We start from the raw sequence: 144,179 nt of genomic DNA on the forward strand, positions 1-144,179 counted from the left end.
ATAGAGACCCTGAGTGGCAGTGTCCATTGAAATAGAGATCCTGAACAACAGTGTCCATTGGAATCGAGATGCTGAACAGCCGTGTCAATTGGAGTAGTGTTCCTGAATAGCAGTGTCCATTGGAATTGAGATCCTGAACAGCAATGTCCATTGGAATAGAGATCCTGCACAGCTCTGTCCATTCGAATGGAGATATTGAACAGCAGTTTGCATTGGAATTGAGATCATAATCAGCAATATCTAATGGAATAGTGATCCTAAAAAGCAGTGTGCTTTGCAATACAGCTCTTGAAACCAAGTGTTCATTGGAAAAGCGATCCAGAGCAGCAGTGTCCATTGGAATAGAGATCCAGAACGGCAATGTCCACTGGAATAAAGATCCTGAACAAAAGAGTGTACTGGAATAGAGATCCAGAACAGCAGTGTGCATTGGAATACAGAACCTGAACAGCAGTGTCCTTTGGATTAGAAATCCTATTCAGCAGTGTCCCTTGGAATACAGATCTGGATCAGCAGCGCACTTTGGAATAGAGATCCTGAACAGCGGTGTCCATTGGAATAGAGAACTTGAACAGCAGTGTGCTTTGCTATACAGCTCTTGAACTGCAGTGTTCATTGAAAAAGCGATCCTGAACAGCACTGTCCATTGGAATAGAGATCCAGAACAGCAGTGTGCATTGGAATACAGAATCTGAACAGAGGTTTGTATCGGCATAGAGATCCTCAACAGCGGTTTCCTTTGGAATAGAGGTCCAGAACAGCAGTGTGCATTGGAATAGAGATCCTGAACAGCTGTGTCCATTTCAATAGAGATCCTGAACAGCAATTTGCATTGGAATGGAGATCCTGAACTGCAGTGACCATTGGAATAGTGATCCTGAACAACAGTGTGCATTGGAATGGAGATCCTGATCAGCATTATCTAATGGAATAGTGATCCTTAAAAGCAGTGTGCTTTGCAATACAGCTCTTGAATCCAAGTGTTCATTGGAAAAGCGATCCAGAGCAGCAGTGTCCATTGGAATAGACATCCAGAACAGCAGTGTGCATTGGAATAGAGACCCTGAGTGGCAGTGTCCATTGAAATAGAGATCCTGAACAACAGTGTCCATTGGAATCGAGATGCTGAACAGCCGTGTCAATTGGAGTAGTGTTCCTGAATAGCAGTGTCCATTGGAATTGAGATCCTGAACAGCAATGTCCATTGGAATAGAGATCCTGCACAGCTCTGTCCATTCGAATGGAGATATTGAACAGCAGTTTGCATTGGAATTGAGATCATAATCAGCAATATCTAATGGAATAGTGATCCTAAAAAGCAGTGTGCTTTGCAATACAGCTCTTGAATCCAAGTGTTCATTGGAAAAGCGATCCAGAGCAGCAGTGTCCATTGGAATAGAGATCCAGAACGGCAATGTCCACTGGAATAAAGATCCTGAACAAAAGAGTGTATTGGAATAGAGATCCAGAACAGCAGTGTGCATTGGAATACAGAACCTGAACAGCAGTGTCCTTTGGATTAGATATCCTATTCAGCAGCGTCCCTTGGAATACAGATCTGGATCAGCAGCGCGCTTTGGAATAGAGATCCTGAACAGCGGTGTCCATTGGAATAGAGAACTTGAACAGCAGTGTGCTTTGCTATACAGCTCTTGAACTGCAGTTTTTCATTGAAAAAGCGATCCTGATCAGCACTGTCCATTGGAATAGAGATCCAGAACAGCAGTGTGCATTGGAATACAGAACCTGAACAGCGGTTTCTATCGGCATAGAGATCCTCAACAGCGGTTTCCTTTGGAATAGAGGTCCAGAACAGCAGTGTGCATTGGAATAGAGATCTTGAACAGCTGTGTCCATTTCAATAGAGATCCTGAACAGCAATTTGCATTGGAATGGAGATCCTGAACTGCAGTGACCATTGGAATAGTGATCCTGAACAACAGTGTGCATTGGAATGGAGATCCTGATCAGCATTATCTAATGGAATAGTGATCCTTAAAAGCAGTGTGCTTTGCAATACAGCTCTTGAATCCAAGTGTTCATTGGAAAAGCGATCCAGAGCAGCAGTGTCCATTGGAATAGACATCCAGAACAGCAGTGTGCATTGGAATAGAGACCCTGAGTGGCAGTATCCATTGAAATAGAGATCCTGAACAACAGTGTCCATTGGAATCGAGATGCTGAACAGCCGTGTCAATTGGAGTAGTGTTCCTGAATAGCAGTGTCCATTGGAATTGAGATCCTGAACAGCAATGTCCATTGGAATAGAGATCCTGCACAGCTCTGTCCATTCGAATGGAGATATTGAACAGCAGTTTGCATTGGAATTGAGATCATAATCAGCAATATCTAATGGAATAGTGATCCTAAAAAGCAGTGTGCTTTGCAATACAGCTCTTGAATCCAAGTGTTCATTGGAAAAGCGATCCAGAGCAGCAGTGTCCATTGGAATAGAGATCCAGAACGGCAGTGTGCATTGGAATACAGAACCTGAACAGCAGTGTCCTTTGGATTAGATATCCTATTCAGCAGCGTCCCTTGGAATACAGATCTGGATCAGCAGCGCGCTTTGGAATAGAGATCCTGAACAGCGGTGTCCATTGGAATAGAGAACTTGAACAGCAGTGTGCTTTGCTATACAGCTCTTGAACTGCAGTGTTCATTGAAAAAGCGATCCTGAACAGCACTGTCCATTGGAATAGAGATCCAGAACAGCACTGTGCATTGGAATACAGAACCTGAACAGCGGTTTCTATCGGCATAGAGATCCTCAACAGCGGTTTCCTTTGGAATAGAGGTCCAGAACAGCAGTGTGCATTGGAATAGAGACCCTGAACAGCAATGTGCTTTGGAATAGAGATCCTGAACAGCTGTGTCCATTTCAATAGAGATCCTGAACAGCAATTTGCATTGGAATGGAGATCCTGAACTGCAGTGACCATTGGAATAGTGATCCTGAACAACAGTGTGCATTGGAATGGAGATCCTGATCAGCATTATCTAATGGAATAGTGATCCTTAAAAGCAGTGTGCTTTGCAATACAGCTCTTGAATCCAAGTGTTCATTGGAAAAGCGATCCAGAGCAGCAGTGTCCATTGGAATAGACATCCAGAACAGCAGTGTGCATTGGAATAGAGACCCTGAGTGGCAGTGTCCATTGAAATAGAGATCCTGATCAACAGTGTCCATTGGAATCGAGATGCTGAACAGCCGTGTCAATTGGAGTAGTGTTCCTGAATAGCAGTGTCCATTGGTATTGAGATCCTGAACAGCAATGTCCATTGGAATAGAGATCCTGCACAGCTCTGTCCATTCGAATGGAGATATTGAACAGCAGTTTGCATTGGAATTGAGATCATAATCAGCAATATCTAATGGAATAGTGATCCTAAAAAGCAGTGTGCTTTGCAATACAGCTCTTGAATCCAAGTGTTCATTGGAAAAGCGATCCAGAGCAGCAGTGTCCATTGGAATAGAGATCCAGAACGGCAATGTCCACTGGAATAAAGATCCTGAACAAAGGAGTGTGTTGGAATAGAGATCCAGAACAGCAGTGTGCATTGGAATACAGAACCTGAACAGCAGTGTCCTTTGGATTAGATATCCTATTCAGCAGCGTCCCTTGGAATACAGATCTGGATCAGCAGCGCGCTTTGGAATAGAGATCCTGAACAGCGGTGTCCATTGGAATAGAGAACTTGAACAGCAGTGTGCTTTGCTATACAGCTCTTGAACTGCAGTGTTCATTGAAAAAGCGATCCTGAACAGCACTGTCCATTGGAATAGAGATCCAGAACAGCAGTGTGCATTGGAATACAGAACCTGAACAGCGGTTTCTATCGGCATAGAGATCCTCAACAGCGGTTTCCTTTGGAATAGAGGTCCAGAACAGCAGTGTGCATTGGAATAGAGACCCTGAACAGCAATGTGCTTTGGAATAGAGATCCTGAACAGCTGTGTCCATTTCAATAGAGATCCTGAACAGCAATTTGCATTGGAATGGAGATCCTGAACTGCAGTCACCATTGGAATAGTGATCCTGAACAACAGTGTGCATTGGAATGGAGATCCTGATCAGCATTATCTAATGGAATAGTGATCCTTAAAAGCAGTGTGCTTTGCAATACAGCTCTTGAATCCAAGTGTTCATTGGAAAAGCGATCCAGAGCAGCAGTGTCCATTGGAATAGACATCCAGAACAGCAGTGTGCATTGGAATAGAGACCCTGAGTGGCAGTGTCCATTGAAATAGAGATCCTGAACAACAGTGTCCATTGGAATCGAGATGCTGAACAGCCGTGTCAATTGGAGTAGTGTTCCTGAATAGCAGTGTCCATTGGAATTGAGATCCTGAACAGCAATGTCCATTGGAATAGAGATCCTGCACAGCTCTGTCCATTCGAATGGAGATATTGAACAGCAGTTTGCATTGGAATTGAGATCATAATCAGCAATATCTAATGGAATAGTGATCCTAAAAAGCAGTGTGCTTTGCAATACAGCTCTTGAATCCAAGTGTTCATTGGAAAAGCGATCCAGAGCAGCAGTGTCCATTGGAATAGAGATCCAGAACGGCAATGTCCACTGGAATAAAGATCCTGAACAAAAGAGTGTATTGGAATAGAGATCCAGAACAGCAGTGTGCATTGGAATACAGAACCTGAACAGCAGTGTCCTTTGGATTAGAAATCCTATTCAGCAGCGTCCCTTGGAATACAGATCTGGATCTGCAGCGCGCTTTGGAATAGAGATCCTGAACAGCGGTGTCCATTGTAATAGAGAACTTGAACAGCAGTGTGCTTTGCTATACAGCTCTTGAACTGCAGTGTTCATTGAAAAAGCGATCCTGAACAGCACTGTCCATTGGAATAGAGATCCAGAACAGCACTGTGCATTGGAATACAGAACCTGAACAGCGGTTTCTATCGGCATAGAGATCCTCAACAGCGGTTTCCTTTGGAATAGAGGTCCAGAACAGCAGTGTGCATTGGAATAGAGACCCTGAACAGCAATGTGCTTTGGAATAGAGATCCTGAACAGCTGTGTCCATTTCAATAGAGATCCTGAACAGCAATTTGCATTGGAATGGAGATCCTGAACTGCAGTGACCATTGGAATAGTGATCCTGAACAACAGTGTGCATTGGAATGGAGATCCTGATCAGCAGGGTATATTGGATTAGAGATCCTAATCAGCAGCGTCCATTGGAATACAGATCTGGAACAGCAGTGCGTTTTGGAGTAGAGATCCTGAACAGCAGTGTCCATTGGAATTGAGATCCGGAACAGCAGTGTCCATTGGAATAGAGATTCTGCACAGCTCTGTCCATTCGAATGGAGATATTGAACAACAGTTTGCATTGGAATTGAGATCATAATCAGCAATATCTAATGGAATAGTGATCCTTAAAAGCAGTGTACTTTGCAATACAGCTCTTGAATCCAAGTGTTCATTGGAAAAGCGATCCAGAGCAGCAGTGTCCATTGGAATAGTGATCCAGAACGGTAGTGTGCATTGGATTAGAGATTCTAATCAGCAGTGTCCCTCAGAATACAGATCTGGATCAGCAGAGCGTTTTGTAATAAAGATCCTGAACAGCGGTGTCCATTGGAATAGAGAACTTAAACAGCAGTGTGCTTTGCAATACAGCTCTTGAACTGCAGTGTTCTTTGAAAAAGCGATCCTGAGCAGCACTGTCCATTGGAATAGAGGTCCAGAACAGCAGTGTGGATTGGAATAGAGACCCTGAGTTGAAATGTCCATTGAAATAGAGATCCTGAACAACAGTGTCTATTGGAATCGAGATTCTGAACTGCCGTGTCAATTGGAGTAGTGTTTCTGAATAGCAGTGTCCATTGGAATTGATATCTGAACAGCAATGTCCATTGAAATAGAGATGCTGAACGTCAGTGTCCAATGGAATAGAGATCCTGAACTGCAGTGACCTTTTGAATAGAGATCCTGAACAACAGTGTGCATTGAAATTGACATCCTGAACAGCAGTGTCTTATTGGAATAGCGATCCTGAACAGCTCTGTCCATTGGAATAGAGGACCTGAAAAGCAGTTTGCTTTGGAATAGAGATCCTGAACCGCAATGTCCATTGGAATGGAGATCCTGAGCAGCAATGTGTTTTGCAATGCAGCTCTTGAATTGCAGAATTCATTGGAAAAGTGATCCTGAACAGCAGTGTCCATTGACCTAGAGATATAGAACCACAGGGATCATTGGAAAAGAGATCCTGAACAGCAGTGTCCATTGGAATATAGCTCCAGAACACCATTTCCCGTTGGAATAGAGTTGCTGAACAGAAGTGTGTATTGCAATAGAGATCCTGCACAGCAATGTGCTTTGGAATAGAGATCCTGATCAGCAGCGACCTATTGCAATAGAGATCCTGAACAGCAGTTTGCATTAGAATGGAGATCCTGATCAGCAGTACCCTATTGCAATAGAGATCCTGAACAGATCTGTCCATTGGAATAGAGTTCCTGAACAACAGTGTATATTGGATTAGAGATCCTAATCAGCAGCCACCATTGGAATACAGATCTGGAACAGCAGTGCATTTTGGAGTAGAGGTCCTGAACAGCGGTGTCCATTGGAATAGAGAACTTGAACAGCAGTGTGCTTTGCACTACAGCTCTTGAACTGCAGTGTTCATTGAAAAAGCGATCCTGAACAGCACTGTCAATTGGAATAGAGATCCAGAACAGCAGTGTGCATTGGAATACAGAACCTGAACAGCAGTTTCTATCGGCATAGAGATCCTCAACAGCAGTTTCCTTTGGAATAGAGGTCCAGAACAGCAGTGTGCATTGGAATAGAGACCCTGAACAGCAATGTGCTTTGGAATAGAGATCCTGAACAGCTGTGTCCATTTCAATAGAGATCCTGAACAGCAATTTGCATTGGAATGGAGATCCTGAACTGCAGTGACCATTGGAATAGTGATCCTGAACAACAGTGTGCACTGGAATGGAGATCCTGATCAGCATTATCTAATGGAATAGTGATCCTTAAAAGCAGTGTGCTTTGCAATACAGCTCTTGAATCCAAGTGTTCATTGGAAAAGCGATCCAGAGCAGCAGTGTCCATTGGAATAGACATCCAGAACAGCAGTGTGCATTGGAATAGAGACCCTGAGTGGCAGTGTCCATTGAAATAGAGATCCTGAACAACAGTGTCCATTGGAATCGAGATGCTGAACAGCCGTGTCAATTGGAGTAGTGTTCCTGAATAGCAGTGTCCATTGGAATTGAGATCCTGAACAGCAATGTCCATTGGAATAGAGATGCTGAACATCAGTGTCCAATGCAATAGAGATCCTGAACTGCAGTGACCATTGGAATACAGATCCTGAACAACAGTGCACATTGGAATAGACATCCTGAACTGCAGTGAGCTTTGGAATAGAGATCCTGAACAACAGTGTGCATTGGAATCGAGATCCTGATCAGCAGTGTCTTATTGGAATAGAGATCCTGAACAGATCAGTCCAATGGAATAGAGATCCTGAACAACAGTGTATATTGGATTAGAGATCCTAATCAGCAGCGTCCATTGGAATACAGATCTGGAACAGCAGTGCGTTTTGGAGTAGAGATTCTGAACAGCAGTGTCCATTGGAATTGAGATCCTGAACAGCAGTGTGCATTGGAATAGAGATCCTGAACAGCTCTGTCCATTCGAATAGAGAACTTGAGCAGCAGTGTGCTTTGTAATACAGCTCTTGAACTGCAGTGTTCATTGAAAAAGCGATCCTGAACAGCACTGTCCATTGGAATACAGGTCCAGACAGCAGTGTGCATTGGAATAGAGACCCTGAGTAGCAGTGTCCATTGAAATAGAGATCCTCAACAACAGTGTCCATTGGAATCGAGATCCTGAACAGCCATGTCAATTGGAGTAGTGTTCCTGAATAGCAGTGTCCTTTGGAATTAAGATCCAGAACAGCAATGTCCATTGGAATAGGAATGCTGAACGTCACTGCCCAATGGAATAGAGATCCTGAACTGCAGTGACCATTGGAATACAGATCCTGAACAACAGTGCGCATTGGATTAGAGATCCTGAACTGCAGTGACCTTTGGAATAGAGTTCCTGAACAACAGTGTGCATTGAAATTGACATCCTGAACAGCAGTGTCTTATTGGAATAGCGATCCTGAACAGCTCTGTCCATTGGAATAGAGGACCTGAAAAGCAGTTTGCATTGGAATAGAGATCCTGAACCGCAATGTCCATTGGAATGGAGATCCTCAGCAGCAATGTGTTTTGAAATACAGCTCTTGAATCACAGAATTCATTGGAAAAGTGATCCTGAACAGCAGTGTCCATTGACCTAGAGATACAGAACCAGAGGTACCATTGGAAAAGAGATCCTGAACAGCAGTGTCCATTGGAATACAGATCCTGAACAGCAATGTGTTTTGGAATAGAGATCCTGAACAGCTGTGTCCATTTCAATAGAGATCCTGAACAGCAATTTGCATTGGAATGGAGATCCTGAACTGCAGTGACCATTGGATTAGTGATCCTGAATAACAGTGTGCATTGGAATGGAGATCCTGATCAGCAGCGTATATTGGATTAGAGATCTTAATCATCAGCCCCCATTGGAATACAGATCTGGAACAGCAGTGCGTTTTGGAGTAGAGATCCTGAACAGCAGTGTCCATTGGAATTGAGATCCTGAACAGCAGTGTGCATTGAAATAGAGATCCTGAACAGCTCTGTCCATTCGAATAGAGATATTGAAGAGCACTTTGCATTGGAATTGAGATCCTAATCAGCAATGTCTATTGGAGTAGTGATCCTTAAAAGCAGTGTGCTTTGCAATACAGCTCTTGAATCCAAGTGTTCATTGGAAAAGCGATGCAGAGCAGCACTGTCCATTGTAATAGATATCCAGAATGGCAATGTTCACTGGAATAAAGATCCTGAACAAAAGAGTGTATTGGAATAGAGATCCAGAACAGCAGTGTGCATTGGAATACAGAACCTGAACAGCAGTGTCCTTTGGATTAGAGATCCTAATCATCAGCGTCCCTTGGAATACAGATCTGGATCAGCAGCGCGCTTTGGAATAGAGATCCGGAACAGCGGTGTCCATTGGAATAGAGAACTTGAACAGCAGTGTGCATTGGAATAGAGACCCTGAGTAGCAGTGTCCATTGAAATAGAGATCCTGAACAACAGTGTCCATTGGAATCGAGATGCTGAACAGCCGTGTCAATTTGAGTAGTGTTCCTGAATAGCAGTGTCCATTGGAATTGAGATCCTGAGCAGCAATGACCATTGGAATAGAGATGCTGAACGTCAGTGTCCAATGGAATAGAGATCCTGAACTGCAGTGACCATTGGAATACAGATCCTGAACAACAGTGTGCATTGGAATAGACATCCTGAACTGCAGTGACCTTTGGAATAGAGATCCTGAACAACAGAGCGCATTGAAATTGACATCCTGAACAGCAGTTTGTTATTGGAATAGCGATCCTGAACAGCTCTGTCCATTGGAATAGAGATCCTGAACCGCAATGTCCATTGGAATGGAGATCCTGAGCAGCAATGTGTTTTGCAATACAGCTCTTGAATCGCAGAGTTCATTGGAAAAGTGATCCAGAACAGCAGTGTCCATTGACCTAGAGATACAGAACCACAGGGACCATTGGAAAAGAGATCCTGAACAGCAGTGTCCATTGGAATATAGATCCAGAACAGCATTTGCCTTTGGAATAGAGATGCTGAGAGAAGTGTGTATTGGAATAGAGATCCTGAACAGCAATGTGGTTTGGAATAGAGATCCTGAACAGCTGTGCCCATTTCAATAGAGATCCTGTACAGCAGTTTGCATTGGAATGGAGATCCTGAACTACAGTGACCATTGGAATGGTGATCCTGAACAATAGTGTGCATTGGAATCGAGATCCTGATCAGCAGTGTCTTATTTGAATAGAGATCCTGAACAGATCTGTCCATTGGAATAGAGTTCCTGAACAACAGTGTATATTGGATTAGAGATCCTAATCAGCAGCGTCCATTGAAATACAGATCTGGAATAGCAGTGCATTTTGGAGTAGAGATCCTGAACAGCAGTGTCCATTAGAATTCAGATCCAGAACAGCAGTGCGTTTTTGAGAAGAGATCCTGAACATCAGTGTCCATTGGAATTCAGATCCAGAACAGCAGTGTGCATTGGAATAGAGAACCTGAACAGCGGTGTCCTTTGGATTAGAGATCCTAATCAGCAGCGTCCCTTGGAATACAGATCTGGATCAGCAGCGCGCTTTGGAATTGAGATCCTAACAGCGGTGTCCATTGGAGTAGAGAATTAAACAGCAGTGTGCTTTGCTATACAGCTCTTGAACTGCAGTGTTCATTGAAAAATCGATCCTGAACAGCACTGTCCATTGGATTAGAGATCCAGAACAGCAGTGTGCATTGGAATACAGAACCTGAACAGCAGTTCCTATCATCATAGAGATCCTCAACAGCAGTGTGCATTGGAATAGAGACCCTGAGTAGCAGCGTCCATTGAAATAGAGATCCTGAACAACAGTGCCCATTGGAATCGAGATCCTGAACAGCCATGTCAATTGGAGTAGTGTTCCTGAACAGCAGTGTCCTTTGGAATTCAGATCCTGAACAGTAATATCCATTGGAATAGAAATGCTGAACGTCACTGCCCAATGGAATAGAGATCCTGAACTGCAGTGACCATTGGAATACAGATCCTAAACAACAGTGCGCATTTGAATAGAGATCCTGAACTGCAGTGACCTTTGGAATAGAGATCCTGAACAACAGTGTGCATTGAAATTGACATCCTGAACAGCAGTGTCTTATTGGAATAGCGATCCTGAACAGCTCTGTCCATTGGAATAGAGGACCTGAAAAGCAGTTTGCATTGGAATAGAGATCCTGAACCGCAATGTCCATTGGAATGGGGATCCTGAGCAGCAATGTGTTTTGAAATACAGCTCTTGAATCGCAGAATTCATTGGAAAAGTGATCCTGAACAGCAGTATCAATTGACCTAGAGATACAGAACCACAGGGATCATTGGAAAAGAGATCCTGAACAGCAGTGTCCATTGGAATAGAGATGCTGAACAGAAGTGTGCATTGGAATAGAGATCCTGAACAGTAATGTGCTTTGGAATAGAGATCCTGAACAGCAGTGTCCATTTCAATAGAGATCCTGAACAGCTATTTGCATTGGAATGGAGATCCTGAACTGCAGTGACCATTGGAATACTGATCCTAAACAGCAGTGGGCATTGGAATAGAGATCCTGAACAGCAATGTCCATTGGAATAGAGATGCTGAACATCAGTGTCCAATGGAATAGAGATCCTGAACTGCCGTGACCATTGGAATACAGATCCTGAACAACAGTGCGCATTGGAATAGACATCCTGAACTTCAGTGACCTTTGGAATAGAGATACTGAACAGCAGTGTGCATTGGAATAGAGATCCTAATCAGCAAAATCTATTGGAATAGTGATCCTTAAAAGCAGCGTGCTTTGCAATACAGCTCTTGAATCCAAGTGTTCATTGGAAAAGCGATCCAGAGCAGCAGTGTCCATTGGAATAGAGATCCAGAACGGCAATGTCCACTGGAATAAAGATCCTGAACAAAAGAGTGTATTGGAATAGAGATCCAGAACAGCAGTGTGCATTGGAATACAGAACCTGAACAGCAGTGTCCTTTGGATTAGAGATCCTAATCAGCAGCGTCCCTTGGAATACAGATCTGGATCAGCAGCGCGCTTGGGAATAGAGATCCTGAACAGAGGTGTCCATTGGAATAGAGAACTTGAACAGCAGTGTGCTTTGCAATACAGCTCTTGAACTGCAGTGTTCATTGAAAAAGCGATCCTGAACAGCACTGTCCATTGGAATAGAGGTCCATAACAGCAGTGTGCATTGGAATAGAGACCCTGAGTAGCTGTGTCCATTGAAATAGAGATCCTGAACAACCGTATCCATTGGAATCGAGATGCTGAACAGCCGTGTCAATTGGAGTAGTGTTCCTGAAAGCAGTGTCCATTGGAATTGAGATCCTGAACAGCAGTGTCCATTGGAATATAGATCCAGAACAGCAATTGCCTTTGGAATAGAGATGCTGAACAGAAGTGTGTATTGGAATAGAGATCCTGAACAGCAATGTGCTTTGGAATAGAGATCCTGAACAGCAGTGTCTTATTGGAATAGTGATCCTGAACAGCTCTGTCCATTGGAATAGAGGACCTGAAAAGCAGTTTGCATTGGAATAGAGATCCTGAACCACAATGTCGATTGGACTGGAGATCCTGAGCAGCAATGTGTTTTGCAATACAGCTCTTGAATCGCAGAATTCATTGGAAAAGTGATCCTGAACAGCAGTGTCCATTGACCTGGAGATACATAACCACATGGACCATTGGAAAAGAGATCCTGAACAGCAGTGTCCATTGGAATATAGATCCAGAACAGCATTTGCCTTTGGAATAGAGATGCTGAGAGAAGTGTGTATTGGAATAGAGATCCTGAACAGCAATGTGGTTTGGAATAGAGATCCTGAACAGCTGTGCCCATTTCAATAGAGATCCTGAACAGCAGTTTGCATTGGAATGGAGATCCTGAACTACAGTGACCATTGGAATGGTGATCCTGAACAATAGTGTGCATTGGAATCGAGATCCTGATCAGCAGTGTCTTATTTGAATAGAGATCCTGAACAGATCTGTCCATTGGAATAGAGTTCCTGAACAACAGTGTATATTGGATTAGAGATCCTAATCAGCAGCGTCCATTGAAATACAGATCTGGAATAGCAGTGCATTTTGGAGTAGAGATCCTGAACAGCAGTGTCCATTAGAATTCAGATCCAGAACAGCAGTGCGTTTTTGAGAAGAGATCCTGAACATCAGTGTCCATTGGAATTCAGATCCAGAACAGCAGTGTGCATTGGAATAGAGAACCTGAACAGCGGTGTCCTTTGGATTAGAGATCCTAATCAGCAGCGTCCCTTGGAATACAGATCTGGATCAGCAGCGCGCTTTGGAATTGAGATCCTAACAGCGGTGTCCATTGGAGTAGAGAATTAAACAGCAGTGTGCTTTGCTATACAGCTCTTGAACTGCAGTGTTCATTGAAAAATCGATCCTGAACAGCACTGTCCATTGGATTAGAGATCCAGAACAGCAGTGTGCATTGGAATACAGAACCTGAACAGCAGTTCCTATCATCATAGAGATCCTCAACAGCAGTGTGCATTGGAATAGAGACCCTGAGTAGCAGCGTCCATTGAAATAGAGATCCTGAACAACAGTGCCCATTGGAATCGAGATCCTGAACAGCCATGTCAATTGGAGTAGTGTTCCTGAACAGCAGTGTCCTTTGGAATTCAGATCCTGAACAGTAATATCCATTGGAATAGAAATGCTGAACGTCACTGCCCAATGGAATAGAGATCCTGAACTGCAGTGACCATTGGAATACAGATCCTGAACAACAGTGCGCATTTGAATAGAGATCCTGAACTGCAGTGACCTTTGGAATAGAGATCCTGAACAACAGTGTGCATTGAAATTGACATCCTGAACAGCAGTGTCTTATTGGAATAGCGATCCTGAACAGCTCTGTCCATTGGAATAGAGGACCTGAAAAGCAGTTTGCATTGGAATAGAGATCCTGAACCGCAATGTCCATTGGAATGGGGATCCTGAGCAGCAATGTGTTTTGAAATACAGCTCTTGAATCGCAGAATTCATTGGAAAAGTGATCCTGAACAGCAGTATCAATTGACCTAGAGATACAGAACCACAGGGATCATTGGAAAAGAGATCCTGAACAGCAGTGTCCATTGGAATAGAGATGCTGAACAGAAGTGTGCATTGGAATAGAGATCCTGAACAGTAATGTGCTTTGGAATAGAGATCCTGAACAGCAGTGTCCATTTCAATAGAGATCCTGAACAGCTATTTGCATTGGAATGGAGATCCTGAACTGCAGTGACCATTGGAATACTGATCCTAAACAGCAGTGGGCATTGGAATAGAGATCCTGAACAGCAACGTCCATTGGAATAGAGATGCTGAACATCAGTGTCCAATGGAATAGAGATCCTGAACTGCCGTGACCATTGGAATACAGATCCTGAACAACAGTGCGCATTGGAATAGACATCCTGAACTTCAGTGACCTTTGGAATAGAGATACTGAACAGCAGTGTGCATTGGAATAGAATTCCTAATCAGCAAAATCTATTGGAATAGTGATCCTTAAAAGCAGCGTGCTTTGCAATACAGCTCTTGAATCCAAGTGTTCATTGGAAAAGCGATCCAGAGCAGCAGTGTCCATTGGAATAGAGATCCAGAACGGCAATGTCCACTGGAATAAAGATCCTGAACAAAAGAGTGTATTGGAATAGAGATCCAGAACAGCAGTGTGCATTGGAATACAGAACCTGAACAGCAGTGTCCTTTGGATTAGAGATCCTAATCAGCAGCGTCCCTTGGAATACAGATCTGGATCAGCAGCGCGCTTGGGAATAGAGATCCTGAACAGAGGTGTCCATTGGAATAGAGAACTTGAACAGCAGTGTGCTTTGCAATACAGCTCTTGAACTGCAGTGTTCATTGAAAAAGCGATCCTGAACAGCACTGTCCATTGGAATAGAGGTCCATAACAGCAGTGTGCATTGGAATAGAGACCCTGAGTAGCTGTGTCCATTGAAATAGAGATCCTGAACAACCGTATCCATTGGAATCGAGATGCTGAACAGCCGTGTCAATTGGAGTAGTGTTCCTGAAAGCAGTGTCCATTGGAATTGAGATCCTGAACAGCAGTGTCCATTGGAATATAGATCCAGAACAGCAATTGCCTTTGGAATAGAGATGCTGAACAGAAGTGTGTATTGGAATAGAGATCCTGAACAGCAATGTGCTTTGGAATAGAGATCCTGAACAGCAGTGTCTTATTGGAATAGTGATCCTGAACAGCTCTGTCCATTGGAATAGAGGACCTGAAAAGCAGTTTGCATTGGAATAGAGATCCTGAACCACAATGTCGATTGGACTGGAGATCCTGAGCAGCAATGTGTTTTGCAATACAGCTCTTGAATCGCAGAATTCATTGGAAAAGTGATCCTGAACAGCAGTGTCCATTGACCTGGAGATACATAACCACATGGACCATTGGAAAAGAGATCCTGAACAGCAGTGTCCATTGGAATATAGCTCCAGAACAGCATTTGCCTTTGGAATAGAGATGCTGAACAGAAGTGTGTATGGGAATAGAGATCCTGAACAGCAATGTGCTTTGGAATTGAGATCCTGAACAGCTGTGTCCATTTGAATAGAGATCCTGAACAGCCGTTTGCATTGGAATGGAGATCCTGAACTGCAGTGACCATTGGAATAGTGATCCTGAACAACAGTGTGTATTGGAATCGAGATCCTGATCAGCAGTGACTTATTGGAATACAGATCCTGGACAGATCTGTCCATTGGATTAGAGTTCCTGAACAACAGTGTGTATTGGATTAGAAATCCTAATCAGCAGCGTCCATTGAAATACAGATCTGGAATAGCAGTGCGTTTTGGAGTGGAGATCTTGAACAGCAGTGTCCATTGGAATTGAGATCCAGAACAGCAGTGTGCATTGGAATACAGAACCTGAACAACAGTGTCCTTGGATTAGAGATCCTAATCAGCAGCGTCCCTTGGAATAAACATCTGGATTAGCAGTGCGCTTTGGAATAGAGATCCTGAACAACGGTGTCCATTGGAATAGAGAACTTGAACTGCAGTGTGCTTTGCAATACAGCTCTTGAATCCAAGTGTTCATAGGAAAAGCGATCCAGAGCAGCAGTGTCCATTGTAATAGAGATACAGAATGGCAATGTCCACTGGAATAAAGATCCTGAACAGAAGAGTGTATTGGAATAGAGATCCAGAACAGCAGTGTGCATTGGAATACAGAACCTGAACAGCAGTGTCCTTTGGATTAGAGATCCTAATCAGCAGCGTCCCTTGGAATACAGATCTGGATCAGCAGCCTCGTGATTTGGAATAGAGATCCTGAACAGCGGTGTCCATTGGAATAGAGAACTTGAACAGCAGTGTGCTTTGCAATACAGCTCTTGAACTGCAGTGTTCATTGAAAAAGCGATCCTGAACAGCACTGTCCATTGGAATAGAGGTCCAGAACAGCAGTGTGCATTGGAATAGAGACCCTGAGTAGCAGTGTCCATTGAAATAGAGATCCTGAACAACAGTGTCCATTGGGATCGAGATGCTGAACAGCCGTGTCAATTGGAGTAGTGTTCCTGAATAGCAGTGTCCATTGGAATTGAGATCTGAACAGCAATGTCCATTGGAATAGAGATGCTGAACGTCAGTGTCCAATGGAATAGAGATCCTGAACTGCAGTGACCATTGGAATACAGATCCTGAACAACAGTGCGCATTGGAATAGAGATCCTGCACTGCAGTGACCTTTGGAATACAGATCCTGAACAACAATGTGCATTGAAATTGACATCTTGAACAGCTCTGTCCATTGGAACAGAGGACCTGAAAAGCAGTTTGCTTTGGAATAGAGATCCTGAACCGCAATGTCCATTGGAATGGAGATCCTGAGCAGCAATGTGTTTTGCAATACAGCTCTTGAATTGCAGAATTCATTGGAAAAGTGATCCTGAACAGCAGTGTCCATTGAACTAGAGATATAGAACCACAGGGACCATTGGAAAAGAGATCCTGAACAGCAGTGTCCATTGGAATATAGCTCCAGAACAGCATTTCCCTTTGGAATAGAGTTGCTGAACAGAAGTGTGTATTGGAATAGAGATCCTGAACAGCAATGTGCTTTGGAATAGAGATCCTGAACGGCTGTGTCCATTTCAATAGAGATCCTGAACAGCAGTTTGCATTGGAATGGAGACCTGATCAGCAGTGACCTATTGCAATAGAGATCCTGAACAGATCTGTCCATTGGAATAGAGTTCCTGAACAACAGTGTATATTGAATTAGAGATCCTAATCAGCAGCAACCATTGGAATACATATCTGGAACAGCAGTGCATTTTGGAGTAGAGATCCTGAACAGCAGTGTCCATTGGAATTGAGGTCCTGAACAGCAGTGTGCATTGGAATAGAGATCCTAAACAGCTCTGTCCATTCAAATGGAGATATTGAACAGCAGTTTGCATTGGAATTGAGATCCTAATCAGAAATATCTATTGGAATAGTGATCCTTAAAAGCAGTGTGCTTTGCAATACAGCTCTTGAATCCAAGTGTTCATTGGAAAAGCGATCCAGAGCAGCAGTGTCCATTGGAATAGTGATCCAGAACGGCAATGTCCACTGGATTAAAGATCCTGAACCAAAGAGTGTATTGGAATAGAGATTCAGAACAGCAGTGTGCATTGGATTAGAGATTCTAATCAGCAGTGTCCCTTAGAATACAGATCTGGATCAGGAGAGCGTTTTGTAATAAAGATCCTGAACAGCGGTGTCCATTGGAATAGAGAACTTGAACAGCAGTGTGCTTTGCAATACAGCTCTTGAACTGCAGTGTTCATTGAAAAAGCGATCCTGAACAGCACTGTCCATTGGAATAGAGATCCAGAACAGCTGTGTGGATTGGAATACAGAACCTGAACAGCAGTGTCTATCGGCATAGAGATCCTCAACAGCAGTGTCCATTGGAATTGAGGTCCAGAACAGCAGTGTGGATTGGAATAGAGACACTGATTAGCAGTGTCCATTGAAATAGAGATCCTGAACAACAGTGTCTACTGGAATCGAGATCCTGTACAGCCGTGTCAATTGGAGTAGTGTTTCTGAATAGCAGTGTCCATTGGAATTGAGATCTGAACAGCAATGTCCAATGGAATAGAGATCCTGAACTGCAGTGACCATTGGAATACAGATCCTGAACAACAGTGCGTATTGGAATAGAGATCCTGAACTGCAGTGACCTTTTGAATAGAGATCCTGAACAACAGTGTGCATTGCAATTGACATCCTGAACAGCAGTGTCTTATTGGAATAGCGATCCTGAACAGCTCTGTCTATTGGAATAGAGGACCTGAAAAGCAGTTTGCTTTGGAATAGAGATCCTGAACTGCAATGTCCATTGGAATGGAGATCCTGAGCAGCAATGTGTTTTGCAATACAGCTCTTGAATTGCAGAATTCATTGGGAAAGTGATCCTGAACAGCAGTGTCCATTGACCTAGAGATACAGAACCACAGGGACCATTGGAAAAGAGATCCTGAACAGCAGTGTCCATTGGAATATAGCTCCAGAACAGCATTTCCCTTTGGAATAGAGTTGCTGAACAGAAGTGTGCATTGGAATAGAGATCCTGATCAGCAATGTACTTTGGAATAGAGGTCCTGAACAGCAGTGAATATTGGATTAGAGATCCTAATCAGTAGCCACCATTGGAATACAGATCTGGAACAGCAGTGCATTTTGGAGTAGAGATCCTGAACAGCAGTGCCCATTGGAATTGAGATCCTGAACAGCAGTGTGCATTGGAATAGAGATTCTAATCAGCAGTGTCCCTTAGAATACAGATCTGGATCAGCAGAGCGTTTTGTTATAAAGATGCTGAACAGCGGTGTCCATTGGAATAGAGAACTTGAACAGCAGTGTGCTTTGCAATACAGCTCTTGAACTGCAGTGTTCTTTGAAAAAGCGATCCTGAGCAGCACTGTCCATTGGAATAGAGGTCCAGAACAGCAGTGTGGATTGGAATAGAGACCCTGAGTTGAAGTGACCATTGAAATAGAGACCCTGAACAACAGTGTCTATTGGAATCGAGATCCTGAACTGCCGTGTCAATTGGAGTAGTATTTCTGAATAGCAGTGTCCATTGGAATTGAGATCTGAACAGCAATGTCTATTGGAATAGAGATGCTGAACGTCAGTGTCCAATGGAATAGAGATCCTGAACTGCAGTGACCTTTTGAATAGAGATCCTGAACAACAATGTGCATTGAAATTGACATCCTGAACAGCAGTGTCTTATTGGAATACCGATCCTGAACAGCTCTGTCCATTGGAACAGAGGACCTGAAAAGCAGTTTGCTTTGGAATAGAGATCCTGAACCGCAATGTCCATTGGAATGGAGATCCTGAGCAAAAAAGTGTTTTGCAATACAGCTCTTGAATTGCAGAATTCATTGGAAAAGTGATCCTGAACAGCAGTGTCCATTGACCTAGAGATATAGAACCACAGGGACCATTGGAAAAGAGATCCTGAACGGCAGTGTCCATTGGAATATAGCTCCAGAACAGCATTTCCCTTTGGAATAGAGTTGCTGAACAGAAGTGTGTATTGGAATAGAGATCCTGAACAGCAATGTGCTTTGGAATAGAGATCCTGATCAGCAGTGACCTATTGCAATAGAGATCCTGAACAGCAGTTTGCATTGGAATGGAGATCCTGATCAGCAGTACCCTATTGCAATAGAGATCCTGAACAGATCTGTCCATTGGAATAGAGTTCCTGAACAACAGTGTATATTGGATTAGAGATCCTAATCAGCAGCCACCATTGGAATACAGACCTGGAACAGCAGTGCATTTTGGAGTAGAGATCCTGAACAGCGGTGTCCATTGGAATAGAGAACTTGAACAGCAGTGTGCTTTGCACTACAGCTCTTGAACTGCAGTGTGCATTGAAAAAGCGATCCTGAACAGCACTGTCCATTGGAATAGAGATCCAGAACAGCAGTGTGCATTGGAATACAGAACCTGAACAGCAGTTTCTATCGGCATAGAGATCCTCAACAGCAGTTTCCTTTGGAATAGAGGTCCAGAACAGCAGTGTCCATTGGGATCGAGATGCTGAACAGCCGTGTCAATTGGAGTAGAGTTCCTGAATAGCAGTGTCCATTGGAATTGAGATACTGAACAGCAATGTCCATTGGAATAGAGGTGCTGAACGTCAGTGTCCAATGGAATAGGGATCCTGAACTGCAGTGACCATTGGAATACAGATCCTGAACAACAGTGCGCATTGGAATAGACATCCTGAACTGCAGTGACCTTTGGAATAGAGATCCCGAACAACAGTGTGCATTGGAATCGAGATCCTGATCAGCAGTGTTTTATTGGAATAGAGATCCTGAACAGATCTGTCCAATGGAATAGAGTTCCTGAACAACAGTGTATATTGGATTAGAGATCCTAATCAGCAGCGTCCATTGGAATACAGATCTGGAACAGCAGTGCGTTTAGGAGTAGAGATCCTGAACAGCAGTGTCCATTGGAATTGAGATCCTGAACAGCAGTGTGCATTGGAATAGAGATCCTGAACAGCTCTGCCCATTCGAATAGAGATATTGAACAGCAGTTTGCATTGGAATTGAGATCCTAATCAGCAATATCTATTGGAATAGTGATCCTTAAAAGCAGTGTGCTTTGCAATACAGCTCTTGAGTCCAAGTGGTCATTGGAAAAGCGATCCAGAGCAGCAGTGTCCATTGGAATAGAGATCCAGAACGGCAATGTCCACTGGAATAAAGATCCTGAACAAAAGAGTGCATTGGAATAGAGATCCAGAACAGCAGTGTGCATTGGAATACAGAACCTGAACAGCAGTGTCCTTTGGATTAGAGATCCTAATCAGCAGCGTCCCTTGGAATACAGATCTGGATCAGCAGCGTGCTTTGGAATAGAGATCCTGAACAGCAGTGTCCATTGGAATAGCGAACTTGAATAGCAGTGTGCTTTGCAATACAGCTCTTGAACTGCAGTGTTCATTGAAAAAGCGATCCTGAACAGCACTGTCCATTGGAATAGAGGTCCAGAACAGCAGTGTGCATTGGAATAGAGAACCTGAGTAGCAGTGTCCATTGAAATAGAGATCCTGAACAGCAGTGTACATTGGAATTGAAATGCTGAACAGCCGTGTCAATTGGAGTAGTGTTCCTGAATAGCAGTGTCCATTGGAATTGAGATCCTGAACAGCAATGTCCATTGGAATAGAGATGCTGAATGTCAGTGTCCAATGGAATAGACATCCTGAACTGCAGTGACCATTGGAATACAGATCCTGAACAACAGTGTGCATTGGAATAGACATCCTGAACTGCAGTGAACTTTGGAATAGAGATCCTGACCAACAGTGTGCATTGAAATTGACATCCTGAACAGCAGTGTCGTAATGGAATAGCGATCCTGAACAGCTCTGTCCATTGGAATAGAGGACCTGAAAAGCAGTTTGCATTGGAATAGAGGTCCTGAACCACAACGTCCATTGGAATGGAGATCCTGAGCAGCAATGTGTTTTGCAATACAGCTCTTGAATCGCAGTGTTCATTGGAAAAGAGATCCTGAACAGCAGTGTCCATTGGAATATAGATCCAGAACAGCAATTGTCTTTGGAATAGAGATGCTGAACAGAAGTGGGTATTGGAATAGAGATCCTGAACAGCAATGTGCTTTGGAATAGAGATCCTGAACAGCAGTTTGCATTGGAATGGAGATCCTGAACTGCAGTGACCATTGGAATAGTGATCCTGAACAACAGTGTGCATTGGAATCGAGATCCTGATCAGCAGTGTCTTATTGGAATAGAGATGCTGAACAGATCTGTCCATTGGAATAGAGTTACTGAACAACTGTGTATATTGGATTAGAGATCCTAATCAGCAGCGTCCATTGAAATACAGATCTGGAACAGCAGTGCATTTTGGAGTAGAGATCCTGAACAGCAGTGTCCATTGGAATTGAGATCCTGAACAGCAGTGTGCATTGGAATAGAGATCCAGAGCAGCAGTGTGCATTGGAATACAGAACCTGAACAGCAGTGTCTATCGGCATAGAGATCCTCAACAGCAGTGTCCATTGGAATAGAGGTCCAGAACAGCAGTGTGCATTAGAATAGAGACCCTGAGTAGCAGGGTCCATTGAAATAGAGATTCTGAACAACAGTGTCCATTGGAATAGAGATGCTGAACGTCAGTATCCAATGGAATAGAGATCCTGAACTGCAGTGACCATTGGAATAGAGATCCTGAACAACAGTTTGCATTGGAATAGACATCCTGAACTGCTGTGACCTTTGGAATAGAGATCCTGAACAACAGTGTGCATTGAAATTGACATCCTGAACAGCAGTGTCTTATTGGAATAGTGATCCTGAACAACAGTGTGCATTGGAATCGAGATCCTGATCAGCAGTGTCTTATTGGAATAGAGATGCTGAACAGATCTGTCCATTGGAATAGAGTTACTGAACAACTGTGTATATTGGATTAGAGATCCTAATCAGCAGCGTCCATTGAAATACAGATCTGGAACAGCAGTGCATTTTGGAGTAGAGATCCTGAACAGCAGTGTCCATTGGAATTGAGATCCTGAACAGCAGTGTGCATTGGAATAGAGATCCAGAGCAGCAGTGTGCATTGGAATACAGAACCTGAACAGCAGTGTCTATCGGCATAGAGATCCTCAACAGCAGTGTCCATTGGAATAGAGGTCCAGAACAGCAGTGTGCATTGGAATAGAGACCCTGAGTAGCAGGGTCCATTGAAATAGAGATTCTGAACAACAGTGTCCATTGGAATAGAGATGCTGAACGTCAGTATCCAATGGAATAGAGATCCTGAACTGCAGTGACCATTGGAATAGAGATCCTGAACAACAGTTTGCATTGGAATAGACATCCTGAACTGCTGTGACCTTTGGAATAGAGATCCTGAACAACAGTGTGCATTGAAATTGACATCCTGAACAGCAGTGTCTTATTGGAATAGTGATCCTGAACAGCTCTGTCCATTGGAATAGAGGACCTGAAAAGCAGTTTGCATTGGTATAGAGATCCTGAACCGCAATGTCCATTGGACTGGAGATCCTGAGCAGCAATGTGTTTTGCAATACAGCTCTTGAATCACAGAATTCATTGGAAAAGTGATCCTGAACAGCAGTGTCCATTGACCTGGAGATACATAACCACAGGGACCTTGGAAAAGAGATCCTGAACAGCAGTGTCCATTGGAATATAGCTCCAGAATAGCATTTCCCTTTGGAATAAAGATGCTGAACAGAAGTGTGTATTGGAATAGAGATCCTGAACAGCAATGTGGTTTGGAATAGAGATCCTGAACAGCTGTGTCCATTTCAATAGAGATCCTGAACAGCTGTTTGCATTGGAATGGAGATCCTGAACTGCAGTGACCATTGGAATAGTGATCCTGAACAACAGTGTGTATTGGAATCGAGATCCTGATCAGCAGTGACTTATTGGAATACAGATCCTGGACAGATCTGTCCATTGGATTAGAGTTCCTGAACAACAGTGTGTATTGGATTAGAAATCCTAATCAGCAGCGTCCATTGAAATACAGATCTGGAATAGCAGTGCGTTTTGGATTGGAGATCCTGAACAGCAGTGTCCATTGGAATTGAGATCCAGAACAGCAGTGTCCATTGGAATAGCGAACTTGAATAGCAGTGTGCTTTGCAATACAGCTCTTGAACTGCAGTGTTCATTGAAAAAGCGATCCTGAACAGCACTGTCCATTGGAATAGAGGTCCAGAACAGCAGTGTGCATTGGAATAGAGAACCTGAGTAGCAGTGTCCATTGAAATAGAGATCCTGAACAGCAGTGTACATTGGAATTGAAATGCTGAACAGCCGTGTCAATTGGAGTAGTGTTCCTGAATAGCAGTGTCCATTGGAATTGAGATCCTGAACAGCAATGTCCATTGGAATAGAGATGCTGAATGTCAGTGTCCAATGGAATAGACATCCTGAACTGCAGTGACCATTGGAATACAGATCCTGAACAACAGTGTGCATTGGAATAGACATCCTGAACTGCAGTGAACTTTGGAATAGAGATCCTGACCAACAGTGTGCATTGAAATTGACATCCTGAACAGCAGTGTCGTAATGGAATAGCGATCCTGAACAGCTCTGTCCATTGGAATAGAGGACCTGAAAAGCAGTTTGCATTGGAATAGAGGTCCTGAACCACAACGTCCATTGGAATGGAGATCCTGAGCAGCAATGTGTTTTGCAATACAGCTCTTGAATCGCAGTGTTCATTGGAAAAGAGATCCTGAACAGCAGTGTCCATTGGAATATAGATCCAGAACAGCAATTGTCTTTGGAATAGAGATGCTGAACAGAAGTGGGTATTGGAATAGAGATCCTGAACAGCAATGTGCTTTGGAATAGAGATCCTGAACAGCAGTTTGCATTGGAATGGAGATCCTGAACTGCAGTGACCATTGGAATAGTGATCCTGAACAACAGTGTGCATTGGAATCGAGATCCTGATCAGCAGTGTCTTATTGGAATAGAGATGCTGAACAGATCTGTCCATTGGAATAGAGTTACTGAACAACTGTGTATATTGGATTAGAGATCCTAATCAGCAGCGTCCATTGAAATACAGATCTGGAACAGCAGTGCATTTTGGAGTAGAGATCCTGAACAGCAGTGTCCATTGGAATTGAGATCCTGAACAGCAGTGTGCATTGGAATAGAGATCCAGAGCAGCAGTGTGCATTGGAATACAGAACCTGAACAGCAGTGTCTATCGGCATAGAGATCCTCAACAGCAGTGTCCATTGGAATAGAGGTCCAGAACAGCAGTGTGCATTGGAATAGAGACCCTGAGTAGCAGGGTCCATTGAAATAGAGATTCTGAACAACAGTGTCCATTGGAATAGAGATGCTGAACGTCAGTATCCAATGGAATAGAGATCCTGAACTGCAGTGACCATTGGAATAGAGATCCTGAACAACAGTTTGCATTGGAATAGACATCCTGAACTGCTGTGACCTTTGGAATAGAGATCCTGAACAACAGTGTGCATTGAAATTGACATCCTGAACAGCAGTGTCTTATTGGAATAGTGATCCTGAACAGCTCTGTCCATTGGAATAGAGGACCTGAAAAGCAGTTTGCATTGGTATAGAGATCCTGAACCGCAATGTCCATTGGACTGGAGATCCTGAGCAGCAATGTGTTTTGCAATACAGCTCTTGAATCACAGAATTCATTGGAAAAGTGATCCTGAACAGCAGTGTCCATTGACCTGGAGATACATAACCACAGGGACCTTGGAAAAGAGATCCTGAACAGCAGTGTCCATTGGAATATAGCTCCAGAATAGCATTTCCCTTTGGAATAAAGATGCTGAACAGAAGTGTGTATTGGAATAGAGATCCTGAACAGCAATGTGGTTTGGAATAGAGATCCTGAACAGCTGTGTCCATTTCAATAGAGATCCTGAACAGCTGTTTGCATTGGAATGGAGATCCTGAACTGCAGTGACCATTGGAATAGTGATCCTGAACAACAGTGTGTATTGGAATCGAGATCCTGATCAGCAGTGACTTATTGGAATACAGATCCTGGACAGATCTGTCCATTGGATTAGAGTTCCTGAACAACAGTGTGTATTGGATTAGAAATCCTAATCAGCAGCGTCCATTGAAATACAGATCTGGAATAGCAGTGCGTTTTGGATTGGAGATCCTGAACAGCAGTGTCCATTGGAATTGAGATCCAGAACAGCAGTGTGCATTGGAATACAGAACCTGAACAGCAGTGTCCTTTGGATTAGAGATCCTAATCAGCAGCGTCCCTTGGAATACACATCTGGATCAGCAGTGCGCTTTGGAATAGAGATCCTGAACAATGGTGTCCATTGGAATAGAGAACTTGAACTGCAGTGTGCTTTGCAATACAGCACTTGAATCCAAGTGTTCATAGGAAAAGCGATCCAGAGCAGCAGTGTCCATTGTAATAGAGATCCAGAATGGCAATGTCCACTGGAATAAAGATCCTGAACAGAAGAGTGTATTGGAATAGAGATCCAGAACAGCAGTGTGCATTGGAATACAGAACCTGAACAGCAGTGTCCTTTGGATTAGAGATGCTGAATGTCAGTGTCCAATGGAATAGACATCCTGAACTGCAGTGACCATTGGAATACAGATCCTGAACAACAGTGTGCATTGGAATAGACATCCTGAACTGCAGTGAACTTTGGAATAGAGATCCTGACCAACAGTGTGCATTGAAATTGACATCCTGAACAGCAGTGTCGTAATGGAATAGCGATCCTGAACAGCTCTGTCCATTGGAATAGAGGACCTGAAAAGCAGTTTGCATTGGAATAGAGGTCCTGAACCACAACGTCCATTGGAATGGAGATCCTGAGCAGCAATGTGTTTTGCAATACAGCTCTTGAATCGCAGTGTTCATTGGAAAAGAGATCCTGAACAGCAGTGTCCATTGGAATATAGATCCAGAACAGCAATTGTCTTTGGAATAGAGATGCTGAACAGAAGTGGGTATTGGAATAGAGATCCTGAACAGCAATGTGCTTTGGAATAGAGATCCTGAACAGCAGTTTGCATTGGAATGGAGATCCTGAACTGCAGTGACCATTGGAATAGTGATCCTGAACAACAGTGTGCATTGGAATCGAGATCCTGATCAGCAGTGTCTTATTGGAATAGAGATGCTGAACAGATCTGTCCATTGGAATAGAGTTACTGAACAACTGTGTATATTGGATTAGAGATCCTAATCAGCAGCGTCCATTGAAATACAGATCTGGAACAGCAGTGCATTTTGGAGTAGAGATCCTGAACAGCAGTGTCCATTGGAATTGAGATCCTGAACAGCAGTGTGCATTGGAATAGAGATCCAGAGCAGCAGTGTGCATTGGAATACAGAACCTGAACAGCAGTGTCTATCGGCATAGAGATCCTCAACAGCAGTGTCCATTGGAATAGAGGTCCAGAACAGCAGTGTGCATTGGAATAGAGACCCTGAGTAGCAGGGTCCATTGAAATAGAGATTCTGAACAACAGTGTCCATTGGAATAGAGATGCTGAACGTCAGTATCCAATGGAATAGAGATCCTGAACTGCAGTGACCATTGGAATAGAGATCCTGAACAACAGTTTGCATTGGAATAGACATCCTGAACTGCTGTGACCTTTGGAATAGAGATCCTGAACAACAGTGTGCATTGAAATTGACATCCTGAACAGCAGTGTCTTATTGGAATAGTGATCCTGAACAGCTCTGTCCATTGGAATAGAGGACCTGAAAAGCAGTTTGCATTGGTATAGAGATCCTGAACCGCAATGTCCATTGGACTGGAGATCCTGAGCAGCAATGTGTTTTGCAATACAGCTCTTGAATCACAGAATTCATTGGAAAAGTGATCCTGAACAGCAGTGTCCATTGACCTGGAGATACATAACCACAGGGACCTTGGAAAAGAGATCCTGAACAGCAGTGTCCATTGGAATATAGCTCCAGAATAGCATTTCCCTTTGGAATAAAGATGCTGAACAGAAGTGTGTATTGGAATAGAGATCCTGAACAGCAATGTGGTTTGGAATAGAGATCCTGAACAGCTGTGTCCATTTCAATAGAGATCCTGAACAGCTGTTTGCATTGGAATGGAGATCCTGAACTGCAGTGACCATTGGAATAGTGATCCTGAACAACAGTGTGTATTGGAATCGAGATCCTGATCAGCAGTGACTTATTGGAATACAGATCCTGGACAGATCTGTCCATTGGATTAGAGTTCCTGAACAACAGTGTGTATTGGATTAGAAATCCTAATCAGCAGCGTCCATTGAAATACAGATCTGGAATAGCAGTGCGTTTTGGATTGGAGATCCTGAACAGCAGTGTCCATTGGAATTGAGATCCAGAACAGCAGTGTCCATTGGAATAGCGAACTTGAATAGCAGTGTGCTTTGCAATACAGCTCTTGAACTGCAGTGTTCATTGAAAAAGCGATCCTGAACAGCACTGTCCATTGGAATAGAGGTCCAGAACAGCAGTGTGCATTGGAATAGAGAACCTGAGTAGCAGTGTCCATTGAAATAGAGATCCTGAACAGCAGTGTACATTGGAATTGAAATGCTGAACAGCCGTGTCAATTGGAGTAGTGTTCCTGAATAGCAGTGTCCATTGGAATTGAGATCCTGAACAGCAATGTCCATTGGAATAGAGATGCTGAATGTCAGTGTCCAATGGAATAGACATCCTGAACTGCAGTGACCATTGGAATACAGATCCTGAACAACAGTGTGCATTGGAATAGACATCCTGAACTGCAGTGAACTTTGGAATAGAGATCCTGACCAACAGTGTGCATTGAAATTGACATCCTGAACAGCAGTGTCGTAATGGAATAGCGATCCTGAACAGCTCTGTCCATTGGAATAGAGGACCTGAAAAGCAGTTTGCATTGGAATAGAGGTCCTGAACCACAACGTCCATTGGAATGGAGATCCTGAGCAGCAATGTGTTTTGCAATACAGCTCTTGAATCGCAGTGTTCATTGGAAAAGAGATCCTGAACAGCAGTGTCCATTGGAATATAGATCCAGAACAGCAATTGTCTTTGGAATAGAGATGCTGAACAGAAGTGGGTATTGGAATAGAGATCCTGAACAGCAATGTGCTTTGGAATAGAGATCCTGAACAGCAGTTTGCATTGGAATGGAGATCCTGAACTGCAGTGACCATTGGAATAGTGATCCTGAACAACAGTGTGCATTGGAATCGAGATCCTGATCAGCAGTGTCTTATTGGAATAGAGATGCTGAACAGATCTGTCCATTGGAATAGAGTTACTGAACAACTGTGTATATTGGATTAGAGATCCTAATCAGCAGCGTCCATTGAAATACAGATCTGGAACAGCAGTGCATTTTGGAGTAGAGATCCTGAACAGCAGTGTCCATTGGAATTGAGATCCTGAACAGCAGTGTGCATTGGAATAGAGATCCAGAGCAGCAGTGTGCATTGGAATACAGAACCTGAACAGCAGTGTCTATCGGCATAGAGATCCTCAACAGCAGTGTCCATTGGAATAGAGGTCCAGAACAGCAGTGTGCATTGGAATAGAGACCCTGAGTAGCAGGGTCCATTGAAATAGAGATTCTGAACAACAGTGTCCATTGGAATAGAGATGCTGAACGTCAGTATCCAATGGAATAGAGATCCTGAACTGCAGTGACCATTGGAATAGAGATCCTGAACAACAGTTTGCATTGGAATAGACATCCTGAACTGCTGTGACCTTTGGAATAGAGATCCTGAACAACAGTGTGCATTGAAATTGACATCCTGAACAGCAGTGTCTTATTGGAATAGTGATCCTGAACAGCTCTGTCCATTGGAATAGAGGACCTGAAAAGCAGTTTGCATTGGTATAGAGATCCTGAACCGCAATGTCCATTGGACTGGAGATCCTGAGCAGCAATGTGTTTTGCAATACAGCTCTTGAATCACAGAATTCATTGGAAAAGTGATCCTGAACAGCAGTGTCCATTGACCTGGAGATACATAACCACAGGGACCTTGGAAAAGAGATCCTGAACAGCAGTGTCCATTGGAATATAGCTCCAGAATAGCATTTCCCTTTGGAATAAAGATGCTAAACAGAAGTGTGTATTGGAATAGAGATCCTGAACAGCAATGTGGTTTGGAATAGAGATCCTGAACAGCTGTGTCCATTTCAATAGAGATCCTGAACAGCTGTTTGCATTGGAATGGAGATCCTGAACTGCAGTGACCATTGGAATAGTGATCCTGAACAACAGTGTGTATTGGAATCGAGATCCTGATCAGCAGTGACTTATTGGAATACAGATCCTGGACAGATCTGTCCATTGGATTAGAGTTCCTGAACAACAGTGTGTATTGGATTAGAAATCCTAATCAGCAGCGTCCATTGAAATACAGATCTGGAATAGCAGTGCGTTTTGGATTGGAGATCCTGAACAGCAGTGTCCATTGGAATTGAGATCCAGAACAGCAGTGTGCATTGGAATACAGAACCTGAACAGCAGTGTCCTTTGGATTAGAGATCCTAATCAGCAGCGTCCCTTGGAATACACATCTGGATCAGCAGTGCGCTTTGGAATAGAGATCCTGAACAATGGTGTCCATTGGAATAGAGAACTTGAACTGCAGTGTGCTTTGCAATACAGCACTTGAATCCAAGTGTTCATAGGAAAAGCGATCCAGAGCAGCAGTGTCCATTGTAATAGAGATCCAGAATGGCAATGTCCACTGGAATAAAGATCCTGAACAGAAGAGTGTATTGGAATAGAGATCCAGAACAGCAGTGTGCATTGGAATACAGAACCTGAACAGCAGTGTCCTTTGGATTAGAGATCCTAATCAGCAGCGTCCCTTGGAATACAGATCTGGATCAGCAGCCTCGTGATTTGGAATAGAGATCCTGATCTGCGGTGTCCATTGGAATAGAGAACTTGAACAGCAGTGTGCTTTGCAATACAGCTGTTGAACTGCAGTGTTCATTGCAAAAGCGATCCTGAACAGCAGTGTCCATTGGAATAGAGGTCCAGAACAGCAGTGTGCATTGGAATAGAGACCCTGAGTAGCAGTGTCCATTGAAATAGAGATCCTGAACAACAGTGTCCATTGGGATCGAGATGCTGAACATCCGTGTCAATTGGAGTAGTGTTCCTGAATAGCAGTGTCCATTGGAATTGAGATCCTGAACAGCAATGTCCATTGGAATAGAGGTGCTGAACGTCAGTGTCCAATGGAATAGGGATCCTGAACTGCAGTGACCATTGGAATACAGATCCTGAACAACAGTGCGCATTGGAATAGACATCCTGAACTGCAGTGACCTTTGGAATACAGATCCTGAACAACAGTATGCAATGGAATCGAGATCCTGATCAGCAGTGTCTTATTGGAATAGAGATCCTGAACAGATCTGTCCAATGGAATAGAGTTCTTGAACAACAGTGTATATTGGATTAGAGATCCTAATCAGCAGCGTCTATTGGATTCAGATCTGGAACAGCAGTGCATTTTGGAGTAGAGATCCTGAACAGCAGTTAGCATTGGAATAGAGATCCAGAACGGCAATGTCCACTGGAATAAAGATCCTGAAGAAAAGAGTGTATTGGAATAGAGATCCAGAACAGCAGTGTGCATTGGAATACAGAACCTGAACAGCAGTGTCCTTTGGATTTGAGATCCTAATCAGCAGTGTCCCTTGGAATACAAATCTGGATGAGCAGTGCGCTTTGGAATAGAGATCCTGAACAGCGGTGTCCATTGGAATAGAGAACTTGAACAGCAGTGTGCTTTGCTCTACAGCTCTTGTACTGCAGTGTTCATTGCAAAAGCGATCCTGAACAGCACTGTCCATTGGGACAGAGATCCAGAACAGCAGTGTTCATTGGAATAGAGATCCTGTACAACAGTGTACATTGGATTAGAGATCAAAATCATCAGCGTCATTTGGAAAATAGATCTGGAACAGCAGTGTGCTTTGGAATGGAGATCCTGAACAGCAGATTCCATTGGAATAGAGATCCTGAACAGCAATGTCCATTAGAGTAGAGCTCCTGTGCAGCAGTGTCAATTGGAATTGAGATCCTGAACAGCAGTATACATTGGAATACTGATCCTAAACAGCAGTATCCTTTGGAATAGAGATCCTGAAAAGCCGTTTGCATTGGAATAGAGATCCTGAACAGCGGTGTCCATTGGAATAGAGAACTTGAACAGCAGTGTGCTTTGCAATACAGCTCTTGAACTGCAGTTTTCATTGCAAAAGCGATCATGAACAGCACTGTCCATTGGAATAGAGATCCAGAACAGAAGTGTCTATTGGAATATAGTTCCTGAACAGCAGTTTCTATTGGAACTGAGATCCTGAACAACAGTGTGCATTGGAATAGAGATCCTGAACCGCAGTGTTCATTGGAATACATATCCAGAACGGCAGTGCCTAGTGGAATAGAGTTCCTGATCAGCAATGTCCATTGGAGTAGAGATCCTGAATAGCAATGTCCATTAGAGTAGAGCTCCTGAGCAGCAGCGTCAATAGGAATAGAGATCCTGAGCAGCAGTGACGATTAGAATACAGATCCTGAACAGCAGTGCGCAATGGAATAGAGATCCAGAACAACAGTGTCCATTGAAATTGAGTTCCTGAACAGCAATATACATTGGAATACTGATCCTAAACAGCAGAGTGCATTGGAATTGAGATCCTGAGCATCAGTGTGCATTGGAAATGAGATCCTGAACAGCAGTTTACATTGGAATAGAGATCTTGAACAAGAGTGTCCATTGGAATTGAGATCCTGAACAGCAGTATACATTGGAAAACTGATCCTAAACAGCAGTGTCCATTGGAGTAGAGATCCTGAACAGCAGTTTGCATTGGAATAGAGATCCTGAACAGCACTGTCCATTGGAATAGAGATCCAGAACAGCAGTGTGCTTTCGAATACAGAACCTGAACAGCAGTATCTATTGGCATAGAGATCCTCAACAGCAGTGTGCTTTCGAATACAGAACCTGAACAGCAGTGTCTATTGGCATAGAGATCCTCAACAGCAGTGTCCATTCGAATAGAGGTTCAGAACAGCAGTGTGCATTGGAATACAGAACCTGAATAGTAGATTCCATTGCAATAGAGATCCTGAACAGCAGTGTACATTGGATTAGAAATCCTAATCAGCAGCGTCCTTTGGAATACAGATCCGGACCAGCAGCGGACCTTGGAATAGAGATCCTGAACAGCAGTATACATTGGAATACTGATCCTAAACAGCAGTGTCCATTGGAATAGAGATCCTGAAAAGCAGTTTGCATTGGAATAGAGATCCTGAACAGCCCTGTCCATTGGAATAGAGATCCAGAACAGCAGTGTGCATTCAAATACAGAACCTGAACAGCAGTGTCCATTGGCATAGAGATCCTCAACAGCAGTGTACATTGGAATAGAGATACGGAACAGCAGTGTACATTGGAATAGAGATCTTAAACAGCAGTGTCCAATGGAATTGAGATCCTGAACAGCAGTATACATTGGAATACTGATCCTAAACAGCAGTGTCCATTGGCATAGAGATCCTCAACAGCAGTGTCCATTGGAATAGAGGTCCAGAACAGCAGTGTGCATTGGAATACAGAACCTGAACTGCAGTGTACATTGGCATAGAGATCCTGAACAGCAGTTTCCATTGGATGAGAGATCCTAATCAGCAGCGTCCTTTGGAATACAGATCTGGACCAGCAGCGCGCTTTGGAATAGAGATCCTGAACAGCGGTGTCCATTGGAATAGAGAACTTGAACAGCAGTGTGCTTTGCAATACAGCTCTTGAACTGCAGTGTTCATTGCAAAAGCGATCCTGAACAGCACTGTCCTTTGGAATAGAGATCCAGAACCGCAGTCTGCATTGGAATACAGAACCTGTACAGCAGTGTCTATTGGCAGAGAGATCCTCAACAGCAGTTTCCATTGGATTAGAGATCCTAATCAGAGGCGTCCTTTGGAATACAGATCTGGGCTAACAGCACGCTTTGGAATAGAGATTCTGAACAGCAGTGTGCATTGGAATGGAGATCCTGAACAGCGGTGTCCATTGGAATAGAGATCCTGAACAGCAGTGTCCATTTGAATATAGTTCCTGTACAACAGTGTGCATAGGAATAGCGATTCCGAAGAGCAGCTTGCATTGGAATAGAGATCCTGAACATCAGTGTCCATTGGAATAGTGATCCTGAACAACAGTGTACATTGGATTAGAGATACTAATCAGCAGCGTCCTTTGGAATACAGATCCGGATCAGCAGCGCACTTTGGAATAGAGATCCTGAACAGCTGTGTCTTTGAGAATTGAGATCCTGAACAGCAGTATACATTGGAGTACTATTCCTAAACAGCAGTCTCCATTGGAATAGAGACCCTGAATAGCAGTTTGCATTGGAAAAGAGATCCTGATCTGCGGTGTCCATTGGAATAGAGAACTTGAACAGCAGTGTGCTTTGAAATACAGCTCTTGAACTGCAGTGTTCATTGCAAAAGTGATCCTGAACAGCAATGTCCAATGGAATAGAGATCCAGAAAAGCAGTGTGCAATGCAATACAGAACCTGAACAGCAGTTTTTATTGGGCACAGAGATCCTCAACAACAGTGGCCATTGGAATAGAGATCCAGAGCAGCAGTGTCCATTGGATTTGAGATCCTGAACAGCAGTACACATTGGAATACTGATCCTAAATAGCAGTGTCCATTGGAATAGAGATCCTGAACAACAGTGTGCATTGGAAATAAGATCCTGAACAGCAGTTTACAATGGAATAGAGATCCTGAACAGCAGTAAACATTGGAATAGAGATCCTGAACAGCAGTAAACATTGGAATACTGATCCTAAACAGCAGTATCCATTGGATTAGGGATCCTAATCAGCAGCGGCCTTTGGAATACAGATCTGGACCAGCAGCACGCTTTGGAATAGAGATCCTAAAAAAGCAGTGTGCAAGGGAATAGAGATCCTAAACAGTGGTGTCCATTGGAATAGAGAACTTGAACAGCAGTGTGCTTTGCAATACAGCTGTTGAAGTACAGTCTTCATTGCAAAAGCGATCCTGAACTGCACTGTCCATTGGAATAGAGATCCAGAACCGCAGTCTGCATTGGAATACAGAACCTGAACAGCAGTATCTATTGGAATAGAGATCCTCAACAGCAGTGTCCATTGGAATAGAGGTCCAGAACAGCAGTGTTCGTTGGAATTCAGAACCTGAACAGCAGAGTCCATTGGAATAGAGATCCTGAACCGCAGTGTCCCTTGGATTAGAGATCCTAATCAGCAGCTTCCTTTGGAATACAGATCCGGACCAACAGCACGCTTTGGAATAGAGATTCTGAACAGCAGTCTGCATTGGAATGGAGATCCTGAACAGCGGTGTCGAATGGAATAGAGATCCTGAACATCAGTGTCCATTGGAATAGTGATCCTGAACAGCAGTTTCCATTGGAATAGAGATCCTGAACAATAGTGTACATTGGATTAGAGATCCTAATAAGCAGCGTCCTTTGGAATACAGATCCCGACCAGCAGCGCACTTTGGAATAGAGATGCTGAACAGCAGTATATATTGGAATACGGATCCTAAACAGCAGTGTCCATTGGAATAGAGATCCTGAACAGCAGGTTGCATTGGAAGAGAGATCCTGAACAGCACAGTCCATTGGAATAGAGATCCAGAACAGCAGTGTGCATTCGAATACGAAACCGGAACAGCAGTGTCCATTGGCATAGAGATCCTCAACAGCAGTGTAGATTGGAATAGAGATACGGAACAGCAGTGTACATTGGAAAAGAGATCCTAATCAGCAGCTTCCTTTGGATTACAGATCTGGACCAACAGCACGCTTTGGAGTAGAGATTCTGAACAGCAGTCTGCATTGGAATGGAGATCCTGAGCAGCGGTGTCCAATGGAATAGAGATCCTGAACATCAGTGTCCATTGGAATAGTGATCTGGAACAGCAGTGTCAATTGGAATAGAGATCCTGAACAGAAGTGTCTATTGGAATAGAGTTCCTGAACAGCAGTTTCTATTGGAACTGAGATCCTGAACAACAGTGTGCATTGGAATAGAGATCCTGAACCGCAGTGTTCATTGGAATACATATCCAGAACGGCAGTGCCTAGTGGAATAGAGTTCCTGATCAGCAATGTCCATTGGAGTAGAGATCCTGAATAGCAATGTCCATTAGAGTAGAGCTCCTGAGCAGCAGCGCCAATAGGAATAGAGATCCTGAGCAGCAGTGACGATTAGAATACAGATCCTGAACAGCAGTGCGCAATGGAATAGAGATCCAGAACAACAGTGTCCATTGGAATAGTGATCCTGAACAGCAGTGTCCATTGGAATAGAGATCCTGAACAACAGTGTACATTGGATTAGAGATCCTAATAAGCAGCGTCCTTTGGAATACAGATCCCGACCAGCAGCGCACTTTGGAATAGAGATGCTGAACAGCAGTATATATTGGAATACGGATCCTAAACAGCAGTGTCCATTGGAATAGAGATCCTCAACAGCAGTTTACATTGGAAATGAGATCCTGAACAGCAGTTTACATTGGAATAGAGATCTTGAACAAGAGTGTCCATTGGAATTGAGATCCTGAACAGCAGTATACATTGGAAAACTGATCCTAAACAGCAGTGTCCATTGGAGTAGAGATCCTGAACAGCAGTTTGCATTGGAATAGAGATCCTGAACAGCAGTAAACATTGGAATACTGATCCTAAACAGCAGTATCCATTGGATTAGAGATCCTAATAAGCAGCGTCCTTTGGAATACAGATCCCGACCAGCAGCGCACTTTGGAATAGAGATGCTGAACAGCAGTATATATTGGAATACGGATCCTAAACAGCGGTGTCCATTGGAGTAGAGATCCTGAACAGCGGTGTCCATTGGAGTAGAGATCCTGATCAGCAGTGTCCAATGGAATTGAGATACTGAACAGCAGTATACATTGGAATACTGATCCTAAAGAGCAGTGTCCATTGGAATAGGGGTCCAGAACAGCAGTGTGCATTGGAATACAGAACCTGAACAGCAGTGTTTCTTGGCACAGAGACCCTCAACAGCAGTGGCCATTGGGATAGAGATCCAGAGCAGCAGTGTCCTTTGGATTTGAGATCCTGAACAGCAGTACACATTGGAATACTGATCCTAAATAGCAGTGTCCATTGGAATAGAGATCCAAAACATCAGTGTGCATTGGAAATGAGATCCTGAACAGCAGTGTACATTGGAATACTATTCCTAAACAGCAGTGTCCATTGGCATAGAGATCCTCAACAGCAGTGTCCATTGGAATAGAGGTCCGGAACAGCAGTGTGCATTGGAATACAGAACCTGAACTGCAGTGTACATTGGCATAGAGATCCTGAACAGCAGTTTCCATTGGATTAGAGATCCTAATCAGAGGCGTCCTTTGGAATACAGATCTGGGCCAACAGCACGCTTTGGAATAGAGATTCTGAACAGCAGTGTGCATTGGAATGGAGATCCGGAACAGCGGTGTCCATTGGAATAGAGATCCTGAACAGCAGTGTCCATTTGAATATAGTTCCTGTACAACAGTGTGCATAGGAATAGAGATTCCGAAGAGCAGCTTGCATTGGAATAGAGATCCTGAACATCAGTGTCCATTGGAATAGTGATCCTGAACAACAGTGTGCATTGGAAATGAGATCCTGAACTGCAGCTTACATTGGAATAGAGATCCTGAACAGCAGTGTACATTGGAATACTATTCCTAAACAGCAGTGTCCATTGGAATAGACATCCTGAACAGCAGTTTGCATTGGAATAGAGATCCTGATCAGCAGTGTCCATTGGAATAGAGGTCCAGAACAGCAGTGTGCGTTGGAATTCAGAACCTGAACAGCAGAGTCCATTGGAATAGAGATCCTGAACCGCAGTGTCCCTTGGATTAGAGATCCTAATCAGCAGCTTCCTTTGGAATACAGATCTGGACCAACAGCACGCTTTGGAATAGAGATTCTGAACAGCAGTCTGCATTGGAATGGAGATCCTGAACAGCGGTGTCGAATGGAATAGAGATCCTGAACATCAGTGTCCATTAGAATAGTGATCCTGAACAGCAGTGTCCATTGGAATAGAGATCCTGAACAACAGTGTACATTGGATTAGAGATCCTAATAAGCAGCGTCCTTTGGAATACAGATCCGGACCAGCAGCGGACTTTGGAATAGAGATGCTGAACAGTAGTATATATTGGAATACGGATCCTAAGCAGCAGTGTCCATTGGAATAGAGATCCTGAACAGCAGTTTGCATTGGATTAGAGATCCTGAACAACCCTGTCCATTGGAATAGAGATCCAGAACAGCAGTGTGCATTCGAATACAGAACCTGAACAGCAGTGTCCATTGGCATAGAGATCCTCAACAGCAGTGTAGATTGGAATAGAGATACGGAACAGCAGTGTACATTGGAATAGAGATGCTAATCAGCAGCTTCCTTTGGATTACAGATCTGGACCAACAGCACGCTTTGGAGTCGAGATTCTGAACAGCAGTCTGCATTGGAATGGAGATCCTGAGCAGCGGTGTCCAATGGAATAGAGATCCTGAATATCAGTGTCCATTGGAATAGTGATCCTGAACAGCAGTGTCAATTGGAATAGAGATCCTGAACAACAGTGTACATTGGATTAGAGATCCTAATAAGCAGCGTCCTTTGGAATATACATCCGGACCAGCAGCGGACTTTGGAATAGAGATCCTGAACAGCAGTATACATTGGAATACTGATCCTAAACAGCAGTGTCCATTGGAATAGAGTTCCTGAACAGCAGTTTGCATTGGAAGAGAGATCCTGAACAGCACAGTCCATTGGAATAGAGATCCAGAACAGCAGTGTGCATTCGAATACAGAACCTGAACAGCAGTGTCCATTGGCATAGAGATCCTGAACAGCAGTTTCCATTGGATTAGAGATCCTAATCAGAGGCGTCCTTTGGAATAAAGATCTGGGCCAACAGCACGCTTTGGAATAGAGATTCTGAACAGCAGTGTTCATTGGAATGGAGATCCTGAGCAGCGGTGTCCAATGGAATAGAGATCCTGAACATCAGTGTCTATTGGAATAGTGATCCAGAACAGCAGTGTCAATTGGAAAAGAGATCCTGAACAACAGTGTACATTGGATTAGAGATCCTAATAAGCAGCGTCTTTGGAATACAGATCCCGACCAGCAGCGGACTTTGGAATAGAGATCCTGAACAGCAGTATACATTGGAATACTGATCCTAAGCAGCAGTGTCCATTGGAATAGAGATCCTGAACAGCAGTTTGCATTGGATTAGAGATCCTGAACAACCCTGTCCATTGGAATAGAGATCCAGAACAGCAGTGTGCATTCGAATACAGAACCTGAACAGCAGTGTCCATTGGCATAGAAATCCTCAACAGCAGTGTAGATTGGAATAGAGATACGGAACAGCAGTGTACATTGGAATAGAGATGCTAATCAGCAGCTTCCTTTGGATTACAGATCTGGACCAACAGCACGCTTTGGAGTAGAGATTCTGAACAGCAGTCTGCATTGGAATGGAGATCCTGAGCAGCGGTGTCCAATGGAATAGAGATCCTGAATAACAGTGTCCATTGGAATAGTGATCCTGAACAGCAGTGTCAATTGGAATAGAGATCCTGAACAACAGTGTACATTGGATTAGAGATCCTAATAAGCAGCGTACTTTGGAATACACATCCGGACCAGCAGCGGACTTTGGAATAGAGATCCTGAACAGCAGTATACATTGGAATACTGATCCTAAACAGCAGTGTCCATTGGAATAGAGTTCCTGAACAGCAGTTTGCATTGGAAGAGAGATCCTGAACAGCACAGTCCATTGGAATAGAGATCCAGAACAGCAGTGTGCATTCGAATACAGAACCTGAACAGCAGTGTCCATTGGCATAGAGATCCTGAACAGCAGTTTCCATTGGATTAGAGATCCTAATCAGAGGCGTCCTTTGGAATACAGATCTGGGCCAACAGCACGCTTTGGAATAGAGATTCTGAACAGCAGTGTTCATTGGAATGGAGATCCTGAGCAGCGGTGTCCAATGGAATAGAGATCCTGAACATCAGTGTCCATTGGAATAGTGATCCAGAACAGCAGTGTCAATTGGAATAGAGATCCTGAACAATAGTGTACATTGGATTAGAGATCCTAATAAGCAGCGTCTTTGGAATACAGATCCGGACCAGCAGCGGACTTTGGAATAGAGATCCTGAACAGCAGTATACATTGGAATACTGATCCTAAGCAGCAGTGTCCATTGGAATAGAGATCCTGAACAGCAGTTTGCATTGGATTAGAGATCCTGAACAACCCTGTCCATTGGAATAGAGATCCAGAACAGCAGTGTGCATTCGAATACAGAACCTGAACAGCAGTGTCCATTGGCATAGAAATCCTCAACAGCAGTGTAGATTGGAATAGAGATACGGAACAGCAGTGTACATTGGAATAGAGATGCTAATCAGCAGCTTCCTTTGGATTACAGATCTGGACCAACAGCACGCTTTGGAGTAGAGATTCTGAACAGCAGTCTGCATTGGAATGGAGATCCTGAGCAGCGGTGTCCAATGGAATAGAGATCCTGAATAACAGTGTCCATTGGAATAGTGATCCTGAACAGCAGTGTCAATTGGAATAGAGATCCTGAACAACAGTGTACATTGGATTAGAGATCCTAATAAGCAGCGTACTTTGGAATACACATCCGGACCAGCAGCGGACTTTGGAATAGAGATCCTGAACAGCAGTATACATTGGAATACTGATCCTAAACAGCAGTGTCCATTGGAATAGAGTTCCTGAACAGCAGTTTGCATTGGAAGAGAGATCCTGAACAGCACAGTCCATTGGAATAGAGATCCAGAACAGCAGTGTGCATTCGAATACAGAACCTGAACAGCAGTGTCCATTGGAATAGAGATCCTGAACAGCAGTTTGCATTGGATTAGAGATCCTGAACAACCCTGTCCATTGGAATAGAGATCCAGAACAGCAGTGTGCATTCGAATACAGAACCTGAACAGCAGTGTCCATTGGCATAGAAATCCTCAACAGCAGTGTAGATTGGAATAGAGATACGGAACAGCAGTGTACATTGGAATAGAGATGCTAATCAGCAGCTTCCTTTGGATTACAGATCTGGACCAACAGCACGCTTTGGAGTAGAGATTCTGAACAGCAGTCTGCATTGGAATGGAGATCCTGAGCAGCGGTGTCCAATGGAATAGAGATCCTGAATAACAGTGTCCATTGGAATAGTGATCCTGAACAGCAGTGTCAATTGGAATAGAGATCCTGAACAACAGTGTACATTGGATTAGAGATCCTAATAAGCAGCGTACTTTGGAATACACATCCGGACCAGCAGCGGACTTTGGAATAGAGATCCTGAACAGCAGTATACATTGGAATACTGATCCTAAACAGCAGTGTCCATTGGAATAGAGTTCCTGAACAGCAGTTTGCATTGGAAGAGAGATCCTGAACAGCACAGTCCATTGGAATAGAGATCCAGAACAGCAGTGTGCATTCGAATACAGAACCTGAACAGCAGTGTCCATTGGCATAGAGATCCTGAACAGCAGTTTCCATTGGATTAGAGATCCTAATCAGAGGCGTCCTTTGGAATACAGATCTGGGCCAACAGCACGCTTTGGAATAGAGATTCTGAACAGCAGTGTTCATTGGAATGGAGATCCTGAGCAGCGGTGTCCAATGGAATAGAGATCCTGAACATCAGTGTCCATTGGAATAGTGATCCAGAACAGCAGTGTCAATTGGAATAGAGATCCTGAACAATAGTGTACATTGGATTAGAGATCCTAATAAGCAGCGTCCTTTGGAATACAGATCCCGACCAGCAGCGCACTTTGGAATAGAGATGCTGAACAGCAGTATATATTGGAATACGGATCCTAAACAGCAGTGTCCATTGGAATAGAGATCCTGAACAGCAGGTTGCATTGGAAGAGAGATCCTGAACAGCACAGTCCATTGGAATAGAGATCCAGAACAGCAGTGTGCATTCGAATACGAAACCTGAACAGCAGTGTCCATTGGCATAGAGATCCTCAACAGCAGTGTAGATTGGAATAGAGATACGGAACAGCAGTGTACATTGGAAAAGAGATCCTAATCAGCAGCTTCCTTTGGATTACAGATCTGGACCAACAGCACGCTTTGGAGTAGAGATTCTGAACAGCAGTCTGCATTGGAATGGAGATCCTGAGCAGCGGTGTCCAATGGAATAGAGATCCTGAACATCAGTGTCCATTGGAATAGTGATCTGGAACAGCAGTGTCAATTGGAATAGAGATCCTGAACAGAAGTGTCTATTGGAATAGAGTTCCTGAACAGCAGTTTCTATTGGAACTGAGATCCTGAACAACAGTGTGCATTGGAATAGAGATCCTGAACCGCAGTGTTCATTGGAATACATATCCAGAACGGCAGTGCCTAGTGGAATAGAGTTCCTGATCAGCAATGTCCATTGGAGTAGAGATCCTGAATAGCAATGTCCATTAGAGTAGAGCTCCTGAGCAGCAGCGTCAATAGGAATAGAGATCCTGAGCAGCAGTGACGATTAGAATACAGATCCTGAACAGCAGTGCGCAATGGAATAGAGATCCAGAACAACAGTGTCCATTGGAATAGTGATCCTGAACAGCAGTGTCCATTGGAATAGAGATCCTGAACAACAGTGTACATTGGATTAGAGATCCTAATAAGCAGCGTCCTTTGGAATACAGATCCCGACCAGCAGCGCACTTTGGAATAGAGATGCTGAACAGCAGTATATATTGGAATACGGATCCTAAACAGCAGTGTCCATTGGAATAGAGATCCTCAACAGCAGTTTACATTGGAAATGAGATCCTGAACAGCAGTTTACATTGGAATAGAGATCTTGAACAAGAGTGTCCATTGGAATTGAGATCCTGAACAGCAGTATACATTGGAAAACTGATCCTAAACAGCAGTGTCCATTGGAGTAGAGATCCTGAACAGCAGTTTGCATTGGAATAGAGATCCTGAACAGCACTGTCCATTGGAATAGAGATCCAGAACAGCAGTGTGCTTTCGAATACAGAACCTGAACAGGAGTATCTATTGGCATAGAGATCCTCAACAGCAGTGTGCTTTCGAATACAGAACCTGAACAGCAGTGTCCATTGGCATAGAGATCCTCAACAGCAGTGTACATTGGAATAGAGATACGGAACAGCAGTGTACATTGGAATAGAGATCTTAAACAGCAGTATCCATTGGATTAGAGATCCTAATAAGCAGCGTCCTTTGGAATACAGATCCCGACCAGCAGCGCACTTTGGAATAGAGATGCTGAACAGCAGTATATATTGGAATACGGATCCTAAACAGCGGTGTCCATTGGAGTAGAGATCCTGAACAGCGGTGTCCATTGGAGTAGAGATCCTGATCAGCAGTGTCCAATGGAATTGAGATACTGAACAGCAGTATACATTGGAATACTGATCCTAAAGAGCAGTGTCCATTGGAATAGGGGTCCAGAACAGCAGTGTGCATTGGAATACAGAACCTGAACAGCAGTGTTTCTTGGCACAGAGACCCTCAACAGCAGTGGCCATTGGGATAGAGATCCAGAGCAGCAGTGTCCTTTGGATTTGAGATCCTGAACAGCAGTACACATTGGAATACTGATCCTAAATAGCAGTGTCCATTGGAATAGAGATCCAAAACATCAGTGTGCATTGGAAATGAGATCCTGAACAGCAGTGTACATTGGAATACTATTCCTAAACAGCAGTGTCCATTGGAATAGAGATCCTGAACAACAGTTTGCATTGGAATAGAGATCCTGATCAGCAGTGTCCAATGGAATTGAGATCCTGAACAGCAGTATACATTGGAATACTGATCCTAAACAGCAGTGTCCATTGGCATAGAGATCCTCAACAGCAGTGTCCATTGGAATAGAGGTCCGGAACAGCAGTGTGCATTGGAATACAGAACCTGAACTGCAGTGTACATTGGCATAGAGATCCTGAACAGCAGTTTCCATTGGATTAGAGATCCTAATCAGAGGCGTCCTTTGGAATACAGATCTGGGCCAACAGCACGCTTTGGAATAGAGATTCTGAACAGCAGTGTGCATTGGAATGGAGATCCGGAACAGCGGTGTCCATTGGAATAGAGATCCTGAACAGCAGTGTCCATTTGAATATAGTTCCTGTACAACAGTGTGCATAGGAATAGAGATTCCGAAGAGCAGCTTGCATTGGTATAGAGATCCTGAACATCAGTGTCCATTGGAATAGTGATCCTGAACAACAGTGTGCATTGGAAATGAGATCCTGAACTGCAGCTTACATTGGAATAGAGATCCTGAACAGCAGTGTACATTGGAATACTATTCCTAAACAGCAGTGTCCATTGGAATAGACATCCTGAACAGCAGTTTGCATTGGAATAGAGATCCTGATCAGCAGTGTCCATTGGAATAGAGGTCCAGAACAGCAGTGTGCGTTGGAATTCAGAACCTGAACAGCAGAGTCCATTGGAATAGAGATCCTGAACCGCAGTGTCCCTTGGATTAGAGATCCTAATCAGCAGCTTCCTTTGGAATACAGATCTGGACCAACAGCACGCTTTGGAATAGAGATTCTGAACAGCAGTCTGCATTGGAATGGAGATCCTGAACAGCGGTGTCGAATGGAATAGAGATCCTGAACATCAGTGTCCATTAGAATAGTGATCCTGAACAGCAGTGTCCATTGGAATAGAGATCCTGAACAACAGTGTACATTGGATTAGAGATCCTAATAAGCAGCGTCCTTTGGAATACAGATCCGGACCAGCAGCGGACTTTGGAATAGAGATGCTGAACAGTAGTATATATTGGAATACGGATCCTAAGCAGCAGTGTCCATTGGAATAGAGATCCTGAACAGCAGTTTGCATTGGATTAGAGATCCTGAACAACCCTGTCCATTGGAATAGAGATCCAGAACAGCAGTGTGCATTCGAATACAGAACCTGAACAGCAGTGTCCATTGGCATAGAGATCCTGAACAGCAGTTTCCATTGGATTAGAGATCCTAATCAGAGGCGTCCTTTGGAATACAGATCTGGGCCAACAGCACGCTTTGGAATAGAGATTCTGAACAGCAGTGTTCATTGGAATGGAGATCCTGAGCAGCGGTGTCCAATGGAATAGAGATCCTGAACATCAGTGTCTATTGGAATAGTGATCCAGAACAGCAGTGTCAATTGGAAAAGAGATCCTGAACAACAGTGTACATTGGATTAGAGATCCTAATAAGCAGCGTCTTTGGAATACAGATCCCGACCAGCAGCGGACTTTGGAATAGAGATCCTGAACAGCAGTATACATTGGAATACTGATCCTAAGCAGCAGTGTCCATTGGAATAGAGATCCTGAACAGCAGTTTGCATTGGATTAGAGATCCTGAACAACCCTGTCCATTGGAATAGAGATCCAGAACAGCAGTGTGCATTCGAATACAGAACCTGAACAGCAGTGTCCATTGGCATAGAAATCCTCAACAGCAGTGTAGATTGGAATAGAGATACGGAACAGCAGTGTACATTGGAATAGAGATGCTAATCAGCAGCTTCCTTTGGATTACAGATCTGGACCAACAGCACGCTTTGGAGTAGAGATTCTGAACAGCAGTCTGCATTGGAATGGAGATCCTGAGCAGCGGTGTCCAATGGAATAGAGATCCTGAATAACAGTGTCCATTGGAATAGTGATCCTGAACAGCAGTGTCAATTGGAATAGAGATCCTGAACAACAGTGTACATTGGATTAGAGATCCTAATAAGCAGCGTACTTTGGAATACACATCCGGACCAGCAGCGGACTTTGGAATAGAGATCCTGAACAGCAGTATACATTGGAATACTGATCCTAAACAGCAGTGTCCATTGGAATAGAGTTCCTGAACAGCAGTTTGCATTGGAAGAGAGATCCTGAACAGCACAGTCCATTGGAATAGAGATCCAGAACAGCAGTGTGCATTCGAATACAGAACCTGAACAGCAGTGTCCATTGGCATAGAGATCCTGAACAGCAGTTTCCATTGGATTAGAGATCCTAATCAGAGGCGTCCTTTGGAATACAGATCTGGGCCAACAGCACGCTTTGGAATAGAGATTCTGAACAGCAGTGTTCATTGGAATGGAGATCCTGAGCAGCGGTGTCCAATGGAATAGAGATCCTGAACATCAGTGTCCATTGGAATAGTGATCCAGAACAGCAGTGTCAATTGGAATAGAGATCCTGAACAATAGTGTACATTGGATTAGAGATCCTAATAAGCAGCGTCTTTGGAATACAGATCCGGACCAGCAGCGGACTTTGGAATAGAGATCCTGAACAGCAGTATACATTGGAATACTGATCCTAAGCAGCAGTGTCCATTGGAATAGAGATCCTGAACAGCAGTTTGCATTGGATTAGAGATCCTGAACAACCCTGTCCATTGGAATAGAGATCCAGAACAGCAGTGTGCATTCGAATACAGAACCTGAACAGCAGTGTCCATTGGCATAGAAATCCTCAACAGCAGTGTAGATTGGAATAGAGATACGGAACAGCAGTGTACATTGGAATAGAGATGCTAATCAGCAGCTTCCTTTGGATTACAGATCTGGACCAACAGCACGCTTTGGAGTAGAGATTCTGAACAGCAGTCTGCATTGGAATGGAGATCCTGAGCAGCGGTGTCCAATGGAATAGAGATCCTGAATAACAGTGTCCATTGGAATAGTGATCCTGAACAGCAGTGTCAATTGGAATAGAGATCCTGAACAACAGTGTACATTGGATTAGAGATCCTAATAAGCAGCGTACTTTGGAATACACATCCGGACCAGCAGCGGACTTTGGAATAGAGATCCTGAACAGCAGTATACATTGGAATACTGATCCTAAACAGCAGTGTCCATTGGAATAGAGTTCCTGAACAGCACTTTGCATTGGAAGAGAGATCCTGAACAGCACAGTCCATTGGAATAGAGATCCAGAACAGCAGTGTGCATTCGAATACAGAACCTGAACAGCAGTGTCCATTGGCATAGAGATCCTGAACAGCAGTTTCCATTGGATTAGAGATCCTAATCAGAGGCGTCCTTTGGAATACAGATCTGGGCCAACAGCACGCTTTGGAATAGAGATTCTGAACAGCAGTGTTCATTGGAATGGAGATCCTGAGCAGCGGTGTCCAATGGAATAGACATCCTGAACATCAGTGTCCATTGGAATAGTGATCCAGAACAGCAGTGTCAATTGGAATAGAGATCCTGAACAATAGTGTACATTGGATTAGAGATCCTAATAAGCAGCGTCTTTGGAATACAGATCCGGACCAGCAGCGGACTTTGGAATAGAGATCCTGAACAGCAGTATACATTGGAATACTGATCCTAAGCAGCAGTGTCCATTGGAATAGAGATCCTGAACAGCAGTTTGCATTGGATTAGAGATCCTGAACAACCCTGTCCATTGGAATAGAGATCCAGAACAGCAGTGTGCATTCGAATACAGAACCTGAACAGCAGTGTCCATTGGCATAGAAATCCTCAACAGCAGTGTAGATTGGAATAGAGATACGGAACAGCAGTGTACATTGGAATAGAGATGCTAATCAGCAGCTTCCTTTGGATTACAGATCTGGACCAACAGCACGCTTTGGAGTAGAGATTCTGAACAGCAGTCTGCATTGGAATGGAGATCCTGAGCAGCGGTGTCCAATGGAATAGAGATCCTGAATAACAGTGTCCATTGGAATAGTGATCCTGAACAGCAGTGTCAATTGGAATAGAGATCCTGAACAACAGTGTACATTGGATTAGAGATCCTAATAAGCAGCGTACTTTGGAATACACATCCGGACCAGCAGCGGACTTTGGAATAGAGATCCTGAACAGCAGTATACATTGGAATACTGATCCTAAACAGCAGTGTCCATTGGAATAGAGTTCCTGAACAGCAGTTTGCATTGGAAGAGAGATCCTGAACAGCACAGTCCATTGGAATAGAGATCCAGAACAGCAGTGTGCATTCGAATACAGAACCTGAACAGCAGTGTCCATTGGCATAGAGATCCTGAACAGCAGTTTCCATTGGATTAGAGATCCTAATCAGAGGCGTCCTTTGGAATACAGATCTGGGCCAACAGCACGCTTTGGAATAGAGATTCTGAACAGCAGTGTTCATTGGAATGGAGATCCTGAGCAGCGGTGTCCAATGGAATAGAGATCCTGAACATCAGTGTCCATTGGAATAGTGATCCAGAACAGCAGTGTCAATTGGAATAGAGATCCTGAACAATAGTGTACATTGGATTAGAGATCCTAATAAGCAGCGTCCTTTGGAATACAGATCCCGACCAGCAGCGCACTTTGGAATAGAGATGCTGAACAGCAGTATATATTGGAATACGGATCCTAAACAGCAGTGTCCATTGGAATAGAGATCCTGAACAGCAGGTTGCATTGGAAGAGAGATCCTGAACAGCACAGTCCATTGGAATAGAGATCCAGAACAGCAGTGTGCATTCGAATACGAAACCTGAACAGCAGTGTCCATTGCCATAGAGATCCTCAACAGCAGTGTAGATTGGAATAGAGATACGGAACAGCAGTGTACATTGGAAAAGAGATCCTAATCAGCAGCTTCCTTTGGATTACAGATCTGGACCAACAGCACGCTTTGGAGTAGAGATTCTGAACAGCAGTCTGCATTGGAATGGAGATCCTGAGCAGCGGTGTCCAATGGAATAGAGATCCTGAACATCAGTGTCCATTGGAATAGTGATCTGGAACAGCAGTGTCAATTGGAATAGAGATCCTGAACAGAAGTGTCTATTGGAATAGAGTTCCTGAACAGCAGTTTCTATTGGAACTGAGATCCTGAACAACAGTGTGCATTGGAATAGAGATCCTGAACCGCAGTGTTCATTGGAATACATATCCAGAACGGCAGTGCCTAGTGGAATAGAGTTCCTGATCAGCAATGTCCATTGGAGTAGAGATCCTGAATAGCAATGTCCATTAGAGTAGAGCTCCTGAGCAGCAGCGTCAATAGGAATAGAGATCCTGAGCAGCAGTGACGATTAGAATACAGATCCTGAACAGCAGTGCGCAATGGAATAGAGATCTAGAACAACAGTGTCCATTGGAATAGTGATCCTGAACAGCAGTGTCCATTGGAATAGAGATCCTGAACAACAGTGTACATTGGATTAGAGATCCTAATAAGCAGCGTCCTTTGGAATACAGATCCCGACCAGCAGCGCACTTTGGAATAGAGATGCTGAACAGCAGTATATATTGGAATACGGATCCTAAACAGCAGTGTCCATTGGAATAGAGATCCTCAACAGCAGTTTACATTGGAAATGAGATCCTGAACAGCAGTTTACATTGGAATAGAGATCTTGAACAAGAGTGTCCATTGGAATTGAGATCCTGAACAGCAGTATACATTGGAAAACTGATCCTAAACAGCAGTGTCCATTGGAGTAGAGATCCTGAACAGCAGTTTGCATTGGAATAGAGAACCTGAACAGCACTGTCCATTGGAATAGAGATCCAGAACAGCAGTGTGCTTTCGAATACAGAACCTGAACAGGAGTATCTATTGGCATAGAGATCCTCAACAGCAGTGTGCTTTCGAATACAGAACCTGAACAGCAGTGTCCATTGGCATAGAGATCCTCAACAGCAGTGTACATTGGAATAGAGATACGGAACAGCAGTGTACATTGGAATAGAGATCTTAAACAGCAGTGTCCATTGGAATAGAGATCCTGAACAGCAGTGTGCATTGGAATGCAGAACCTGAATAGGAGATTCCATTGCAATAGAGATCCTGAACAGCAGTGTACATTGGATTAGAAATCCTAATCAGCAGCGTCCTTTGGAATACAGATCCGGACCAGCAGCGGACTTTGGAATAGTGATCCTGAACAGCAGTATACATTGGAATACTGATCCTAAACAGCAGTGTCCATTGGAATAGAGATCCTGAACAGCAGTTTGCATTGGAATAGAGATCCTGAACAGCCCTGTCCATTGGAATAGAGATCCAGAACAGCAGTGTGCATTCAAATACAGAACCTGAACAGCAGTGTCCATTGGCATAGAGATCCTCAACAGCAGTGTACATTGGAATAGAGATACGGAACAGCAGTGTACATTGGAATAGAGATCTTAAACAGCAGTGTCCATTGGCATAGAGATCCTCAACAGCAGTGTCCATTGGAATAGAGGTCCAGAACAGCAGTGTGCATTGGAATACAGAACCTGAACTGCAGTGTACATTGGCATAGAGATCCTGAACAGCAGTTTCCATTGGATGAGAGATCCTAATCAGCAGCGTCCTTTGGAATACAGATCTGGACCAGCAGCGCGCTTTGGAATAGAGATCCTGAACAGCGGTGTCCATTGGAATAGAGAACTTGAACAGCAGTGTGCTTTGCAATACAGCTCTTGAACTGCAGTGTTCATTGCAAAAGCGATCCTGAACAGCACTGTCCATTGGAATAGAGATCCAGAACCGCAGTCTGCATTGGAATACAGAACCTGTACAGCAGTGTCTATTGGCAGAGAGATCCTCAACAGCAGTTTCCATTGGATTAGAGATCCTAATCAGAGGTGTCCTTTGGAATACAGATCTGGGCTAACAGCACGCTTTGGAATAGAGATTCTGAACAGCAGTGTGCATTGGAATGGAGATCCTGAACAGCGGTGTCCATTGGAATAGAGATCCTGAACAGCAGTGTCCATTTGAATATAGTTCCTGTACAACAGTGTGCATAGGAATAGAGATTCCGAAGAGCAGCTTGCATTGGAATAGAGATCCTGAACATCAGTGTCCATTGGAATAGTGATCCTGAACAACAGTGTACATTGGATTAGAGATACTAATCAGCAGCGTCCTTTGGAATACAGATCCGGACCAGCAGCGCACTTTGGAATAGAGATCCTGAACAGCTGTGTCTTTGAGAATTGAGATCCTGAACAGCAGTATACATTGGAATACTATTCCTAAACAGCAGTCTCCATTGGAATAGCGACCCTGAATAGCAGTTTGCATTGGAAAAGAGATCCTGATCTGATGTGTCCATTGGAATAGAGAACTTGAACAGCAGTGTGCTTTGAAATACAGCTCTTGAACTGCAGTGTTCATTGCAAAAGTGATCCTGAACAGCAATGTCCAATGGAATAGAGATCCAGAAAAGCAGTGTGCAATGCAATACAGAACCTGAACAGCCGTTTTTATTGGCACAGAGATCCTCAACAGCAGTGGCCATTGGAATAGAGATCCAGAGCAGCAGTGTCCATTGGATTTGAGATCCTGAACAGCAGTACACATTGGAATACTGATCCTAAATAGCAGTGTCCATTGGAATAGAGATCCTGAACAACAGTGTGCATTGGAAATAAGATCCTGAACAGCAGTTTACATTGGAATAGAGATCCTGAACAGCAGTAAACATTGGAATACTGATCCTAAACAGCAGTATCCATTGGATTAGAGATCCTAATCAGCAGCGTCCCTTGGAATACAGATCTGGACCAGCAGCGCGCTTTGGAATAGAGATCCTGAAAAAGCAGTGTGCAAGGGAATAGAGATCCTAAACAGTGGTGTCCATTGGAATAGAGAACTTGAACAGCAGTGTGCTTTGCAATACAGCTGTTGAACTACAGTTTTCATTGCAAAAGCGATCCTGAACTGCACTGTCCATTGGAATAGAGATCCAGAACCGCAGTCTGCATTGGAATACAGAACCTGAACAGCAGTGTCTATTGGCATAGAGATCCTCAACAGCAGTGTCCATTGGAATAGAGGTCCAGAACAGCAGTGTGCGTTGGAATTCAGAACCCGAACAGCAGAGTCCATTGGAATAGAGATCCTGAACCGCAGTGTCCCTTGGATTAGAGATCCTAATCAGCAGCTTCCTTTGGAATACAGATCTGGACCAACAGCACGCTTTGGAATAGAGATTCTGAACAGCAGTCTGCATTGGAATGGAGATCCTGAACAGCGGTGTCAAATGGAATAGAGATCCTGAACATCAGTGTCCATTAGAATAGTGATCCTGAACAGCAGTGTCCATTGGAATAGAGATCCTGAACAACAGTGTACATTGGATTAGAGATCCTAATAAGCAGCGTCCTTTGGAATACAGATCCGGACCAGCAGCGGACTTTGGAATAGAGATGCTGAACAGTAGTATATATTGGAATACGGATCCTAAGCAGCAGTGTCCATTGGAATAGAGATCCTGAACAGCAGTTTGCATTGGATTAGAGATCCTGAACAACCCTGTCCATTGGAATAGAGATCCAGAACAGCAGTGTGCATTTGAATACAGAACCTGAACAGCAGTGTCCATTGGCATAGAGATCCTCAACAGCAGTGTAGATTGGAATAGAGATACGGAACAGCAGTGTACATTGGAATAGAGATGCTAATCAGCAGCTTCCTTTGGATTACAGATCTGGACCAACAGCACGCTTTGGAGTAGAGATTCTGAACAGCAGTCTGCATTGGAATGGAGATCCTGAGCAGCGGTGTCCAATGGAATAGAGATCCTGAATATCAGTGTCCATTGGAATAGTGATCCTGAACAGCAGTGTCAATTGGAATAGAGATCCTGAACAACAGTGTACATTGGATTAGAGATCCTAATAAGCAGCGTCCTTTGGAATATACATCCGGACCAGCAGCGGACTTTGGAATAGAGATCCTGAACAGCAGTACACATTGGAATACTGATCCTAAACAGCAGTGTCCATTGGAATAGAGTTCCTGAACAGCAGTTTGCATTGGAAGAGAGATCCTGAACAGCACAGTCCATTGGAATAGAGATCCAGAACAGCAGTGTGCATTCGAATACAGAACCTGAACAGCAGTGTCCATTGGCATAGAGATCCTGAACAGCAGTTTCCATTGGATTAGAGATCCTAATCAGAGGCGTCCTTTGGAATACAGATCTGGGCCAACAGCACGCTTTGGAATAGAGATTCTGAACAGCAGTGTTCATTGGAATGGAGATCCTGAGCAGCGGTGTCCAATGGAATAGAGATCCTGAACATCAGTGTCCATTGGAATAGTGATCCAGAACAGCAGTGTCAATTGGAATAGAGATCCTGAACAATAGTGTACATTGGATTAGAGATCCTAATAAGCAGCGTCCTTTGGAATACAGATCCCGACCAGCAGCGCACTTTGGAATAGAGATGCTGAACAGCAGTATATATTGGAATACGGATCCTAAACAGCAGTGTCCATTGGAATAGAGATCCTGAACAGCAGGTTGCATTGGAAGAGAGATCCTGAACAGCACAGTCCATTGGAATAGAGATCCAGAACAGCAGTGTGCATTCGAATACGAAACCTGAACAGCAGTGTCCATTGGCATAGAGATCCTCAACAGCAGTGTAGATTGGAATAGAGATACGGAACAGCAGTGTACATTGGAAAAGAGATCCTAATCAGCAGCTTCCTTTGGATTACAGATCTGGACCAACAGCACGCTTTGGAGTAGAGATTCTGAACAGCAGTCTGCATTGGAATGGAGATCCTGAGCAGCGGTGTCCAATGGAATAGAGATCCTGAACATCAGTGTCCATTGGAATAGTGATCTGGAACAGCAGTGTCAATTGGAATAGAGATCCTGAACAGAAGTGTCTATTGGAATAGAGTTCCTGAACAGCAGTTTCTATTGGAACTGAGATCCTGAACAACAGTGTGCATTGGAATAGAGATCCTGAACCGCAGTGTTCATTGGAATACATATCCAGAACGGCAGTGCCTAGTGGAATAGAGTTCCTGATCAGCAATGTCCATTGGAGTAGAGATCCTGAATAGCAATGTCCATTAGAGAAGAGCTCCTGAGCAGCAGCGTCAATAGGAATAGAGATCCTGAACAGCAGTGCGCAATGGAATAGAGATCCAGAACAACAGTGTCCATTGGAATAGTGATCCTGAACAGCAGTGTGCATTGGAAAGGAGATCCTAAACAGCGGTGTCCATTGGAATAGAGATCCTGAACAGCAGTGTCCATTTGAATATAGTTCCTGTACAACAGTGTGCATAGGAATAGAGATTCCGAAGAGCAGCTTGCATTCGAATAGAGATCCTGAACATCAGTGTCCATTGGAATAGTAATCCTGAACAACAGTGTGCATTGGAAATGAGATCCTGAACTGCAGCTTACATTGGAATAGAGATCCTGAACAGCAGTGTACATTGGAATACTATTCCTAAACAGCAGTGTCCATTGGAATAGAGATCCTGAACAGCAGTTTGCATTGGAATAGAGATCCTGATCAGCAGTGTCAATGGAATTGAGATCATAAACAGCAGTATACATTGGAATACTGATCCTAAAGAGCAGTGTCCATTGGAATAGGGGTCCAGAACAGCAGTGTGCATTGGAATACAGAACCTGAACTGCAGTGTACATTGGCATAGAGATCCTGAACAGCAGTTTCCATTGTATTAGAGATCCTAATCAGAGGCGTCCTTTGGAATACAGATCTGGGCCAACAGCACGCTTTGGAATAGAGATTCTGAACAGCAGTGTGCATTGGAATGGAGATCCTGAACAGCGGTGTCCATTGGAGTAGAGATCCTGAACAGCGGTGTCCATTGGAGTAGAGATCCTGATCAGCAGTGTCCAATGGAATTGAGATACTGAACAGCAGTATACATTGGAATACTGATCCTAAAGAGCAGTGTCCATTGGAATAGGGGTCCAGAACAGCAGTGTGCATTGGAATACAGAACCTGAACAGCAGTGTTTCTTGGCACAGAGACCCTCAACAGCAGTGGCCATTGGGATAGAGATCCAGAGCAGCAGTGTCCTTTGGATTTGAGATCCTGAACAGCAGTACACATTGAAATACTGATCCTAAATAGCAGTGTCCATTGGAATAGAGATCCAAAACATCAGTGTGCATTGGAAATGAGATCCTGAACAGCAGTGTACATTGGAATACTATTCCTAAACAGCAGTGTCCATTGGAATAGAGATCCTGAACAACAGTTTGCATTGGAATAGAGATCCTGATCAGCAGTGTCCAATGGAATTGAGATCCTGAACAGCAGTATACATTGGAATACTGATCCTAAACAGCAGTGTCCATTGGCATAGAGATCCTCAACAGCAGTGTCCATTGGAATAGAGGTCCGGAACAGCAGTGTGCATTGGAATACAGAACCTGAACTGCAGTGTACATTGGCATAGAGATCCTGAACAGCAGTTTCCATTGGATTAGAGATCCTAATCAGAGGCGTCCTTTGGAATACAGATCTGGGCCAACAGCACGCTTTGGAATAGAGATTCTGAACAGCAGTGTGCATTGGAATGGAGATCCGGAACAGCGGTGTCCATTGGAATAGAGATCCTGAACAGCAGTGTCCATTTGAATATAGTTCCTGTACAACAGTGTGCATAGGAATAGAGATTCCGAAGAGCAGCTTGCATTGGAATAGAGATCCTGAACATCAGTGTCCATTGGAATAGTGATCCTGAACAACAGTGTGCATTGGAAATGAGATCCTGAACTGCAGCTTACATTGGAATAGAGATCCTGAACAGCAGTGTACATTGGAATACTATTCCTAAACAGCAGTGTCCATTGGAATAGACATCCTGAACAGCAGTTTGCATTGGAATAGAGATCCTGATCAGCAGTGTCCAATGGAATTGAGATCATGAACAACAGTATACATTGGAATACTGATCCTAAAGAGCAGTGTCCATTGGAATAGGGGTCCAGAACAGCAGTGTGCATTGGAATACAGAACCTGAACTGCAGTGTACATTGGCATAGAGATCCTGAACAGCAGTTTCCATTGGATTAGAGATCCTAATCAGAGGCGTCCTTTGGAATACAGATCTGGGCCAACAGCACGCTTTGGAATAGAGATTCTGAACAGCAGTGTGCATTGGAATGGAGATCCTAAACAGCGGTGTCCATTGGAATAGAGATCCTGAACAGCAGTGTCCATTGGAATAGTGATCCTGAACAACAGTGTGCATTGGAATAGAGATCCTGAACTGCAGCTTACATTGGAATAGAGATCCTGAACAGCAGTGTACATTGGAATACTATTCCTAAACAGCAGTGTCCATTGGAATAGAGATCCTGAACGGCAGTTTGCATTGGAATAGAGATCCTGATCTGCGGTGTCCATTGGAATAGAGAACTTGAACAGCAGTGTGCTTTGCAATTCAGCTCTTGAACTGCAGTGTTCATTGCAAAAGTGATCCTGAACAGCACCGTCCATTGGAATAGAGATCCAGAACACAGTGTGCATTGGAATACAGAACCTGAACAGCAGTGTTTATTGGCACAGAGACCCTCAACAGCAGTGGCCATTGGAATAGAGATCCAGAGCAGCAGTGTCCTTTGGATTTGAGATCCTGAACAGCAGTACACATTGGAATACTGATCCTAAATAGCAGTGTCCATTGGAATAGAGATCCAAAACAACAGTGTGCATTGGAAATGAGATCCTGAACAGCAGTGTACATTGGAATACTATTCCTAAACAGCAGTGTCCATTGGAATAGGGGTCCAGAACAGCAGTGTGCATTGGAATACAGAACCTAACTGCAGTTTACATTGGCATAGAGATCCTGAACAGCGGTGTCCATTGGAATAGAGAACTTGAACAGCAGTGTGCTTTGCAATACAGCTCTTGAACTGCAGTGTTCATTGCAAAAGCGATCCTGAACAGCACTGTCCATTGGAATAGAGATCCAGAACCGCAGTCTGCATTGGAATAAGAACCTGTACATCAGTGTCTATTGGCATAGAGATCCTCAACAGCAGTGTCCATTGGAATAGAGATCCTGAACAACAGTGTACATTGGATTAGAAATCCTAATCAGCAGCGTCCTTTGGAATACAGATCCGGACCAGCAGCGGACTTTGGAATAGAGATCCTGAACAGCAGTATACATTGGAATACTGATCCTAAACAGCAGTGTCCATTGGAATAGAGATCCTGAACAGCAGTTTGCATTGGAAGAGAGATCCTGAACAGCATAGTCCATTGGAATAGAGATCCAGAACAGCAGTGTGCATTCGAATACAGAACCTGAAAAGCAGTGTCCATTGGCATAGAGATCCTCAAAAGCAGTGTAGATTGGAATAGAGATACGGAACAGCAGTGTACATTGGAATAGAGATCCTGATCAGCAGTGTCCAATGGAATTGAGATACTGAACAGCAGTATACATTGGAATACTGATCCTAAAGAGCATTGTCCATTGGAATAGGGGTCCAGAACAGCAGTGTGCATTAGAATACAGAACCTGAACTGCAGTGTACATTGGCATAGAGATCCTGAACAGCTGTTTCCATTGGATTAGAGATCCTAATCAGAGGCGTCCTTTGGAATACAGTTCTGGGCCAACAGCACGCTTTGGAATAGAGATTCTGAACAGCAGTGTGCATTGGAATGGAGATCCTGAACAGCGGTGTCCATTGGAATAGAGATCTTGAACAGCAGTGTCCATTTGAATATAGTTCCTGTACAACAGTGTGCATAGGAATACAGATTCTGAAGAGCAGCTTGCATTGGAATAGAGATCCTGAACATCAGTGTCCATTGGAATAGTGATCCTGAACAACAGTGTGCATTGGAAATGAGATCCTGAACTGCAGCTTACATTGGAATAGAGATCCTGAACAGCAGTGTACATTGGAATACTATTCCTAAACAGCAGTGTCCATTGGAATAGAGATCCTGAACAGCAGTTTGCATTGGAATAGAGATCCTGATCAGCAGTGTCCAATGGAATTGAGATCATGAACAGCAGTATACATTGGAATACTGATCCTAAAGAGCAGTGTCCATTGGAATAGGGGTCCAGAACAGCAGTGTGCATTGGAATACAGAACCTGAACTGCAGTGTACATTGGCATAGAGATCCTGAACAGCAGTTTCCATTGGATTAGAGATCCTAATCAGAGGCGTCCTTTGGAATACAGATCTGGGCCAACAGCACGCTTTGGAATAGAGATTCTGAACAGCAGTGTGCATTGGAATGGAGATCCTGAACAGCAGTGTCCATTTGAATATAGTTCCTGTACAACAGTGTGCATTGGAATAGAGATTCCGAAGAGCAGCTTGCATTGGAATAGAGATCCTGAACATCAGTGTCCATTGGAATAGTGATCCTGAACAACAGTGTGCATTGGAAATGAGATCCTGAACTGCAGCTTAATTGGAATAGAGATCCTGAACAGCAGTGTACATTGGAATACTATTCCTAAACAGCAGTGTCGATTGGAATTGAGATCCTGAATGGCAGTTTGCATTGGAATAGAGATCCTGATCTGCGGTGTCCATTGGAATAGAGGACTTGAACAGCAGTGTGCTTTGCAATACAGCTCTTGAACTGCAGTGTTCATTGCAAAAGTGATCCTGAACAGCACTGTCAATTGGAATAGAGATCCATAACACAGTTTGCATTGGAATACAGAACCTGAACAGCAGTGTTTATTGGCACAGAGACCCTCAACAGCAGTGGCCATTGGGATAGAGATCCAGAGCAGCAGTGTCCTTTGGATTTGAGATCCTGAACAGCAGTACACATTGGAATACTGATCCTAAATAGCAGTGTCCATTGGAATAGAGATCCAAAACAACAGTGTGCATTGGAAATGAGATCCTGAACAGCAGTGTTCATTGGAATACTATTCCTAAACAGCAGTGTCCATTGGAATAGAGATCCTGAACAGCAGTTTGCATTGGAATAGAGATCCTGATCAGCAGTGTCCAATGGAATTGAGATCCTGAACAGCAGTATACATTGGAATACTGATCCTAAAGAGCAGTGTCCATTGGAATAGGGGTCCAGAACAGCAGTGTGCATTGGAATACAGAACCTAACTGCAGTTTACATTGGCATAGAGATCCTGAACAGCGGTGTCCATTGGAATAGAGAACTTGAACAGCAGTGTGCTTTGCAATACAGCTCTTGAACTGCAGTGTTCATTGCAAAAGCGATCCTGAACAGCACTGTCCATTGGAATAGAGATCCAGAACCGCAGTCTGCATTGGAATAAGAACCTGTACATCAGTGTCTATTGGCATAGAGATCCTCAACAGCAGTGTCCATTGGAATAGAGATCCTTAACAACAGTGTACATTGGATTAGAAATCCTAATCAGCAGCGTCCTTTGGAATACAGATCCGGACCAGCAGCGGACTTTGGAATAGAGATCCTGAACAGCAGTATACATTGGAATACTGATCCTAAACAGCAGTGTCCATTGGAATAGAGATCCTGAACAACAGTTTGCATTGGAAGAGAGATCCTGAACAGCATAGTCCATTGGAATAGAGATCCAGAACAGCAGTGTGCATTCGAATACAGAACCTGAACAGCAGTGTCCATTGGCATAGAGATCCTCAAAAGCAGTGTAGATTGGAATAGAGATACGGAACAGCAGTGTACATTGGAATAGAGATCCTGATCAGCAGTGTCCAATGGAATTGAGATACTGAACAGCAGTATACATTGGAATACTGATCCTAAAGAGCATTGTCCATTGGAATAGGGGTCCAGAACAGCAGTGTGCATTAGAATACAGAACCTGAACTGCAGTGTACATTGGCATAGAGATCCTGAACAGCTGTTTCCATTGGATTAGAGATCCTAATCAGAGGCGTCCTTTGGAATACAGATCTGGGCCAACAGCACGCTTTGGAATAGAGATTCTGAACAGCAGTGTGCATTGGAATGGAGATCCTGAACAGCGGTGTCCATTGGAATAGAGATCTTGAACAGCAGTGTCCATTTGAATATAGTTCCTGTACAACAGTGTGCATAGGAATACAGATTCTGAAGAGCAGCTTGCATTGGAATAGAGATCCTGAACATCAGTGTCCATTGGAATAGTGATCCTGAACAACAGTGTGCATTGGAAATGAGATCCTGAACTGCAGCTTACATTGGAATAGTGATCCTGAACAGCAGTGTACATTGGAATACTATTCCTAAACAGCAGTGTCCATTGGAATAGAGATCCTGAACAGCAGTTTGCATTGGAATAGAGATCCTGATCAGCAGTGTCCAATGGAATTGAGATCATGAACAGCAGTATACATTGGAATACTGATCCTAAAGAGCAGTGTCCATTGGAATAGGGGTCCAGAACAGCAGTGTGCATTGGAATACAGAACCTGAACTGCAGTGTACATTGGCATAGAGATCCTGAACAGCAGTTTCCATTGGATTAGAGATCCTAATCAGAGGCGTCCTTTGGAATACAGATCTGGGCCAACAGCACGCTTTGGAATAGAGATCCTGAACAGCAGTGTGCATTGGAATGGAGATCCTGAACAGCAGTGTCCATTTGAATATAGTTCCTGTACAACAGTGTGCATTGGAATAGAGATTCCGAAGAGCAGCTTGCATTGGAATAGAGATCCTGAACATCAGTGTCCATTGGAATAGTGATCCTGAACAACAGTGTGCATTGGAAATGAGATCCTGAACTGCAGCTTACATTGGAATAGAGATCCTGAACAGCAGTGTACATTGGAATACTATTCCTAAACAGCAGTGTCCATTGGAATAGAGATCCTGAACGGCAGTTTGCATTGGAATAGAGATCCTGATCTGCGGTGTCCATTGGAATAGAGAACTTGAACAGCAGTGTGCTTTGCAATACAGCTCTTGAACTGCAGTGTTCATTGCAAAAGTGATCCTGAACAGCACTGTCAATTGGAATAGAGATCCAGAACACAGTGTGCATGGGAATACAAAACCTGAACAGCAGTGTTTATTGGCACAGAGACCCTCAACAGCAGTGGCCATTGGGATAGAGATCCAGAGCAGCAGTGTCCTTTGGATTTGAGATCCTGAACAGCAGTACACATTGGAATACTGATCCTAAATAGCAGTGTCCATTGGAATAGAGATCCAAAACAACAGTGTGCATTGGAAATGAGATCCTGAACAGCAGTGTACATTGGAATACTATTCCTAAACAGCAGTGTCCATTGGAATAGAGATCCTGAACAACAGTTTGCATTGGAATAGAGATCCTGATCAGCAGTGTCCAATGGAATTGAGATCCTGAACAGCAGTATACATTGGAATACTGATCCTAAACAGCAGTGTCCATTGGCATAGAGATCCTCAACAGCAGTGTCCATTGGAATAGAGGTCCAGAACATCAGTGTGCATTGGAATACAGAACCTGAACTGCAGTGTACATTGGCATAGAGATCCTGAACAGCAGTTTCCATTGGATTAGAGATCCTAATCAGAGGCGTCCTTTGGAATACAGTTCTGGGCCAACAGCACGCTTTGGAATAGAGATTCTGAACAGCAGTGTGCATTGGAATGGAGATCCTGAACAGCGGTGTCCATTGGAATAGAGATCCTGAACAGCAGTGTCCATTTGAATATAGTTCCTGTACAACAGTGTGCATAGGAATAGATATTCCGAAGAGCAGCTTGCATTGGAATAGAGATCCTGAACATCAGTGTCCATTGGAATAGTGATCCTGAACAACAGTGTGCATTGGAAATGAGATCCTGAACTGCAGCTTACATTGGAATAGAGATTCTGAACAGCAGTGTACATTGGAATGCTATTCCTAAACAGCAGTGTCCATTGGAATAGAGATCCTGAACAGCAGTTTGCATTGGAATAGAGATCCTGATCAGCAGTGTCCAATGGAATTGAGATCATGAACAGCAGTATACATTGGAATACTGATCCTAAAGAGCAGTGTCCATTGGAATAGGGGTCCAGAACAGCAGTGTGCATTGGAATACAGAACCTGAACTGCAGTGTACATTGGCATAGAGATCCTGAACAGCAGTTTCCATTGTATTAGAGATCCTAATCAGAGGCGTCCTTTGGAATACAGATCTGGGCCAACAGCACGCTTTGGAATAGAGATTCTGAACAGCAGTGTGCATTGGAATGGAGATCCTGAACAGCAGTGTACATTGGAATACTATTCCTAAACAGCAGTGTCTATTGGAATAGAGATCCTGAACGGCAGTTTGCATTGGAATAGAGATCCTGATCTGCGGTGTCCATTGGAATAGAGAACTTGAACAGCAGTGTGCTTTGCAATTCAGCTCTTGAACTGCAGTGTTCATTGCAAAAGTGATCCTGAACAGCACCGTCCATTGGAATAGAGATCCAGAACACAGTGTGCATTGGAATACAGAACCTGAACAGCAGTGTTTATTGGCACAGAGACCCTCAACAGCAGTGGAAATTGGAATAGAGATCCAGAGCAGCAGTGTCCTTTGGATTTGAGATCCTGAACAGCAGTACACATTGGAATACTGATCCTAAATAGCAGTGTCCATTGGAATAGAGATCCAAAACAACAGTGTGCATTGGAAATGAGATCCTGAACAGCAGTGTACATTGGAATACTATTCCTAAACAGCAGTGTCCATTGGAATAGAGATCCTGAACAGCAGTTTGCATTGGAATAGAGATCCTGATCAGCAGTGTCCAATGGAAATGAGATCCTGAACAGCAGTATACATTGGAATACTGATCCTAAAGAGCAGTGTCCATTGGAATAGGGGCCAGAACAGCAGTGTGCATTGGAATACAGAACCTGAACTGCAGTGTACATTGGCATAGAGATCCTGAACAGCGGTGTCCATTGGAATACAGAACTTGAACAGCAGTGGGCTTTGCAATGCAGCTGTTGAACTGCAGTGTTCATTGCAAAAGCGATCCTGAACAGCACTGTCCATTGGAATAGAGATCCAGAACCGCAGTCTGCATTGGAATAAGAACCTGTACATCAGTGTCTATTGGCATAGAGATCCTCAACAGCAGTGTCCATTGGAATAGAGATCCTGAACAACAGTGTACATTGGATTAGAAATCCTAATCAGCAGCGTCCTTTGGAATACAGATCCGGTCCAGCAGCGGACTTTGGAATAGAGATCCTGCACAGCAGTATACATTGGAATACTGATCCTAAACAGCAGTGTCCATTGGAATAGAGATCCTGAACAGCAGTTTGCATTGGAAGAGAGATCCTGAACAGCACAGTCCATTGGAATAGAGATCCAGAACAGCAGTGTGCATTCGAATACAGAACCTGAACAGCAGTGTCCATTGGCATAGAGATCCTCAACAGCAGTGTAGATTGGAATAGAGATACGGAACAGCAGTGTACATTGGAATAGATATCCTGATCAGCAGTGTCCAATGGAATTGAGATACTGAACAGCAGTATACATTGGAATACTGATCCTAAAGAGCAGTGTCCATTGGAATAGGGGTCCAGAACAGCAGTGTGCATTGGAATACAGAACCTGAACAGCAGTGTTTCTTGGCACAGAGACCCTCAACAGCAGTGGCCATTGCGATAGAGATCCAGAGCAGCAGTGTCCTTTGGATTTGAGATCCTGAACAGCAGTACACATTGGAATACTGATCCTAAATAGCAGTGTCCATTGGAATACAGATCCAAAACAACAGTGTGCATTGGAAATGAGATCCTGAACAGCAGTGTACATTGGAATACTATTCCTAAACAGCAGTGTCCATTGGAATAGAGATCCTGAACAACAGTTTGCATTGGAATAGAGATCCTGATCAGCAGTGTCCAATGGAATTGAGATCCTGAACAGCAGTATACATTGGAATACTGATCCTAAACAGCAGTGTCCATTGGCATAGAGATCCTCAACAGCAGTGTCCATTGGAATAGAGGTCCGGAACAGCAGTGTGCATTGGAATACAGAACCTGAACTGCAGTGTACATTGGCATAGAGATCCTGAACAGCAGTTTCCATTGGATTAGAGATCCTAATCAGAGGCGTCCTTTGGAATACAGATCTGGGCCAACAGCACGCTTTGGAATAGAGATTCTGAACAGCAGTGTGCATTGGAATGGAGATCCGGAACAGCGGTGTCCATTGGAATAGAGATCCTGAACAGCAGTGTCCATTTGAATATAGTTCCTGTACAACAGTGTGCATAGGAATAGATATTCCGAAGAGCAGCTTGCATTGGAATAGAGATCCTGAACATCAGTGTCCATTGGAATAGTGATCCTGAACAACAGTGTGCATTGGAAATGAGATCCTGAACTGCAGCTTACATTGGAATAGAGATCCTGAACAGCAGTGTACATTGGAATGCTATTCCTAAACAGCAGTGTCCATTGGAATAGAGATCCTGAACAGCAGTTTGCATTGGAATAGAGATCCTGATCAGCAGTGTCCAATGGAATTGAGATCATGAACAGCAGTATACATTGGAATACTGATCCTAAAGAGCAGTGTCCATTGGAATAGGGGTCCAGAACAGCAGTGTGCATTGGAATACAGAACCTGAACTGCAGTGTACATTGGCATAGAGATCCTGAACAGCAGTTTCCATTGTATTAGAGATCCTAATCAGAGGCGTCCTTTGGAATACAGATCTGGGCCAACAGCACGCTTTGGAATAGAGATTCTGAACAGCAGTGTGCATTGGAATGGAGATCCTGAACAGCAGTGTACATTGGAATACTAGTCCTAAACAGCAGTGTCTATTGGAATAGAGATCCTGAACGGCAGTTTGCATTGGAATAGAGATCCTGATCTGCGGTGTCCATTGGAATAGAGAACTTGAACAGCAGTGTGCTTTGCAATTCAGCTCTTGAACTGCAGTGTTCATTGCAAAAGTGATCCTGAACAGCACCGTCCATTGGAATAGAGATCCAGAACACAGTGTGCATTGGAATACAGAACCTGAACAGCAGTGTTTATTGGCACAGAGACCCTCAACAGCAGTGGAAATTGGAATAGAGATCCAGAGCAGCAGTGTCCTTTGGATTTGAGATCCTGAACAGCAGTACACATTGGAATACTGATCCTAAATAGCAGTGTCCATTGGAATAGAGATCCAAAACAACAGTGTGCATTGGAAATGAGATCCTGAACAGCAGTGTACATTGGAATACTATTCCTAAACAGCAGTGTCCATTGGAATAGAGATCCTGAACAGCAGTTTGCATTGGAATAGAGATCCTGATCAGCAGTGTCCAATGGAAATGAGATCCTGAACAGCAGTATACATTGGAATACTGATCCTAAAGAGCAGTATCCATTGGAATAGGGGCCAGAACAGCAGTGTGCATTGGAATACAGAACCTGAACTGCAGTGTACATTGGCATAGAGATCCTGAACAGCGGTGTCCATTGGAATACAGAACTTGAACAGCAGTGGGCTTTGCAATGCAGCTGTTGAACTGCAGTGTTCATTGCAAAAGCGATCCTGAACAGCACTGTCCATTGGAATAGAGATCCAGAACCGCAGTCTGCATTGGAATAAGAACCTGTACATCAGTGTCTATTGGCATAGAGATCCTCAACAGCAGTGTCCATTGGAATAGAGATCCTGAACAACAGTGTACATTGGATTAGAAATCCTAATCAGCAGCGTCCTTTGGAATACAGATCCGGTCCAGCAGCGGACTTTGGAATAGAGATCCTGCACAGCAGTATACATTGGAATACTGATCCTAAACAGCAGTGTCCATTGGAATAGAGATCCTGAACAGCAGTTTGCATTGGAAGAGAGATCCTGAACAGCACAGTCCATTGGAATAGAGATCCAGAACAGCAGTGTGCATTCGAATACAGAACCTGAACAGCAGTGTCCATTGGCATAGAGATCCTCAACAGCAGTGTAGATTGGAATAGAGATACGGAACAGCAGTGTACATTGGAATAGATATCCTGATCAGCAGTGTCCAATGGAATTGAGATACTGAACAGCAGTATACATTGGAATACTGATCCTAAAGAGCAGTGTCCATTGGAATAGGGGTCCAGAACAGCAGTGTGCATTGGAATACAGAACCTGAACTGCAGTGTACATTGGCATAGAGATCCTGAACAGCTGTTTCCATTGGATTAGAGATCCTAATCAGAGGCGTCCTTTGGAATACAGATCTGGGCCAACAGCACGCTTTGGAATTGAGATTCTGAACAGCAGTGTGCATTGGAATGGAGATCCTGAACAGCGGTGTCCATTGGAATAGAGATCCTGAACAGCAGTGTCCATTTGAATATAGTTCCTGTACAACAGTGTGCATAGGAATACAGATTCCGAAGAGCAGCTTGCATTGGAATAGAGATCCTGAACATCAGTGTCCATTGGAATAGTGATCCTGAACAACAGTGTGCATTGGAAATGAGATCCTGAACTGCAGCTTACATTGGAATAGAGATCCTGAACAACAGTGTACATTGGAATACTATTCCTAAACAGCAGTGTCCATTGGAATAGAGATCCTGAACAGCAGTTTGCATTGGAATAGAGATCCTGATCAGCAGTATCCAATGGAATTGAGATCATGAACAGCAGTATACATTGGAATGCTGATCCTAAAGAGCAGTGTCCATTGGAATAGGGGTCCAGAACAGCAGTGTGCATTGGAATACAGAACCTGAACTGCAGTGTACATTGGCATAGAAATCCTGAACAGCAGTTTCCATTGGATTAGAGATCCTAATCAGAGGCGTCCTTTGGAATACAGATCTGGGCCAACAGCACGCTTTGGAATAGAGATTCTGAACAGCAGTGTGCATTGGAAAGGAGATCCTGAACAGCAGTGTCCATTTGAATATAGTTCCTGTACAACAGTGTGCATAGGAATAGAGATTCCGAAGAGCAGCTTGCATTGGAATAGAGATCCTGAACATCAGTGTCCATTGGAATAGTGATCCTGAACAACAGTGTGCATTGGAAATGAGATCCTGAACTGCAGCTTACATTGGAATAGAGATCCTGAACAGCAGTGTACATTGGAATACTATTCCTAAACAGCAGTGTCCATTGGAATAGAGATCCTGAACGGCAGTTTGTATTGGAATAGAGATCCTGATCTGCGGTGTCCATTGGAATAGAGAACTTGAACAGCAGTGTGCTTTGCAATACAGCTCTTGAACTGCAGTGTTCATTGCAAAAGTGATCCTGAACAGCACTGTCAATTGGAATAGAGATCCAGAACACAGTGTGCATTGGAATACAGAACCTGAACAGCAGTGTTTATTGGCACAGAGACCCTCAACAGCAGTGGCCATTGGGATAGAGATCCAGAGCAGCAGTGTCCTTTGGATTTGAGATCCTGAACAGCAGTACACATTGGAATACTGATCCTAAATAGCAGTGTCCATTGGAATAGAGATCCGAAACAACAGTGTGCATTGGAAATGAGATCCTGAACAGCAGTGTACATTGGAATACTATTCCTAAACAGCAGTGTCCATTGGAATAGAGATCCTGAACAGCAGTTTGCATTGGAATAGAGATCCTGATCAGCAGTGTCCAATGGAATTGAGATCATGAACAGCAGTATACATTGGAATACTGATCCTAAAGAGCAGTGTCCATTGGAATAGGGGCCAGAACAGCAGTGTGCATTGGAATACAGAACCTGAACTGCAGTGTACATTGGCATAGAGATCCTGAACAGCAGTTTCCATTGGATTAGAGATCCTAATCAGAGGCGTCCTTTGGAATACAGATCTGGGCCAACAGCACTCTTTGGAATAGAGATTCTGAACAGCAGTGTGCATTGGAATGGAGATCCTGAACAGCGGTGTCCATTGGAATAGAGATCCTGAACAGCAGTGTCCATTTGAATATAGTTCCTGTACAACAGTGTGCATAGGAATAGAGATTCCGAAGAGCAGCTTGCATTGGAATAGAGATCCTGAACATAAGTGTCCATTGGAATAGTGATCCTGAACAACAGTGTGCATTGGAATAGAGATCCTGAACCGCAGTGTGCATTGGAATACATATCCAGAACAGCAGTGTCTAGTGGAATAGAGTTCCTGATCAGCAATGTCCATTGGAGTAGAGATCTTGAATAGCAATGTCCATTAGAGTAGAGCTCCTGAGCAGCAGCGTCAGTAGGAATAGAGATCCTGAGCAGCAGTGACCATTAGAATACAGATCCTCAACAGCAATACGCAATGGAATACAGATCCAGAACAGCAGTGTCCCTTGGAATTGAGATCCTGAACAGCGGTGTCCATTGGAAGAGAGATCCAGAACGGCAATGTCCACTGGAATAAAGATCCTGAACAAAAGAGTGTATTGGAATAGAGATCCAGAACAGCAGTGTGCAGTGGAATACAGAACCTGAACAGCAGTGTCCTTTGGATTTGAGATCCTATCAGCAGCGTCCCTTGGAATACAGATCTGGATCAGCTGGCCGCTTTGGAATAGAGATCCTGAACAGCGGTGTCCATTGGAATAGAGATCTTGAACAGCAGTGTGCATTGGAAATGAGATCCTGATCAGCAGTTTACATTGGAATAGAGATCCTGAACAGCGGTGTCCATTGGAATAGAGATCTTGAACAGCAGTGTGCATTGGAAATGAGATCCTGATCAGCAGTTTACATTGGAATAGAGATCCTGAACAAGAGTGTCCATTGGAATTGAGATCCTGGACTGCAGTATACATTGGAATACTGATCCTAAACAGCAGTGTCCATTGGAATAGAGATCCTGAACAGCAGTTTGCTTTGGAATAGAGATCCTGAACAGCGGTGTGCATTGGAATAGAGAACTTGAACAGCAGTGTCCATTGGAGTAGAGATCCTAATCAGCAGCGTCCTTTGGAATACAGATCTGGACCAGCAGCGCGCTTTGGAATAGAGATCCTGAACAGCAGTGTGCTAGGGAATAGAGATCCTGAACAGCGGTGTCCATTGGAATACAGAACTTGAACAGCAGTGTGCTTTGCAATACAGCTGTTGAACTGCAGTGTTCATTGCAAAAGCGATCCTGAACAGCACTGTCCATTTGAATAGAGATCCAGAACCGCAGTCTGCATTGGAATACAGAACCTGTACAGCAGTGTCTATTGGCATAGAGATCCTCAACAGCAGTGTCCATTGGAATAGAGGTCCAGAACAGCAGTTTGCATTGGAATAGAGATCCTGAACAGCACTGTCCATTGGAATAGAGATCCAGAACAGCAGTGTGCATTCGAATATAGAACCTGAAAAGCAGTGTCCATTGGCATAGAGATCCTCAACAGCAATGTACATTGGAATAGAGATACGGAACAGCAGTGTACATTGGAATAGAGATCCTGATCAGCAGTGCCCAATGGAATTGAGATCCTGAACAGCAGTATACATTGGAATACTGATCCTAAACAGCAGTGTCCATTGGCATAGAGATCCTCAACAGCAGTGTCCATTGGAATAGAGGTCCAGAACAGCAGTGTGCGTTGGAATACATAACCTGAACGGCAGTGTACATTGGCATAGAGATCCTGAACAGCAGTTTCCATTGGATTAGAGATCCTAATCAGAGGCGTCCTTTGGAATACAGATCTGGGCCAACAGCACGCTTTGGAATAGAGATTCTGAACAGCAGTGTGCATTGGAATGGAGATCCTGAACAGCGGTGTCCATTGGAATAGAGATCCTGAGCAGCAGTGTCCATTTGAATATAGTTCCTGTGCAACAGTGTGCATAGGAATAGAGATTCCGAAGAGCAGCTTGCATTGGAATAGAGATCCTGAACATCAGTGTCCATTGGATTAGAGATCCTAATCAGCAGCGTCCTTTGGAATACAGATCCGGACCAGCAGCGCACTTTGGAATAGAGATCCTGAACAGCAGTGTCTATGGGAATTGAGATCCTGAACAGCAGTATACTTTGCAATACTATTCCTAAACAGCAGTGTCCATTGGAAAGGAGACCCTGAATAACAGTTTGCATTGGAATAGAGATCCTGATCTGCGGTGTCCATTGGAATAGAGAACTTGAACAGCAGTGTGCTTTGCAATACAGCTCTTGAACTGCAGTATTCATTGCAAAAGTGATCCTGAACAGCACTGTCCATTGGAATAGAGATCCAGAACAGCAGTGTGCATTGGAATACAGAACCTGAACAGCAGTTTGCATTGGAATAGAGATCCTGAACAGCACTGTCCATTGGAATAGAGATCCAGAACAGCAGTGTGCATTCGAATATAGAACCTGAACAGCAGTGTCCATTGGCATAGAGATCCTCAACAGCAGTGTCCATTGGAATAGAGGTCCAGAACAGCAGTGTGCATTGGAATAGAGATCCTGATCAGCAGTGTCCAATGGAATTGAGATCCTGAACAGCAGTATACATTGGAATACTGATCCTAAACAGCAGTGTCCATTGGCATAGAGATCCTCAACAGCAGTGTCCATTGGAATAGAGGTCCAGAACAGCAGTGTGCGTTGGAATACAGAACCTGAACGGCAGTGTACATTGGCATAGAGATCCTGAACAGCAGTTTCCAGTGGATTAGAGATCCTAATCAGAGGCGTCCTTTGGAATACAGATCTGGGCCAACAGCACGCTTTGGAATAGAGATTCTGAACAGCAGTGTGCATTGGAATGGAGATCCTGAACAGCGGTGTCCATTGGAATAGAGATCCTGAACAGCAGTGTCCATTTGAATATAGTTCCTGTGCAACAGTGTGCATAGGAATAAAGATTCCGAGGAGCAGCTTGCATTGGAATAGAGATCCTGAACAGCAGTGCCCATTGGATTAGAGATCCTACTCAGCAGCGTCCTTTCGAATACAGATCCGGTCCAGCAGCGCACTTTGAAATAGAGATCCTGAACAGCAGTGTCTATGGGAATTGAGATCCTAAACAGCAGTATACATTGGAATACTATTCCTACACAGCAGTGTCCATTGGAAAGGAGACCCTGAATAACAGTTTGCATTGGAATAGAGATCCTGATCTGCGGTGTCCATTGGAATAGAGAACTTGAACAGCAGTGTGCTTTGCAATACAGCTCTTGAACTGCAGTATTCATTGCAAAAGTGATCCTGAACAGCACTGTCCATTGGAATAGAGATCCAGAACAGCAGTGTGCATTGGAATACAGAACCTGAACAGCAGTTTGAATTGGAATAGAGATCCTGAACAGCACTGTCCATTGGAATAGAGATCCAGAACAGCAGTGTGCATTGGAATACAGAACCTGAACAGCAGTTTGCATTGGAATAGAGATCCTGAACAGCACTGTCCATTGGAATAGAGATCCAGAACAGCAGTGTGCATTCGAATATAGAACCTGAACAGCAGTGTCCATTGGCATAGAGATCCTCAACAGCAGTGTCCATTGGAATAGAGGTCCAGAACAGCAGTGTGCATTGGAATAGAGATCCTGATCAGCAGTGTCCAATGGAATTGAGATCCTGAACAGCAGTATACATTGGAATACTGATCCTAAACAGCAGTGTCCATTGGCATAGAGATCCTCAACAGCAGTGTCCATTGGAATAGAGGTCCAGAACAGCAGTGTGCGTTGGAATACAGAACCTGAACGGCAGTGTACATTGGCATAGAGATCCTGAACAGCAGTTTCCAGTGGATTAGAGATCCTAATCAGAGGCGTCCTTTGGAATACAGATCTGGGCCAACAGCACGCTTTGGAATAGAGATTCTGAACAGCAGTGTGCATTGGAATGGAGATCCTGAACAGCGGTGTCCATTGGAATAGAGATCCTGAACAGCAGTGTCCATTTGAATATAGTTCCTGTGCAACAGTGTGCATAGGAATAAAGATTCCGAAGAGCAGCTTGCATTGGAATAGAGATCCTGAACAGCAGTGTCCATTGGATTAGAGATCCTACTCAGCAGCGTCCTTTCGAATACAGATCCGGTCCAGCAGCGCACTTTGAAATAGAGATCCTGAACAGCAGTGTCTATGGGAATTGAGATCCTGAACAGCAGTATACATTGGAATACTATTCCTACACAGCAGTGTCCATTGGAAAGGAGACCCTGAATAACAGTTTGCATTGGAATAGAGATCCTGATCTGCGGTGTCCATTGGAATAGAGAACTTGAACAGCAGTGTGCTTTGCAATACAGCTCTTGAACTGCAGTATTCATTGCAAAAGTGATCCTGAACAGCACTGTCCATTGGAATAGAGATCCAGAACAGCAGTGTGCATTGGAATACAGAACCTGAACAGCAGTTTGAATTGGAATAGAGATCCTGAACAGCACTGTCCATTGGAATAGAGATCCAGAACAGCAGTGTGCATTCGAATATAGAACCTGAACAGCAGTGTCCATTGGCATAGAGATCCTCAACAGCAGTGTCCATTGGAATAGAGATCCTCAACAGCAGTGTACATTGGAATAGAGATACGGAACAGCAGTGTACATTGGAATAGAGATCCTGATCAGCAGTGTCCAATGGAATTGAGATCCTGAACAGCAGTATACATTGGAATACTGATCCTAAACAGCAGTGTCCATTGGCATAGAGATCCTCAACAGTAGTGTCCATTGGAATAGAGGTCCAGAACAGCAGCGTGCGTTGGAATACAGAACCTGAACTGCAGTGTACATTGGCATAGAGATCCTGAACAGCAGTTTCCATTGGATTAGAGATCCTAATCAGAGGCGTCCTTTGGAATAGAGATCCTAATCAGCAGCGTCCTTTGGAATACAGATCCGGACCAGCAGCGCACTTTGGAATAGAGATCCTGAACAGCAGTGTCTATGGGAATTGAGATCCTGAACAGCAGTATACATTGGAATACTGTTCCTAAACAGCAGTGTCCATTGGAATAGAGACCCTGAATAACAGTTTGCATTGGAATAGAGATCCTGATCTGTGGTGTCCATTGGAATAGAGAACTTGAACAGCAGTGTGCTTTGCAATACAGCACTTGAACTGCAGTATTCATTGCAAAAGTGATCCTGAAGAGCACTGTCAATTGGAATAGAGATCCAGAACAGCAGTGTGCATTGGAATACAGAACCTGAACAGCAGTTTTTATTGGCACAGGGATCCTCAACAGCAGTGGCCACTGGAATAGAGATCCAGAGCTGCAGTGTCCATTGGATTTGAGATGCTGAACAGCAGTACACATTGGAATACTGATCCTAAACAGCAGTGTCCATTGGATTAGAGATCCTGAACAGCAGTTTGCATTGGAATAGAGATACTGAACAGCGGTGTCCATTGGAAGAGAGATCCAGAACGGCAATGCCCACTGGAATAAAGATCCGGAAATAAAGAGTGTATTGGAATAGAGATCCAGAACAGCAGTGTGCATTGGAATACAGAACCTGAACAGCAGTGTCCTTTGGATTTGAGATCCTAATCAGCAGCGTCCCTTGGAATACAGATCTGGATCAGCAGGCCGCTTTGGAATAGAGATCCTGAACAGCGGTGTCCATTGGAATAGAGAACTTGAACAGCAGTGTGCTTTGCAATGCAGCTCTTGAACTGCAGTGTTCATTGCAAAAGCGATCCTGAACAGCACTGTCCATTGGGAAAGAGATCCAGAACAGCAATGTTCATTGGAATAGAGATCCTGTACAACAGTGTACATTGGATTAGAGATCAAAATCATCAGCTTCATTTGGAATATAGATCTGGAACAGCAGTGTGCTTTGGAATGGAGATCCTGAGCAGCAATATCCATTGGAATTGAGATCATGAACAGCAGATTCCATTGGAATAGAGATCCTGAACAGCAATGTCCATTAGAGTAGAGCTCCTGTGCAGCAGTGTCAATTGGAATTGAGATCCTGAACAGCAGTATACATTGGAATACTAATCCTAAACAGCAGCGTCCTTTGGAATAGAGATCCTGAACAGCAGTTTGCATTGGAATAGAGATCCTGAACAGCGGTGTCCATTGGAATAGAGAACTTGAACAGCAGTGTGCTTTGCAATACAGCTCTTGAACTGCAGTTTTCATTGCAAAAGCGATCATGAACAGCACTGTCCATTGGAATAGAGATCCAGAACAGAAGTGTCTATTGGAATAGAGTTCATGAACAGCAGTTTGTATTGGAACTGAGATCCTGAACAACAGTGTGCATTGGAATAGAGATCCTGAACCGCAGTGTGCATTGGAATACATATCCAGAACAGCAGTGTCTAGTGGAATAGAGTTCCTGATCAGCAATGTCCATTGGAGTAGAGATCCTGAATAGCAATGTCCATTAGAGTAGAGCTGCTGAGCAGCAGCGTCAATAGAAATAGAGATCCTGAGCAGCAGTGACCATTAGAATACAGATCCTCAACAGCAATGCGCAATGGAATAGAGATCCAGAACAGCAGTGTCCATTGGAATTGAGTTCCTGAACAGCAATATACATTGGAATACTGATCCTAAACAGCAGAGTCCATTGGAATTGAGATCCTGAGCATCAGTGAGCATTGGAAATGAGATCCTCAACAGCAGTTTACATTGGAATAGAGATCCTGAACAAGAGTGTCCATTGGAATTGAGATCCTGAACTGAAGTATACATTGGAATACTGATCCTAAGCAGCAGTGTCCATTGGAATAGAGATCCTGAACAGCAGTTTGCATTGGATTAGAGATCCTGAACAGCGGTGTCCATTGGAATAGAGAAATTGAAGAGCAGTGTCCAATGGAGTAGAGATCCTAATCAGCAGCGTCCTTTGGAATACAGATCTGGACCAGCAGCGCGCTTTGGAATAGAGATCCTGAACAGCAGCGTGCTTTGGAATAGAGATCCTGAACAGCGGTGTCCATTGGAATAGAGAACTTGAACAGCAGTGTGCTTTGCAATGCAGCTCTTGAACTGCAGTGTTCATTGCAAAAGCGATCCTGAACAGCACTGTCCATTGGAATACAGAACCTGTACAGCAGTGTCTATTGGCATAGAGATCCTGAACAGCAGTGTCCATTGGAATAGAGGTCCAGAACAGCAGTGTGCATTGGAATACAGAACCTGAACAGCAGTTTGCATTGGAATAGAGATCCTGAACAGCACTGTCCATTGGAATAGAGATCCAGAACAGCAGTGTGCATTCGAATATAAAACCTGAACAGCAGTGTCCATTGGCATAGAGATCCTCAACAGCAGTGTACATTGGAATAGAGATACGGAACAGCAGTTTATATTGGAATAGAGATCCTGATCAGCAGTGTCCAATGGAATTGAGATCCTGAACAGCAGTATACATTGGAATACTGATCCTAAGCAGCAGTGTCCATTGGAATAGAGATCCTGAACAGCAGTTTGCATTGGATTAGAGATCCTGAACAGCGGTGTCCATTGGAATAGAGAAATTGAAGAGCAGTGTCCATTGGAGTAGAGATCCTAATCAGCAGCGTCCTTTGGAATACAGATCTGGACCAGCAGTGCGCTTTGGAATAGAGATCCTGAACAGTAGCGCGCTTTGGAATAGAGATCCTGAACAGCGGTGTCCATTGGAATAGAGAACTTGAACAGCAGTGTGCTTTGCAATACAGCTGTTGAACTGCAGTGTTCATTGCAAAAGCGATCCTGAACAGCACTGTCCATTTGAATATAGATCCAGAACCGCAGTCTGAATTGGAATACAGAACCTGTACAGCAGTGTCTATTGGCATAGAGATCCTGAACAGCAGTGTCCATTGGAATAGAGGTCCAGAACAGCAGTGTGCATTGGAATACAGAACCTGAACAGCAGTTTGCATTGGAATAGAGATCCTGAACAGCACTGTCCATTGGAATAGAGATCCAGAACAGCAGTGTGCATTCGAATATAAAACCTGAACAGCAGTGTCCATTGGCATAGAGATCCTCAACAGCAGTGTACATTGGAATAGAGATATGGAACAGCAGTTTATATTGGAATAGAGATCCTGATCAGCAGTGTCCAATGGAATTGAGATCCTGAACAGCAGTATACATTGGAATACTGATCTTAAACAGCAGTGTCCATTGGCATAGAGATCCTCAACAGCAGTGTCCATTGGAATAGAGGTCCAGAACAGCAGTGTGCGTTGGAATACAGAACCTGAACTGCAGTGTCCATTGGCATAGAGATCCTGAACAGCAGTTTCCATTGGATTAGAGATCCTAATCAGAGGCGTCCTTTGGAATACAGATCTGGGCCAACAGCACGCTTTGGAATAGAGATTCTGAACAGCAGTGTGCATTGGAATGGAGATCCTGAACAGCGGTGTCCATTGGAATAGAGATCCTGAACAGCAGTGTCCATTTGAATATAGTTCCTGTGCAACAGTGTGCATAGGAATAGAGATTCCGAAGAGCAGCTTGCATTGGAATAGAGATCCTGAACATCAGTGTCCATTGGATTAGAGATCCTAATCAGCAGCGTCCTTTGGAATAGAGATCCAAATCAGCAGCGTCCTTTGGAATACAGATCCGGACCAGCAGCGCACTTTGGAATAGAGATCCTGAACAGCAGTGTCTATGGGAATTGAGGTCCTGAACAGCAGAGTACATTGCAATACTATTCCTAAACAGCAGTGTCCATTGGAATAGAGACCCTGAATAACAGTTTGCATTGGAATAGAGATCCTGATCTGCGGTGTCCATTGGAATAGAGAACTTGAACAGCAGTGTGCTTTGCAATTCAGCTCTTGAACTGCAGTATTCATTGCAAAAGTGATCCTGAACAGCACTGTCAATTGGAATAGTGATCCAGAACAGAAGTGTCTATTGGAATAGAGTTCCTGAACAGCAGTTTGTATTGGAACTGAGATCCTGAACAACAGTGTGCATTGGAATAGAGATCCTGAACCGCAGTGTGCATTGGAATACATATCCAGAACAGCAGTGTCCATTGGAATTGAGTTCCTGAACAGCAATATACATTGGAATACTGATCCTAAACAGCAGAGTCCATTGGAATTGAGATCCTGAGCATCAGTGAGCATTGGAAATGAGATCCTCAAAAGCAGTTTACATTGGAATAGAGATCCTGAACAAGAGTGTCCATTGGATTTGAGATGCTGAACAGCAGTACACATTGGAATACTGATCCTAAACAGCAGTGTCCATTGGATTAGAGATCCTGAAAAACAGTGTGCATTGGAAATGAGATCCTGAACTGCAGCTTACATTGGAATAGAGATCTTGAACAGCAATGTCCATTAGAGTAGAGCTCCTGTGCAGCAGTGTCAATTGGAATTGAGATCCTGAACAGCAGTATACATTGGAATACTAATCCTAAACAGCAGCGTCCTTTGGAATAGAGATCCTGAACAGCAGTTTGCATTGGAATAGAGATCCTGAACAGCGGTGTCCATTGGAATAGAGAACTTGAACAGCAGTGTGCTTTGCAATACAGCTCTTGAACTGCAGTTTTCATTGCAAAAGCGATCATGAACAGCACTGTCCATTGGAATAGAGATCCAGAACAGAAGTGTCTATTGGAATAGAGTTCATGAACAGCAGTTTGTATTGGAACTGAGATCCTGAACAACAGTGTGCATTGGAATAGAGATCCTGAACCGCAGTGTGCATTGGAATACATATCCAGAACAGCAGTGTCTAGTGGAATAGAGTTCCTGATCAGCAATGTCCATTGGAGTAGAGATCCTGAATAGCAATGTCCATTAGAGTAGAGCTGCTGAGCAGCAGCGTCAATAGAAATAGAGATCCTGAGCAGCAGTGACCATTAGAATACAGATCCTCAACAGCAATGCGCAATGGAATAGAGATCCAGAACAGCAGTGTCCATTGGAATTGAGTTCCTGAACAGCAATATACATTGGAATACTGATCCTAAACAGCAGAGTCCATTGGAATTGAGATCCTGAGCATCAGTGAGCATTGGAAATGAGATCCTCAACAGCAGTTTACATTGGAATAGAGATCCTGAACAAGAGTGTCCATTGGAATTGAGATCCTGAACTGAAGTATACATTGGAATACTGATCCTAAGCAGCAGTGTCCATTGGAATAGAGATCCTGAACAGCAGTTTGCATTGGATTAGAGATCCTGAACAGCGGTGTCCATTGGAATAGAGAAATTGAAGAGCAGTGTCCAATGGAGTAGAGATCCTAATCAGCAGCGTCCTTTGGAATACAGATCTGGACCAGCAGCGCGCTTTGGAATAGAGATCCTGAACAGCAGCGTGCTTTGGAATAGAGATCCTGAACAGCGGTGTCCATTGGAATAGAGAACTTGAACAGCAGTGTGCTTTGCAATACAGCTCTTGAACTGCAGTGTTCATTGCAAAAGCGATCCTGAACAGCACTGTCCATTGGAATACAGAACCTGTACAGCAGTGTCTATTGGCATAGAGATCCTGAACAGCAGTGTCCATTGGAATAGAGGTCCAGAACAGCAGTGTGCATTGGAATACAGAACCTGAACAGCAGTTTGCATTGGAATAGAGATCCTGAACAGCACTGTCCATTGGAATAGAGATCCAGAACAGCAGTGTGCATTCGAATATAAAACCTGAACAGCAGTGTCCATTGGCATAGAGATCCTCAACAGCAGTGTACATTGGAATAGAGATACGGAACAGCAGTTTATATTGGAATAGAGATCCTGATCAGCAGTGTCCAATGGAATTGAGATCCTGAACAGCAGTATACATTGGAATACTGATCTTAAACAGCAGTGTCCATTGGCATAGAGATCCTCAACAGCAGTGTCCATTGGAATAGAGGTCCAGAACAGCAGTGTGCGTTGGAATACAGAACCTGAACTGCAGTGTCCATTGGCATAGAGATCCTGAACAGCAGTTTCCATTGGATTAGAGATCCTAATCAGAGGCGTCCTTTGGAATACAGATCTGGGCCAACAGCACGCTTTGGAATAGAGATTCTGAACAGCAGTGTGCATTGGAATGGAGATCCTGAACAGCAGTGTCCATTGGAATAGAGGTCCTGAACAGCAGTGTCCATTTGAATATAGTTCCTGTGCAACAGTGTGCATAGGAATAGAGATTCCGAAGAGCAGCTTGCATTGGAATAGAGCTCCTGAACATCAGTGTCCATTGGATTAGAGATCCTAATCAGCAGCGTCCTTTGGAATAGAGATCCTAATCAGCAGCGTCCTTTGGAATACAGATCCGGACCAGCAGCGCACTTTGGAATAGAGATCCTGAACAGCAGTGTCTATGGGAATTGAGGTCCTGAACAGCAGTATACATTGGAATACTGATCCTAAGCAGCAGTGTCCATTGGAATAGAGATCCTGAACAGCAGTTTGCATTGGATTAGAGATCCTGAACAGCGGTGTCCATTGGAATAGAGAAATTGAAGAGCAGTGTCCATTGGAGTAGAGATCCTAATCAGCAGCGTCCTTTGGAATACAGATCTGGACCAGCAGTGCGCTTTGGAATAGAGATCCTGAACAGTAGCGCGCTTTGGAATAGAGATCCTGAACAGCGGTGTCCATTGGAATAGAGAACTTGAACAGCAGTGTGCTTTGCAATACAGCTGTTGAACTGCAGTGTTCATTGCAAAAGCGATCCTGAACAGCACTGTCCATTTGAATATAGATCCAGAACCGCAGTCTGCATTGGAATACAGAACCTGTACAGCAGTGTCTATTGGCATAGAGATCCTGAACAGCAGTGTCCATTGGAATAGAGGTCCAGAACAGCAGTGTGCATTGGAATACAGAACCTGAACAGCAGTTTGCATTGGAATAGAGATCCTGAACAGCACTGTCCATTGGAATAGAGATCCAGAACAGCAGTGTGCATTCGAATATAAAACCTGAACAGCAGTGTCCATTGGCATAGAGATCCTCAACAGCAGTGTACATTGGAATAGAGATATGGAACAGCAGTTTATATTGGAATAGAGATCCTGATCAGCAGTGTCCAATGGAATTGAGATCCTGAACAGCAGTATACATTGGAATACTGATCTTAAACAGCAGTGTCCATTGGCATAGAGATCCTCAACAGCAGTGTCCATTGGAATAGAGGTCCAGAACAGCAGTGTGCGTTGGAATACAGAACCTGAACTGCAGTGTCCATTGGCATAGAGATCCTGAACAGCAGTTTCCATTGGATTAGAGATCCTAATCAGAGGCGTCCTTTGGAATACAGATCTGGGCCAACAGCACGCTTTGGAATAGAGATTCTGAACAGCAGTGTGCATTGGAATGGAGATCCTGAACAGCGGTGTCCATTGGAATAGAGATCCTGAACAGCAGTGTCCATTTGAATATAGTTCCTGTGCAACAGTGTGCATAGGAATAGAGATTCCGAAGAGCAGCTTGCATTGGAATAGAGATCCTGAACATCAGTGTCCATTGGATTAGAGATCCTAATCAGCAGCGTCCTTTGGAATAGAGATCCAAATCAGCAGCGTCCTTTGGAATACAGATCCGGACCAGCAGCGCACTTTGGAATAGAGATCCTGAACAGCAGTGTCTATGGGAATTGAGGTCCTGAACAGCAGTATACATTGCAATAGTATTCCTAAACAGCAGTGTCCATTGGAATAGAGACCCTGAATAACAGTTTGCATTGGAATAGAGATCCTGATCTGCGGTGTCCATTGGAATAGAGAACTTGAACAGCAGTGTGCTTTGCAATTCAGCTCTTGAACTGCAGTATTCATTGCAAAAGTGATCCTGAACAGCACTGTCAATTGGAATAGTGATCCAGAACAGAAGTGTCTATTGGAATAGAGTTCCTGAACAGCAGTTTGTATTGGAACTGAGATCCTGAACAACAGTGTGCATTGGATTAGAGATCCTGAACCGCAGTGTGCATTGGAATACATATCCAGAACAGCAGTGTCCATTGGAATTGAGTTCCTGAACAGCAATATACATTGGAATACTGATCCTAAACAGCAGAGTCCATTGGAATTGAGATCCTGAGCATCAGTGAGCATTGGAAATGAGATCCTCAAAAGCAGTTTACATTGGAATAGAGATCCTGAACAAGAGTGTCCATTGGATTTGAGATGCTGAACAGCAGTACACATTGGAATACTGATCCTAAACAGCAGTGTCCATTGGATTAGAGATCCTGAAAAACAGTGTGCATTGGAAATGAGATCCTGAACTGCAGCTTACATTGGAATAGAGATCTTGAACAGCAATGTCCATTAGAGTAGAGCTCCTGTGCAGCAGTGTCAATTGGAATTGAGATCCTGAACAGCAGTATACATTGGAATACTAATCCTAAACAGCAGCGTCCTTTGGAATAGAGATCCTGAACAGCAGTTTGCATTGGAATAGAGATCCTGAACAGCGGTGTCCATTGGAATAGAGAACTTGAACAGCAGTGTGCTTTGCAATACAGCTCTTGAACTGCAGTTTTCATTGCAAAAGCGATCATGAACAGCACTGTCCATTGGAATAGAGATCCAGAACAGAAGTGTCTATTGGAATAGAGTTCATGAACAGCAGTTTGTATTGGAACTGAGATCCTGAACAACAGTGTGCATTGGAATAGAGATCCTGAACCGCAGTGTGCATTGGAATACATATCCAGAACAGCAGTGTCTAGTGGAATAGAGTTCCTGATCAGCAATGTCCATTGGAGTAGAGATCCTGAATAGCAATGTCCATTAGAGTAGAGCTGCTGAGCAGCAGCGTCAATAGAAATAGAGATCCTGAGCAGCAGTGACCATTAGAATACAGATCCTCAACAGCAATGCGCAATGGAATAGAGATCCAGAACAGCAGTGTCCATTGGAATTGAGTTCCTGAACAGCAATATACATTGGAATACTGATCCTAAACAGCAGAGTCCATTGGAATTGAGATCCTGAACATCAGTGAGCATTGGAAATGAGATCCTCAACAGCAGTTTACATTGGAATAGAGATCCTGAACAAGAGTGTCCATTGGAATTGAGATCCTGAACTGAAGTATACATTGGAATACTGATCCTAAGCAGCAGTGTCCATTGGAATAGAGATCCTGAACAGCAGTTTGCATTGGATTAGAGATCCTGAACAGCGGTGTCCATTGGAATAGAGAAATTGAAGAGCAGTGTCCAATGGAGTAGAGATCCTAATCAGCAGCGTCCTTTGGAATACAGATCTGGACCAGCAGCGCGCTTTGGAATAGAGATCCTGAACAGCAGCGTGCTTTGGAATAGAGATCCTGAACAGCGGTGTCCATTGGAATAGAGAACTTGAACAGCAGTGTGCTTTGCAATACAGCTCTTGAACTGCAGTGTTCGTTGCAAAAGCGATCCTGAACAGCACTGTCCATTGGAATACAGAACCTGTACAGCAGTGTCTATTGGCATAGAGATCCTGAACAGCAGTGTCCATTGGAATAGAGGTCCAGAACAGCAGTGTGCATTGGAATACAGAACCTGAACTGCAGTTTGCATTGGAATAGAGATCCTGAACAGCACTGTCCATTGGAATAGAGATCCAGAACAGCAGTGTGCATTCGAATATAAAACCTGAACAGCAGTGTCCATTGGCATAGAGATCCTCAACAGCAGTGTACATTGGAATAGAGATACGGAACAGCAGTTTATATTGGAATAGAGATCCTGATCAGCAGTGTCCAATGGAATTGAGATCCTGAACAGCAGTATACATTGGAATACTGATCTTAAACAGCAGTGTCCATTGGCATAGAGATCCTCAACAGCAGTGTCCATTGGAATAGAGGTCCAGAACAGCAGTGTGCGTTGGAATACAGAACCTGAACTGCAGTGTCCATTGGCATAGAGATCCTGAACAGCAGTTTCCATTGGATTAGAGATCCTAATCAGAGGCGTCCTTTGGAATACAGATCTGGGCCAACAGCACGCTTTGGAATAGAGATTCTGAACAGCAGTGTGCATTGGAATGGAGATCCTGAACAGCAGTGTCCATTGGAATAGAGGTCCTGAACAGCAGTGTCCATTTGAATATAGTTCCTGTGCAACAGTGTGCATAGGAATAGAGATTCCGAAGAGCAGCTTGCATTGGAATAGAGCTCCTGAACATCAGTGTCCATTGGATTAGAGATCCTAATCAGCAGCGTCCTTTGGAATAGAGATCCTAATCAGCAGCGTCCTTTGGAATACAGATCCGGACCAGCAGCGCACTTTGGAATAGAGATCCTGAACAGCAGTGTCTATGGGAATTGAGGTCCTGAACAGCAGTATACATTGGAATACTGATCCTAAGCAGCAGTGTCCATTGGAATAGAGATCCTGAACAGCAGTTTGCATTGGATTAGAGATCCTGAACAGCGGTGTCCATTGGAATAGAGAAATTGAAGAGCAGTGTCCATTGGAGTAGAGATCCTAATCAGCAGCGTCCTTTGGAATACAGATCTGGACCAGCAGTGCGCTTTGGAATAGAGATCCTGAACAGTAGCGCGCTTTGGAATAGAGATCCTGAACAGCGGTGTCCATTGGAATAGAGAACTTGAACAGCAGTGTGCTTTGCAATACAGCTGTTGAACTGCAGTGTTCATTGCAAAAGCGATCCTGAACAGCACTGTCCATTTGAATATAGATCCAGAACCGCAGTCTGCATTGGAATACAGAACCTGTACAGCAGTGTCTATTGGCATAGAGATCCTGAACAGCAGTGTCCATTGGAATAGAGGTCCAGAACAGCAGTGTGCATTGGAATACAGAACCTGAACAGCAGTTTGCATTGGAATAGAGATCCTGAACAGCACTGTCCATTGGAATAGAGATCCAGAACAGCAGTGTGCATTCGAATATAAAACCTGAACAGCAGTGTCCATTGGCATAGAGATCCTCAACAGCAGTGTACATTGGAATAGAGATATGGAACAGCAGTTTATATTGGAATAGAGATCCTGATCAGCAGTGTCCAATGGAATTGAGATCCTGAACAGCAGTATACATTGGAATACTGATCTTAAACAGCAGTGTCCATTGGCATAGAGATCCTCAACAGCAGTGTCCATTGGAATAGAGGTCCAGAACAGCAGTGTGCGTTGGAATACAGAACCTGAACTGCAGTGTCCATTGGCATAGAGATCCTGAACAGCAGTTTCCATTGGATTAGAGATCCTAATCAGAGGCGTCCTTTGGAATACAGATCTGGGCCAACAGCACGCTTTGGAATAGAGATTCTGAACAGCAGTGTGCATTGGAATGGAGATCCTGAACAGCGGTGTCCATTGGAATAGAGATCCTGAACAGCAGTGTCCATTTGAATATAGTTCCTGTGCAACAGTGTGCATAGGAATAGAGATTCCGAAGAGCAGCTTGCATTGGAATAGAGATCCTGAACATCAGTGTCCATTGGATTAGAGATCCTAATCAGCAGCGTCCTTTGGAATAGAGATCCAAATCAGCAGCGTCCTTTGGAATACAGATCCGGACCAGCAGCGCACTTTGGAATAGAGATCCTGAACAGCAGTGTCTATGGGAATTGAGGTCCTGAACAGCAGTATACATTGCAATACTATTCCTAAACAGCAGTGTCCATTGGAATAGAGACCCTGAATAACAGTTTGCATTGGAATAGAGATCCTGATCTGCGGTGTCCATTGGAATAGAGAACTTGAACAGCAGTGTGCTTTGCAATTCAGCTCTTGAACTGCAGTATTCATTGCAAAAGTGATCCTGAACAGCACTGTCAATTGGCATAGTGATCCAGAACAGAAGTGTCTATTGGAATAGAGTTCCTGAACAGCAGTTTGTATTGGAACTGAGATCCTGAACAACAGTGTGCATTGGAATAGAGATCCTGAACCGCAGTGTGCATTGGAATACATATCCAGAACAGCAGTGTCCATTGGAATTGAGTTCCTGAACAGCAATATACATTGGAATACTGATCCTAAACAGCAGAGTCCATTGGAATTGAGATCCTGAGCATCAGTGAGCATTGGAAATGAGATCCTCAAAAGCAGTTTACATTGGAATAGAGATCCTGAACAAGAGTGTCCATTGGATTTGAGATGCTGAACAGCAGTACACATTGGAATACTGATCCTAAACAGCAGTGTCCATTGGATTAGAGATCCTGAAAAACAGTGTGCATTGGAAATGAGATCCTGAACTGCAGCTTACATTGGAATAGAGATCTTGAACAGCAGTGTCCATTGGAATTGAGATCCTGAACAGCAGTAAACATTGGAATACTGATCTTAAACAGCAGTGTCCAATGGAATAGAGATCTTGAACTGCAGTTTACATTGGAATAGAGATCCTGAACAAGAGTGTCCATTGGAATTGAGATCCTGAACTGCAGTATACATTGGAATACTGATCCTAAGCAGCAGTGTCCATTGGAATAGAGATCCTGAACAGCAGTTTGCATTGGATTAGAGATCCTGAACAGCGGTGTCCATCGGAATAGAGAACTTGAACAGCAGTGTCCATTGGAGTAGAGATCCTAATCAGCAGCGTCCTTTGGAATACAGATCTGGACCAGCAGCGCGCTTTGGAATAGAGATCCTGAACAGCAGTGTGCAAGGGAAAAGAGATCCTGAACAGCGGTGTCCATTGGAATAGAGAACTTGAACAGCAGTGTGCTTTGCAATACAGCTGTTGAACTGCAGTGTTCATTGCAAAAGCGATCCTGAACAGCACTGTCCATTTGAATAGAGATCCAGAACCACAGTCTTGCATTGGAATACAGAACCTGTACAGCAGTGTCTATTGGCATAGAGATCCTCAACAGCAGTGTCCATTGGAATAGAGGTCCAGAACAGCAGTGTGCATTGGAATACAGAACCTGAACAGCAGTTTGCATTGGAATAGAGATCCTGAACAGCACTGTCCATTGGAATAGAGATCCAGAACAGCAGTGTGCATTCGAATATAGAACCTGAACAGCAGTGTCCATTGGCATAGAGATCCTCAACAGCAGTGCACATTGGAATAGAGATACGGAACAGCAGTGTACATTGGAATAGAGATCCTGATCAGCAGTGTGCGTTGGAATATAGAACCTGAACTGCAGTGTACATTCGCATAGAGATCCTGAACAGCAGTTTCCATTGGATTAGAGATCCTAATCAGAGGCGTCCTTTGGAATACAGATCTGGGCCAACAGCACACTTTGGAATAGAGATTCTGAACAGCAGTGTGCATTGGAATGGAGATCCTGAACAGCAGTGTCCATTGGAATAGAGATCCTGAACTGCAGTGTCTATGGGAATTGAGATCCTGAACAGCAGTATACATTGTAATACTATTCCTAAACAGCAGTGTCCATTGGAATAGAGACCCTGAATAACAGTTTGCATTGGAATAGAGATCCTGATCTGCGGTGTCCATTGGAATAGAGAACTTGAACAGCAGTGTGCTTTGCAATACAGCTCTTGAACTGCAGTATTCATTGCAAAAGTGATCCTGAACAGCACTGTCAATTGGAATGGAGATCCAGAGCAGCAGTGTCCATTGGATTTGAGATGCTGAACAGCAGTACACATTGGAATACTGATCCTAAACAGCAGTGTCCATTGGATTAGAGATCCTGAACGACAGTGTGCATTGGAAATGAGATCCTGAACTTGCAGCTTACATTGGAATAGAGATCTTGAACAGCAATGTCCATTGGAATTGAGATCCTGAACAGCAGTAAACATTGGAATACTGATCTTAAACAGCAGTGTCCAATGGAATAGAGATCTTGAACTGCAGTTTACATTGGAATAGAGATCCTGAACAAGAGTGTCCATTGGAATAGAGACCCTGAATAACAGTTTGCATTGGAATAGAGATCCTGATCTGCGGTGTCCATTGGAATAGAGAACTTGAACAGCAGTGTGCTTTGCAATACAGCTCTTGAACTGCAGTATTCATTGCAAAAGTGATCCTGAACAGCACTGTCAATTGGAATAGAGATCCAGAGCAGCAGTGTCCATTGGATTTGAGATGCTGAACAGCAGTACACATTGGAATACTGATCCTAAACAGCAGTGTCCATTGGATTAGAGATCCTGAACGACAGTGTGCATTGGAAATGAGATCCTGAACTTGCAGCTTACATTGGAATAGAGATCTTGAACAGCAATGTCCATTGGAATTTAGATCCTGAACAGCAGTAAACATTGGAATAATGATCTTAAACAGCAGTGTCCAATGGAATAGAGATCCTGAACAGCAGTTTGCATTGGAATAGAGATCGTGAACAGCGGTGTCCATTGGAAGAGAGATCCAGAACGGCAATGTCCACTGGAAAAAAGATCCTGAACAAAAGAGTGTATTGGAATAGAGATCCAGAACAGCAGTGAGCAGTGGAATACAGAACCTGAACAGCAGTGTCCTTTGGATTTGAGATCCTAATCAGCAGCCTCCCTTGGAATACAGATCTGGATCAGCTGGCCGCTTTGGAATAGAGATCCTGAACAGCGGTGTCCATTGGAATAGAGAACTTGAACAGCAGTGTGCTTTGCAATAGAGCTCTTGAACTGCAGTGTTCATTGCAAAAGCGATCCTGAACAGCACTGTCCATTGGGACAGAGATCCAGAACAGCAATGTTCATTGGAATAGAGATCCTGTACAACAGTGTACATTCGATTAGAGATCAAAATCATCAGCGTCATTTGGAATATAGATCTGGAACAGCAGTGTGCTTTGGAATGGAGATCCTGAACAGCAATATCCATTGGCATTCAGATCATGAACAGCAGATTCCATTGGAATAGAGATCCTGAACAGCAATGTCCATTAGAGTAGAGCTCCTGTACAGCAGTGTCAATTGGAATTGAGATCCTGAACAGCAGTATACATTGTAATACTGATCCTAAACAGCAGTGTCCTTTGGAATAGAGACCCTGAATAACAGTTTGCATTGGAATAGAGATCCTGATCTGTGGTGTCCATTGGAATAGAGAACTTGAACAGCAGTGTGCTTTGCAATACAGCACTTGAACTGCAGTATTCATTGCAAAAGTGATCCTGAAGAGCACTGTCAATTGGAATAGAGATCCAGAACAGCAGTGTGCATTGGAATACAGAACCTGAACAGCAGTTTTTATTGGCACAGGGATCCTCAACAGCAGTGGCCACTGGAATAGAGATCCAGAGCTGCAGTGTCCATTGGATTTGAGATGCTGAACAGCAGTACACATTGGAATACTGATCCTAAACAGCAGTGTCCATTGGATTAGAGATCCTGAACAGCAGTTTGCATTGGAATAGAGATACTGAACAGCGGTGTCCATTGGAAGAGAGATCCAGAACGGCAATGCCCACTGGAATAAAGATCCGGAAATAAAGAGTGTATTGGAATAGAGATCCAGAACAGCAGTGTGCATTGGAATACAGAACCTGAACAGCAGTGTCCTTTGGATTTGAGATCCTAATCAGCAGCGTCCCTTGGAATACAGATCTGGATCAGCAGGCCGCTTTGGAATAGAGATCCTGAACAGCGGTGTCCATTGGAATAGAGAACTTGAACAGCAGTGTGCTTTGCAATGCAGCTCTTGAACTGCAGTGTTCATTGCAAAAGCGATCCTGAACAGCACTGTCCATTGGGAAAGAGATCCAGAACAGCAATGTTCATTGGAATAGAGATCCTGTACAACAGTGTACATTGGATTAGAGATCAAAATCATCTTCTTCATTTGGAATATAGATCTGGAACAGCAGTGTGCTTTGGAATGGAGATCCTGAGCAGCAATATCCATTGGAATTGAGATCATGAACAGCAGATTCCATTGGAATAGAGATCCTGAACAGCAATGTCCATTAGAGTAGAGCTCCTGTGCAGCAGTGTCAATTGGAATTGAGATCCTGAACAGCAGTATACATTGGAATACTAATCCTAAACAGCAGCGTCCTTTGGAATAGAGATCCTGAACAGCAGTTTGCATTGGAATAGAGATCCTGAACAGCGGTGTCCATTGGAATAGAGAACTTGAACAGCAGTGTGCTTTGCAATACAGCTCTTGAACTGCAGTTTTCATTGCAAAAGCGATCATGAACAGCACTGTCCATTGGAATAGAGATCCAGAACAGAAGTGTCTATTGGAATAGAGTTCATGAACAGCAGTTTGTATTGGAACTGAGATCCTGAACAACAGTGTGCATTGGAATAGAGATCCTGAACCGCAGTGTGCATTGGAATATATATCCAGAACAGCAGTGTCTAGTGGAATAGAGTTCCTGATCAGCAATGTCCATTGGAGTAGAGATCCTGAATAGCAATGTCCATTAGAGTAGAGCTGCTGAGCAGCAGCGTCAATAGAAATAGAGATCCTGAGCAGCAGTGACCATTAGAATACAGATCCTCAACAGCAATGCGCAATGGAATAGAGATCCAGAACAGCAGTGTCCATTGGAATTGAGTTCCTGAACAGCAATATACATTGGAATACTGATCCTAAACAGCAGAGTCCATTGGAATTGAGATCCTGAGCATCAGTGAGCATTGGAAATGAGATCCTCAACAGCAGTTTACATTGGAATAGAGATCCTGAACAAGAGTGTCCATTGGAATTGAGATCCTGAACTGAAGTATACATTGGAATACTGATCCTAAGCAGCAGTGTCCATTGGAATAGAGATCCTGAACAGCAGTTTGCATTGGATTAGAGATCCTGAACAGCGGTGTCCATTGGAATAGAGAACTTGAACAGTAGTGTGCTTTGCAATACAGCTCTTGAACTGCAGTGTTCATTGCAAAAGCGATCCTGAACAGCACTGTCCATTGGAATACAGAACCTGTACAGCAGTGTCTATTGGCATAGAGATCCTGAACAGCAGTGTCCATTGGAATAGAGGTCCAGAACAGCAGTGTGCATTGGAATACAGAACCTGAACAGCAGTTTGCATTGGAATAGAGATCCTGAACAGCACTGTCCATTGGAATAGAGATCCAGAACAGCAGTGTGCATTCGAATATAAAACCTGAACAGCAGTGTCCATTGGCATAGAGATCCTCAACAGCAGTGTACATTGGAATAGAGATACGGAACAGCAGTTTATATTGGAATAGAGATCCTGATCAGCAGTGTCCAATGGAATTGAGATCCTGAACAGCAGTATACATTGGAATACTGATCTTAAACAGCAGTGTCCATTGGCATAGAGATCCTCAACAGCAGTGTCCATTGGAATAGAGGTCCAGAACAGCAGTGTGCGTTGGAATACAGAACCTGAACTGCAGTGTCCATTGGCATAGAGATCCTGAACAGCAGTTTCCATTGGATTAGAGATCCTAATCAGAGGCGTCCTTTGGAATACAGATCTGGGCCAACAGCACGCTTTGGAATAGAGATTCTGAACAGCAGTGTGCATTGGAATGGAGATCCTGAACAGCAGTGTCCATTGGAATAGAGGTCCTGAACAGCAGTGTCCATTTGAATATAGTTCCTGTGCAACAGTGTGCATAGGAATAGAGATTCCGAAGAGCAGCTTGCATTGGAATAGAGCTCCTGAACATCAGTGTCCATTGGATTAGAGATCCTAATCAGCAGCATCCTTTGGAATAGAGATCCTAATCAGCAGCGTCCTTTGGAATACAGATCCGGACCAGCAGCGCACTTTGGAATAGAGATCCTGAACAGCAGTGTCTATGGGAATTGAGGTCCTGAACAGCAGTATACATTGGAATACTGATCCTAAGCAGCAGTGTCCATTGGAATAGAGATCCTGAACAGCAGTTTGCATTGGATTAGAGATCCTGAACAGCGGTGTCCATTGGAATAGAGAAATTGAAGAGCAGTGTCCATTGGAGTAGAGATCCTAATCAGCAGCGTCCTTTGGAATACAGATCTGGACCAGCAGTGCGCTTTGGAATAGAGATCCTGAACAGTAGCGCGCTTTGGAATAGAGATCCTGAACAGCGGTGTCCATTGGAATAGAGAACTTGAACAGCAGTGTGCTTTGCAATACAGCTGTTGAACTGCAGTGTTCATTGCAAAAGCGATCCTGAACAGCACTGTCCATTTGAATATAGATCCAGAACCGCAGTCTGCATTGGAATACAGAACCTGTACAGCAGTGTCTATTGGCATAGAGATCCTGAACAGCAGTGTCCATTGGAATAGAGGTCCAGAACAGCAGTGTGCATTGGAATACAGAACCTGAACAGCAGTTTGCATTGGAATAGAGATCCTGAACAGCACTGTCCATTGGAATAGAGATCCAGAACAGCAGTGTGCATTCGAATATAAAACCTGAACAGCAGTGTCCATTGGCATAGAGATCCTCAACAGCAGTGTACATTGGAATAGAGATATGGAACAGCAGTTTATATTGGAATAGAGATCCTGATCAGCAGTGTCCAATGGAATTGAGATCCTGAACAGCAGTATACATTGGAATACTGATCTTAAACAGCAGTGTCCATTGGCATAGAGATCCTCAACAGCAGTGTCCATTGGAATAGAGGTCCAGAACAGCAGTGTGCGTTGGAATACAGAACCTGAACTGCAGTGTCCATTGGCATAGAGATCCTGAACAGCAGTTTCCATTGGATTAGAGATCCTAATCAGAGGCGTCCTTTGGAATACAGATCTGGGCCAACAGCACGCTTTGGAATAGAGATTCTGAACAGCAGTGTGCATTGGAATGGAGATCCTGAACAGCGGTGTCCATTGGAATAGAGATCCTGAACAGCAGTGTCCATTTGAATATAGTTCCTGTGCAACAGTGTGCATAGGAATAGAGATTCCGAAGAGCAGCTTGCATTGGAATAGAGATCCTGAACATCAGTGTCCATTGGATTAGAGATCCTAATCAGCAGCGTCCTTTGGAATAGAGATCCAAATCAGCAGCGTCCTTTGGAATACAGATCCGGACCAGCAGCGCACTTTGGAATAGAGATCCTGAACAGCAGTGTCTATGGGAATTGAGGTCCTGAACAGCAGTATACATTGCAATACTATTCCTAAACAGCAGTGTCCATTGGAATAGAGACCCTGAATAACAGTTTGCATTGGAATAGAGATCCTGATCTGCGGTGTCCATTGGAATAGAGAACTTGAACAGCAGTGTGCTTTGCAATTCAGCTCTTGAACTGCAGTATTCATTGCAAAAGTGATCCTGAACAGCACTGTCAATTGGAATAGTGATCCAGAACAGAAGTGTCTATTGGAATAGAGTTCCTGAACAGCAGTTTGTATTGGAACTGAGATCCTGAACAACAGTGTGCATTGGAATAGAGATCCTGAACCGCAGTGTGCATTGGAATACATATCCAGAACAGCAGTGTCCATTGGAATTGAGTTCCTGAACAGCAATATACATTGGAATACTGATCCTAAACAGCAGAGTCCATTGGAATTGAGATCCTGAGCATCAGTGAGCATTGGAAATGAGATCCTCGAAAGCAGTTTACATTGGAATAGAGATCCTGAACAAGAGTGTCCATTGGATTTGAGATGCTGAACAGCAGTACACATTGGAATACTGATCCTAAACAGCAGTGTCCATTGGATTAGAGATCCTGAAAAACAGTGTGCATTGGAAATGAGATCCTGAACTGCAGCTTACATTGGAATAGAGATCTTGAACAGCAGTGTCCATTGGAATTGAGATCCTGAACAGCAGTAAACATTGGAATACTGATCTTAAACAGCAGTGTCCAATGGAATAGAGATCTTGAACTGCAGTTTACATTGGAATAGAGATCCTGAACAAGAGTGTCCATTGGAATTGAGATCCTGAACTGCAGTATACATTGGAATACTGATCCTAAGCAGCAGTGTCCATTGGAATAGAGATCCTGAACAGCAGTTTGCATTGGATTAGAGATCCTGAACAGCGGTGTCCATCGGAATAGAGAACTTGAACAGCAGTGTCCATTGGAGTAGAGATCCTAATCAGCAGCGTCCTTTGGAATACAGATCTGGACCAGCAGCGCGCTTTGGAATAGAGATCCTGAACAGCAGTGTGCAAGGGAAAAGAGATCCTGAACAGCGGTGTCCATTGGAATAGAGAACTTGAACAGCAGTGTGCTTTGCAATACAGCTGTTGAACTGCAGTGTTCATTGCAAAAGCGATCCTGAACAGCACTGTCCATTTGAATAGAGATCCAGAACCACAGTCTTGCATTGGAATACAGAACCTGTACAGCAGTGTCTATTGGCATAGAGATCCTCAACAGCAGTGTCCATTGGAATAGAGGTCCAGAACAGCAGTGTGCATTGGAATACAGAACCTGAACAGCAGTTTGCATTGGAATAGAGATCCTGAACAGCACTGTCCATTGGAATAGAGATCCAGAACAGCAGTGTGCATTCGAATATAGAACCTGAACAGCAGTGTCCATTGGCATAGAGATCCTCAACAGCAGTGCACATTGGAATAGAGATACGGAACAGCAGTGTACATTGGAATAGAGATCCTGATCAGCAGTGTGCGTTGGAATATAGAACCTGAACTGCAGTGTACATTCGCATAGAGATCCTGAACAGCAGTTTCCATTGGATTAGAGATCCTAATCAGAGGCGTCCTTTGGAATACAGATCTGGGCCAACAGCACACTTTGGAATAGAGATTCTGAACAGCAGTGTGCATTGGAATGGAGATCCTGAACAGCAGTGTCCATTGGAATAGAGATCCTGAACTGCAGTGTCTATGGGAATTGAGATCCTGAACAGCAGTATACATTGGAATACTATTCCTAAACAGCAGTGTCCATTGGAATAGAGACCCTGAATAACAGTTTGCATTGGAATAGAGATCCTGATCTGCGGTGTCCATTGGAATAGAGAACTTGAACAGCAGTGTGCTTTGCAATACAGCTCTTGAACTGCAGTATTCATTGCAAAAGTGATCCTGAACAGCACTGTCAATTGGAATAGAGATCCAGAGCAGCAGTGTCCATTGGATTTGAGATGCTGAACAGCAGTACACATTGGAATACTGATCCTAAACAGCAGTGTCCATTGGATTAGAGATCCTGAACGACAGTGTGCATTGGAAATGAGATCCTGAACTTGCAGCTTACATTGGAATAGAGATCTTGAACAGCAATGTCCATTGGAATTGAGATCCTGAACAGCAGTAAACATTGGAATAATGATCTTAAACAGCAGTGTCCAATGGAATAGAGATCCTGAACAGCAGTTTGCATTGGAATAGAGATCGTGAACAGCGGTGTCCATTGGAAGAGAGATCCAGAACGGCAATGTCCACTGGAAAAAAGATCCTGAACAAAAGAGTGTATTGGAATAGAGATCCAGAACAGCAGTGTGCAGTGGAATACAGAACCTGAACAGCAGTGTCCTTTGGATTTGAGATCCTAATCAGCAGCGTCCCTTGGAATACAGATCTGGATCAGCTGGCCGCTTTGGAATAGAGATCCTGAACAGCGGTGTCCATTGGAATAGAGAACTTGAACAGCAGTGTGCTTTGCAATACAGCTCTTGAACTGCAGTGTTCATTGCAGAAGCGATCCTGAACAGCACTGTTCATTGGGACAGAGATCCAGAACAGCAATGTTCATTGGAATAGAGATCCTGTACAACAGTGTACATTCGATTAGAGATAAAAATCATCAGCGTCATTTGGAATATAGATCTGGAACAGCAGTGTGCTTTGGAATGGAGATCCTGAACAGCAATATCCATTGGCATTCAGATCATGAACAGCAGATTCCATTGGAATAGAGATCCTGAACAGCAATGTCCATTAGAGTAGAGCTCCTGCACAGCAGTGTCAATTGGAATTGAGATCCTGAACAGCAGTATACATTGTAATACTGATCCTAAACAGCAGTGTCCTTTGGAATAGAGATCCTGAACAGCAGTTTGCATTGGAATAGAGATCCTGAACAGCGGTGTCCATTGGAATAGAGAACTTGAACAGCAGTGTGCTTTGCAATACAACTCTTGAACTGCAGTGTTCATTGCAAAAGTGATCCTGAACAGCACTGTCCATTGGAATAGAGATCCAGAACAGAAGTGTCTATTGGAATAGAGTTCCTGAACAGCAGTTTGTATTGGAACTGAGATCCTGAACAACAGTGTGCATTGGAATAGAGATCCTGAACCGCAGTGTGCATTGGAATACATATCCAGAACAGCAGTGTCTAGTGGAATAGAGTTCCTGATCAGCAATGTCCATTGGAGTAGAGATCCTGAATAGCAATGTCCATTAGAGTAGAGCTCCTGAGCAGCAGCGTCAATAGAAATAGAGATCCTGAACAGCAGTGTGCAAGGGAATAGAGATCCTGAACAGCAGTGTCCATTGGAATAGAGAACTTGAACAGCAGTGTGCTTTGCAATACAGCTCTTGAACTGCAGTGTTCATTGCAAAAGTGATCCTGAACAGCACTGTCAAATGGAATAGAGATCCAGAACAGCAGTGTGCATTGGAATACAGAACCTGAACAGCAGTTTTTATTGGCACAGAGATCCTCAACAGCAGTGGCCATTGGAATAGAGATCCAGAGCAGCAGTGTCCATTGGATTTGAGATGCTGAACAGCAGTACACATTTGAATACTGATCCTAAACAGCAGTGTCCATTGGATTAGAGATCCTGAACAACAGTGTGCATTGGAAATGAGATCCTGAACTGCAGCTTACATTGGAATAGAGATCTTGAATAGCAGTGTCCATTGGAATTGAGATCCTGAACAGCAGTAAACATTGGAATACTGATCTTAAACAGCGGTGTCCATTGGAATAGAGATCCAGAACGGTAATGTCCACTGGAATAAAGATCCTGAACAAAAGAGAGTATTGGAATAGAGATCCAGAATAGCAGTGTGCATTGGAATACAGATCCTGAACAGCAGTGTCCTTTGGATTTGAGATCCTAATCAGCAGCGTCCCTTGGAATACAGATCTGGATCAGCAGGCCGCTTTGGAATAGAGATCCTGAACAGCGGTGTCCATTGGAATAGAGAACTTGAACAGCAGTGTGCTTTGCAATACAGCTCTTGAACTGCAGTGTTCATTGCAAAAGCGATCCTGAACAGCACTGTCCATTGGGACAGAGATCCAGAACAGCAATGTTCATTGGAATAGAGATCCTGTACAACAGTGTACATTGGATTAGAGATCAAAATCATCAGCGTCATTTGGAATATAGATCTGGAACAGCAGTGTGCTTTGGAATGGAGATCCTGAGCAGCAATATCCATTGGAATTGAGATCATGAACAGCAGATTCCATTGGAATAGAGATCCTGAAGAGCAATGTCCATTAGAGTAGAGCTCCTGTGCAGCAGTGTCAATTGGAATTGAGATCCTGAACAGCAGTATACATTGGAATACTGATCCTAAACAGCAGTGTCCTTTGGAATAGAGATCCTGAACAGCAGTTTGCATTGGAATAGAGATCCTGAACAGCGGTGTCCATTGGAATAGAGATCCAGAACAGAAGTGTCTATTGGAATAGAGTTCCTGAACAGCAGTTTGTATTGGAACTGAGATCCTGAACAACAGTGTGCATTGGAATAGAGATCCTGAACCGCAGTGTGCATTGGAATACATATCCAGAACAGCAGTGTCTAGTGGAATAGAGTTCCTGATCAGCAATGTCCATTGGAGTAGAGATCCTGAATAGCAATGTCCATTAGAGTAGAGCTCCTGAGCAGCAGCGTCAATAGGAATAGAGATCCTGAGCAGCAGTGACTATTAGAATACAGATCCTCAACAGCAATGTGCAATGGAATAGAGATCCAGAACAGCAGTGTCCATTGGAATTGAGTTCCTGAACAGCAGTATACATTGGAATACTGATCCTAAACAGCAGAGTCCATTGGAATTGAGATCCTGAGCATCAGTGAGCATTGGAAATGAGATCCTCAACAGCAGTTTACATTGGAATAGAGATCTTGAACAGCAGTGTGCATTGGAAATGAGATCCTGATCAGCAGTTTACATTGGAATAGAGATCCTGAACAAGAGTGTCCATTGGAATTGAGATCCTGAACTGCAGTATACATTGGAATACTGATCCTAAACAGCAGTGTCCATTGGAATAGAGATCCTAAACAGCAGTTTGCATTGGAATAGAGATCCTGAACAGCGGTGTCCTTTGGAATAGAGAACTTGAACAGCAGTGTGCTTTGCAATACAGCTGTTGAACTGCAGTGTTCATTGCAAAAGCGATCCTGAACAGCACTGTCCATTGGAATAGAGTTCCTGAACCGCAGTCTGCATTGGAATACAGAACCTTTACAGCAGTGTCTATTGGCATAGAGATCCTCAACAGCAGTGTCCATTGGCATAGAGGTCCAGAACAGCAGTGTGCATTTGAATACAGAACCTGAACAGCAGAGTCCATTGGAATAGAGATCCTGAACAGCAGTGTCCATTGGATTAGAGATCCTAATCAGCAGCTTCCTTTGGAATACAGATCTGGACCAACAGCACGCTTTGGAATAGAGATTCTGAACAGCAGTCTGCATTGGAATGGAGATCCTGAGCAGCGGTGTCCATTGGAATAGAGATCCTGAACATCAGTGTCCATTGGAATAGTGATCCTGAACAGCAGTGTCCATTGGAATAGAGATCCTGAACAACAGTGTACATACGAATATAAAACCTGAACAGCAGTGTCCATTGGCATAGAGATCCTCAACAGCAGTGTACATTGGAATAGAGATACAGAACAGCAGTGTAAATTGGAATAGAGATCCTGATCATCAGTGTCCAATGGAATTGAGATCCTGAACAGCAGTATACATTGGAATACTGATCCTAAACAGCAGTGTCCATTGGCATAGAGATCCTCAACAGCAGTGTCCATTGGAATAGAGGTCCAGAACAGCAGTGTGCATTGGAATACAGAACCTGAACTGCAGTGTACATTGGCATAGAGATCCTGAACAGCAGTTTCCATTGTATTAGAGATCCTAATCAGAGGCGTCCTTTGGAATACAGATCTGGGCCAACAGCTCGCTTTGGAATAGAGATTCTGAACAGCAGTGTGCATTGGAAAGGAGATCCTGAACAGCGGTGTCCATTGGAATAGAGATCCTGAACAGCAGTGTCCATTTGAATATAGTTCTTGTGCAACAGTGTGCATAGGAATAGAAATTCCGAAGAGCAGCTTGCATTGGAATAGAGATCCTGAACAGCAGTTTGCATTGGAATAGAGATCCTGAACAGCACTGTCCATTGGAATAGAGATCCAGAACAGCAGTGTGCATTCGAATACAGAACCTGAACAGCAGTGTCCATTGGCATAGAGATCCTCAACAGCAGTGTACATTGGAATAGAGATACGGAACAGCAGTGTAAATTGGAATAGAGATCCTGATCAGCAGTGTCCAATGGAATTGAGATCCTGAACAGCAGTATACATTGGAATACTGATTCTAAACAGCAGTGTCCTTTGGCATAGAGATCCTCAACAGCAGTGTCCATTGGAATAGAGGTCCGGAACAGCAGTGTGCATTGGAATACAGAACCTGAACTGCAGTGTACATTGGCATAGAGATCCTGTACAGCAGTTTCCATTGGATTAGAGATCCTAATCAGAGGCGTCTTTTGGAATACAGATCTGGGCCAACAGCTCGCTTTGGAATAGAGATTCTGAACAGCAGTGTGCATTGGAATGGAGATCCTGAACAGCGGTGTCCATTGGAATAGAGATCCTGAACATCAGTGTCCATTGGAATAGTGATCCTGAACAGCAGTGTCCATTGGAATAGAGATCCTGAACAACAGTGTACATACGAATATAAAACCTGAACAGCAGTGTCCATTGGCATAGAGATCCTCAACAGCAGTGTACATTGGAATAGAGATACAGAACAGCAGTGTAAATTGGAATAGAGATCCTGATCATCAGTGTCCAATGGAATTGAGATCCTGAACAGCAGTATACATTGGAATACTGACCCTAAACAGCAGTGTCCATTGGCATAGAGATCCTCAACAGCAGTGTCCATTGGAATAGAGGTCCAGAACAGCAGTGTGCATTGGAATACAGAACCTGAACTGCAGTGTACATTGGCATAGAGATCCTGAACAGCAGTTTCCATTGGATTAGAGATCCTAATCAGAGGCGTCCTTTGGAATACAGATCTGGGCCAACAGCTCGCTTTGGAATAGAGATTCTGAACAGCAGTGTGCATTGGATAGGAGATCCTGAACAGCGGTGTCCATTGGAATAGAGATCCTGAACAGCAGTGTCCATTTGAATATAGTTCTTGTGCAACAGTGTGCATAGGAATAGAAATTCCGAAGAGCAGCTTGCATTGGAATAGAGATCCTGAACAGCAGTTTGCATTGGAATAGAGATCCTGAACAGCACTGTCCATTGGAATAGAGATCCAGAACAGCAGTGTGCATTCGAATACAGAACCTGAACAGCAGTGTCCATTGGCATAGAGATCCTCAACAGCAGTGTACATTGGAATAGAGATACGGAACAGCAGTGTAAATTGGAATAGAGATCCTGATCAGCAGTGTCCAATGGAATTGAGATCCTGAACAGCAGTATACATTGGAATACTGATCCTAAACAGCAGTGTCCATTGGCATAGAGATCCTCAACAGCAGTGTCCATTGGAATAGAGGTCCGGAACAGCAGTGTGCATTGGAATACAGAACCTGAACTGCAGTGTACATTGGCATAGAGATCCTGTACAGCAGTTTCCATTGGATTAGAGATTCTAATCAGAGGCGTCTTTTGGAATACAGATCTGGGCCAACAGCACGCTTTGGAATAGAGATGCTGAATAGCAGTGTGCATTGGAATGGAGATCCTGAACAGCGGTGTCCATTGGAATAGAGATCCTGAACAGCAGTGTCCATTTGAACATAGTTCCTGTATGACAGTGTGCATAGGAATAGAGATTCCAAAGAGCAGCTTGCATTGGAATAGAGATCCTGAACAGCAGTTTGCATTGGAATAGAGATCCTGAACAGCGGTGTCCATTGGAATAGAGATCCAGAACGGCAATGTCCGCTGGAATAAAGATCCTGAACAAAAGAGTGTATTGGAATAGAGATCCAGAACAGCAGTGTGCATTGGAATACAGAACCTGAACAGCAGTGTCCTTTGGATTTGAGATCCTAATCAGCAGCGTCCCTTGGAATGCAGATGTGGATCAGCAGCGCGCATTGGAATAGAGATCCTGAACAGTGGTGTCCATTGGAATAGAGAACTTGAACAGCAGTGTGCTTTGCAATACAGCTCTTGAACTGCAGTTTTCATTGCAAAAGCGATCATGAACAGCACTGTCCATTGGAATAGAGATCCAGAATAGAAGTGTCTATTGGAATAGAGTTCCTGAACAGCAGTTTCTATTGGAACTGAGATCCTGAACAACAGTGTGCATTGGAATAGTGATCCTGATCCACAGTGTGCATTGGAATACATATCCAGAACAGCAGTGTCTAGTGGAATAGAGTTCCTAATCAGCAATGTCCATTGGAGTAGAGATCCTGAACAGCAGTGTCCATTTGAACATAGTTCCTGTATGACAGTGTGCATAGGAATAGAGATTCCAAAGAGCAGCTTGCATTCGAATAGAGATCCTGAACATCAGTGTCCATTGGAATAGTGATCCTGAACAACAGTGTCCATTGGATTTGAAATGCTGAACAGCAGTACACATTGGAATACTGATCCTACACAGCAGTGTCCATTGGATTAGAGATCCTGAACAACAGTGTGCATTGGAAAGGAGATCCTGAACTTGCAGCTTACATTGGAATAGAGATCTTGAACAGCAATGTCCATTGGAATTGAGATCCTGAACAGCAGTAAACATTGGAATACTGATCTGAAACAGCAGTGTCCAATGGAATAGAGATCCTGAACAGCAGTTTGCATTGGAATAGAGATCCTGAACAGTGGTGTCCATTGGAATAGAGAACTTGAACAGCAGTGTGCTTTGCAATACAGCTCTTGAACTGCAGTTTTCATTGCAAAAGCGATCATGAACAGCACTGTCCATTGGAATAGAGATCCAGAATAGAAGTGTCTATTGGAATAGAGTTCCTGAACAGCAGTTTCTATTGGAACTGAGTTCCTGAACAACAGTGTGCATTGGAATAGTGATCCTGATCCACAGTGTGCATTGGAATGCATATCCAGAACAGCAGTGTCTAGTGGAATAGAGTTCCTGATCAGCAATGTCCATTGGAGTAGAGATCCTGAATAGCAATGTCCATTAGAGTAGAGCTCCTGAGCAGCAGCGTCAATAGGAATAGAGATCCTAAGCAGCAGTGACCATTAGAATACAGACCCTCAACAGCAGTGCGCAATGGAATAGAGATCCAGAACAGCAGTGTCCATTGGAATTGAGTTCCTGAACAGCAGTATACATTGGAATACTGATCCTAAACAGCAGAGTCCATTGGAATTGAGATCCTGAGCATCAGTGGGCATTGGAAATGAGATCCTGAACAGCAGTTTACATGGGAATAGAGATCTTGAACAGCAGTGTGCATTGGAAATGAGATCCTGAACAGCAGTATAAATTGGAATACTGATCCTAAACGTCAGTGTCCATTGGAATAGAGATCCTAATCAGTAGCTTCCTTTGGAATACAGATCTGGACCAACAGCACGCTTTGGAATAGAGATCCTGAACAGCAGTCTGCATTGGAATGGAGAGCCTGAGCAGCAGTGTCCATTGGAATAGAGATCCTGAACATCAGTGTCCATTGGAATAGTGATCCTGAACAGCAGTGTCCATTGGAATAGCGATTCTGAACAACAGTGTGCATTGGATTAGAGATCCTAATCAGCAGCATCCTTCAGAATACAGATTTGGACCAGCAGTGCACTTTGGAATAGAGATCCTGAACAGCAGTATACATTGGAATACTGATCCTAAACAGTAGTGTCAATTGGAATAGAGATCCTGAACAGCAGTTTCCATTGGAATAGAGATCCTGAACAGCACTGTCCATTGTAAAAGAGATCCAGAACAGCAGTGTGCATTCGAATACAGAACCTGAACAGCAGTGTCCATTGGCATAGAGATCCTCAACAGCAGTGTACATTGGAATAGAGATACGGAACAGCAGTGTAAATTGGAATAGAGATCCTGATCAGCGGTATCCAATGGAATTGAGATGCTGAACAGCAGTATACATTGGAATACTGATCCTAAACAGCAGTGTCCATTGGCATAGAGATCCTCAACAGCAGTGTCCATTGGAATAGAGGTCCAGAACAGCATTGTCCATTGGAGTAGAGATCCTGAGCAGCATTGTCATTGGAATATAGTTCCTGAACAGCAGTGTCCATTGGAATAGAGGACCTGAACAGCAGTTTCCATTTGAATATAGTTCCTGTGCAACAGTGTGCATAGGAATAGAAATTCTGAAGAGCAGCTTGCATTGGAATAGAAATCCTGAACATCAGCATCCATTGGAATAGTGATCCTGAACAACAGTGTGCATTGGAAATGAGATCCTGAACAGCAGTGTCTTATTGGAATAGAGATCATGAACAGCAGTTTGCATTGGAATAGAGATCCTGAACAGCGGTGTCCATTGGAATAGAGATCCAAAACAGCAGTGTGCATTGGAATACAGAACCTGAACAGCAGTGTTTATTGGCACAGAGATCCTCAACAGCAGTGGCCATTAGAATAGAGATCCAGAGCAGCAGTTTGCATTGGAATAGAGATCCTGATCTGCGGTGTCCATTTGAATATAGTTCCTGTACAACCATGTGCATAGGAATAGAGATTCCGAAGAGCAGCTTGCATTGGAATAGAGTTACTGAACATCAGTGTCCATTGGAATAGTGATCCTGAACAACAGTGTCCATTGGATTAGAGCTCCTAATCAGCAGCGTCCTTTGAATACAGATCCGGACCAGCAGCGCACTTTGGAATAAAGATCCTGAATAGCAGTTTGCATTGGAATAGAGATCCTGATCTGCGGTGTCCATTGGAATAGAGAATTTGAACAGCAGTGTGCTTTGCAATACAGCTCTTGAACTGCAGTATTCATTGCAAAAGTGATCCTGAACAGCACTGTCAATTGGAATAGAGAACTTGAACACCAGTGTGCTTTGCAATACAGCTCTTGAGCGGCAATGTTCATTGCAATAGTGATCCTGAACAGCACTGTCCATTGGAATAGTGATCGTGAACAGCAGTGTCCATTGGAATAGAGATCCTGAACAACAGTGTACATTGGATTAGAGATCCTAATAAGCAGCGTCCTTTGGAATACAGATCCGGACCGGCAGCGGACTTTGGAATAGAGATCCTGAACAGCAGTATACATTGGAATACTGATCCTAAGCAGCAGTGTCCATTGGAATAGAGATCCTGAGCAACAGTGTGCATTGGAAATGAGATCCTGAACGGCAGTTTAAATTGGAATAGAGATCTTGAACAGCAGTGTGCATTGGAAATGAGATCCTGAACAGCAGTTTATATTGGAATAGAGATCCAGAACTGCAGTGACCATTGGCATAGAGATCCTGAAAAACAGTGTGCATTGGAATTGAGATCCTGAACAGCAGTGTCTTATTGGAATAGAGATCATGAACAGCAATTTGCATTGGAATAGAGATCCTGAACAGCGGTGTCCATTGGCATAGAGATCCTGAACAGCGGTGTCCATTGGAATAGAGATCCAAAACAGCAGTGTGCATTGGAATACAGAACCTGAACAGCAGTGTTTATTGGCACAGAGATCCTCAACAGCAGTGGCCATTAGAATAGAGATCCAGAGCAGCAGTTTGCATTGGAATAGAGATCCTGATCTGCGGTGTCCATTTGAATATAGTTCCTGTACAACCATGTGCATAGGAATAGAGATTCCGAAGAGCAGCTTGCATTGGAATAGAGTTACTGAACATCAGTGTCCATTGGAATAGTGATCCTGAACAACAGTGTCCATTGGATTAGAGCTCCTAATCAGCAGCGTCCTTTGAATACAGATCCGGACCAGCAGCGCACTTTGGAATAGAGATCCTGAATAGCAGTTTGCATTGGAATAGAGATCCTGAACAGCAGTGTCCATTTGAACATAGTACCTGTATGACAGTGTGCATAGGAATAGAGATTCCAAAGAGCAGCTTGCATTCGAATAGAGATCCTGAACATCAGTGTCCATTGGAATAGTGATCCTGAACAACAGTGTCCATTGGATTTGAAATGCTGAACAGCAGTACACATTGGAATACTGATCCTACACAGCAGTGTCCATTGGATTAGAGATCCTGAACAACAGTGTGCATTGGAAATGAGATCCTGAACTTGCAGCTTACATTGGAATAGAGATCTTGAACAGCAATGTCCATTGGAATTGAGATCCTGAACAGCAGTAAACATTGGAATACTGATCTGAAACAGCAGTGTCCAATGGAATAGAGATCCTGAACAGCAGTTTGCATTGGAATAGAGATCCTGAACAGCGGTGTCCATTGGAAGAGAGATCCAGAACGGCAATGTCCACTGGAATAAAGATCCTGAACAAAAGAGTGTATTGGAATAGAGATCCAGAACAGCAGTGTGCATTGGAATACAGAACCTGAACAGCAGTGTCCTTTGGATTTGAGATCCTAATCAGCAGCGTCCCTTGGAATGCAGATGTGGATCAGCAGCGCGCATTGGAATAGAGATCCTGAACAGTGGTGTCCATTGGAATAGAGAACTTGAACAGCAGTGTGCTTTGCAATACAGCTCTTGAACTGCAGTTTTCATTGCAAAAGCGATCATGAACAGCACTGTCCATTGGAATAGAGATCCAGAATAGAAGTGTCTATTGGAATAGAGTTCCTGAACAGCAGTTTCTATTGGAACTGAGATCCTGAACAACAGTGTGCATTGGAATAGTGATCCTGATCCACAGTGTGCATTGGAATACATATCCAGAACAGCAGTGTCTAGTGGAATAGAGTTCCTGATCAGCAATGTCCATTGGAGTAGAGATCCTGAACAGCAGTGTCCATTTGAACATAGTTCCTGTATGACAGTGTGCATAGGAATAGAGATTCCAAAGAGCAGCTTGCATTCGAATAGAGATCCTGAACATCAGTGTCCATTGGAATAGTGATCCTGAACAACAGTGTCCATTGGATTTGAAATGCTGAACAGCAGTACACATTGGAATACTGATCTTACACAGCAGTGTCCATTGGATTAGAGATCCTGAACAACAGTGTGCATTGGAAATGAGATCCTGAACTTGCAGCTTACATTGGAATAGAGATCTTGAACAGCAATGTCCATTGGAATTGAGATCCTGAACAGCAGTAAACATTGGAATACTGATCTGAAACAGCAGTGTCCAATGGAATAGAGATCCTGAACAGCAGTTTGCATTGGAATAGAGATCCTGAACAGCGGTGTCCATTGGAAGAGAGATCCAGAACGGCAATGTCCACTGGAATAAAGATCCTGAACAAAAGAGTGTATTGGAATAGAGATCCAGAACAGCAGTGTGCATTGGAATACAGAACCTGAACAGCAGTGTCCTTTGGATTTGAGATCCTAATCAGCAGCGTCCCTTGGAATGCAGATGTGGATCAGCAGCGCGCATTGGAATAGAGATCCTGAACAGTGGTGTCCATTGGAATAGAGAACTTGAACAGCAGTGTGCTTTGCAATACAGCTCTTGAACTGCAGTTTTCATTGCAAAAGCGATCATGAACAGCACTGTCCATTGGAATAGAGATCCAGAATAGAAGTGTCTATTGGAATAGAGTTCCTGAACAGCAGTTTCTATTGGAACTGAGATCCTGAACAACAGTGTGCATTGGAATAGTGATCCTGATCCACAGTGTGCATTGGAATACATATCCAGAACAGCAGTGTCTAGTGGAATAGAGTTCCTGATCAGCAATGTCCATTGGAGTAGAGATCCTGAATAGCAATGTCCATTAGAGTAGAGCTCCTGAGCAGCAGCGTCAATAGGAATAGAGATCCTAAGCAGCAGTGACCATTAGAATACAGACCCTCAACAGCAGTGCGCAATGGAATAGAGATCCAGAACAGCAGTGTCCATTGGAATTGAGTTCCTGAACAGCAGTATACATTGGAATACTGATCCTAAACAGCAGAGTCCATTGGAATTGAGATCCTGAGCATCAGTGGGCATTGGAAATGAGATCCTGAACAGCAGTTTACATGGGAATAGAGATCTTGAACAGCAGTGTGCATTGGAAATGAGATCCTGAACAGCAGTATAAATTGGAATACTGATCCTAAACGTCAGTGTCCATTGGAATAGAGATCCTAATCAGTAGCTTCCTTTGGAATACAGATCTGGACCAACAGCACGCTTTGGAATAGAGATCCTGAACAGCAGTCTGCATTGGAATGGAGAGCCTGAGCAGCGGTGTCCATTGGAATAGAGATCCTGAACATCAGTGTCCATTGGAATAGTGATCCTGAACAGCAGTGTCCATTGGAATAGCGATTCTGAACAACAGTGTGCATTGGATTAGAGATCCTAATCAGCAGCATCCTTCAGAATACAGATCCGGACCAGCAGTGCACTTTGGAATAGAGATCCTGAACAGCAGTATACATTGGAATACTGATCCTAAACAGTAGTGTCAATTGGAATAGAGATCCTGAACAGCAGTTTCCATTGGAATAGAGATCCTGAACAGCACTGTCCATTGTAAAAGAGATCCAGAACAGCAGTGTGCATTCGAATACAGAACCTGAACAGCAGTGTCCATTGGCATAGAGATCCTCAACAGCAGTGTACAGTGGAATAGAGATACGGAACAGCAGTGTAAATTGGAATAGAGATCCTGATCAGCGGTATCCAATGGAATTGAGATGCTGAACAGCAGTATACATTGGAATACTGATCCTAAACAGCAGTGTCCATTGGCATAGAGATCCTCAACAGCAGTGTCCATTGGAATAGAGGTCCAGAACAGCATTGTCCATTGGAGTAGAGATCCTGAGCAGCATTGTCATTGGAATATAGTTCCTGAACAGCAGTGTCCATTGGAATAGAGGACCTGAACAGCAGTTTCCATTTGAATATAGTTCCTGTGCAACAGTGTGCATAGGAATAGAGATTCTGAAGAGCAGCTTGCATTGGAATAGAAATCCTGAACATCAGCGTCCATTGGAATAGTGATCCTGAACAACAGTGTGCATTGGAAATGAGATCCTGAACAGCAGTGTCTTATTGGAATAGAGATCATGAACAGCAGTAAACATTGGAATAATGATCTTAAACAGCAGTGTCCAATGGAATAGAGATCCTGAACAGCAGTTTGCATTGGAATAGAGATCGTGAACAGCGGTGTCCATTGGAAGAGAGATCCAGAACGGCAATGTCCACTGGAAAAAAGATCCTGAACAAAAGAGTGTATTGGAATAGAGATCCAGAACAGCAGTGTGCAGTGGAATACAGAACCTGAACAGCAGTGTCCTTTGGATTTGAGATCCTAATCAGCAGCGTCCCTTGGAATACAGATCTGGATCAGCTGGCCGCTTTGGAATAGAGATCCTGAACAGCGGTGTCCATTGGAATAGAGAACTTGAACAGCAGTGTGCTTTGCAATAGAGCTCTTGAACTGCAGTGTTCATTGCAAAAGCGATCCTGAACAGCACTGTCCATTGGGACAGAGATCCAGAACAGCAATGTTCATTGGAATAGAGATCCTGTACAACAGTGTACATTCGATTAGAGATCAAAATCATCAGCGTCATTTGGAATATAGATCTGGAACAGCAGTGTGCTTTGGAATGGAGATCCTGAACAGCAATATCCATTGGCATTCAGATCATGAACAGCAGATTCCATTGGAATAGAGATCCTGAACAGCAATGTCCATTAGAGTAGAGCTCCTGTACAGCAGTGTCAATTGGAATTGAGATCCTGAACAGCGGTATACATTGTAATACTGATCCTAAACAGCAGTGTCCTTTGGAATAGAGATCCTGAACAGCAGTTTGCATTGGAATAGAGATCCTGAACAGCGGTGTCCATTGGAATAGAGAACTTGAACAGCAGTGTGCTTTGCAATACAACTCTTGAACTGCAGTGTTCATTGCAAAAGTGATCCTGAACAGCACTGTCCATTGGAATAGAGATCCAGAACAGAAGTGTCTATTGGAATAGAGTTCCTGAACAGCAGTTTGTATTGGAACTGAGATCCTGAACAACAGTGTGCATTGGAATAGAGATCCTGAACCGCAGTGTGCATTGGAATACATATCCAGAACAGCAGTGTCTAGTGGAATAGAGTTCCTGATCAGCAATGTCCATTGGAGTAGAGATCCTGAATAGCAATGTCCATTAGAGTAGAGCTCCTGAGCAGCAGCGTCAATAGAAATAGAGATCCTGAACAGCAGTGTGCAAGGGAATAGAGATCCTGAACAGCAGTTTCCATTGGAATAGAGAACTTGAACAGCAGTGTGCTTTGCAATACAGCTCTTGAACTGCAGTGTTCATTGCAAAAGTGATCCTGAACAGCACTGTCAATTGGAATAGAGATCCAGAACAGCAGTGTGCATTGGAATACAGAACCTGAACAGCAGTTTTTATTGGCACAGAGATCCTCAACAGCAGTGGCCATTGGAATAGAGATCCAGAGCAGCAGTGTCCATTGGATTTGAGATGCTGAACAGCAGTACACATTTGAATACTGATCCTAAACAGCAGTGTCCATTGGATTAGAGATCCTGAACAACAGTGTGCATTGGAAATGAGATCCTGAACTGCAGCTTACATTGGAATAGAGATCTTGAATAGCAGTGTCCATTGGAATTGAGATCCTGAACAGCAGTAAACATTGGAATACTGATCTTAAACAGCGGTGTCCATTGGAATAGAGATCCAGAACGGTAATGTCCACTGGAATAAAGATCCTGAACAAAAGAGAGTATTGGAATAGAGATCCAGAATAGCAGTGTGCATTGGAATAGAGATCCTGAACAGCGGTGTCCATTGGAATAGAGAACTTGAACAGCAGTGTGCTTTGCAATAGAGCTCTTGAACTGCAGTGTTCATTGCAAAAGCGATCCTGAACAGCACTGTCCATTGGGACAGAGATCCAGAACAGCAATGTTCATTGGAATAGAGATCCTGTACAACAGTGTACATTGGATTAGAGATCAAAATCATCAGCGTCATTTGGAATATAGATCTGGAACAGCAGTGTGCTTTGGAATGGAGATCCTGAGCAGCAATATCCATTGGAATTGAGATCATGAACAGCAGATTCCATTGGAATAGAGATCCTGAACAGCAATGTCCATTAGAGTAGAGCTCCTGTGCAGCAGTGTCAATTGGAATTGAGATCCTGAACAGCAGTATACATTGGAATACTGATCCTAAACAGCAGTGTCCTTTGGAATAGAGATCCTGAACAGCAGTTTGCATTGGAATAGAGATCCTGAACAGCGGTGTCCATTGGAATAGAGATCCAGAACAGAAGTGTCTATTGGAATAGAGTTCCTGAACAGCAGTTTGTATTGGAACTGAGATCCTGAACAACAGTGTGCATTGGAATAGAGATCCTGAACCGCAGTGTGCATTGGAATACATATCCAGAACAGCAGTGTCTAGTGGAATAGAGTTCCTGATCAGCAATGTCCATTGGAGTAGAGATCCTGAATAGCAATGTCCATTAGAGTAGAGCTCCTGAGCAGCAGCGTCAATAGGAATAGAGATCCTGAGCAGCAGTGACTATTAGAATACAGATCCTCAACAGCAATGTGCAATGGAATAGAGATCCAGAACAGCAGTGTCCATTGGAATTGAGTTCCTGAACAGCAGTATACATTGGAATACTGATCCTAAACAGCAGAGTCCATTGGAATTGAGATCCTGAGCATCAGTGAGCATTGGAAATGAGATCCTCAACAGCAGTTTACATTGGAATAGAGATCTTGAACAGCAGTGTGCATTGGAAATGAGATCCTGATCAGCAGTTTACATTGGAATAGAGATCCTGAACAAGAGTGTCCATTGGAATTGAGATCCTGAACTGCAGTATACATTGGAATACTGATCCTAAACAGCAGTGTCCATTGGAATAGAGATCCTAAACAGCAGTTTGCATTGGAATAGAGATCCTGAACAGCGGTGTCCTTTGGAATAGAGAACTTGAACAGCAGTGTGCTTTGCAATACAGCTGTTGAACTGCAGTGTTCATTGCAAAAGCGATCCTGAACAGCACTGTCCATTGGAATAGAGTTCCTGAACCGCAGTCTGCATTGGAATACAGAACCTTTACAGCAGTGTCTATTGGCATAGAGATCCTCAACAGCAGTGTCCATTGGCATAGAGGTCCAGAACAGCAGTGTGCATTTGAATACAGAACCTGAACAGCAGAGTCCATTGGAATAGAGATCCTGAACAGCAGTGTCCATTGGATTAGAGATCCTAATCAGCAGCTTCCTTTGGAATACAGATCTGGACCAACAGCACGCTTTGGAATAGAGATTCTGAACAGCAGTCTGCATTGGAATGGAGATCCTGAGCAGCGGTGTCCATTGGAATAGAGATCCTGAACATCAGTGTCCATTGGAATAGTGATCCTGAACAGCAGTGTCCATTGGAATAGAGATCCTGAACAACAGTGTACATACGAATATAAAACCTGAACAGCAGTGTCCATTGGCATAGAGATCCTCAACAGCAGTGTACATTGGAATAGAGATACAGAACAGCAGTGTAAATTGGAATAGAGATCCTGATCATCAGTGTCCAATGGAATTGAGATCCTGAACAGCAGTATACATTGGAATACTGATCCTAAACAGCAGTGTCCATTGGCATAGAGATCCTCAACAGCAGTGTCCATTGGAATAGAGGTCCAGAACAGCAGTGTGCATTGGAATACAGAACCTGAACTGCAGTGTACATTGGCATAGAGATCCTGAACAGCAGTTTCCATTGGATTAGAGATCCTAATCAGAGGCGTCCTTTGGAATACAGATCTGGGCCAACAGCTCGCTTTGGAATAGAGATTCTGAACAGCAGTGTGCATTGGAAAGGAGATCCTGAACAGCGGTGTCCATTGGAATAGAGATCCTGAACAGCAGTGTCCATTTGAATATAGTTCTTGTGCAACAGTGTGCATAGGAATAGAAATTCCGAAGAGCAGCTTGCATTGGAATAGAGATCCTGAACAGCAGTTTGCATTGGAATAGAGATCCTGAACAGCACTGTCCATTGGAATAGAGATCCAGAACAGCAGTGTGCATTCGAATACAGAACCTGAACAGCAGTGTCCATTGGCATAGAGATCCTCAACAGCAGTGTACATTGGAATAGAGATACGGAACAGCAGTGTAAATTGGAATAGAGATCCTGATCAGCAGTGTCCAATGGAATTGAGATCCTGAACAGCAGTATACATTGGAATACTGATCCTAAACAGCAGTGTCCATTGGCATAGAGATCCTCAACAGCAGTGTCCATTGGAATAGAGGTCCGGAACAGCAGTGTGCATTGGAATACAGAACCTGAACTGCAGTGTACATTGGCATAGAGATCCTGTACAGCAGTTTCCATTGGATTAGAGATCCTAATCAGAGGCGTCTTTTGGAATACAGATCTGGGCCAACAGCTCGCTTTGGAATAGAGATTCTGAACAGCAGTGTGCATTGGAATGGAGATCCTGAACAGCGGTGTCCATTGGAATAGAGATCCTGAACATCAGTGTCCATTGGAATAGTGATCCTGAACAGCAGTGTCCATTGGAATAGAGATCCTGAACAACAGTGTACATACGAATATAAAACCTGAACAGCAGTGTCCATTGGCATAGAGATCCTCAACAGCAGTGTACATTGGAATAGAGATACAGAACAGCAGTGTAAATTGGAATAGAGATCCTGATCATCAGTGTCCAATGGAATTGAGATCCTGAACAGCAGTATACATTGGAATACTGACCCTAAACAGCAGTGTCCATTGGCATAGAGATCCTCAACAGCAGTGTCCATTGGAATAGAGGTCCAGAACAGCAGTGTGCATTGGAATACAGAACCTGAACTGCAGTGTACATTGGCATAGAGATCCTGAACAGCAGTTTCCATTGGATTAGAGATCCTAATCAGAGGCGTCCTTTGGAATACAGATCTGGGCCAACAGCTCGCTTTGGAATAGAGATTCTGAACAGCAGTGTGCATTGGATAGGAGATCCTGAACAGCGGTGTCCATTGGAATAGAGATCCTGAACAGCAGTGTCCATTTGAATATAGTTCTTGTGCAACAGTGTGCATAGGAATAGAAATTCCGAAGAGCAGCTTGCATTGGAATAGAGATCCTGAACAGCAGTTTGCATTGGAATAGAGATCCTGAACAGCACTGTCCATTGGAATAGAGATCCAGAACAGCAGTGTGCATTCGAATACAGAACCTGAACAGCAGTGTCCATTGGCATAGAGATCCTCAACAGCAGTGTACATTGGAATAGAGATACGGAACAGCAGTGTAAATTGGAATAGAGATCCTGATCAGCAGTGTCCAATGGAATTGAGATCCTGAACAGCAGTATACATTGGAATACTGATCCTAAACAGCAGTGTCCATTGGCATAGAGATCCTCAACAGCAGTGTCCATTGGAATAGAGGTCCGGAACAGCAGTGTGCATTGGAATACAGAACCTGAACTGCAGTGTACATTGGCATAGAGATCCTGTACAGCAGTTTCCATTGGATTAGAGATCCTAATCAGAGGCGTCTTTTGGAATACAGATCTGGGCCAACAGCTCGCTTTGGAATAGAGATTCTGAACAGCAGTGTGCATTGGAATGGAGATCCTGAACAGCGGTGTCCATTGGAATAGAGATCCTGAACAGCAGTGTCCATTTGAATATAGTTCCTGTGCAACAGTGTGCATAGGAATAGAAATTCCGAAGAGCAGCTTGCATTGGAATAGAGATCCTGAACAGCAGTTTGCATTGGAATAGAGATCCTGAACAGCACTGTCCATTGGAATAGAGATCCAGAACAGCAGTGTGCATTCGTATACAGAACCTGAACAGCAGTGTCCATTGGCATAGAGATCCTCAACAGCAGTGTACATTGGAATAGAGATAGGGAACAGCAGTGTAAATTGGAATAGAGATCCTGATCAGCAGTGTCCAATGGAATTGAGATCCTGAACAGCAGTATACATTGGAATACTGATCCTAAACAGCAGTGTCCATTGGCATAGAGATCCTCAACAGCAGTGTCCATTGGAATAGAGGTCCGGAACAGCAGTGTGCATTGGAATACAGAACCTGAACTGCAGTGTACATTGGCATAGAGATCCTGTACAGCAGTTTCCATTGGATTAGAGATCCTAATCAGAGGCGTCTTTTGGAATACAGATCTGGGCCAACAGCACGCTTTGGAATAGAGATTCTGAACAGCAGTGTGCATTGGAATGGAGATCCTGAACAGCGGTGTCCATTGGAATAGAGATCCTGAACAGCAGTGTCCATTTGAACATAGTTCCTGTATGACAGTGTGCATAGGAATAGAGATTCCAAAGAGCAGCTTGCATTGGAATAGAGATCCTGAACAGCAGTTTGCATTGGAATAGAGATCCTGAACAGCGGTGTCCATTGGAATAGAGATCCAGAACGGCAATGTCCGCTGGAATAAAGATCCTGAACAAAAGAGTGTATTGGAATAGAGATCCAGAACAGCAGTGTGCATTGGAATACAGAACCTGAACAGCAGTGTCCTTTGGATTTGAGATCCTAATCAGCAGCGTCCCTTGGAATGCAGATGTGGATCAGCAGCGCGCATTGGAATAGAGATCCTGAACAGTGGTGTCCATTGGAATAGAGAACTTGAACAGCAGTGTGCTTTGCAATACAGCTCTTGAACTGCAGTTTTCATTGCAAAAGCGATCATGAACAGCACTGTCCATTGGAATAGAGATCCAGAATAGAAGTGTCTATTGGAATAGAGTTCCTGAACAGCAGTTTCTATTGGAACTGAGTTCCTGAACAACAGTGTGCATTGGAATAGTGATCCTGATCCACAGTGTGCATTGGAATACATATCCAGAACAGCAGTGTCTAGTGGAATAGAGTTCCTGATCAGCAATGTCCATTGGAGTAGAGATCCTGAATAGCAATGTCCATTAGAGTAGAGCTCCTGAGCAGCAGCGTCAATAGGAATAGAGATCCTAAGCAGCAGTGACCATTAGAATACAGACCCTCAACAGCAGTGCGCAATGGAATAGAGATCCCGAACAGCAGTGTCCATTGGAATTGAGTTCCTGAACAGCAGTATACATTGGAATACTGATCCTAAACAGCAGAGTCCATTGGAATTGAGATCCTGAGCATCAGTGGGCATTGGAAATGAGATCCTGAACAGCAGTTTACATGGGAATAGAGATCTTGAACAGCAGTGTGCATTGGAAATGAGATCCTGAACAGCAGTATAAATTGGAATACTGATCCTAAACGTCAGTGTCCATTGGAATAGAGATCCTAATCAGTAGCTTCCTTTGGAATACAGATCTGGACCAACAGCACGCTTTGGAATAGAGATCCTGAACAGCAGTCTGCATTGGAATGGAGAGCCTGAGCAGCAGTGTCCATTGGAATAGAGATCCTGAACATCAGTGTCCATTGGAATAGTGATCCTGAACAGCAGTGTCCATTGGAATAGCGATTCTGAACAACAGTGTGCATTGGATTAGAGATCCTAATCAGCAGCATCCTTCAGAATACAGATCCGGACCAGCAGTGCACTTTGGAATAGAGATCCTGAACAGCAGTATACATTGGAATACTGATCCTAAACAGTAGTGTCAATTGGAATAGAGATCCTGAACAGCAGTTTCCATTGGAATAGAGATCCTGAACAGCACTGTCCATTGTAAAAGAGATCCAGAACAGCAGTGTGCATTCGAATACAGAACCTGAACAGCAGTGTCCATTGGCATAGAGATCCTCAACAGCAGTGTACAGTGGAATAGAGATACGGAACAGCAGTGTAAATTGGAATAGAGATCCTGATCAGCGGTATCCAATGGAATTGAGATGCTGAACAGCAGTATACATTGGAATACTGATCCTAAACAGCAGTGTCCATTGGCATAGAGATCCTCAACAGCAGTGTCCATTGGAATAGAGGTCCAGAACAGCATTGTCCATTGGAGTAGAGATCCTGAGCAGCATTGTCATTGGAATATAGTTCCTGAACAGCAGTGTCCATTGGAATAGAGGACCTGAACAGCAGTTTCCATTTGAATATAGTTCCTGTGCAACAGTGTGCATAGGAATAGAGATTCTGAAGAGCAGCTTGCATTGGAATAGAAATCCTGAACATCAGCGTCCATTGGAATAGTGATCCTGAACAACAGTGTGCATTGGAAATGAGATCCTGAACAGCAGTGTCTTATTGGAATAGAGATCATGAACAGCAGTTTGCATTGGAATAGAGATCCTGAACAGCGGTGTCCATTGGAATAGAGATCCAAAACAGCAGTGTGCATTGGAATACAGAACCTGAACAGCAGTGTTTATTGGCACAGAGATCCTCAACAGCAGTGGCCATTGGAATAGAGATCCTGATCTGCGGTGTCCATTTGAATATAGTTCCTGTACAACCATGTGCATAGGAATAGAGATTCCGAAGAGCAGCTTGCATTGGAATAGAGTTACTGAACATCAGTGTCCATTGGAATAGTGATCCTGAACAACAGTGTCCATTGGATTAGAGCTCCTAATCAGCAGCGTCCTTTGAATACAGATCCGGACCAGCAGCGCACTTTGGAATAAAGATCCTGAATAGCAGTTTGCATTGGAATAGAGATCCTGATCTGCGGTGTCCATTGGAATAGAGAATTTGAACAGCAGTGTGCTTTGCAATACAGCTCTTGAACTGCAGTATTCATTGCAAAAGTGATCCTGAACAGCACTGTCAATTGGAATAGAGAACTTGAACACCAGTGTGCTTTGCAATACAGCTCTTGAGCGGCAATGTTCATTGCAATAGTGATCCTGAACAGCACTGTCCATTGGAATAGTGATCGTGAACAGCAGTGTCCATTGGAATAGAGATCCTGAACAACAGTGTACATTGGATTAGAGATCCTAATAAGCAGCGTCCTTTGGAATACAGATCCGGACCGGCAGCGGACTTTGGAATAGAGATCCTGAACAGCAGTATACATTGGAATACTGATCCTAAGCAGCAGTGTCCATTGGAATAGAGATCCTGAGCAACAGTGTGCATTGGAAATGAGATCCTGAACGGCAGTTTAAATTGGAATAGAGATCTTGAACAGCAGTGTGCATTGGAAATGAGATCCTGAACAGCAGTTTATATTGGAATAGAGATCCAGAACTGCAGTGACCATTGGCATAGAGATCCTGAAAAACAGTGTGCATTGGAATTGAGATCCTGAACAGCAGTGTCTTATTGGAATAGAGATCATGAACAGCAATTTGCATTGGAATAGAGATCCTGAACAGCGGTGTCCATTGGAATAGAGATCCAAAACAGCAGTGTGCATTGGAATACAGAACCTGAACAGCAGTGTTTATTGGCACAGAGATCCTCAACAGCAGTGGCCATTAGAATAGAGATCCAGAGCAGCAGTTTGCATTGGAATAGAGATCCTGATCTGCGGTGTCCATTTGAATATAGTTCCTGTACAACCATGTGCATAGGAATAGAGATTCCGAAGAGCAGCTTGCATTGGAATAGAGTTACTGAACATCAGTGTCCATTGGAATAGTGATCCTGAACAACAGTGTCCATTGGATTAGAGCTCCTAATCAGCAGCGTCCTTTGAATACAGATCCGGACCAGCAGCGCACTTTGGAATAGAGATCCTGAATAGCAGTTTGCATTGGAATAGAGATCCTGAACAGCAGTGTCCATTTGAACATAGTTCCTGTATGACAGTGTGCATAGGAATAGAGATTCCAAAGAGCAGCTTGCATTCGAATAGAGATCCTGAACATCAGTGTCCATTGGAATAGTGATCCTGAACAACAGTGTCCATTGGATTTGAAATGCTGAACAGCAGTACACATTGGAATACTGATCCTACACAGCAGTGTCCATTGGATTAGAGATCCTGAACAACAGTGTGCATTGGAAATGAGATCCTGAACTTGCAGCTTACATTGGAATAGAGATCTTGAACAGCAATGTCCATTGGAATTGAGATCCTGAACAGCAGTAAACATTGGAATACTGATCTGAAACAGCAGTGTCCAATGGAATAGAGATCCTGAACAGCAGTTTGCATTGGAATAGAGATCCTGAACAGCGGTGTCCATTGGAAGAGAGATCCAGAACGGCAATGTCCACTGGAATAAAGATCCTGAACAAAAGAGTGTATTGGAATAGAGATCCAGAACAGCAGTGTGCATTGGAATACAGAACCTGAACAGCAGTGTCCTTTGGATTTGAGATCCTAATCAGCAGCGTCCCTTGGAATGCAGATGTGGATCAGCAGCGCGCATTGGAATAGAGATCCTGAACAGTGGTGTCCATTGGAATAGAGAACTTGAACAGCAGTGTGCTTTGCAATACAGCTCTTGAACTGCAGTTTTCATTGCAAAAGCGATCATGAACAGCACTGTCCATTGGAATAGAGATCCAGAATAGAAGTGTCTATTGGAATAGAGTTCCTGAACAGCAGTTTCTATTGGAACTGAGATCCTGAACAACAGTGTGCATTGGAATAGTGATCCTGATCCACAGTGTGCATTGGAATACATATCCAGAACAGCAGTGTCTAGTGGAATAGAGTTCCTGATCAGCAATGTCCATTGGAGTAGAGATCCTGAACAGCAGTGTCCATTTGAACATAGTTCCTGTATGACAGTGTGCATAGGAATAGAGATTCCAAAGAGCAGCTTGCATTCGAATAGAGATCCTGAACATCAGTGTCCATTGGAATAGTGATCCTGAACAACAGTGTCCATTGGATTTGAAATGCTGAACAGCAGTACACATTGGAATACTGATCCTACACAGCAGTGTCCATTGGATTAGAGATCCTGAACAACAGTGTGCATTGGAAATGAGATCCTGAACTTGCAGCTTACATTGGAATAGAGATCTTGAACAGCAATGTCCATTGGAATTGAGATCCTGAACAGCAGTAAACATTGGAATACTGATCTGAAACAGCAGTGTCCAATGGAATAGAGATCCTGAACAGCAGTTTGCATTGGAATAGAGATCCTGAACAGCGGTGTCCATTGGAAGAGAGATCCAGAACGGCAATGTCCACTGGAATAAAGATCCTGAACAAAAGAGTGTATTGGAATAGAGATCCAGAACAGCAGTGTGCATTGGAATACAGAACCTGAACAGCAGTGTCCTTTGGATTTGAGATCCTAATCAGCAGCGTCCCTTGGAATGCAGATGTGGATCAGCAGCGCGCATTGGAATAGAGATCCTGAACAGTGGTGTCCATTGGAATAGAGAACTTGAACAGCAGTGTGCTTTGCAATACAGCTCTTGAACTGCAGTTTTCATTGCAAAAGCGATCATGAACAGCACTGTCCATTGGAATAGAGATCCAGAATAGAAGTGTCTATTGGAATAGAGTTCCTGAACAGCAGTTTCTATTGGAACTGAGATCCTGAACAACAGTGTGCATTGGAATAGTGATCCTGATCCACAGTGTGCATTGGAATACATATCCAGAACAGCAGTGTCTAGTGGAATAGAGTTCCTGATCAGCAATGTCCATTGGAGTAGAGATCCTGAACAGCAGTGTCCATTTGAACATAGTTCCTGTATGACAGTGTGCATAGGAATAGAGATTCCAAAGAGCAGCTTGCATTCGAATAGAGATCCTGAACATCAGTGTCCATTGGAATAGTGATCCTGAACAACAGTGTCCATTGGATTTGAAATGCTGAACAGCAGTACACATTGGAATACTGATCCTACACAGCAGTGTCCATTGGATTAGAGATCCTGAACAACAGTGTGCATTGGAAATGAGATCCTGAACTTGCAGCTTACATTGGAATAGAGATCTTGAACAGCAATGTCCATTGGAATTGAGATCCTGAACAGCAGTAAACATTGGAATACTGATCTGAAACAGCAGTGTCCAATGGAATAGAGATCCTGAACAGCAGTTTGCATTGGAATAGAGATCCTGAACAGCGGTGTCCATTGGAAGAGAGATCCAGAACGGCAATGTCCACTGGAATAAAGATCCTGAACAAAAGAGTGTATTGGAATAGAGATCCAGAACAGCAGTGTGCATTGGAATACAGAACCTGAACAGCAGTGTCCTTTGGATTTGAGATCCTAATCAGCAGCGTCCCTTGGAATGCAGATGTGGATCAGCAGCGCGCATTGGAATAGAGATCCTGAACAGTGGTGTCCATTGGAATAGAGAACTTGAACAGCAGTGTGCTTTGCAATACAGCTCTTGAACTGCAGTTTTCATTGCAAAAGCGATCATGAACAGCACTGTCCATTGGAATAGAGATCCAGAATAGAAGTGTCTATTGGAATAGAGTTCCTGAACAGCAGTTTCTATTGGAACTGAGATCCTGAACAACAGTGTGCATTGGAATAGTGATCCTGATCCACAGTGTGCATTGGAATACATATCCAGAACAGCAGTGTCTAGTGGAATAGAGTTCCTGATCAGCAATGTCCATTGGAGTAGAGATCCTGAATAGCAATGTCCATTAGAGTAGAGCTCCTGAGCAGCAGCGTCAATAGGAATAGAGATCCTAAGCAGCAGTGACCATTAGAATACAGACCCTCAACAGCAGTGCGCAATGGAATAGAGATCCAGAACAGCAGTGTCCATTGGAATTGAGTTCCTGAACAGCAGTATACATTGGAATACTGATCCTAAACAGCAGAGTCCATTGGAATTGAGATCCTGAGCATCAGTGGGCATTGGAAATGAGATCCTGAACAGCAGTTTACATGGGAATAGAGATCTTGAACAGCAGTGTGCATTGGAAATGAGATCCTGAACAGCAGTATAAATTGGAATACTGATCCTAAACGTCAGTGTCCATTGGAATAGAGATCCTAATCAGTAGCTTCCTTTGGAATACAGATCTGGACCAACAGCACGCTTTGGAATAGAGATCCTGAACAGCAGTCTGCATCGGAATGGAGAGCCTGAGCAGCGGTGTCCATTGGAATAGAGATCCTGAACATCAGTGTCCATTGGAATAGTGATCCTGAACAGCAGTGTCCATTGGAATAGCGATTCTGAACAACAGTGTGCATTGGATTAGAGATCCTAATCAGCAGCATCCTTCAGAATACAGATCCGGACCAGCAGTGCACTTTGGAATAGAGATCCTGAACAGCAGTATACATTGGAATACTGATCCTAAACAGTAGTGTCAATTGGAATAGAGATCCTGAACAGCAGTTTCCATTGGAATAGAGATCCTGAACAGCACTGTCCATTGTAAAAGAGATCCAGAACAGCAGTGTGCATTCGAATACAGAACCTGAACAGCAGTGTCCATTGGCATAGAGATCCTCAACAGCAGTGTACATTGGAATAGAGATACGGAACAGCAGTGCACATTGGAATAGAGATCCTGATCAGCGGTATCCAATGGAATTGAGATGCTGAACAGCAGTATACATTGGAATACTGATCCTAAACAGCAGTGTCCATTGGCATAGAGATCCTCAACAGCAGTGTCCATTGGAATAGAGGTCCAGAACAGCATTGTCCATTGGAGTAGAGATCCTGAGCAGCATTGTCATTGGAATATAGTTCCTGAACAGCAGTGTCCATTGGAATAGAGGACCTGAACAGCAGTTTCCATTTGAATATAGTTCCTGTGCAACAGTGTGCATAGGAATAGAGATTCTGAAGAGCAGCTTGCATTGGAATAGAAATCCTGAACATCAGCGTCCATTGGAATAGTGATCCTGAACAACAGTGTGCATTGGAAATGAGATCCTGAACAGCAGTGTCTTATTGGAATAGAGATCATGAACAGCAGTTTGCATTGGAATAGAGATCCTGAACAGCGGTGTCCATTGGAATAGAGATCCAAAACAGCAGTGTGCATTGGAATACAGAACCTGAACAGCAGTGTTTATTGGCACAGAGATCCTCAACAGCAGTGGCCATTGGAATAGAGATCCAGAGCAGCAGTTTGCATTGGAATAGAGATCCTGATCTGCGGTGTCCATTTGAATATAGTTCCTGTACAACCATGTGCATAGGAATAGAGATTCCGAAGAGCAGCTTGCATTGGAATAGAGTTACTGAACATCAGTGTCCATTGGAATAGTGATCCTGAACAACAGTGTCCATTGGATTAGAGCTCCTAATCAGCAGCGTCCTTTGAATACAGATCCGGACCAGCAGCGCACTTTGGAATAAAGATCCTGAATAGCAGTTTGCATTGGAATAGAGATCCTGATCTGCGGTGTCCATTGGAATAGAGAATTTGAACAGCAGTGTGCTTTGCAATACAGCTCTTGAACTGCAGTATTCATTGCAAAAGTGATCCTGAACAGCACTGTCAATTGGAATAGAGAACTTGAACACCAGTGTGCTTTGCAATACAGCTCTTGAGCGGCAATGTTCATTGCAAAAATGATCCTGAACAGCACTGTCAATTGGAATACAGATCCAGAACAGCAGTGTGCATTGGAATACATATCCAGAACAGCAGTGTCCATTGGCATAGAGCTCCTGAGCAGCAGCGTCAATTGGAATAGAGATCCTGAACAGCGGTGTCAATTGGAATAGAGAACTTGAACAGCAGTGTGCTTTGCAATACAGCTCTTGAGCGGCAATGTTCATTGCAATAGTGATCCTGAACAGCACTGTTCATTGGAATAGTGATCGTGAACAGCAGTGTCCATTGGAATAGAGATCCTGAACAACAGTGTACATTGGATTAGAGATCCTAATAAGCAGCGTCCTTTGGAATACAGATCCGGACCAGCAGCGGACTTTGGAATAGAGATCCTGAACAGCAGTATACATTGGAATACTGATCCTAAGCAGCAGTGTCCATTGGAATAGAGATCCTGAGCAACAGTGTGCATTGGAAATGAGATCCTGAACGGCAGTTTACATTGGAATAGAGATCTTGAACAGCAGTGTGCATTGGAAATGAGATCCTGAACAGCAGTGTCCATTGGATTAGAGCTCCTAATCAGCAGCGTCCTTTGGAATACAGATCCGGACCAGCAGCGCACTTTGGAATAGAGATCCTGAATAGCAGTTTGCATTGGAATAGAGATCCTGATATGCGGTGTCCATTGGAATAGAGAACTTGAACAGCAGTGTGCTTTGCAATTCAGCTCTTGAACTGCAGTATTCATTGCAAAAGTGATCCTGAACAGCACTGTCAATTGGAATAGAGATCCAGAACAGCTGTGTGCATTGGAATACAGAACCTGAACAGCAGTGTCCATTGGCATAGAGTTCCTGAACAGCAATATCCATTGGAGCAGAGATCCTGAATAGCAATGTCCATTAGAGTAGAGCTCCTGAGCAGCAGCGTCAATTGGAATAGAGATCCTGAACAGCGGTGTCAATTGGAATAGAGAACTTGAACAGCAGTATGCTTTGCAATACAGCTCTTGAGCGGCAATGTTCATTGCAATAGTGATCCTGAACAGCACTGTCCATTGGAATAGTGATCGTGAATAGCAGTGTCCATTGGAATAGAGATCCTGAACAACAGTGTACATTGGATTAGAGATCCTAATAAGCAGCGTCCTTTGGAATACAGATCCGGACCAGCAGCACACTTTGGAATAGAGATCCTGAACAGCAGAACACATTGGAATACTGATCCTGAACAGCAGTTTACATTGGAATAGAGATCTTGAACAGCAGTGTGCATTGGAAATGAGATCCTGAACAGCAGTTTACATTGGAATAGAGATCATGAACAGCAGTAAACATTTTAGAATTGAGATCCTTAACTGCAGTGTCCATTGGCATACAGATACTGAACAGCAGTTTCCATTGGATTAGAGATCCTAATCAGCAGCGTCCTTTGGAATACAGATCTGGGCCAACAGCACGCTTTGGAATAGAGATTCTGAACAGCGGTGTCCATTGGAGTAGAGATCCTGAACAGCAGTGTCCATTTGAATATAGTTCCTGCACAACAGTGTGCATAGGAATAGACATTCCGAAAAGCAGCTTGCATTGGAATAGAGATCCTGAACATCAGTGTCCATTGGAATAGAGATCCTGAACAACAGTGTACATTGGATTAGAGATCCTAATAAGCAGCGTCCTTTGGAATACAGATCCGGACCAGCAGCGGACTTTGGAATAGAGATCCTGAACAGCAGTATACATTGGAATACTGATCCTAAGCAGCAGTGTCCATTGGAATAGAGATCCTGAGCAACAGTGTGCATTGGAAATGAGATCCTGAACGGCAGTTTACATTGGAATAGAGATCTTGAACAGCAGTGTGCATTGGAAATGAGATCCTGAACAGCAGTGTCCATTGGATTAGAGCTCCGAATCAGCAGCGTCCTTTGGAATACAGATCCGGACCAGCAGCGCACTTTGGAATAGAGATCCTAAATAGCAGTTTGCATTGGAATAGAGATCCTGATATGCGGTGTCCATTGGAATAGAGAACTTGAACAGCAGTGTGCTTTGCAATTCAGCTCTTGAACTGCAGTATTCATTGCAAAAGTGATCCTGAACAGCACTGTCAATTGGAATAGAGATCCAGAACAGCTGTGTGCATTGGAATACAGAACCTGAACAGCAGTGTCCATTGGCATAGAGTTCCTGAACAGCAATATCCATTGGAGCAGAGATCCTGAATAGCAATGTCCATTAGAGTAGAGCTCCTGAGCAGCAGCGTCAATTGGAATAGAGATCCTGAACAGCGGTGTCAATTGGAATAGAGAACTTGAACAGCAGTATGCTTTGCAATACAGCTCTTGAGCGGCAATGTTCATTGCAATAGTGATCCTGAACAGCACTGTCCATTGGAATAGTGATCGTGAATAGCAGTGTCCATTGGAATAGAGATCCTGAACAACAGTGTACATTGGATTAGAGATCCTAATAAGCAGCGTCCTTTGGAATACAGATCCGGACCAGCAGCACACTTTGGAATAGAGATCCTGAACAGCAGAACACATTGGAATACTGATCCTGAACAGCAGTTTACATTGGAATAGAGATCTTGAACAGCAGTGTGCATTGGAAATGAGATCCTGAACAGCAGTTTACATTGGAATAGAGATCATGAACAGCAGTAAACATTTTAGAATTGAGATCCTTAACTGCAGTGTCCATTGGCATACAGATACTGAACAGCAGTTTCCATTGGATTAGAGATCCTAATCAGCAGCGTCCTTTGGAATACAGATCTGGGCCAACAGCACGCTTTGGAATAGAGATTCTGAACAGCGGTGTCCATTGGAGTAGAGATCCTGAACAGCAGTGTCCATTTGAATATAGTTCCTGCACAACAGTGTGCATAGGAATAGAGATTCCGAAAAACAGCTTGCATTGGAATAGAGATCCTGAACATCAGTGTCCATTGGAATAGTGATCCAGAACAACAGTGTACATTGGATTAGAGATCCTAATCAGCAGCGTCCTTTGGAATACAGATCCAGACCAGCAGCGCACTTTGGAATAGAGATCTTGAACAGCAGTGTCTATGGGAATTGAGATCCTGAACAGCAGTATACATTGGAATACTATTCCTAAACAGCAGTGTCCATTGGAATAGAGATCCTGAACAGCAGTGTCCATTGGAATAGTGATCCTGAACAACAGTGTACATTGGATTAGAGATTCTAATCAGCAGCGTCCTTTGGAATACAGATCCGGACCAGCAGCACACTTTGGAATAGAGATCCTGAACAGCAGTGTCTATGGGAATTGAGATCCTGAACAGCAGTATACATTGGAAACTATTCCTAAACAGCAGTGTCCATTGGAATAGAGATCTTGAATAGCAGTTTGCATTGGAATAGAGATCCTGATCTGCAGTGTCCATTGGAATAGAGAACTTGAACAGCAGTGTGCTTTGCAATACAACACTTGAACTGCAGTGTTCATTGCAAAAGTGATCCTGAACAGCACTGTCCATTTGAACAGAGATCCAGAACACAGTGTGCATTGGAATACAGAACCTGAACAGCAGTGTCCATTGGCATAGAGATCCTCAACAGCAGTTTACATTGGAATAGAGATCCTGAACAGCAGTGTCCATTGGAATAGAGTTCCTGAACAGCAATGTCCATTGGAGTAGAGGTCCTGAATAGCAATGTCCATTACAGTAGAGCTCCTGAGCAGCAGCGTCAATTGGAATAGAGACCCTGAGCAGCCGTGACTATTGGAATAGAGATCCTGAACAGCGGTGTCAATTGGAATAGAGAACTTGAACAGCAGTGTGCTTTGCAATACAGCTCTTGAGCGGCATTGTTCATTGCAATAGTGATCCTGAACAGCACTGTCCATTGGATTAGAGATCAAGAACAGCAGTGTGCATTAGAATACAGAACCTGAACAGCAGTGTCTATTAGCACAGAGATCCTCAACAGCAGTGGCCATTGGAATACAGATCCAGAACAGCAGTGTCCATTGGAATCGAGATCCTGAACAGCAGTACACGTTGGAATACTGATCCTAAACAGCAGTTTACATTGGAATAGAGATCTTGAACAGCAGTGTGCATTGGAAATGAGATCCTGAACAGCAGTTTATATTGGAATAGAGATCCAGAACTGCAGTGACCATTGGCATAGAGATCCTGAAAAAGACTGTGCATTGGAATTGAGATCCTGAACAGCAGTGTCTTATTGTAATAGAGATCATGAACAGCAGTTTCCATTGGAATAGAGATCTTGAACAGCGGTGTCCATTGGAATAGAGATCCAGAACAGCAGTGTGCATTGGAATACAGAACCTGAACAGCAGTGTTTATTGGCACAGAGACCCTCAACAGCAGTGGCCATTGGAATAGAGATCCAGAGCAGCAGTGTCCATTGGATTTGAGATCCTGAACAGCAGTACACATTGGAATACTGATCCTAAATTGCAGTGTCCATTGGAATAGAGATCCTGAACAACAGTGTGCATTGGTAATGAGATCCTGAACAGCAGTTTACATTGGAATAGAGATCTTGAACAGCAGTGTGCATTGGAAATGAGATCCTGAACAGCAGTTTACATTGGAATAGAGATCATGAACAGCAGTAAACATTGGAATTGAGATCCTGAACTGCAGTGTCCACTGGCATACAGATACTGAACAGCAGCTTCCATTGGATTAGAGTTCCTAATCAGCAGCGTCCTTTGGAATACAGATCTGGGCCAACAGCACGCTTTGGAATAGAGATTCTGAACAGCAGTGTGCATTGCAATGGAGATCCTGAACAGTGGTGTCCATTGGAATAGAGATCCTGAACAGCAGTGTCCATTTGAATATAGTTCCTGTACAACAGTGTGCATAGGAATAGAGATTCCGAAGAGCAGCTTGCATTGGAATAGAGATCCTGAACATCAGTGTCCATTGGAATAGTGATCCTGAACAACAGTGTACATTGGATTAGAGATTCTAATCAGCAGCGTCCTTTGGAATACAGATCCGGACCAGCAGCGCACTTTGGAATAGAGATCCTGAACAGCAGTGTCTATGGGAATTGAGATCCTGAACAGCAGTATACATGGGAAACTATTCCTAAACAGCAGTGTCCATTGGAATAGAGATCTTGAATAGCAGTTTGCATTGGAATAGAGATCCTGATCTGCGGTGTCCATTGGAATAGAGAACTTGAACAGCAGTGTACTTTGCAATACAACACTTGAACTGCAGTGTTCATTGCAAAAGTGATCCTGAACAGCACTGTCAATTGGAATAGAGTTCCAGAACAGCAGTGTGCATTGGAATACAGAACCTGAACAGCAGTGTCCATTGGCATAGAGATCCTCAACAGCAGTTTACATTGGAATAGAGATCCTGAACAGCAATGTCCATTGGAGTAGAGATCCTGAATAGCAATGTCCATTAGAGTAGAGCTTTTGAGCAGCAGCGTCAATTGGAATAGAGATCCTGAGCAGCCGTGACTATTGGAATAGAGAACTTGAACAGCGGTATGCTTTGCAATACAGCTCTTGAGTGGCATTGTTCATTGCAATAGTGATCCTGAACAGCACTGTCCATTGGAATAGTGATCGTGAACAGCAGTGTCCATTGGAATAGAGATCCTGAACAGCAGTACACATTGGAATACTGATCCTAAACAGCAGAGTCCATTAGAATAGAGATCCTGAGCAACAGTGTGCATTGGAAATGAGATCCCGAACAGCAGTTTACATTGGAATAGAGACCTTGAACAGCAGTGTGCATTGGAAATGAGATCCTGAACAGCAGTTTATATTGGAATAGAGATCCAGAACTGCAGTGACCATTGGCATAGAGATCCTGAAAAAGACTGTGCATTGGAATTGAGATCCAGAACAGCAGTGTCTTATTGGAATAGAGATCATGAACAGCAGTTTGCATTGGAATAGAGATCCTGAACAGCGGTGTCCATTGGAATAGAGATCCAAAACAGCAGTGTGCATTGGAATACAGAACCTGAACAGCAGTGTTTATTGGCACAGAGATCCTCAACAGCAGTGGCCATTGGAATAGAGATCCAGAGCAGCAGTTTGCATTGGAATAGAGATCCTGATCTGCGGTGTCCATTTGAATATAGTTCCTGTACAACAGTGTGCATAGGAGTAGAGATTCCAAAGAGCAGTTTGCATTGGAATAGAGATCCTGAACATCAGTGTCCATTGGAATAGTGATCCTGAACAACAGTGTACATTGGATTAGAGATCCTAATCAGCAGCGTCCTTTGGAATACAGATCCGGACCAGCAGCGCTCTTTGGAATAGAGATCCAGAGCAGCAGTGTCCATTGGATTTGACATCCTGAACAGCAGTACACATTGGAATACTGATCCTAAATAGCAGTGTCCATTGGAATAGACATCCTGAATAACAGTGTGCATTGGAAATGAGATCCTGAACAGCAGTTTACATTGGAATAGAGATCTTGAACAGCAGTGTGCATTGGAAATGAGATCCTGAACAGCAGTAAACACTGGAATACTGATCCTAAACAGCAGTGTCCATTGGATTAGAGATCCTAATCAGCAGTGTACTTTGGAATACAGATCTGGACCAGCAGCGTGCTTTGGAATAGAGATCCTGAACAGCAGTGTGCAAGGGAATAGAGATCCTGAACTGCAGTGTGCATTGGAATAGAGATCCAGAACAGCAGTGTGCATTGGAATACTGAACCTGAACAGCAGTGCCTATTGGCATACAGATCCTCAACAGCAGTGTCCATTGGAATAGAGGTCCAGAACAGCAGTGTGCATTGGAATACAGAACCTGAACAGCAGAGTCCATTGGAATAGAGATCCTGAACAGCAGTGTCCATTGGATTAGAGATCCAGAACAGCAGTGTGCATTGGAATACTGAACCTGAACAGCAGTGCCTATTGGCATACAGATCCTCAACAGCAGTGTCCATTGGAATAGAGGTCCAGAACAGCAGTGTGCATTGGAATACAGAACCTGAACAGCAGAGTCCATTGGAATAGAGATCCTGAACAGCAGTGTCCATTGGATTAGAGATCCTAATCAGCAGCTTCCTTTGGAATACAGATCTGGACCAGCAGCACGCCTTGGAATAGAGATTCTGAACAGCAGTCTGCATTGGAATGGAGATCCTGAGCAGCTGTGTCTATTGGAATAGAGATCCTGAACTTCAGTGTCCATTGGAATAGTGATCCTAAACAGCAGTGTCCATTGGAATAGAGATCCTGAACAACAGTGTACATTGGATTAGAGATCCTAATCAGCAGCGTCCTTTGGAATACAGATCTGGACCAGCAGCGCACTTTGGAATAGAGATCCTGAACAGCAGTTTGCATTGGAATAGAGATCCTGAACAGAACTGTCCATTGGAATACAGATCCAGAACAGCAGTGTGCATTCGAATACAGAACCTGAACAGCAGAGTCCATTGGCATGGAGATTATCAACTGCAGTGTCCATTTGAATATAGTTCCTGTACAACAGTGTGCATAGGAATAGAGATTCCGAAGAGCAGCTTGCATTGGAATAGAGATCCTGAACATCAGTGTCCATTGGAATAGTGATCCTGAACAACAATGTACATTGAATTAGAGATCCTAATCAGCAGCGTCCTTTGGAATACAGATCCAGACCAGCAGCGCACTTTGGAATAGAGATCCTGAACAGCAGTTTCTATGGGAATTGAGACCCTGAACAGCAGTATACATTGGAATACTATTCCTAAACAGCAGTGTCCATTGGAATAGAGATACTGAACAGCAGTTTGCATTGGAATAGAGATCCTGATCTGCGGTGTCCATTGGAATAGAGAACTTGAACAGCAGTGTGCTTTGCAATACAGCTCTGGAACTTCAGTGTTCATTGCAAAAACGATCCTGAACAGCACCGTCCATTGGATAGAGATCCAGAACCGCAGTGTGCATTGGAATACAGAACCTGAACAGCAGTGTTTATTGGCACAGAGATCCTCAACAGCAGTGGCCATTGGAATAGAGATCCAGAGCAGCAGTGTCCATTGGATTTGAGATCCTGAACAGCAGTACACATTGGAATACTGATCCTAAACAGCAGTGTACATTGGAATAGAGATCCTGAACAACAGTGTGCATTGGAAATGAGATCCTGAACAGCAGCTTACATTGGAATAGATGTCCAGAACAGCAGTGTGTATTGGAATACAGAACCTGAACAGCAGAGTCCATTGGAATAGAGATCCTGAACAGCAGTGTCCATTGGAATAGAGATCCTAATCAGCAGCTTCCTTTGGAATACAGATCTGGACCAACAGCACGCTTTGGAATAGAGATTCTGAACAGCAGTCTGCATTGGAATGGAGATCCTGAGCAGCAGTGTCCAATGGAATAGAGATCCTGAACATCAGTGTCCATTGGAATAGTGATCCTGAACAGCAGTGTCCATTGGAATAGAGATCCTGAACAACAGTGTACATTGGATTGGAGATCCTAATCAGCAGCGTCCTTTGGAATACAGATCTGGGCCAACAGCACGCTTTGGAATAGAGATTCTGAACAGCAGTGTGCATTGGAATGGAGATCCTGAACAGCAGTGTCCATTGGAATAGAGATCCTGAACAGCAGTGTCCATTTGAATATAGTTCCTGTACAACCATGTGCATAGGAATAGAGATTCCGAAGAGCAGCTTGCATTGGAATAGAGATCCTGAACATCAGTGTCCATTGGAATAGTGATCCTGAACAACAGTGTACATTGGATTAGAGATCCTAATCAGCAGCGTCCTTTGGAATACAGATCCGGACCAGCAGCGCTCTTTGGAATAGAGATCCAGAGCAGCAGTGTCCATTGGATTTGACATCCTGAACAGCAGTACACATTGGAATACTGATCCTAAATAGCAGTGTCCTTTGGAATAGACATCCTGAATAACAGTGTGCATTGGAAATGAGATCCTGAACAGCAGTTTACATTGGAATAGAGATCTTGAACAGCAGTGTGCATTGGAAATGAGATCCTGAACAGCAGTAAACACTGGAATACTGATCCTAAAGAGCAGTGTCCATTGGATTAGAGATCCTAATCAGCAGTGTACTTTGGAATACAGATCTGGACCAGCAGCGTGCTTTGGAATAGAGATCCTGAACAGCAGTGTGCAAGGGAATAGAGATCCTGAACTGCAGTGTGCATTGGAATAGAGATCCAGAACAGCAGTGTGCATTGGAATACTGAACCTGAACAGCAGTGCCTATTGGCATACAGATCCTCAACAGCAGTGTCCATTGGAATAGAGGTCCAGAACAGCAGTGTGCATTGGAATACAGAACCTGAACAGCAGAGTCCATTGGAACAGAGATCCTGAACAGCAGTGTCCATTGGATTAGAGATCCAGAACAGCAGTGTGCATTGGAATACTGAACCTGAACAGCAGTGCCTATTGGCATACAGATCCTCAACAGCAGTGTCCATTGGAATAGAGGTCCAGAACAGCAGTGTGCATTGGAATACAGAACCTGAACAGCAGAGTCCATTGGAATAGAGATCCTGAACAGCAGTGTCCATTGGATTAGAGATCCTAATCAGCAGCTTCCTTTGGAATACAGATCTGGACCAGCAGCACGCCTTGGAATAGAGATTCTGAACAGCAGTCTGCATTGGAATGGAGATCCTGAGCAGCTGTGTCTATTGGAATAGAGATCCTGAACTTCAGTGTCCATTGGAATAGTGATCCTAAACAGCAGTGTCCATTGGAATAGAGATCCTGAACAACAGTGTACATTGGATTAGAGATCCTAATCAGCAGCGTCCTTTGGAATACAGATCTGGACCAGCAGCGCACTTTGGAATAGAGATCCTGAACAGCAGTTTGCATTGGAATAGAGATCCTGAACAGCACTGTCCATTGGAATACAGATCCAGAACAGCAGTGTGCATTCGAATACAGAACCTGAACAGCAGAGTCCATTGGCATGGAGATTATCAACTGCAGTGTCCATTTGAATATAGTTCCTGTACAACAGTGTGCATAGGAATAGAGATTCCGAAGAGCAGCTTGCATTGGAATAGAGATCCTGAACATCAGTGTCCATTGGAATAGTGATCCTGAACAACAATGTACATTGAATTAGAGATCCTAATCAGCAGTGTCCTTTGGAATACAGATCCAGACCAGCAGCGCACTTTGGAATAGAGATCCTGAACAGCAGCGTCTATGGGAATTGAGACCCTGAACAGCAGTATACATTGGAATACTATTCCTAAACAGCAGTGTCCATTGGAATAGAGATCCTGAACAGCAGTTTGCATTGGAATAGAGATCCTGATCTGCGGTGTCCATTGGAATAGAGAACTTGAACAGCAGTGTGCTTTGCAATACAGCTCTGGAACTTCAGTGTTCATTGCAAAAACGATCCTGAACAGCACTGTCCATTGGATAGAGATCCAGAACCGCAGTGTGCATTGGAATACAGAACCTGAACAGCAGTGTTTATTGGCACAGAGATCCACAACAGCAGTGGCCATTGGAATAGAGATCCAGAGCAGCAGTGTCCATTGGATTTGAGATCCTGAACAGCAGTACACATTGGAATACTGATCCTAAACAGCAGTGTCCATTGGAATAGAGATCCTGAACAACAGTGTGCATTGGAAATGAGATCCTGAACAGCAGCTTACATTGGAATAGATGTCCAGAACAGCAGTGTGTATTGGAATACAGAACCTGAACAACAGAGTCCATTGGAATAGAGATCCTGAACAGCAGTGTCCATTGGAATAGAGATCCTAATCAGCAGCTTCCTTTGGAATACAGATCTGGACCAACAGCACGCTTTGGAATAGAGATTCTGAACAGCAGTCTGCATTGGAATGGAGATCCTGAGCAGCAGTGTCCAATGGAATAGAGATCCTGAACATCAGTGTCCATTGGAATAGTGATCCTGAACAGCAGTGTCCATTGGAATAGAGATCCTGAACAACAGTGTACATTGGATTAGAGATCCTAATCAGCAGCGTCCTTTGGAATACAGATCTGGGCCAACAGCACGCTTTGGAATAGAGATTCTGAACAGCAGTGTGCATTGGAATGGAGATCCTGAACAGCAGTGTCCATTGGAATAGAGATCCTGAACAGCAGTGTCCATTTGAATATAGTTCCTGTACAACCATGTGCATAGGAATAGAGATTCCGAAGAGCAGCTTGCATTGGAATAGAGATCCTGAACATCAGTGTCCATTGGAATAGCGATCCTGAACAACAGTGTACATTGGATTAGAGCTCCTAATCAGCAGCGTCCTTTGGAATACAGATCCGGACCAGCAGCGCACTTTGGAATAGAGATCCTGATCTGCGGTGTCCATTGGAATAGAGAATTTGAACAGCAGTGTGCTTTGCAATTCAGCTCTTGAACTGCAGTGTTCATTGCAAAAGTGATCCTGAACAGCACTGTCCATTGGAATAGAGATCCAGAACAGCAGTGTGCATTGGAAAACAGAACCTGAACAGCAGTGTCCATTGGCATAGAGTTCCTGAACAGCAGTGTCATTGGAATAGTGATCCTGAGCAACAGTGCGCATTGGAATAGATATCTTGAACAACAATGTCCATTGGAGTAGTGATCCTGAAATGCACTGTCCATTGGAATAGAGGTCCGGAGCAGGAATGTGCATTGGAATAGAGATCCTGAACAGCAGTGTCCATTGGAATAGAGATCCTGAACAGCAGCGTCCATTGGAATAGAGATCCAGAACAACAGTGTGCATTAGATTAGCGATCCTGATCAGCAGCGTCCTTTGGAATAGAGATACGGAACAGCAGTGTTCTTTGGAATAGAGATCCTGAACAGCAGTGTCCATTAGAATACAGATCCTGATCAGCAGTGTCCATTGGAATAATGATACTCAACAGCAGTGTCGATTGGAATAGAGATTCTGAACAGAACTATCTATTGGAATAGTGATCCTCAACAGGAGTGTCCATTGCAGTAAACATTCTGAACAGCTGTGTGCATTGGAATACAGATCCTGAACTACAGTGTCTATTGGAATAGAGATCCTGAACATCAGTGTCCATTGGAATACTGATCCTGAACAGCAGTGTCCATTGGAATAGAGATCCTGAACAACAGTGTACATTAGATTAGAGATCCTGATCAGCAGCGTCCTTTGGAATAGAGATACGGAGCAGCAGTATTCTTTGGAATAGAGATCCTGAACAGCAGTGTCCATTAGAACAGAGATCCGGATCGCAGAGTCCAATGGGATAGAGATGCTGAACAACAGTGTGTATTGGAATAGATATCCTGAACAGCAATGTCCATTGGAATAGAGATCCTGAAAAGCTGTGTCCATTGGAATAGAGATCGTGAACAGCAGTATGCATTGCAATAGAGATCCTGAACAGCAGCGTCCATTGGAATAAATATCCTGAACTACAGGGTCCATTGGAATAGAGATACTGAACAGCAATGTGCAATGGAATAGAGATCCTGAACAACATGGTCCATCTGAATTGAGATCCGGAAAAGCGGAGTCCATTGGAGTAGTGGTCCTGAAAATCAGTATCCATCAGAATAGAGGTCCTGAGCAGGAACGTCCATTGGAATAGCGATCCTGAACAGCACTGTCCACTGGAATAGAGATCCTGAACAGCAGTGTCCATTCGACTAGACATCCGGAGCAGCAGTTTGCATTGGAATAGAGATCCTCAACTTTAGTGTTCCTGAGAATAGAGATCCTGAACAGCAGTGTCCATTGGAATAGTGTTACTGTACAGCAGTGTCCATTTGAATAGAGATACGGAACAGCAGTGTCATTGGAATAGTGATCCTGAGCAACAGTGCGCATTGGAATAGATATCTTGAACAACAGTGACCATTGGAATCGAGATCCTGAACAGCAGGGTCCATTGAAATTGCGATCCTGCACAGCACGGTCTATTGGATTAGAGATCCTGAAGAGCAGTGTCCATTGGAATAGAGATCCTGAACAGCAGTGTCCATTCGACTAGACACCCTGAACAGCAGTTTGCATTGGAATAGGGATCCTCAATTGTAGTGTTCCTGAGAATAGAGATCCTGACAGCAGTGTCCATTGAAATAGTGATACTGTTATGCAGTGTCCATTGGAATAGAGATACGGAACAGCAATGTTCATTGGATTAGAGATCCTGAAAAGCTGTGTCCGTTGGAATGCAGATCCTCAACAGCAGTGTCCATTGGAATAGAGATCCAGCACAGCAGTTTTCATTGGAATAGTGATCCTGTACAACAGTGTAGATTGGATTAGAGATCCTAATCATCAGCCTCATTTGGAATATTGATCCGGAACAGCAGTGCGCTTTGGAATAGAGATCCTGAACAGCAATGTCCATTGGAATTGAGATCATGAACAGCAGATTCCATTGGAATAGAGATCCTGAACAGCAATGTCCATTAGAGTAGAGCTCCTGTTCAGCAGTGTCAATTGGAATAGACATCCTGAAGCGCAATGTCCATTGGAATACTGATCCTGAACGGCAGTATACATTGGAATACTGATCCTAAACAGCAATATATATTGGAATAGTGATCCTTAGAAGCAGTGTGCTTTGCAATATAGTTCTTGAACCGCAATGTTCATTGGAAAAGCGATCCTGAACAGCAGTGTCCATTGGAATTGAGATCCTGACAGCAGTTTCCATTGGAATTGAGATCCTAAACAGCAATATCTATTGGATAGTTATTCTTAAAGGCAGTGTCCATTGGAATAGAGCTCCTGAACATCAGTGTCGATTGCAATGCTGAACCAGAACAGCGGTGTCCTTTGGAATAGAGATCGAGCACAGCAGTGTCCATTGGAATACTGATCCTGAAACAGCAGTATACATTGGAATACTGATCCTAATCAGCAGTGTCCATTGGAATAGAAATCCTGAACAGCAGTGTCCATTCCAATAGAGATCCTGAACATCAGAGTCCATTGGAATAGAGATCCTGAACAGCACTGTCTATTGGAATGGAAATACAGAACAAAAATGTCCATTGATATAGAGATCCAGAACAACAGGGGCCATTGGAAAAGAGATCCTGAACAGCAGTGTCCAGTACAACAGAGACCCTGAACTGTAGGGCCCATTGGAATAGAGATTCTGAACAACAGTGTGCATTGGAATAGATATCCTGAACAGCAATGTCCATTGAAATAGAGATCCTGAAATGCTGTGTCCATTGGAATAGAGATCCTGAACAGCAGTGCCATTCGAATAGAAATCCTGAACAGCAGAGTCTATTGCAATAGAGATCATGAACAGCAGTGACCATTCGAATAGAGATCCTGAACAACAGTGTGCCATGGAATAGAGATGCTGAACAGATGTGTCCATTGGAATAGAGATCTAAACAGCAGTTTGCATTGGACTGGAGTTCCTGAACAGCAGTGAACATTGGAATACAGATCTTGAACAGCAGTGTGATTTGTAATACAGCTCTTGAACAGCAGTGTTCATTGAAACAGTGATCCTGAACAGCACTGTCCATTGGAGTTGTAATCCTGAACAGCTGTGTCCATTGAAATAGAGAACCCGATTAGCAGTTTCCATTGGAATAGAGATCCTAAACAGAAATATCTATTGGAATAGTGATCCTCAACAGGAGTGTCCATTGAAAGAGACATTCTGAACAGCTGTGTGTAATGGAATAGAGATCCTAAACAGCAGTGTCCATTGGAACAGAGATCCTGAACAGCACTGTCCATTGGAAAGGAAATACAGAAAAACAATCCCATTGGAATAGAGATCCAGAACAACAGTGTACATCAGATTAGAGATCCTGAACAGCAGCATCCATTGGAATAGAGATACGGAACAGCAGTGTGCTTTGGAATAGAGATCCTGACCTGCAGTGTCCATTGGAATAGAGATCCTGAACAGCATTCTCATTGGAATAGTGATCCTGAGCAACAGTGCGCATTGGAATAGATATCTTGAACAACAATGTCCATTGGAATAGAGATCCTGAAATGCTGTGTCAGTTGGAATAGAGATCCTTAACAGCAGTGTCCATTGGAATAGAGATCGCGAACAGCATGTGCATTGCAATGGAGAACCTGAACAGCAGCGTCCATTGGAATACAGATCCTGAACTACAGTGTCCATTGGAATAGAGATACTGAACAGCAATGCCCAATGGAATAGAGATCCTGAACAACATGGTCCATCAGAATTGAGATCCTGAACAGCAGTGTCCATTGGAGTAGTGATCCTGAAAATCAGTGTCCATCGGAATAGAGGTCCTGAGCAGGAACGTCCATTGGAATAGCGATCCTGAACAGCACTGTCCATTGGAATAGAGATCCTGAACAGTAGTGTCCATTCGACTAGACATCCGGAACAGCAGTTTGCATTGGAATAGAGATCCTCAACTGTAGTGTTCCTGAGAATAGAGATCCTGAACAGCAGTGTCCATTGGAATAGTGATACTGTACAGCAGTGTCCATTGGAATAGAGATACGGAAAAGCAATGTCCATTGGAATAGTGATCCTGAAAAGCTGTGTCCGTTGGAATAGAGATCCTTAACAGCAGTGTCCATTGGAATAGAGATCCTGAACCGCAGTGTCCATTCCAATAGCGATCGTGAACAGCTTATTCCATTGGAATAGAGATCCTGAACAGCACTGTCCATCGGAGTAGAAATACAGAACAACAATGCCCACTAATATACAGATCCAGAACAACAGGGGCTTTTGGAAAAGAGATCCTGAACAGCAGTGTCCATTGGAATAGAGATACGGAACAGCAGTGTTCTTTGGAATAGAGATTATGAACAGCAGTGTCCAATACAACAGAGACCCTGGACAGCAGTGTCCATTGGAATAGAGATCCTGAACAACAGTGTGCATTGGAATAGGTATCCTGAACAGCAATGTCCATTGGAATAGAGATTCTGAAATGATGTGTCCGTTGGATTAGAGATCCTGAACAGCAGTGTCCATTCGAATAGAAATCCTGAACAGCAGAGTCTATTGCAATAGAGATCCTGAACATCAAAGTCCATTGGAATAGAGATACTGAGCACAGTGTCCATTGGAATCGAGATCCTGAACAGCAGTGTCCATTGGAGTATTGATCCTGAAATGCAGTGTTCATTGGAATAGAGGTCCGGAGCAGGAATGTCCATTGGAATAGCGATCCTGAACAGCACTGTCCATTGGAATGGAGATCCTGAACAGCAGTGTCCATTGGAATAGAGATCCTGAACAGCAGCATCCATTGGAATACAGATACGGAACAGCAGTGTGCTTTGGAATAGAGATCCTGAACAGCAGTGTCCATTGGAATAGAGACCCTGAACAGCAGTGTCCATTGACAGAGAGATCCAGAGCAACAGGGACCATTGGAAAAGAGATCCTGAACAGCACTGTTCATTGGAATAGAAATACAGAACAACAATGTCCATTGGAACAGGGATTGTAAACAACAGTGTGCATTAGATTAGAGATCCTAATCAGCAGTGTTCATTCAAATAGAGATGCGCAACAGCAGTGTGCTTTGCAACAGAGATCCTGAACAACAGTGCGCATTAGAATAGAGATGCTGAACAGCTGCGTCCATTGGAATAGAGATCTGAACAGCAGTTTGCATTGGACTGGAGTTCCTGAACAGCAGTGAACATTAGAATACAGATCTTCAACAGCAGTGTGATTTGTAATACAGCTCTTGGACAGCAGTGTTCATTGGAATAGTGACCCAGAACAGCAGAGTTCATTGGAGTTGTGATCCTGAACAGCTGTGTCCATTGGTATAGAGATCCTGTTTTGCAGTATCCATTGGAATCGAGATCCTAAACAGAAGTATCTATTGGAGTAGTGATCCTCAACAGGAGTGTCCATTGAAATAGGCATTCTGAACAGCTGTGTGCAATGGAATAGAGATACTGAACTGCAATGTCCATTGGAATAGAGATCCTGAACAGCACTGTCCATTGGAATAGAAATACAGAACAACAATGTCCATTGGAATAGGGATCCTGAACAACAGTGTACATTAGATTAAAGATCCTAATCAGCAGTGTTCATTCGAATAGAGGTCCGCACCAGCAGTGTGCTTTGCAACAGTGATCCTGAACAACAGTGTGCATTGGAATAGAGATCCTGAACAGAAGTGTCCAATTGGAATAGAGATGCTGAACAGCTGTGTCCATTGGAATAGAGATCGTGAACAGCAGTGTGCATTGCAATGGAGAACCTGAACAGCAGCGTCCATCGGAATTGAGATCCTGACCAGCGGTGTCCATTGCATAGTGATCCTGAAAATCAGTATCCATCGGAATAGAGGTTCTGAGCAGGAACGTCCATTGGAATAGCGATACTGAAGAGCACTGTCCATTGGAATAGAGATCCTGAACAGCAGTGTCCATTCGACTAGACATCCGGAACAGCAGTTTGCATTGGAATAGAGATCCTGAACTGCAGTGTCCATTCGAATAGAGATTCTGAACAGCAGTGTCATTGGAATAGTGATCCTGAGCAACAGTGCGCATTGGAATAGATATCTTGAACAACAGTGTCCATTGGAATAGAGATCCTGAAAAGCTGTGTCCATTGGAATAGTGATACTGTACAGCAGCGTCCATTGGAATAGAGATACGGAACAGCAATGTCCACTGGAATAGAGATCCTGAAAAGCTGTGTCCGTTGGAATACAGATCCTTAACAGCAGTGTCCATTGGAATAGAGATCCTGAACAGCAGTGTCCATTCCAATAGAGATCCTGAACAGCAGAGTCCATTGGAATAGAGATCCTGAACAGCACTGTCTATTGGAATGGAAATACAGAACAACAATGTCCATTGATATAGAGATCCAGAACAACAGGGGTCATTGGAAAAGCGATCCTGAACAGCACTGTCCAGTACAACAGAGACCCTGAACAACAATGTCCATTGGAATAGAGATTCTGAACAACAGTGTGCATTGGAATAGATATCCTGAACAGCAATGTCCATTGAAATAGAGATTCTGAACAGCAGTGTCCATTTGAATAGAAATCCTGAACAGCAGAGTCTATTGCAATAGAGATCCTGAACAGCAGTGACCATTCCAATAGAGATCCTGAACAACAGTGTGCCATGGAATAGAGATGCTGAACAGATGTGTCCATTGGAATAGAGATCTGAACAGCAGTTTGCATTAGAATAGAGATCTGAAGAGCAGTGAACATTGGAATACAGATCTTGAACAGCAGTGTGATTTGTAATACAGCTCTTGAACAGCAGTGTTCATTGGAATAGTGATCCTGAACAGCAGAGTCATTGGAATAGTGATCCTGAGCAACAGTGTGCATGGAATAGATATCTTGAACAACAAGTTCCACTGGAATAGAGACCCTGAAAAGCTGTGTCCATTGGAATAGAGATCCTGAACAGTTGTGTCGATTGGAGTAGTAATCCTGAAATGCAGTGTCCATAAGAATAGAGGTCCGGAGCAGGAATGTACATTGGAATAACGATCCTGAACAGCACTGTTCATTGGAATAGAAAAACAGAAAAACAATGTCCATTGGAATAGATATCTTGAACAACAATGTCCATTGGAATAGAGATCCTGAAAAGCTGTGTCCGTTGGAATAGAGATCCTTAACAGCAGTGTCCATTGGAATAGAGATCCTGAACAGCAGTGTCCATTCCAATAGCGATCCTGAACAGCAGATTCCATTGGAATAGAGATCCTGAGCAGCACTGTCCATCGGAATAGAAATACAGAACAACAATGCCCACTAATATAGAGATCCAGAACAACAGGGGCTATTGGAAAAGAGATCCTGAAGAGCAGTGTCCATTGGAATAGAGATACGGAACAGCAATGTTCTTTGGAATAGAGATCCTGAACAACAGTGTGCATTGGAATAGATATGCTCAACAGCAATATCCATTGGAATAGAGATCCTGAAATGCTGTGTCCGTTGGAATACAGATCCTGAACAGTAGTGTCCATTCGAATAGAAATCCTGAACAGCAGAGTCTATTGCAATAGAGATCCGGAACAGCAAAGTCCATTGGAATAGATACTGAGCACAGTGTCCATTGGAATCAAGATCCTGAACAGCAGTGTCCATTGGAGTATTGATCCTGAAATGCAGTGTTCATTGGAATAGAGGTCCTGAGCAGGAATGTCCATTGGAATACCGATCCTGAACAGCACTGTCCATTGGAATAGAGATCCTGAACAGCAGTGTCCATTGGAATAGAGATCCTGAACAGCAGTGTCCATTGGAATAGAGATCCTGAACAGCATTGTCCATTCGACTAGACATCCTGAACAGCAGTTTACATTGGAATAGAGATCCTCAACTGTAGTGTTCCTGAGAATAGCGATCCTGAAAAGCAGTGTCCATTGAAATAGTGATACTATACAGCAGTGTCCATTGGAATAGAGATACAGAACAGCAGTGTGCTTTGGAATAGAGATCCTGAACTGCAGTGTCCATTGGAATAGAGATTCTGAACAGCAGTGTCATTGGAATAGTGATCCTGAGCAACAGTGCGCATTGGAATAGATATCTTGAACAACGGTGTCCATTGGAATAGAGATACTGAACAGCAGTGTCCATTGGAATAGAGATCCTGAACAGCATTGTCCATTTGACTAGACATCCGGAACAGCAGTTTGCATTGGAATAGAGATCCTCAACTTTAGTGTTCCTGAGAATAGAGATCCTGAACAGCAGTGTCCATTGGAATAGTGATACTATACAGCAGTGTCCATTGGAATAGAGATACGGAACAGCAGTGTGCTTTGGAATAGAGATCCTGAACTGCAGTGTCCATTGGAATAGAGATTCTGAACAGCTGTGTCATTGATATAGTGATCCTGAGTAACAGTGCGCATTGGAATAGATATCTTGAAGAACAGTGTCCATTGGAATCGAGATCCTGAACAGCAGGGTCCATTGAAATAGCGATTCTGCACAGCACTGTCCATTGGATTAGAGATCTTGAAGAGCAGTGTCCATTGGAATAGAGATACTAAACAGCAGTGTCCATTGGAATAGAGATCCTGAACAGCATTGTCCATTCGACTAGACATCCTGAACAGCAGTTTGCATTGGAATAGAGATCCTCAACTGTAGTGTTCCTGAGAATAGACATCCTGAACAGCAGTGTCCATTGGAATAGTGATACTGTACAGCAGTGTCCATTGGAATAGAGATACGGAACAGCAATGTCCATTCCAATAGAGATCCTGAACAGCAGAGTCCATTGGAATAGAGATCCTGAACAGCACTGTCTATTGGAATGGAAATACAGAACAACAATGTCCATTGATATAGAGATCCAGAACAACAGGGGCCATTGGAAAAGAGATCCTGAACAGCACTGTCCAGTACACCAGAGACCCTGAGCAACAATGTCCATTGGAATAGATATTCTGAACAACAGTGTGCATTGGAATAGATATCCTGAACAGCAATGTCCATTGAAATAGAGATTCTGAACAGCAGTGTCCATTTGAATAGAAATCCTGAACAGCAGAGTCTATTGCAATAGAGATCCTGAACAGCAGTGACCATTCGAATAGAGATCCTGAACAACAGTGTGCCATGGAATAGAGATGCTGAACAGATGTGTCCATTGGATAGAGATCTGAACAGCCGTTTGCATTGGACTGGAGTTCATGAACAGCAGTGAACATTGGAATACAGATCTTCAACGGCAGTGTGATTTGCAATACAGCTCTTGAACAGCAGTGTTCATTGGAATAGTGATCCTGAACAGCAGAGTCATTGGAATAGTGATCCTGAGCAACAGTGCGCATGGAATAGATATCTTGAACAACAAGTTCCATTGGAATGGAGATCCTGAAAAGCTGTGTCCATTGGAATAGAGATCCTGAACAGTTGTGTCGATTGGAGTAGTAATCCTGAAATGCAGTGTCCAATGGAATAGAGGTCCAGAGCAGGAATGTGCATGGAATAACGATCCTGAACAGCACTGTCCATTGGAATAGAAAAACAGAAAAACAATGTCCATTGGAATAGATATCTTGAACAACAATGTCCATTGGAATAGAGATCCTGAAAAGCTGTGTCCGTTGGAATAGAGATCCTGATTTGCAGTATCCATTGGAATCGAGATCCTAAACAGAAATATCTATTGGAGTAGTGATCCTCAACAGGAGTGTCCATTGAAATAGACATTCTGAACAGCTGTGTGCAATGGAATAGAGATCCTGAACTACAGTGTCCATTGGAATAGAGATCCTGAACAGCACTGTCCATTGGAATAGGGATGCTGAACAACAGTGTACATTAGATTAGAGATCCTAATCAGCAGTGTTCATTCAAATAGAGATGCGCAACAGCAGTGTGCTTTGCAACAGAGATCCTGAACAACAGTGCGCATTGGAATAGCAAAATCAACGGCAATGTCCATTAGAATAGAGATCCTGAACAGCAGTGACCATTCGAATAGAGATGCTGAACAGCTGCGTCCATTGGAATAGAGATCTGAACAGCAGTTTGCATTGGACTGGAGTTCCTGAACAGCAGTGAACATTAGAATACAGATCTTCAACAGCAGTGTGATTTGTAATACAGCTCTTGAACAGCAGTGTTCATTGGAATAGTGATCCTGAACAGCAGAGTTCATTGGAGTTGTGATCTTGAACAGCTGTGTCCATTGGAATAGAGATCCTGATTTGCAGAATCCATTGGAATCGAGATCCTAAACAGAAATATCTATTGGAGTAGTGATCCTCAACAGGAGTGTCCATTGAAATAGACATTCTGAACAGCTGTGTGCAATGGAATAGAGATCCTGAACTGCAGTGTCCATTGGAATAGAGATCCTGAACAGCACTGTCCATTGGAATAGAAATGCAGAACAACAATGTCCATTGGAATAGGGATGCTGAACAACAGTGTACATTAGATTAGAGATCCTAATCAGCAGTGTTCATTCGAATAGAGGTCCGCAACAGCAGTGTGCTTTGCAACAGAGATCCTGAACAACAGTGCGCATTGGAATAGCAAAATGAACGGCAATGCCCATTGGAATAATGATACTCAACAGCAGTGTCCATTGGAATAGAGATTCTGATCAGAACTATCTATTGGAATAGTGATCCTCGACAGGAGTGTCCATTGCAGTAGACATTCTGAACAGCTGTGTGCATTGGAATACAGATCCTGAACTACTGTGTCTATTGGAATAGAGATTCTGAACAGCACTGTCCATTGGAATAGAAGTACAGAACAACAATATCCATTGGAATAGAGATCCTGAACAACAGTGTACATTAGATTAGAGATCCTGATCAGCAGCGTCCTTTGGAATAGAGATACGGAGCAGCAGTGTTCTTTGGAATAGAGATCTTGAACAGCAGTGTCCATTAGAATAGAGATCCTGATCAGCAGTGTCCATTGGAATAATGATACTCAACAGCAGTGTCCATTGGAATAGAGATTCTGAACAGAACTATCTATTGGAATAATGATCCTCGACAGGAGTGTCCATTGCAGTAGACATTCTGAACAGATGTGTGCATTGGAATACAGATCCTGAACTACAGTGTCTATTGGAATAGAGATACTGAACAGCACTGTCCATTGGAATAGAAATCCAGAACAATAGTGTCCATTGGAATAGAGATCCTGATCAGCAGTGTCCATTGGGATAGAGATGCTGAACAACAGTGTGTATTGGAATAGATATCCTGAACAGCAATGTCCATTGGAATAGAGATCCTGAAAAGCTGTGTCCATTGGAATAGAAATCCTGCACAGCAGTGTCCATTGCAATAGAGATCCTGAACAGCAGCATCCATTGGAATTGAGATACGGAACAGCAGTGTGATTTGGAATAGAGATCCTGAACTACATTGTCTATTGGAATAGAGATACTGAACAGCACTGTCCATTGGAATAGAAATCCAGAACAATAGTGTCCATTGGAATAGAGATCCTGATCAGCAGTGCCCATTGGGATAGAGATGCTGAACAACAGTGTGTATTGGAATAGATATCTTGAACAGCAATGTCCATTGGAATAGAGATCCTGAAAAGCTGTGTCCATTGGAATAGAAATCCTGAACAGCAGTGTCCATTGCAATAGAGATCCTGAACAGCAGCATCCATTGGAATAGAGATACGGAACAGCAGTGTGCTTTGGAATAGAGATCCTGACCTGCAGTGTCCATTGGAATAGAGATCCTGAACAGCAGTGTCATTGGAATAGTGATCCTGAGCAACAATGCGCATTGGAATAGATATCTTGAACAACAATGTCCATTGGAATAGAGATCCTGAAAAGCTGTGTCCGTTGGAATAGAGATCCTGAACAGTAGTGTCCATTGGAGTAGTGATCCTGAAATGCAGTGTCCATTGGAATAGAGGTCCAGAGCAGGAATGTGCATTGGAATAGCGATCCTGAACAGCAATGTCCATTGGAATAGAGATACGGAACAGCAGTGTGCTTTGGAATAGAGATCCTGCACTGCAGTGTCCATTGGACTAGAGATCCTGAACAGCAGTGTCCATTGACAGAGAGATCCAGAACATCAGGGACCATTGGAAAAGATATCCTGAACAGCAGTTTCCATTGGAATATAGATCCAGAACAGCATTCGCCTTTGGAATAGAGATGCTGAACACAAGTGTGTATTGGAATAGAGATCCTGAACAGCAATGTGCTTTGCAATACAGTTCTTGAAC

The sequence above is a fragment of the Mobula birostris genome, chromosome 7, assembly GCF_030028105.1.
Source record: "Mobula birostris isolate sMobBir1 chromosome 7, sMobBir1.hap1, whole genome shotgun sequence".
NCBI lineage: Eukaryota > Metazoa > Chordata > Chondrichthyes > Myliobatiformes > Myliobatidae > Mobula > Mobula birostris.